General features: G+C 43.0%; 5 protein-coding genes across 6 annotated transcripts in view; 2 read left to right on the forward strand and 3 right to left on the reverse strand.

Moving 5' to 3' along the window:
* Positions 1-9,438: 9,438 nt before the first annotated feature.
* On the forward strand, positions 9,439-33,665 carry clcnk (chloride channel K; the record flags this gene model as incomplete). Its single annotated transcript, XM_080762902.1, has 17 exons — positions 9,439-9,523; positions 9,976-10,107; positions 10,347-10,475; positions 11,439-11,578; positions 13,462-13,536; positions 13,676-13,757; positions 22,039-22,164; positions 22,494-22,578; positions 24,217-24,318; positions 25,110-25,194; positions 27,014-27,172; positions 27,785-27,854; positions 28,320-28,427; positions 28,546-28,762; positions 29,727-29,784; positions 33,236-33,322; positions 33,627-33,665. The coding sequence occupies 17 exons, from the start codon at positions 9,439-9,441 to the stop codon at positions 33,663-33,665; spliced, it is 1,779 nt and encodes a 592-aa protein (XP_080619028.1).
* On the forward strand, positions 29,231-29,617 carry LOC308315362 (peptidyl-prolyl cis-trans isomerase NIMA-interacting 4-like; the record flags this gene model as incomplete). Its single annotated transcript, XM_080763306.1, has 1 exon — positions 29,231-29,617. The coding sequence occupies one exon, from the start codon at positions 29,231-29,233 to the stop codon at positions 29,615-29,617; it is 387 nt and encodes a 128-aa protein (XP_080619432.1).
* A 3,195-nt stretch (positions 33,666-36,860) lies between the features above and the next one.
* On the reverse strand, positions 36,861-45,378 carry fam131c (family with sequence similarity 131 member C; the record flags this gene model as incomplete). The annotated part of the gene is made up of 5 exons (XM_080762903.1): positions 36,861-37,138; positions 38,258-38,347; positions 38,911-39,135; positions 44,188-44,272; positions 45,337-45,378. The coding sequence occupies 5 exons, from the start codon at positions 45,376-45,378 to the stop codon at positions 36,861-36,863; spliced, it is 720 nt and encodes a 239-aa protein (XP_080619029.1).
* An 18,871-nt stretch (positions 45,379-64,249) lies between these two features.
* Positions 64,250-101,704, reverse strand: epha2b (eph receptor A2 b). Its single transcript, XM_080763222.1, has 17 exons — positions 101,526-101,704; positions 100,639-100,721; positions 98,463-99,111; positions 82,315-82,470; positions 81,327-81,695; positions 79,998-80,131; positions 77,456-77,618; positions 76,964-77,063; positions 76,191-76,246; positions 75,957-76,082; positions 75,118-75,303; positions 74,553-74,614; positions 73,579-73,788; positions 71,549-71,698; positions 69,693-69,886; positions 68,695-68,850; positions 64,250-67,025 (listed from the first exon to the last, which is right to left on the reverse strand). The coding sequence occupies exons 1-17, from the start codon at positions 101,599-101,601 to the stop codon at positions 66,917-66,919; spliced, it is 2,979 nt and encodes a 992-aa protein (XP_080619348.1). The 5' UTR covers positions 101,602-101,704; the 3' UTR covers positions 64,250-66,916.
* Positions 101,705-131,921: 30,217 nt separating this feature from the next.
* The window catches only part of spen (spen family transcriptional repressor), a 34,723-nt gene continuing 22,465 nt past the window's right edge, over positions 131,922-144,179 (reverse strand). For both annotated transcript variants that reach the window (XM_080764018.1, XM_080764017.1), the window contains exons 11-15: positions 140,038-144,179; positions 139,110-139,469; positions 138,154-138,351; positions 137,595-137,753; positions 131,922-134,216 (exon numbers count right to left, since the gene is read on the reverse strand). The exon at positions 140,038-144,179 is cut by the window's right edge and continues 3,704 nt beyond it. In XM_080764018.1, the coding sequence (XP_080620144.1) occupies positions 134,085-134,216; positions 137,595-137,753; positions 138,154-138,351; positions 139,110-139,469; positions 140,038-144,179 (4,991 nt within the window). In that variant the 3' untranslated portion in view covers positions 131,922-134,084. The remainder of the gene's footprint in view (positions 134,217-137,594; positions 137,754-138,153; positions 138,352-139,109; positions 139,470-140,037) is intronic.

A 144,179-nucleotide genomic window follows, 5' to 3' on the forward strand; every position in this document is an offset into this window, starting at 1 on the left:
ACACACACACACACACACACACACACACACACACACACACACACACACACACACACACACACACACACACACACACACACACACACACACACACACACACACACACACACACACACACACACACACACACACACACACACACACACACACACACACACACACACACACAGAGAGAGAGATACAAGTTGTAATATGCCTCAAAGTTTGTAATATAAATGTTGGCACAATTTTCACTTCGTATCTCAATTATTTGGTTTGAGATCAAGAGCAACAGTTGACAGTATTATATATAAACAAGCATGACAAAAAAATAGGAAAACATTTCATATAAAATGGTAAAATCAACCCGGCCTTTAATGTCACTCCAACACCAGCATCTGTCCCTCCCTGCGTACTTTTCTTTCATTTGATTTCAGATGATAAGATGAAGTCAAAACAAAGGTGGAAAGAATGCTTTTCAAAACAAAGGCATCACCGGGTAATGATGTCCTCGGGATTTGGTGGCATAGCTTTGAGAGAGGATATATTAGCTATTTATATCTGTATAGGAACCACAGGGCATTATGACCAGTCTCCACTTTTTCCATTTGTGATGCAGTGCTGCAGAGAAACAATACAATCCATTTATGGACTTTGTAAATAAGTGCCCATTAGCGATTACTTATTTCAAAACGCATGTACGTGGAAGGCATGACAAATTTAAGACCCCACCTCCACTGTAGAAGTCAGAACCAATATGTGAATCAATGAATAATTTAACAAATTATCTGTCGTAGACAGTAATGTCTATACGGCAGCAATGTTCCATCACCATAATCGAGGCATTTGAATCCAAGGCGTTTAAAAATGGCAATGAAGTCTTGCTTGCTCGCTCCCTTTGAAACCATGGATGAAAGGGCATACAATTTTTATAATTGACGGCACACAGTGTCACATCCTTCTATCCCCATCAGCCTAAACCCTCCAGCTCCCTGTTGCCGTTCTAAATCGAGCGCTAGCAACTCACCACCTCACGCTGCACGCCCCCGCCCCCACCTCCCAACACACCTTACCACCCCACCCCGTGGGTTAATCAAGAGCCCTGGCTGCTATTCTGGAAGGGGAGGGAGGGAGTGTGTGTGTGTGTGTGTGTGTGTGTGTGTGTGTGTGTGTGTGTGTGTGTGTGTGGTTGTTGGAGGTTGAGCTCAGGCTGAGCTGAGAGGGTGTCAGGGCAGAGAATGTTCCAGTACGACAGCTGAGAGAAAGTTAAAGGAGCGATGGAAAATGTGAGAGTTGGGGGGGTTAATGGAAGATGACGAGATTGTCGACGTAAAGGAAAGCAGTAGATATTCATGCTCTCATACGATGTGTATCTCTACCAGGAAATGTAGCCAGTCCATATACAGTACATCAGTACTGTATATGGCGTAAGAGCCCAATCCAACCGCCAATGACTTCCGTTACACAGTTAAAGAAATAAGGCGCTGATAGGTCCAGCAGTTTGCAGGATTAGCTGAGGATAATCACATAGATACGGTAGAAAACACCACCTTGCCTTTGGCTGGGTGGAGATAACAGATAACAGGCCTGCAGTATTTAAAGTAAACCCCTCTAAAACAGCCAACAAAGCTAAGACAGAGCCATTTTGAAATGGGGTGAAAATGGCTTGCGATCATAAAATGACTGAATGATCAAATGCAGGGTGAAACCAAACTCTCATGTTATATTCTGAAACAGCTATTTTCTGAATAATATCATCCTGGAAGGTGTATTTTGAACTTGTATTATGCAAGGTCTGCAAAACTGTGCTAACAGAACACAACACAACATAACATAACAATAATAAGGTATACTGCATATGTGTACTTGTGTAGGCATGTGTCAGTGTAAAAACAGGTGAACAGAACTTGGTTGGATTTACGTACAGTAGCTATATACTCCATCCCTGAACGTATTGTTCAGGCAGTACAACCTCCCTCATGAGAACCAAAGTTTGTCGTACGACGGTGTAGGCTACTAGGCTTTCAATTAAGTTATACATAGGCCTCTAGTACACTGCAGTCCATTGGTAACCTGCACAGACAGCACCGCTGAGCCTAGACTATAGAGCTTTGAATCGACTGTGGTGCATCAGGCATTGTCCAGTGTCTATATACGAACACAATGAGCAATATGCACACACGCCATTTTGGAAAGAACTTGGGGCCACTTCCCTACTTCCTTCACAGGTGTTACAGATGATGATACTAATGAAGGCTCTGTTCCATTCTGGTCAAACAGAATGTGCATGTTGGCTCACTAGAAAAACTCTGCTACACCAGTGGGTCTCAAAGTGTTCTTGAGTGGATTCCGATTTGCCACTCGATCTGCCATTCACTTTATGCATGCGCATACCCTCTCTATACCTTGCCCGGAAGTAGGAAGATTTATTCTGTGTGCATAGATCCCATTGGCCCATGGTCGAGGGAGGGAAACCGTTCGGGGTGGGTGCTATTTGTACTCTTACGGGGAGTGTTGGGCGGGAGGAGTAGGACGGAGGTGCTACGTCCTCCAGGTGGGGGCTCGATCCTCACTGGAGCCAGGTGTTTACAACAGAAGTGACAACACACAGTAGTGTGTGGGGAGGAATTCATTGGCATAATGACTATTAAAATTGGGGAGAAAAAGGGCAAAAAATAATAATTGGATACTAGTGGTAGAAAAAAATTTCTCCTGCCCAGATTAAAAAAAAATTGTAGCTGTCTTCAGCACTTATGTTGGAAATGGGAGAGGTGTGAGTGCAGTGGGTATAGTGACAGGGGTTCGTAATAAGGTTAGGGAATTTGGGAGCAGATCAGGAATGTAGAAATTCGTAGAACAGCGGTTGAGACGAGAGAAAAACAGACCGGGGGATTTGTGTGTGTGTGTGTGTGTGGGGGGGGGGGGGGGTCTGGGGGACTACTAAAAGTGAATCTGACCAGCTGTCTGTAATCCCTGTGTCTCACCGGTGACATTGAGTCACTTCCGCAAAGGTCACAGATGCCATTTTGTGTTATGTGTATATACGCACACGCACGCAAACGCACACAGAGTCACACACACACCTCCTATTCTTGTGTTGTGTTGGTCTCAGCTGCCATGTATTGCATAATGTTGCCGGGCACAGGCAGAAGTACGTGCCACAGTCCATGGTCTGAGCCTGGGTTCCAACACGTTGACCAGATATCCCAGTTTGTCCAAGATTGTCCCAGTTTCAAGCTGGATGTCCTGATAAAAAACTTGATTGACATGGGCTGTTAGTAGGGCGATCTTCGGGACTCTTCTGGTTGATGTCTATTATTATTAGTATTAGTATTAGTATTAGTAGTAGTAGTAGTAGCGACTCTAGGACACAGTTTACTATGAAAACCTGCCAGTCAGTCCGTCACGCCACGTGACACGCTCCATATATGGCCAATACAGAATTCATTCCATATGTTAATCTGACCTCATCCGACCCTGTACGCTCAAGACACTGACCCCGCTGCCACCCTTAGACCTCCATATGTGGAGCTGACCTGTTATGACATTCCATTATGTTGATCTGACCTCCTCCAACCCTGTACACTCAATACATGCTCCATATATGGCCAGACCTCATCAAACCCTATACACTCAAGAAACTGCCCCCGCTGCCACCCTTAGATCTCCATATTTGGAGCTGACCTGTTCTGACATTCAATATGTTGATCTGACGACGTCATCAAACCAAACTACACTCAAGAAACGCTCCATATATGCAGTACAGAATTCATTCCATATGTTGATCTGACCCCTCACCCAGCAGTCTGCTGCCACCCAGACGGATGAATGCAAAAGGGCGAGCTCGCCTTCAGGACGTCTTACTGGTAGTAGTAGTAGTAGTAGTACTAGTTTTTAATGATTATATAGATATTTATCATGTTCTGTTATACTCAATATTACCTATCCACCATCCGTAGTGATGAAAGGTGCAAGGTGTGCAGTGCACTAAAGTAATTGAAAATGCTATGCCTGTGTGTGTGTGTGTGTGTGTGTGTGTGTGTAAATGTGCATACACGTGTCTGGGGGTTTGGAAATATAAAGGCCAGTCCACACCATTGCAACCAGTCGCAACTCCTTGCAACATGCAACTACTTAAAGGGACACGTCACCCCTTTTGCAACCAATCTTATTTTAATGATGTTTGAGAGACAAGAAACACTTTCCTGGGGTTTTTATGTTGTTGGTAATATTTAGATATTTTAGTATTTGAAAGTGTCCATGATGTCATGGACACTGGGCTCACTTCCGTCCTGGCCTACAGTTCCCATAATGCTTTGGTGCACTGCTCCTCCTTGTGGATAGGGGGAGGGCCGTCTTACTGAGACAACATGTAGTCCATGAAGTAAGTGAGCCTATAGTGTCCATGACATCATGGACACTTGGAAATATTAAAATATAGGTAAAAAGTAAAACACATTACCCACATAAAACCCAAGGAAAGTTTTCCCAAACATCAAAATAAGATCTTGTTGTGTCCCTTTAAGTTGCAACTACTTGCAACAATTATCCCCAATGGCAGTTCTTTTTAAATTGAATTGAAAATGGAGGACCTTTATGTAAACAAGCCCAATAGTGCTTTTCTGGTTTTATCCTCTTAGCAGATTGTACTGTATGTATCAATCAAAGTTGCAAGGATTGCATTGGTGTGGACTGGCCTATAGTTACAGGCAACAGCTCTAAGACCACCTAACTACTTGAACCCTTATATATATCCTTATCTGGAGCTAACATACAGCAGGAATAGCCACTCTACAAACTCACAACATGCACTGTTTGCTTGTAGATCATCTATTTTCAGCGAAGATATTTAGCGAATAGCGAAAACAGCAGGGGGGCCTATCAGAGAGCCCATAAGTGTTTTTTAAGTACTGTAGCTTGTTGGCTCACTGTTACTGACTTATTAACCTGCCACAAATGAGGCATGGCAAATGTATAATTATTAAATTATCATAATGTGCCTTTCTTAAAAGTTGGTGGGAATGATCAGTGAGCTAATAGATTTTTAGCAACGATCTTTTTGTATTAAATTATGAAATAGGATTTTTGTGGTAAAGGTTATTCAGTTGCATACAAATACAAATATAAATCCATCCCTGTGGGTCTGTTTTCACCACATTGTGCTGTATCCATGGAAACTATAAAAGTTGTGAAAACCCAGAGGTGTTTCTTTCTGTGCGTGCACGCGCGTGCGTGTGCGTGTGTGTGCACTCGCATATCAGGCCAATGATTGCCTTCACCTTGGAGAGGTGACCCACAGTGCTTTGGCTGCCACTATTATTTTGTTCTTGGGCAGGCCGCTCTTTCAAATTGTCACTCGAAGGGTCTGAGCACTCCGTGATCTTTTCAACTGAATCAATCTGAGAGCGTCATTGTTATGAGTGACATTCTGGTCATACTCATCTATTGTAGCAGACTTTCAGTAAATTGTCCATTCTATATTTGTTTACCACAATGTCCAGTAGGCTCACCAATCCAATTTTCACCTTTTGAGAAAATTGGCTTTTTGTATAGAAATAAAGCTATAGCTTTCCTGTCATTAGCAGAAAGAGGGTAGTTGAGGCAGTGTTCCTGTCATTAGACGAGAACTGCATTAATGGCACCTGTTCTTGTATAAAGCTATGCTTGGAGATTGTCCTAAATAATCTCACCTTTTCTGAAATGGGACTCTGAACCCTACCACACCCGGTCAAGTCATTTCCCCAAATTCAAGGTACCAAAAGTTAACTCTGAACTTGGTATATGCCTTTAGCTGCTGTGGCCCTAATACATGGGATGACCTGCAAATGACATAACAATTGACCACATTGGTACCCTTGAGTCGTTTTAAAACCTTGGTGAGCATACAGACCCCCACAACATGTAACTGTTTTTAGATCATTTTGAATTTTGTCTTAGCTTTTTATTTTAATTCACATGTATACCTTTTGGTTTTTCTTTTCTTTCTTTCTTTTTTTTTTCTTTCTCTGATTCTGATGTATTGTGATGTTTTTCTATGTGATTGTATTACTCGACGACACTGACAATGAGTTTGACAATGATTACTCAGTGTAATTCGAGAATAAATAAAACTTGAATGAATAAAGCAAACTCACTGATTAATGCTATAGCTGGAATCCGGATAGCCTTACATGAGCTCACAACGCATCACCGCACAAGGCATTCTGTGCGGTCACGTAGATCTGCAATTTTTTTGTGCATGACATGTAGGATATGGAATATACCATATTCACAAGGCGGCCATGTTGGCATTTTGCATTGAAAAAGCAGCGTGGCAACGGGGTGGCATGTCATTAACTTAATGGCAGGATGATTTATCAGTTTGAATTACATTGCGCTCACCCCAGAGTTGTGGGTGACCAATCAGAGCCCACTAGTCAAAGTGAGACTTTTTTGCTGCGACGTTGGAATCGGTTTGTACCCGTAACCCGCTCCTTGGAGATAAATCATCTGCACCGGAAGTTCCAGACTCAGTGATTAGTCTGGCCATGTCAGGCTAGATCTACAAGCTGGGCTATTTTCAATGTTTTAGATATATTTAAAGGAATGGTTTTGGACGTGCAAGGTTTCCACCCGACGGCAACGATATGTCAAATATTACCATTAGATAATAATTACAACATCAAATAAAAGTTCTTGGCAAGCTCTATAGAATGTGATATCTGGAATATAACTGCCTATAGATCCATATGCCCTGATAGGCGAGCAGTATGTAATCATAGATGCAGTGTCAGTGTGTCAAGCTGTGCTTAATTTGACACCGCAGCTATGATTGACTCCTTTAGGCTTGTTCACCATTAGCCTGGGAAGCTTTTTCGCGTTTATGATCCAGTCGGGAGCGGATTATATTTTACGTCATGTTGTAGTCACTGGTTTGTAGTCATCAGGCTGGAACCACAACCGAAATAAGAGTACATGTACCCTAAACAATTCCCTGCAATCATAATTTTACACGGCCTATACCCAGTGACTACAACATGACGTAACGATATCATCCGTTCCAGGAATGCCTAATCGCCACTTTTAAACAATTACACTTGTGTCATCATACATAGGTCATCATACATCAAATTCCGTGCTCAGCCAATCAAATCATCACATCACATTCCGTGCTCATACACACAAACATTAGATGTGAAAACCAGACCCATATACTCTCCACACATAGATGGACATTCACCAATGTTCCTTCAAAGAGTTAAAATAATATGCCCTCCCATAATGTCTATATGCTAATTCCTTCAGAGAGGTCAGTTCTGGCAATAGAAAGCAGCCACATGCACACACACACACACAGCACACAAAAGCAACTTCAAGGTGAGTCCCCATAGTTATTTGATAATGGTAATGGATATAGCACTGCTTTATTTAGAAAGGATGCAGAATTACATAAAAATTAACAGTAGCTATATAAAAAATTACGACTTTCAATCTGGCATCTGTTTTTTTCCGCAGTGTGACACCACCATGCATAAAATAGTGCTAAAGTGGTTGAAGGTGTGATTGTTTTGGGTTAAAATAAGTGTTACTTCGGGTCTCCCCGTCTGCCCAGCTTGTTAACAAAAATTAAGTGAGGGTCGCTAATATATTAAATTCTAACTCATGTTGATTAGGTGATGTAATGGTTATGTAAAACAAACGGTGCCAACACAAACATTAAACGCCATTAACAATAAAGAGACAATATGACGTAAAGAGGCACATTATGACGTAAATTTTCCCTTCATTGTCAATGGCGTTTACAAAACAAACATTGAACTAAAGACAAACATTAAACCTGTATCCCTCAAAAACAAAAAAAGAGCTCTTGAACTGGAGCACTATAAAATTGACACTGATAAATGGGTTCTCTTTCCTGATTGGATGAAATTGGTGTCCCACCTGAACAGGTATTTTCTGTTTACCAAAGAGCATATTAGTTTAGACTAGTCATTGGTTAGACATGGGTTAAGATTAGGTTTAGGTGAGCTGCCCCATGGGAGGTTAGAGTCAGGGTGAGGACAGGCCTGAGGCTGTTACTGAACAAACACTCTATAGTCTATATTGTATACTATATCAATGATTACGCTATCAGAGCATAGAGCTTGAACCTTTTAACATATAAATGCGCCACGTCTCTGTCTGCATGCATGTGTGCATGTGTGCGTCTGTGTAATGCACGTACTCGAGAACCGCTTTACCCACTGACTTCACATTCGAGTCTTCGACACACGCAATCCACACCCCCGCAGGGAGTGCAGTGCCCAGTATAGAGTCGGTCGGACCTAGCCTGGGTAAACCCCTCCCCCCTCGCCAGATGAAATGTTGTCCAGCAGGGGGAGTGGGTTTACCCAGGCTAGGTCGGACCCACAGTTCTCTAGAACCACCACAAAAGGCTCTGGTCAGGCTCTGCCAGTGGGCCTAATGAGGCCAACTCATTTCACCTGGGCCAGGCTCTGCCAGTGGGCCTAATGAGTCCAACTCGATCCTTTCACCTGTGCAATTTGCAGCCTCTGCCTCAGCCAATTCAGGCTCAACCAATCAGGCTCTGCCAGTGGGCCGAATTGATTGCCAAGTACACTTTTCAGTTTGCCCACTTCTCACAGCCACCTGCCAATTGATTACTTAACCACTTTTCACAATCAGTTTGCCCACTTCTCACAGCCACCTGCCAATTGATTACTTAACCACTTTTCACAGTCAGTTTGCAGTCTTCAGACACAGGCACATACACAGATCACTATGTGGGACACCGACTGACAGTTAAAACGGGCTATGACAACGTATATCATTAGGTTCCCAAGTTGCATTGTTCCCAAGTAGGCCGGTGGCCGACTGCGAGTCTGCGATGGGCACGTACAGGTCTAGTCACTTAAAGATGGGGTGCCGTGATTTTTGTTCTTTTTCTGTTTTGCATGTGTCTATAGAGTTAACATTAGCCTACTCTAATAGACCCCCAGGTGTGGTTATAATATTGAAATATGTCTTCCCTGTGTATTTTTGGTTTCTTCCTGAAAGCTGAAAGCCTTTGAGTCAAACGGCCCAATAGAAATAACACCATTTTAGTGACGTCATAACCCCTCCCACATTATCATACAACAACAGCTGTGGGCGAGGCTTAAGTTCAGGTGGGTGGTGCTAAGGTCCAGACCATACTTAATGAACTGGTGGATGTGGCCACATAACATAATTTTACACTTTCTGTAGCCTACACTATTTTGAAATAAATCTTCCTCGTACCTGATGATCATGTTTTAGGGAGGGAAAGAAATCACAGCACTCCATCTTTAGTACCTTTAGTTCAATACTGTTGCACAACACAATTAAGAAAGCTTTTAATAGGCTTCAATGAATAAACATAGTATGTGCCGTGTCTGTGCGTGCGTTCGTGCCTGCACATACGTGATGTTATTAACGTGGTGGTAAACAGTTCAAGGCCAAATGAAGAGCGTCGAGGTGGTTTCTGGACCTGAAAGCAGTGTGAATGTGAACCTCTTGAAGCGGGACAATCTAAGCCAGACAACACGTAATGACCGCCCTCACCTCGTTGATCCATGGAAAGCACAGAAACCATGGCAATGGACCCGCACGCTTGTCAAAGGTACAGATTAGTTACATTCGAGAAAACCTTCGCCATTATTGTGTCTTTTAAATATGTGCACCGGTTCTAACCTTTCATCATGTTATTTTGACCTTCAACAACTAAAGCAAGACATGAAACAACTTGAGCCTTTTACATGACTGAGATGTCAAATCATTTAGATATATAGTCCTCGTCATTGTTATCAGATCTGAACCAAATCTTTAAAACACGAACACAAAACAAAATTCTAGGCGAGAAATAAAATCATTATTCAGATCTATAAAAGCTCATGTGAGCTTGTAGATCTGACATTTTAGCTATGAGTACAAGTGGGCCTTGAGATTGTGACCAATGGTGTGGTAACTAACTAACACTAACAATGTGTGACTGTGTAGGCTGCATGCTGAGGACGAGGAGTGTGTTGGGAATGCTGGGGAAAATAGAATGGTATGGCTTTGCTGCTCTGGGCATTCTGACCGCTTTCCTCAGCTTCCTCATGGACCTGAGTGTAGCCAAACTGCTGAGAGGTATGACTGACACACACACACACACACACACACACACACACACACACACACACACACACACACACACACACACACACACACACACACACACACACACACACACACACACACACACACACACACACACACACACACACACACACACACACACACACACACACACACACATCTAGTCTCTCTCAATCTTTATCCCTCGCTTCCACCCCTCCCTCTCATTCTCATCCCCTCTCCACCTGTAGCTCATCAGTGGCTTTACGTTCAGCTGGATGGTCATTGTCTGCTGCAGTTCCTCTGCTGGACTCTCTACCCGGCAGCGCTGTGCACACTCTCTGCATCTTTCTCTCACAACATCTGTCCATTCTCCACAGGTTCGTATGACTGAGCGTCGTTAAATGAGCCTTTCACTGTAAAAAAAAATCTTTACCTAATCTGCCCTACAGAAGCTATTACAACTGACATGATAACATACTTCTCCTTCTAAAATGAGCTCATGGCATATAGAGAATTAATTCACAAGTTCTCTTATCGTTCAAGAGGCATTTGAAATGAGATATGTGTAGGCAAAAGGGGACAAAAGGTCAAACATACGTGAGTGTGGATATGTCAAATATAAATATATAGAATTTTGGGCTGCACATGACATTTACCAAGCAGCAATAATTGACATTTCAGTGGGCATATCTACTACTATAGCCTATCTCAGAGTTAAATCACTGATTTTACTGTATAATTGTACGTGCAATGTTGATATCTTCAAGTCATCTTTTTCTATTTATAAAGTTCTGAGTTGCACAGTCAAATACTTAGTGTTCATTTATCCATTGGAAACTCTCAGAGTTACCACTCCACCATTTCTTATAATGTCCGACTCCCCACTAATGATTATAAGATATGGCACCATTCCTGTCAATTCACTCTGTCTCAGAGGAGGGCTGTGGACACTAGTACAGAAAGCTGCCTACCAGTGACATCGTGTTTAGAAATTGCATCTTATAATTACCATATAGTAAGGGCCAATTATATGAAGATGAGGCTGAAAATGGCTAAACCCATTTAGACCAGAGCTCGATTCTACAAGTGTCTTCTAAATCATGACAGTTTTCTGAAAAACCTATGTTTCTGTATCAGTGGTACCGCACATGCTCATATAATATAATATTCCAAATTTGCGCTACATTTTCACGATTTAAAAAAATAGCAGATCTACAAGTTGAGTGCCGCGCTACGAGCTTGTTATAACGTATAATGCTTAAAACACCAAAATGGGGTTCTCCTTTAACACTGTATGGATGGCATGAAATTTGAAGCATAATTGTTGGTGTTTCTTCAAGGCTCTGGGGTTCCAGAGGTGAGGACCATGCTGTCTGGTATGGAAATGCCCCACTATCTGTCTCTTACCAACATGTTTGCCAAGTTTCTGGGCCTCATCTGTACACTTGCAGCTGGCAGCACCGTGTTCCTAGGCAAAGTGGTACGCTACCTTTTTTCCAGATTTGTTTTGTTTATTTATTTTATTTGCGTTATATTATATTATTAGCATTATCTTTTATTCCATCCATCCAAAACATTTTTTTTACAGCTGGGCACCGTAGCACCATAATAGATTATACAGTGAATCCACCACAGTTGTGCCTTATAAACCACAAGCCAGAGTCTGCTGGATAAATTCTGTTAATATTATTGTTGATGGAGTGAAATTTGTTCTGTGTAGGGTTTTCATTTGTATAATTGTATATCTTACACAGTCTTTCCATATTGTATCCCACAGTTTTGTGGTAAGGGGGAAATATTTTGCTGTACTTGCAGTACGAGTGAAACAAATGAAATGAGAAATTTGTTGTGGTCAGGCAGAAACCACATATCGCCATCACATTTTTCAATAGCAGATAAAGTAATCTACCATATGGGCACCTTGGGCACATTCCCAAAAAATATATAACGGCATAAAACCACCCCAAAACATTGTAGACCTTAATTGTAGATTGACAATTTTCACTATAAATGTTTTTTTTAAATAATAAAAAAGGATTCCAACCGACAACAACAAATTGATGAATGCAGACGGCAAGTGGGGTCAGGTAAGGAACATAAATTAATTTTCTTTTGGCCAGAGCTTGGAATCTCTCCAAATGGATTCTGCAGAGACAGGTGAAAGAAATCATCAGTGGATTGTCCCATGCCTCCAGCATAAAGTGCCCACTGAAGCAGAAAAATAACTTGCCGGTCGACATGTAACATAATTGTCTAGCCGGCGAGACAGATTGTTCAAACTATTTCAACTAATTTACAGTCTTGACGTCACTGCTACTGCTGCGTCCTCCTCAATTTGTAAATACAAACCCAATAAAATACAAAACAAACATGATCAACTGTATGTGAAATGGAGCTAAATCCTTCACTTCAAAATTATTAGACAATAGGCAAGAAGAGTGCAAAAAGCTAAAATATCACATTGAAGCTTATCAAGAGAGTGGTAATTAAGAGGTAGCCTACTCCAAAACAGTGCTATGATATACAAGGGTCATGGTCACTTCAAGGACTCCTGAAGGTGTGTTGAACACTGAGTGTGTGCACAAGGGAGGTAGGACATTTTACATTGGCTACTTTGATGGTTCATTGATTATGAAATTGCTTCTAAAACAGCATGTATTCCCAATTCTTCCCAACATAAACATGATTTATAGTAACATCACCGGAGTGAGTTTTGTTCATGTTTGACGTCAATAAAATGGCCAATTTTCATGAAAAGCTCATCCTAGCAGTGGAGTACACTCTTCCCAGGTGCTCTGAACAGTTTTACAGTTACCCAGTAGCCTATACCATGTGCCTGCAAGGCGGTCACATCTGTAGAGACAATTCTCGTTGTGACGCATCTCATCCACAGCGGTGGGAAAAACAATTATTGTACAAAGAACAATTTACTAATGTGTGCTGGAAATAGATCTATATCTGTATTAGAGATGTCCCAATACTGTATCGGTATTGGGAAAGTAGTGGTATCGGTCCTTATTTGTCATATCGGTGCATATCGGTATCGGCGAATATGCCAGTCTAACCACCGATCCGACACAGGTGTAAGGGGTTGACACTATGGCAGGTAAATAAAATGTTGGGGCATGTGGAGTTTGCTTTCGAGTTGCCCATACTGCAAGTGCACATATAAGAAGTCTGCTATAAACACAATACGAGATATATAGCTAGATAGCTATAAACACAACACGAGATCACAACACTGGTATCGGTATTCGGTCTCGGTATCGGCTAAGACAGACATTGTGGTATCAGGATTGGAAACGGAACGGAAAAAGTATCTGTATATACATAAATTCTGACATGGTTGTATGTCCATTCCAGGGTCCCTTTGTGCATCTGTCCACCATGGTGGGATCGTACCTGAGCCATCTCTGCACCCTCATTCAAGATAAGGAGGCATGACATCAGAGAATAATAATTAATTTAACCCCATTTCAGCATATAGTGTAAAGCGAATCGTATATGATGTCTGTGATAATTTTACAGCATTCCCTTTATAGTTATAACACTACAGAACTGCATGTCTCCGTTATAGGAGAAAAATAACATTGAGGGACAAATGATGGTTGTTGCAGCTGCTGTTGGTGTAGCAAGCTGCTTTGGAGCTCCTATCAGTGGTGAGTAAAGCCTGATTTGTATACACCGTCGTAGCCCTGAAAACATGACTGCCATGATGATTATCATGACAGTCATGCAGTAACTTTACCCTGTTTTTTGCGATCGCTACATTTACACGAAATCCGTATATATAAACATTCGGATTGCAAATATAAAGTACTCACTTTTTATCCCACGGGTGTTAGTTAGTTGCTGCGCCCGAAATTAGCACTGCTGCATCCCGCGTTGTTTAATAAAAAGCATTTTTATCCGAGCGCCCCGGCTACTTTTTTCAAACGGGGTTCGTTTGGGAAATCCACAGTTGCACACCGGGAGCGCACTCGCCTATTAGTCTGTATTGGCAGGGCGGTCAGCGTACCTATATCGAACACACCGAGTGCCACCCTCCTCCCGACCGATAGGGGCGCGTAGTTGAAAGCCAATGGCAAAATAACAGCTCGGATAAAAATGCTTTTTATTAAACAACGCGGGATGCAGCAGTGCTAATTTCGGGCACAGCAACTAACTAACACCCGTGGGATAAAAAGTGAGTACTTTATATTTGCAATCCGAATGTTTATATATACGGATTTCGTGTAAATGTAGCGATCGCAAAAAACAGGGTAAAGTTACTGCATGACTCTCGTATGAATACGAGAGTCATGTTTTCAGGGCTAACACCGTCGTACACCAGAGTATAAATGAAGCAAGAAAATAACAGTAACAGCCAACATACAGGACGGTTGATTCTAGTCCATCTGTCTGAGTGATAAAGACCCTGACTGGCTTCACAGAGCCCCGACCTTAAGATGCCACTTCACCCCTTTTGCAACCAGATCTTATTTTAATGATCTTTTTTAGGAAAATGTGGTCTCACTTCCTTCCTGGACTACAAGTCACACCTCCACGCAGCCTCCCCCATAGATATATATAAGAAAGGCCAGATGGCTCACTAGATGGCTGCTGGCCATGGAGAGCGACGTCGCTACATGGCGGCCATCTTACTTAGGGGCAGCATAACATTGTGTCTATGGGGCATGCACTTTTTAAATAACCATAACTTGCTCAGTTTTCAACCGATTTTCAAATGGTTTGGTTTGTTATAAACATCAGAGACGTCAGCATACTTATATGCTTTTGACGTTCATATAATAAATAAAACAACATTAAGCAGATAAGCATCCTGAATCATAACGTATCATAACTGAATCATAATGTTTATAATAAACCAACCCGTTTGTAAATCCGTCAAGATTTGAGCAAGTTATTAGTATTTTTGTTTGAGCTGCAATAGAACATACTGTACTGTAGCACCGAGCCAAGATGGCCGCTACGTTGGAGACTCCGCCTTGAGCCATCTAGCCTTTATACAGACCTATATGTCTATGGCCTCCCCCTCTCCAAAGGATGGGGAGTGCACCAAAGCATTATGGTCATTGTAGGAATTCAGCAATCCAGTCAAACCCTAGTCAAACACACAGACTTCATTCTTTTTCTGGCCGTAGGGTGCAAATTTCAAATTGAGCTACTGTTATCTATTATTACATTTCTTAAAGGTCCGCTGACACGCCCCGAAATTAATATGGGTGGTACAGCAGATCACGTGGTCTGACTGAAAACAGTTTGAAACAGTTTGAAACGGGGCTACGGCGCTAGCAACAAGTGGCTATAGGTCAGGCGTTTTTGACGGTACATTTAGCGTCATATTGGCTATAAATGTAATTGAAAAAAAAAAAAAATCGCCAGAAATGCTTAGTTTGAATGCAATTGAGGTTGGCGTGGGGTTTTTTAGGGGAACTGCAGCACAAGCGCAAATTTTGGACTCGAGTCCCATGTTCTCCCGGTCGCCAACACCCCTGTCTGCCCGCTCTGAGACCTCTCAGCCCCGCAGCGCGACAGTCGCGACTACGGACGGTCTGCTGTTGTCTGGCCGCTGTGAGAGCAGCCCCGCAGCGCGACTACTGTTCTTTTCCCCTCTCAGCCGCAGGCTGACATGTACACCCTCGCTCTCACTCTGTAATACCGTAGTTAGTTACCACAACATTGTTCAAGTGAACTATAGTGTGTTTATGTTTGTACCGGTATTCATTGTAATAATAAATATCGCTATGCCGAGGCATAGTCTTGCGGACGAGATCATGAGCCTCTACGGGGGACTGGGCATGTGTGTACACACACACACACACACACACACACACACACACACACGCATACATGTACACACACATGCAATGGCACGGAATCTGCCTCGGGCGTCTTTAGCTCTCTTCCCCGCTGTCATGCACTATAGCCACGGCTAAAAAATTATGCTAGTTACCCTAAAACAAAAAACACGTCAACTCAATGTCATTGTAACAAAGATTTTCGAGTGAAAGAATAATTTTTTGAATGAGACTTTCACCCAGTATTCAAGCTAAATGTGACACCAAAATAGTAGCATAAGTTGCTATGCTACCACGGCCACCAAGCCCGGCGAGCCCGCATAGAAGTCGTTGGGGAAAGCCCCTCGCCACTCTGACGTCAGAATCATGATAGCATTGTTTGATAGCAGTTCTTAGCTCCCGAGGGGCGTGTCAGCGGGCCTTTAAGTTGTTCACGTGGGCAAAGATGTGCGCAAAGGATGTGCGCAAAATATGTGCGGCCCAGCCATTGAAAACCTGTGCGGAAAGATGGCCCACCCCCGGCTCACACGTCAATCAGAGTCACCAGCTCTCAGCCCAACACAGCCATCTTGCTTTTTATTTATATGGGCGAGTGGAAATTTAATGCACATAAATTAATTATAGGTCCAGCAAGCAAATCATGATGGTCTGTTTGTGCTCAATAGGTCACAATAACATTCCGATTTTAGGTGTTGTGTTTTTTATGACATTTTGGCCAGTAGTTCTCACACATCAATAGCTCCCAATCTGCAGCGTTCTCTCCGTCATCGCAGGACAAGACACAAACAAGGAAGGGGACGAATTGGATTTAGCTTATTCCTTCTAAATGTCTGTCTTTAAAATATCAATGACTCAACTAAGCCCTTAGTTACATCAACATTCTTCTTTGCACGAACTTGGTTCCTGGCAAAATCTTACCATTACAACGATCGCATTCGCTATTTTCGCCTGCCAGCCGAGAGCCCAGTACACACGCCTGCACACACACGCACGTCTGCCTTGCGCACACACACACACACACACACACACACACACACACACACACACACACACACACACACACACACACACACACACACACACACACACACACACACACACACACACACACACACACACACACACACAGGAATAGGCATGCAGGCTATCCAGCACCTTATAATTTTCAGTTTCATTAAATAACTGTGTTTCTCCGCGTGCGCACACAACATTATTCAAGTGAAATGCGCAACGCCACACACACACACTCGCCGAATACTTTTGCTACACACACACCACAACATCGCGCGGCTCTGGGCTCTGGCCTCTCTCTCTCTCCCTCCCTCCCACACACACACACACACACACACTCACGCACGCAACCCCTTCGTTTCCCTCCCCAGTGTCAGCTGAAGCTTCATGTGTTTGTGTTGGAGCGCCTCAGTGAAGAGTCAAATGTACGGTCACATGTCATCACAATATTGGTCGGGGGGGTAGGACCATGGGATTTGGGATTTGTTTATAAACATTTTGGTATTTGTTTATAAACATTTGTGATTTGTTTATAAACATTTGTGATTTATTTATAAACATTTTGGGATTTGTTTATAAACATTTGGGATTTGTTTACAAACATTTGGGATTTGTTTATAAACATTTGGGATTTGTAAGTCTCATGGGGGGGTAGGACCACTACCAGTAGACCTGTAGTAAGTCTCATGGTCGGGGGGGTAGGACCAAGGGATTTGGGATTTGTTTATAAACATTTGTGATTTGTTTATAAACATTTGTGATTTGTTTATAAACATTTGTGATTTGTTTATAAACATTTTGGGATTTGTTTATAAACATTTGGGATTTGTTTACAAACATTTGGGATTTGTTTATAAACATTTGGGATTTGTAAGTCTCATGGGGGGGGTAGGACCACTACCAGTTGACCTGTAGTAAGTCTCATGGTCGGGGGGGTAGGACCAAGTCTCATGGGATTTGTTTATAAACATTTTGGTATTTGTTTATAAACATTTGGGATTTGTTTATAAACATTTGGGATTTGTTTATAAACATTTGGGATTTGTTTATAAACATATGTGGCCCCCACCTAGCTTCTTAATTTTGATCTCAAAGTGCACCAGATTGAAGCATTTTCATGGCAAATTTACAATTTTTATCCGGCGTGGCAAAGCAGGAGGGGGGTATAATATGTTGCCTAGGGCCTCAAAAGGCCTAGAACCGGCACTGAATATAGGCTACAGATGTAAATATATTTATGACACAGTAAAATGTCGAAAATTAGTGCTATTTCCCCCCACACACACACACACACGACAGGCAAGGCTGTTGTTTGCATCGTTAGCAGGCAGCAGCTACCTTGGCACTGCTCTCTGTGACTGTAGTTGTTTCACCATGTTTGCGTATTTATGAGAAATAAAAAACACTTTCTGTTATTATAATAATTTAGAACCCATCCGTTACTACATGTGCAGGGCACACTACTGAGTTTAAAAACACAGCTGAAACATGAAGTGGAGTCTGTCAACTCCCGCAATTTCCTTCTTCCCATATTGCGCTGCAACGTAACTAGGAAGGGCGGCGAAATTCTAGTCTACTACAAATACTATTAACATTGAGTGCAGTCTTCCATTGGTGAAATGTCCCTTTAACCCGAAACACCATTGGAATGGCAAATGTGAGCCAGGTCTAATCTGTGCCTGACCTCATTGAAGCTCCTGTGGTTGAATGGAAGCGAATCAGGAGCATTCACTACTACTAGAACATTCTCCACTATTTTGGGATGATTTCTCTCTAGTTGTAACATTGATGCTGCGGTTTGCTTCCAGGTCTGACTGACACTTCATGTGGCCTGACTTGCATTTGGCATTCCAATTCCATTGTTTGAAAGGGGTATAAGGTCAGGTCTCGGCGGGTGCCTGCATGCCTGCCTGGTGGCTCAGCCAGTTAGTAGTGCACAGAGGAGACCATGTGAGGACCCGGGTTTGAATTAGCCCGTCTCACACGTCCCTCCCCTATCTCTCTGCCCTTGGTTTGCCGTCTCTCTATACACTGACCTATAGCATCTGAAATAAAGCATAAAATGGCAGAAATAAAATGTCATGGCCAGGGCTCTGTGCAGGTCGGTCAGGTTCTTTTCCCTATTCATCTAAACAAGCCATATCTGTGTGGGGAATTGGGGATGCGGGGGGAGCACAGGGGATTGTCATTCTGAAACAGCAAGCGCCGTGGCATTCCTCCAAACCGTCGCCTCAAAATTGGAAGCACAGTTGTCTGGAATGTATGTCATTGTAGCTGAAGCATTAAGATTTCCATTCACTGGAACAAACGCCACTAATTAGAATTAGTGATTCTAATTAGTGATTCACTAATTAGAAAGGATGTGAAATGAAAATCATTAAACGCGCAGGGGAAACTGCCAAGTGATTTTAATATAATAATAACTTCGTATTATGATCAGTGCCGATGGTGGTTGATAAGGTAGTATACGGTAGGCTAAGACTAGTGTCTGGTTATTTATTTTTAAATTACCAAACAATATACTATAACTTTGCCGTTTAAATAACAGATATTCTGTACAGAGCTAAAATAAATAAGGTTATTATTAAACTGGTTACTGCAGTAATGGTATATAAAATGGTATACCTGGTAATTAAACTGTTGTGGTTATAGTTCACCTTTATGTAAAACACAAATCTGTCCTCTGTCTACTCTATACTGAGGAGTTAAAAATAGTCTCCATTAGCCAGTCGATCAGATCTACATTAAAAGTATGTATGGGTTACAACTGTGTGGAAACAATTCAGAAATCAAAAAAATAATATTGCAGAATCAATGCAAAGACTTTAGGGTGGTCCTTAATATTGGGATGAAGATATGATTTGTTTTCAAAGCAGTAGGTGTAGGTTTGTCAGCAGCCATCTTGTCACCGACTGTTCTGGCCCATATATACCCTGTACAGCAGTGGTTCCCAAAGTGTATTTGTATACTCTCAGAGTTAAATTAATTTTTTACAATATAAATTGGGGTCCCAGAGATATAAATGCCATTAAATGGGTGGTCCGTAGACTAATGCATGTTAAACTGGGGGTCCTTGAAATGTATTTATTTTCTTATGGGCCCAACCATAATATAGGGTCCCTAGCATATATTTTCAAATGGGGGGTCCACGGGTTCATTAGTGTCAATTTGGGGGTCCTTGACATGACAAAGTTTGGGAACCACTGCTGTACAGTATTGAATTTAGATGAACTCAGACATGTCAGTAGGGAGATCTCTTTTTATTTGGGTAGACATGACAATCTTGGCGGGAACCCCTTATGGTGTTTTAAGCATTATGTTATGCTTTAGCTATTGAAAAATAGCAGATCTACAAGGCAAGCTCATAGCGCGACACTGAGTGCCGCGCTATTTTTGAAAAATCGAGAAAATGTGGCACAAATCTTTGAATATATATTCTTTTAACTCATATCTTTGCTTCTGGGGGGCTCCCTGGAACAACATATTTTTACATATTTTAATTGTTTTGGCAATTGGCAATTGTAAACAACTATAATCTCCACCAGCGGGTGCATGTGTTTGGGTCTGACCGGCATTAGTCTGACCCTACCCAAAATCCAAACCCTAAACATAACCTCACAGGAAGCCACGGGTTAGTTTTAACCTGCCACAGGTTAGTTTTAACCGGCCACACATGTCAGGAGCCACAGGTTTGTTTTAACCTGCCACGGGTTAGTTTTAACCGGCCACGCATGTCGGGAGCCACAGGTTAGTTTGAACCTGCCACAGGTTAGTTTTAACCGGCCATGTCGGGAGTCACAGTGTTGTCGGACTAATTAATGCCTGTCAGACTGTTAGTATGTCTAACCAACGTATGCACCCCTGTGAGAAAGGGCCACTGACAGTCTTTTGTCCGTGCTGGGTACCTTTCCCTTGTTCGATGCGATACAGAAAAGGACTCTTTCACACTTTCGCACTTTCAACACCGAGCGAGAGAATGGCAAAAGCTGGGTGTAGGAAAGCCACGCTGTGATTGACCAGTAGTCGCAGACCCCACAATGCTGGGTTGATGACTGACGCAGAGGTCAAGACAGTGACGTATCACGGCGACAAAGATCAGGCGTGAACGGCACTTCCGCTCTGCATACTTCGCATTTATCACGGTGTATGACTTGGCCACCTGAACTGGCGCACAAAATTGTGCGCTCCATGGGCACAAATTTGTGGGCGTGGAATTCTCCGAAATGTAATAAACAATATACCCAAGTAAGATGACAGGCTGTTATCCCATAGCTGATGACAGAATGTTGCATCTAATATTATAATAATAATAATAAACCTTTATTTATATAGCACCTTTCAAAACGAGGTTACAAAGTGCTTTACAAAGAATAGGAACAAATGCAGTGCACACCATAAACAGCAGTTTACAATAAACCCCCCCTCCACCTCCTCTCTCTCTCTCTCTCATTAGCAGGCAACAGTGCAGCACTATCTCCCTCTCTCTGTTTCTGGCACAACAGCGCCCCTACTGGTACTCTTAGTCATACTGGTGCTCAGTCACATAGGTAGGTTAACATCACATAGGTAGTCAGTAGTGCATAGGTGAAAACGGACATTGCTGTTCCTTGGAGTGGTTGCACCACTCAATAAAGAACAGGCAATGTACAGAAATGCAGTAGGAAAGTAGAACAATAAGCAATGTTTAGAAACGTATTAGGCGTTAAAAGCAGCTTTATAAAAGTGAGTTTTCAGGAGGGATTTGAAGCGGTGGGCGGATTCTGCAAGCCTTATCTCGGGGGGGGGGGGGGGGGGGGGCATTCCAAAGAGTTGGGGCTCTGAGGGCAAAGGCCCGGTCACCTTTTGTTTTCAACTTAGAAGTTGGGATTTCTAAGAGCGCCTTGTCTGAGGACCTTAGTGCGCTGTGAGACATATAGGGCTTGAGTTGGTCAGAAGTGTGGGATGGGGCCAGATCAGAGATGGCCTTAAAAGTTATTAGTAAGATTTTAAACTCAACTCTAAAAGTGATTGGGAGCCAATGCAGGGATGCCAGGATTGGTGAGATGTGGTCGTACTGTAGGCCTATTATTATATTAATATTCTATACACAGTGATCACCCACTCCCTACCTCTTCCTCTCTCCGTGTAGGTGTGTTGTTCAGCGTCGAGGTCATGTGCTCACATTTTGCCTTGAGGGACTACTGCCCGTGTTTCTTCTCGGCGGCCTGCGGCGCATTGACCTTCCGTCTCCTTTCCGTCTGGAGCGGGGAGAGAGGTGAGCGCATTATTATAATACCTGCTCGCAACGTATGCCCCTTATGTCTGCTCACTGATGCGGTCATATAATGCATGACCCGACTCATTGACATGGTTTTTCTAGCTCTCTCAAGTCAAATGGAAATCCAATAAAAACTGTCTTAATTATGTTGTCATGGCGATGGCAATGACACGGGTGATTGGGTTTTGGGAATATCGGCAGGGGCGTTTAAGCTGATAGACTATAAGGAACAATAAGATAAACGCAATAAAGTGGAGGATGATTTGATTTGGAAAAGGCCACGGGAGAGCTCAGTACAGTGACTCTAATTTGTTTTCTGTCCACAGAGACTCTTGAGGCATTGTTCAAAACGGATCTCTCAGATGCCTTACCTTTCTATCCACTAGAGATTCTGCTCTTTGCTTCACTGGGGTAAGATTATTCACAAGGGTACAGTTGAACAATAATATTGTCTGCATTTAAATGCTATACCTTTTGAAAGCTTATCTAAAATACTCAATTATAATTGACTATACATTTTCATAGACAAGAGAAAGGCTGTTACTAGTAAATTCCTGCTTGTACCATGAGCAGAGTTGGGTGTAACGAGTAACGGAAAATATCGTTACTGTAACGACACTACTTTGGTCGGTAGCGAGTAATATAACGACACTACTCCTCCAAAATTGATAATCACACTACAGTTACTGGTCGCTTTAGCGCTGCCGTTACTCGCTACTTGCGTCATGTGGCTGCTTTCAGCAGTGTTGCTTTAGAGAATAATGCACACAACGGAGATGAGTTGAACATGAACACTAATGGTGCGCTGGCAACGCAGTACGCAGTACGGACTAGAACATGTCAAACTGGTGTCAGATCATCAGCAGCACAGCATTTTTCGTTACTGTCGTGGACTCGTAGGGTGGCCAGACGTCCGGTTTTAGACCCACCTTTCCTCCTCCCAACTCAACCTCTGGCCGGACACATCATTGTCCGTTTTTTTGTGATATAGCCTACAGTGCTTGTGTCATAACTGTCATTTAAGTCGTCTCTGTATTAAAATCTCCGTAGCACTTTTCCGCTGCACAGAAAGCTCCCAGTCTCCCCACTGTCACAGAGACAGAGCAGGCGTTGGGGTGTTGCCATGTCCGCTTATTACAAGCGACTTTGGGCTTGTTTTATGATAGCCCAGTCAGGCTTCTTTTGGGCTGTTTTCATAGACATGGCTGCTTGTTTCTCTTCTAAAACCTGGCAACACTGCCAATGGGAGGGTCTGTTTATTTGTTGTAGAACGTGTGCTCTCACAATCACTAGTTAGTTAATGTAGAGATAAATAAACCAAATATGCCGAAATGAATGATTTAATGAGCAATGGAGCAGGGGACTCCACATCATAAAGAAAGGGATCCTAAAGCACTGTGAACATAATTATAGGCTACTGATTTATCTCAGTCTCATTATTTTATTTGAATATATATAGTTGGGAAAGTTAATATTTGCCTAGAACCACGTGGTACAGTGGTTTTCAACCATTTTCATATCAAGGTCCAGTATGTATTCTGCATTTTAGCCATGGACCACCATTTGATGAGATTTGGCCTCACAGACCCCAAACTAAATATTATATTGTTGTGTGGCAGTTCAGTGCAAATTATTTGACAATGCATCTCAGGCGATTTTATGGAGTAACGCAAAAGTAATGTAACGAGTAATGTAACTAGTTACTTTCTCCAGGGAGTAATAAAGTAATGTAAGGCATTACTTTTTTCAAAAGTAATATGTAATATGTAGTGCCTTACTTTTATGAGTAACGGACCCCAACTCTGACCATGAGTCACCCTACGGTCTATAGCCCCCTGCTCCACATGACTGGCCTACTGTTGTAGGCAGTACAAACTCACAACACACCACAATGCATTGTGTTTTTATAGATTTGTTGTACAATGAAGTGCATATAGGGTTTAAGTCTAAGCGGTTACGTAAAATGTCCCCTCTGTTTCTTCTCACAAATCAAACCCTGAATAAGCCTGGGGTCTCAGTCTTGTGGTTGCTTCTGTCTCTCATATAAAGGTTGCTGTGTGGAGCTGTAAGCTGTGTCTATCTCTTCTGTCACCGCTGGATTCTGCACTTTACCAAAACCAAGCCACTCCTGATTAGGATGTTGACGACAGAGTGAGAGATCATTTTCATCCTCCGAGAGGACAATACGAGTGCAGTGATGAATCAATCCTTTGAGGATAATCCATTTATAGCTTGAACAGTTCAGATTGTTTTGCCCCCTTAAACTGGCACAGGGCAGGTTTGATCCCCAGCTAATTTGTTATAGTGATTTAAAAACAAAAATCAAAACAACCACAGCTATTAAGTGCTTTATCAGAGTAGAAATTCTTATTCTGCAGAGATTCTGCTACTTATAAAGCTCATTAAGATAAGATTAGTTTAGATCATGTGAAACTGGAGATCAACATGCGTGTGTGACTGTGTCAGTCAGTGTGATTTCATGCTGATTTTGAACTTCATGAGGCCAGCCTGTGCCATCTGTCATCTGACATGACTCCACATTTTGACAAGGATTCATTCAAACCAATGTAAGCCCTATTGAATGAAATGATTAATGTTAATATTTCAATACATATGTGGAAAACATTATTGGAGATACTCCAAGTTGGCCCACTGGCTGCATGCACAAGAACTATGGTGCTGATCACTTCTGTGAGATTAGCTTCGGAGTCCGGACAACATGCAGCCTTCTACAGAGCCACGCTGTGTAAACACTTTGCCAAGAGATGATGTTGTGATATGGATGAAGTCATTTTGAAAATGAAATGGATTAGTTTGTTATTTCTGATAATTCAGTTAAGGGAGTAAACTATACACTTGAATAACTTGAGTATGAGTGATCATTCTGAAGACATGCCCTGGCAATAACATTGATGCATTTGTGTTTGAATGTGTCTCACCAGGAAAGGTCTGTACTCAGCCATGGTGGCCTTTATCCTCGCATCTGTGACGTTTCCCCACTCTGCTGGTCAATATATGGCTTCTAAGGTGGGGGAGATTATTTGTGTCAATATACAAAACCTGAGTGTTTATACTCTACATGAAATTTGGATAATATAAATATGCAATCAAAGAATTATAAAAATGTTCTATAATCCAGTAAACCAAATCCAAGTAAACAGAAAATCAGGACAGAGAACTGACAGAACTCATCTTTTTATCAGCATGTGTTCCAGTTTGAATAGTGTCTGCTTTGTTTCATCACGACCAATTTCACTTGCTTATCCTGCCACCTACTGTATAGGAGTTCTCCAATTTACCCAAATGGACCCTTATGGGGGCTTTTCTTTTGGTTACATCTGTCTGTATACTCTCACTGAGGGTCCTATCCTGTGCCACACCTTAACCCTTATAACTTCTTTTTTTTTTTACTGCAGAGCAGAGTATCTTCAAGGTTTTTAACTAAACCAAGGTTCTTCCGAAATAAAGGGGCAAAACAAAGGTAGATAATGCTTTCAGAATAATATATACAGACTCACTTGACATAGGTCTACAGACCAAAAAGAAAACAATGCAAACACAGGGCTTAAATAGACAGGGTAACAGGACACAGGTTAACTCAAAATCAAATCAAACACAGGATAGGCTAACAGGCAAACAGAACACAGGTGACTAAAGGCAACAATAATCAGGTTGGTAAGACAGAACAGGAAACACCAAACAAGGGGAGGCAGGAAGACACAGAACAATACTACAAAATAAGATACACAAAGCAAGGCAATAACAGAAAACCCAAACCAAACAGAACACATGACCAATACAGAACATACTTAAAAGACAGAAACATAATTATCTTAACCCTCTTATTGTCAGATTTAATATCATCTTATTGTGCATTGGGCCAGATTTGGCGACTTTTTTCTTTATCCATTTCTTAATTCATCATTTTTATGCAAAAATAAACATCTGCGTTTAAATACAATCCCACCATCTTTTACCGTCATTTTCAAGTAATACCCCACTATTGCCACCAGATGGCGGGAACGCACCATTATGCTGAAAATCTCTGTAGTGTGTAAACTGGTATATCGCTTCCGGTTCAAAAGGACGTAAACAACCAATGAAAGATTGTCCCCTACAAGATAGCCTGACTCTGTCGGATTGCTAGGCTAACAATAGCTTCATCATAAGTTAGTCTTAAATCACCCAAATCAAGCCCAGAAGATCCCAAAATATCAGATTTTTTGCCGCGATTCACATAGACGGCGCGCGTGCACGATAGTGCACGATCGCGCGGATTTCGGCCGGTTTTTAGTAGATTACATACATTTTAAAAAAAAAATTAAATGCGAAAAAATGGAATGGAATTATTGTCTACCACGTCAGTAACGTCACTGGCCTTGGGGGATTCGTTGATTTACCACGCCAATAACGTCACTGGCAATAAACCTTATTAAGATCATGACCAATACAGAAAATACAGAAATATCTTAAGTCCAATGACCTACAGAACATACTGAAACGACAGAAAAGTCCGAAACCTAGTAGGACTAGTAGTATATTGTCATGCCATAAAAGGTAAATAAATGGTCGTGCCAAATATTAGTCCATCAGTGGTTTGGAGCGTCACAGTTCAAATGCAAAGGCAGAGGAGAGGGGCATGACAATATAACTAGCCGATCTACATTGACACGTTGTGAGCTTGTAGATTTGGCTATTTGAACTATTTAAAAAGGTTTTTCAAAATAGTAAAAAAAAGGCAAATAAGTTTAGGGATAATTAAGGGGTATAAATTGGTGGCACAAGATATAGGCCTCTGAGTATTTTACCTTCAAAGAAAATGATGTGTGGTGTTTTCTCCCTGCAGTACACCATGAAGCAGCTCCTCGTCTCCCTGCTAGACAACAGACCCTGGAACTCTCAATCCCACAATGCCACGGTGGAGCTGGATCCAAACCCTGGGGGGGAGTGGCTATCATCAGAGCATCTGCCCCACCTGGCTCTGGGTGTTTTCCTACTTATGAAGGTACGACAAAGGGTTAAAGGCGTAGGGAAATGAAAAAACGTTTGTTTTTGTAAAAAAAAAAAAACGTTTCTATATCAAGCTTTGGTAAATTGATTGGTGACAAATGCTGTTGCAGTGTAGGTAACTGCACAAAAAATATGCAGTAAGGTCTCTATACTGCCTCCCCCTGGCCAGCTGGGGTGCCTGATGGAGGGGAAAGGAGATGGTTGGAATAACGTGTTCCTTCCCTGTGCTGCGTCCAACCGGGGAGACTTCCCCCTGTCAGGTGAAAAGAAGCGGCTTGGACTCCTCATGCATAGAAGGAAGCATGAGGTCAGTCCGTTGCTTTCCCTAGGTTGGCAGAGTGAGTGTAGCGCCGAGGATTACATTAGATAATTGACACAAATAAATGGGTTGCAAATATGGGTTGCAAAAATCGTGGGATACAAATGTAGGCTAAGTAAAAAAGAAGCTCTTGCACTCAGATTGATGTTGACTTGTGCACTCGATCAGTATACTAGCTGTGCAGGTGTGCTGATCGTGTTTGTTTACATTGTGTACGTTCAATGGCTAGAAAGTTAATCACTTTATAATCTGTATAATCACATCTTTGTTTCCATTGTTAACACTGAGTTGTGGATGCTGGTCCTAGCCTGCACCTTGCCACTACCAGCAGGCTACTTCATGCCAGTGTTCATCTATGGTGAGTGAAGCAAGATTAGCTACACTACACATACACTGGTTAGATTTCTGGTAGCCTACCTTTTTGTGTTCTACACTACAACTGTTCTATTTGTACATACTAAAGTTAAATTAACACTGAGGATCTCACTGTGTATATGTCATCTGTTTTTACGTCTGGAAACTCCCAGGCTTCAAGACTTAGCTCAGAACTGCATGAACCCAATGTCCGTGTTCACCTATGTGTTGGTTCACCTATGTATGTGACGTTAATGAGCACCAGTATGATGACTGAGTACCAGTAGGGGCGCTGTTGTGCCAGAAACCGAGAGAGAGAGACAGTGCTGCACTGTTGCCTGCTAATGAGAGAGAGAGAGAGAGAGAGAGAGAGAAGGGGGGGGGGGGAGGGGGGAGTTGCACCACTCAGTTCACACGGGTGTGATTTTTCTTTGCATGCAGCATGAATTCATGCTTGTCTGCTTCTCAGGTGCAGCTATTGGGCGTTTGGCAGGGGATTCACTTGGTTATGTGTCTACCAGAATGTCTTCAGGCCAGGATTGGGTTGCTCTAAATCCTGGGGGCTATGCACTGGCTGGTAGGCCTAGATAAACCTGCTTATTGTAGCTAACATAAATCAATTGACAATGCTAACATTCTGTCTACATATGAACTTGTTTTGAACACAGTATAAAACACGACATGTCTGACTGCAGGTGCGGCTGCGTTTTCGGGGGCAGTCACACACACCCTGTCCCCTGCCCTTTTGGCTCTGGAACTAACGGGGCAGTTCAGCCATGCAGCGCCTGTCCTCCTTGCCACCTTACTGGCCAACGGCCTGGCTCGCTCTGGTCAGCGGCCCTCCTTCTACGATGCACTCTCCATCAGCAAGAAGCTCCCACACCTGCCATCTCTTCTGAAAGCCTGCCCTAGGTGAGAAAACACCTAGTGTTTGGTATTTTAAATTATAATTAATGGCTTATTTTTCTTTTCCTTCTTTGAAGCATCAATAAAAACCAGCAGTGTGCAGACTTCATTAATTCACTCATTCATTCACACTTTCTAAAAGTTTTTTGGGTAAAAATCGATTGAATAGGTAATTACAGACAAAGATTCTGTTGGGGTGAATCATTCACCCCAACCGAATGGCTAAACCTTTTGTAGGTATAGGTAACCTGATCTTGCAAACTGCTGGTACAATCACTACCAATGAATTTCTTGTGCGTAAATGTTTTCCACATTTTGCAAGCTGACAATGTGCCGAAGAAGCTCATCATGCAGGCCATGTCCATATTTAGTTATAATACAGACAGAAAGATCTGACATCATCAATGCAGATATATTTGACTATTTCCAGTGTTGCTGCTTGACTTTCAGAACTCAGTTGTGTACATTATAATAATGGCTCCAAAAGGGAAGTGTGGAAAAAGTGGTAAAGGTGCAGCTGCACCAGGAGGCGGAGATACCGACAAAAAGGAAAAGGCACAAAAAGGAGGCACATCCGTGAAGGTGCGGCATATCCTCTGTGAAAAACACGGCAAGTGCACGGAGGCGCTGGAGAATCTGAAGGCCGGTCGTCGCTTCAGCGAAGTAGCGTCGCAGTTCAGCGAAGACAAAGCCAGACAAGGAGGTGATCTGGGTTGGATGACACGAGGGTCTATGGTGGGACCCTTTCAAGACGTGGCGTTTGCCTTGCCTGTCAGCACCATGGATAAACCCGTGTACACGGACCCCCCCGTCAAGACCAAATTTGGCTACCATATTATAATGGTGGAAGGCAAGAAGTGACACTTAGGAACCTCTACTCTTCACATGTAATGTGGCCAAAGTTTCAGAAGCGACTTTCTTTAGCACACTGATGTAACTAGAAAGTGCCCTTATGGTGTGTGCACTTTAGGTGCGCTATTACCTCGACACCCTGGACAGTGTGCAGGTCTGCTCTCTGCATCCGGGATGTACACTGCCTTGACCTTTAAATAGAGCTAGACATCAAGTCCAGCACTGATAGGAGACTAACAAGGGGAGTCGTTAACTCGCATCCTGCACCTTCTCAACAATTACATGATCAGATGTATTATTATATAAGATGCATAATATTACCACAGTATACATTAAACACAGGACACTGTAACCCTCCCCTATCGTAGGGTAAAGTCGACAGACAGACCGTCTAGGAAGACAGACAGACAGACAGACAGACACACAGACGTTCTTCTTATAGACAGCTGGCCTCCTTCAGAGCCATGCAGAAATGCAGTCACAATAATATTTTGACCACATGAATATTAAATTAAAGGAAAAATAATATCAGCAGCTACTGTAAAGTCTTCTTTCTTGCAGGATTAGAGCTGTGACAGTAGGACATAGTCTGGGACGTAAAGGGATGGTGCTTGAGAAAACAGCTGGGCTGATGGAAGTGCAGCGTGTTCTACATTCAAGCACTGCGACAGAGTTCCCTGTTGTTGAGTCCTTTGGTAGGTAATAACACCTTGAGTCAAAGCATATCCCATTTCTAAACTGTTTGAGTTAGGCTTAAGCTTTCGTTATGTGTTGAGTCCGATGCATACAGAGTGTCAAATGATATTAAGGTACTTTTAACTTTTATTACATTTTTCTATGATGTGCTGTGAGATCAGGTTGTACATTTACAGATCGGTCACAAATTACTCATGTGAAGTGAGGGGGCAGTCTTATCATCATACAATGTATGATGATAAGACTGCCCCCTCACTTCACATGAGTAATTTGTATGACATACATCATCATACTGATGTATTCCGGCCATTCACAATTGGCGTCCTCAGTTTCTGTCCTCACTTTTTTCCTCAATTCTGTTGCTCAGCCAATCAAATCAACGCTATGGGGTACACACAAACACACAAAGCCTGGGCATAGGAGGGGAAAAAACAATAACACTAGAAAAAGTGCTTCTCAGAGGCACAGGTCTCCGCCAGGTCAGGTAGATTATTGTGGTTTCCTGGTGGCGCTATAATAGGCCAATGTCAAAATGTTCACATTATTCACAATCACTTTAATTACTGTTCCTAACACTAGCCAGTTAAGCAGTCTTTGTGACTGAAGCTCCGCCATCGATCTGTGCCCAGAATTCTTATACCATGGAGTCATGGTTGGAGCATGATCAGATGTATCTGTATCAGACAGGACACCTGTTTGCAAGCAAGCAGATACATTAATTATTTCTCCACTCAGTTATTCAGGTTTATCCTTTAATTTGTCAGCAATGTGTACATGCCTGATGGTTTTTCTTTTTTTGTATCCCTTGGTAGAGGGAACCTTACAGTCTACAGAGACATTGACCATAAATGTTAACAGCAAAAATGGGGTCCAATTCTTCAGTGCTACTGCTGAGGTCCTATTACGAGCCATTTTTGACAAAAGTGCCACTTCCCAGAAAGGAAGAAAATGGAAGAGATATCTCACCTGTTCAAAAACTATAACTGTTCACCAATTGCATGGAAAATGGAAAACAATCCCACTGACACCTTTACAAGTTGGCATTTTATCGGTGATCATTTTCAAAAACATTCAAAAATGTTCTTTTATTTCCCCCAAAATAGCAGATCTACAAGCTCACAACACGGTGCATCAGCTATCGACAAAGTACAGTATAAATCAGGCTTAAGCTTTAGGGCACGGTCGCACTTCATTCATACGCATGATTCATTAGCGCCAGCTTCCCCATTCTATGGTGGAGATTTCTGTTGCAGCGTGTTGATGACGTAAAGGTACTTTCAGACCTGGCATCGATTAACGCAGGCGTTGTCGCCTGGATCAATGACAGGTCTGCTCCTGATCTGCTACAGAGGGGTGCGACAACACAAGCGTAAAAAAAAAGCTCAACAGAATCCAGGTGTAGTCAGTCGCGGGCGTGTGCACGAAACGAGCATGCGCACAATAATTTCACAAGACCGCGCCCACGTAAATACGTTTGCGTTGTCGTCCATCAACTTGCGCATACAGAAAGAAAATGCAGGTGTCATTGAAAATGAATTACTAGGGGACCATAAGGACCATAAAGGTCCGAAAAACGCAGCAGTGTGCAGGTACCTTAAGGCTTCCAACGTGTCTGAAGCTTGCAGTTCAACATTGGTGAACTTTGACCAGGAGTCAACCAATAGGAAAGAAGCAGTTCACTTGTAGCTTTCTTTCAGTGAGCCAATGTCATTTTCTTGGCATGTGTTGGCTATTGGCTCCATCACTTTTGAAGCGCATATTTGACCGTACCCATAATGTTTAGAAGCTAATCAGTCCTCCAGCTGATGCGGTTGGCAGCGGTGCAGTTGCCATCGGCATGTAAATATTTGCAACACAGAAGTAGACGCATTATACTACAGTAGAAAGTTGTCACACTGAACTGTGACAGATTTGTTTTTGCCTCTCCTCTCCTTTTTCTCATTCTAGGTTCACAGATTCTACTGGGGTCCATTTACCGCTCAGACCTGCAAACATTTCTGCAGCGCACTAAGGATGAGGTGAAAGCTTTCATTCAGACTCTTAGTTAGCTGATAACTATAATCGACATATTCCCCTTTTGAAAGGCTTAGAATGCAAGCCCAATTAGGGTAGAGCTTCGTCATCAATAATCACTGCTTGCTAACCAAAATGCTGCCAAATGTACAGCATGGAAATGTCTTTGGAGCATAAAGGGAATTTATGTAATATAGCATGAGAGCCCAGCCATCATGTGAAACAAACTTCTATCTTGATTCTCACAATTCCTTCAGGTTTTGAAGGGTTGGTGTTTATCAAAAAATAAGAAAATTATATGTATCATAAGTAGAGCATCACATCTTCACTGTCGGGTAGAAAAACCTAGCTTTTCAGTATTTAATGTTTTTCATAAATTAATGCCCTATTTTATGCGCAGTTGTTGTATGACAGTATCGTGCAAAAGTAGTGAAAATAGCCAATCTACAAGTTGACAACAGAACACTAAGTTTGTAAATCAGCTATTTTCGCTACTTTACATTGTTTCATGGATATTTTTGCCTACACTGATGCACCAGCTGAATGGATGCCAGCTGAATTGGTCAAGTCTGTCGGTGGGTTTTACACATATTTAACTAATGAAAAGAGCTTGAGACAAAATTATAGCTACATGATATTTGGACAAGGCTTCCACCTGACAGTGGCAATCTGAAATACAGGGGACAATCATCATCACATCAGTCTAATCAGCTGCTTGTATCATTCTTCAGGTTGCAGAGAAACAACTGGCAGATATTTGTACTATCTATCCAACCTCTGTGCAGTTGTCAACTCACAGCACCATACAGGAGGTGAAGAGACGTTGCAAATCATTACCATTCAATGCTCTACACGTCCCTACATTTGAAATGACTTTTTCCCCCAAAAACTTTGTTTAATCTCTGTTGCACCATGCAGGCCCACGGCATCCTGAGCATGCTTGGTTCTCAGACATTGTTCGTGACAGAGGGAGGAAGGCTAGCTGGGCTTATCACTTGGCCCGAGGTAATGAATATTCTAACAGTGAGAAGGAAAGGAGAAGAAGAAAAAAGATTAATACAAAAATAACATTCTTGTCTTAATGGAAATTTGATTCATGCCTGTGAGACATATGGCACAGTCACGCTATACACACCTGCATGTGGGCGTATTTGGCTACTGTATGCACTCAAGTCAACAACACATTATGTTGGACTGGTGCTGGTAAAAATAAGCGTTCATAGATTCAAAGCTGTCATCTCGCCTTCCCTTCCTTCCTGTCTTCCCCGCTCCTTCCATCCCACCCTGCCCTGCTGTCTCTGTCTTCCAGATGAAGAGAATATTAGAAGACATAGCCAAAGACATCTGAGCTGTGGTGGGGGGAGGGGGATTTCCCTCTCATTAGAGTAAAGTCTCTAGGCTCTAATAAGGAGATCTCCTCTCCCCCCATCATAATTTGTTCCAGAACAACACTGTCATTATCCAGAGGCCAAATGAGCATCTATCCGAGCTTGTCTATGTGTGTTGTTGGAATGAGGGGATATGCAACATGATCTGCTTTTCTGACTGGGAGTTTGTCTCCTAGCACAGGACAGCAGTATTGGAAGTCGTTAGTGTGTGTCGGTGCTTTAGAGTTAGATGAAAAAAGAAAGAAAATAAATCTCAGTAGGTATGTTGAAACATCAGTCAATGGAAATGGGGTAAACACAGCTGCAGTTAATTAAATTACAATGAATGCATTAGGCATGCCAAAGAGCAAGCACTGACAATAGTCAATAGTATTGTCAATGCTTGCCTCTGGCTAAATCAAACATATGCACTATTAATTTGATTAGCTGCACTGTGTGTTTACCCTGTTCTAATGCCTGTAAAATATAGTCCATTACTGTCTGTTTCAATACTGCCAGTTATTTAAGCCCTCCAGTTCCTTTTAACAATTGCCATTTTGATGGGTTAACACAGCTAAATGTAACAGACTGTGTTTTAAGTGTAGGTGTGCCATAGCACTAGCAGCGTGGACAACTCCTGAACACTTAACTTCATGTACACAGAACCATTCGCACTTATTACCTTCAGCTATTTGAGGGTCAGAAGTATCACTTGTTTTTTGATTGATTGAAATATTAATTAACAGTTTGCAGAAATACAGTACATTTCAAGCACAACTCAATACAAAGACTGTTAACTGTGAGTGGACGACCCAATAAAGCATTACACATGTTTACAATTTTGTTTTAAAATGCAAACTTTGTTCATGGGTGGTATGGCCGACTTGGTGCTGTAGCTTAGGGGATATTTCTTATGTTATTTTAAAAGGCTTAAAAACACATCTCGCAGGAAAAGAGACAATGAGAGAGCTTTACAACAAAAAGCCAACTATTAGGGGACTAACTATTAGGGCAATGGATTTTTCCATACTGTACAGTACATGTTTTCCCTTTTTTTTCTTTAACTATAACCTTTTTTTTCATAGTGTGTATTTGTATGTCTTTAAATGTTCTGATGAATTGAAAATGGGGGAGCCTGATGTAAACAAGTCTTAGTGCTTTTTCTGGTTTCATCCTCAATCAATCGATCTCTTCTCATTGGTAATATAGACACTAGACAAGGGGTTCAGGTGTACGAGGAAGAGTTTAGACAGGAATGGTGGGTAGCATGGGTAGCCTATGTATGGGATATCAGTCCATTTATATCCCACAGTATGGATCTCTTAAAAAAAAGTAATGACTTTTTTGGGGGTAAATGCTTTAGACAACTAGAAGCCAAACAATAACAAGATTTCTAGCTCATCAGGTTTCAGTGTAAGTCTGTCATTTGACATTATCCACAGTCACGCTACATTTGTGGCCCCACTATTGTTGAGTGGAACAGCAGACATTGTTGTCGGTCTAATTAAAATCCAAATCAGCAGATTGCTCTGCCCAAGGGTTCAGTCATTTTAAAGAATATGATCATATTAGCCTGCTCTTTGTTTGCTCTTCATCTTATCGGCTTCAATTGAACACTATTCTGAGTGGCAGCGATAACAATAGGGGGATGGCAGACAGATACAGCCCCAGGAGGCTCGCATTGTGTAAACTTCTATTAAAAGAACGCCTGGAGCGATAAGGTTAAACATCCCCCCTCTATTATCGCTTGCTCTCTCAAGCTGGCGTACTGATACACACATTCACATGCTCCAATGAACGCCTGCATACTGAAGCCTGAGTTGTACTTATTGTGCAGCGGTGTCGTACATAGCCAATCTACTGCTCGCAAAACATGGCAGCGCAATGCGCTGTGAGCTTGTAGATTGGCTGTAGTCCTGGTGCGCAACACCGGCCTGCAACTAAGTCTAGGTCTACATCATGCTTAACATAGACCGACGTGCCATACGCCCTCATATCATCACGTCTCGATTACTGCAATTCCATGGCCTTCCAAAGAAAATTACATCCCGTCTACAACTAATACAAAACTCTGCCGCTCGACTACTGACAAATACAAAGAAACGGGACCATATCACACCAATACTAGCAGATCTGCACTGGTTGCCAGTGAGCACCAGATGTGATTTTAAGATTCTTTTAATCACGTTCAAAGCCCTAAATGGGCTGACACCTATTTACATCCGTGAGATGCTATCCCTCCCCAAATCCGTGCGCACCCTCAGATCCTCGGATAAGGCCCTCCTGGCTGTCCCTCGTACAAACCTAGTTACCCGGGGCTTTTTCCGCTCGGGCACCCAGACTGTGGAACGCACTGCCAGTGCACATTAGGTTAGCCCCATCCGTCCCCCTATTTAAGTCTCGTCTGAAAACCCACCTTTATACAGAGTGTTAGCCAATTGTACATACATGCTTGCTATTGTTTTGTGTGCCGTTATAATTTTGTTACTGTGTGTCTCTTGTTGTTTTTAATCTTGTTCTGTGCAGCACTTTGGAACTATGTTTTGCGCTATACAAATAAAGTTCATATAATATCATATCATACTGTACATTAGGCCAAACAAATGCTTGCATATGCGAGAATTCGTTTGGCCTAATGTTGTTTTGTTGTTCCTTCTCTACTCCCTTGCACTACCTCCTCTTTCCCCTGCATTTCACCCCTGCTCTATGCTCTTTCCTCGCTCTCAGGGAGACATGTGAATAATAGCTAATCACGGTTGGGAGCCAGACAGATAATTGGGCGTATGCTCCCCCAATAACCCCCCCTCCTCCCTCGCTTACTCCCTCTAGTCTCAGACAAAGGCTCTAAAATGAGATACATTTTCAATTTTCTGTGTAATTACATCTTCTCTGTTCAGACATGTTTTTGGCGAGGCGTTGGCATTGTGGTTTCAACCACGCCTCTCAATGATTGCGACTGAAAATGCTTCAGCTGCGGGTAATGGCAAATTGTCAGTCTATCAGTTTTTGTGTCTGGTCTGTCTTTCCAGAGAAGCCATTTTGACAATTGATGCTCCTCCTTGAGATGATTGACCTCCCCCACGTGTTTCTTTAGATTGACAAGACTTGAAGAAGTCCTCACCTTGAGTCTCCCTTCAAAGGTTACTTTGAAGATTGCCAAAAGCTCTTTCTAGACCCTAGTTATAAAATACATCGTCTTCAGACAGCGAGCTGCTGTCTACGTGTCGCACAGCAGGTTCTGCCGTCATTACAGTACTTTCACCATCAACTGGATGATGTCCCTCTTGCTGAGAGGTAGACGACACAGGATGAATGGAGGCAGCCTGTTGATGAGGAGCCAGGCAGTCTGTCCTGTCACTACCGTCGGCCTGGCCGTGGATGCTGTAGAGATGTTGAGGCACGCCAACGCTTCCACCATCCAGCAGGAAGTGAGATAGGAACTGGCTTTCGGCCGCTATAAGGAGAGGAATGTTTAAGTAACAGCACAGAGTCAAGAGACAATGGGCTGTATTTTGCGTGTCTTAAGTACCAGGTCTTATTCCCTAACTTGAGTAAACGAAAAACCTGGAGGCGTGATCAATGCTCTTTGGCCACTCATAATAGCCAAATGGCATTGCTCACGCCTCCAGGTCTTTAGTTTACTCAAGTTAGGGAATAAGACCAGGTACTTAAGACACGCAAAATACAGCCCAATTACTTCAAAACATTAAAATGCTAACTTGTAACTATCATGAATGGAAACAAGCCTTTGTTTTTGTTTTCTCATCCATTTTTTAACGCAATGTACTGTACATACAGTACATTACAAATGTAAATATTCAATCAATCAAATCAATCAATCAGTCGGTCAACAAGTAAATAGGGTTTAATAATAATTATAATAGTACATGCAATTTATATAGCGCTTTTCTAAATACTCAAAGTCGCTTTTTCAAAACACAAAACAAAATAAAGTGATTAAGGATTGGTTGGTTGACATTTTATGGTTGGTTGAAAGTGTCATGAACTGGGAGTCTGTCCAGGCCTTACAGAAACCACTTCCCTCATGGTTTTGAGATTAGTCATCATCAATTGGTAGCAATTACCGGTACAGCTTATTACTGTAATTACAGTAATCAACAAATATTGAAGTCTACCCTTTATACTGTATACTGTGTAATAAAAAAGGAATTTATATTATATATGTTTTTGAGAGGTGTTGTAACCCCAACCATGTAAACATTTTTATTTAATATTCTGTCCTCAGAGATATACAGTAGTCTCACGTTACCAACGGAAGAGCTATAATGAGTAAAATATAAAGCGGAAGTGGAGCCTCTTCCCCACTTCCGTTTCGTCTTTACAGTCGTGCAAATGTATCCTAATATAAATAGTAAACATCTAAGCATATATAGCTTGTTGCTTAGCAGAAAAGAAAATACAAAAAGAAAATATTGTAAAATATATTTCCGTGAACGGAAATAGCAGCTTCCATGCTATAGTCCCAGTCTTCCAGACTCTACGTAGCATTCAGAGATTGTGGAATAGTTGTCTGGCTACACGAGACTATCAGAGATATGGATAGATAATGTACCTTGCAGGCTGGTGGACGGCTGTTCTTGGCTGTCACTCATCAACCACACATTCATGGCCGCCTCAGCCAAGGCAAACTGTTCAGCAACGCCTGAGAAAAACCAAAGGCACAATACAAGGACTTTATGTGACTGTGTCTCGGATGTCAACAACCTGTTGTTTTGTTATGTCCGCGGCGCCCTCCGAGATAAAGGGAAATCAAATAAGGCACATGGGGGTTTGCGTCACCACCTGCTATTTAAGAACTATTGATTTTTCTTAGACATTGTTTCTCCGTAAATGTAAACCATTCTGAAAAACAGGCAATGGCCACCGGGTATAACTTTTTACCCCAGCAATTCCCAATTAATGTGGACCGTGACTCGAGGATCGTAAATGGGCCGGATGGGCCCCAAAATAATTGGCAAATCATCAAGACTACTTATGTATGCACAAAAACAATCATGGTATATATTTATTTTCCCTTTGTCATACCACCAATAATAGGAACCACGTTAATTCCATTAATCCAAGCTGTAACACAACCGAAAGAGGCCTACCCATGGTCAGATGGGTGGGCCCAAAATGTTCATGTCGGCCGTGGTTGGAAGCTGCTGTTTTAGACAGTCAGCCAAACGGCTCTCAATTAACGCTTACCGGTATTATACACCTCACCTGCGGCAAACCGGGCTTCCTTGATCTCGTCTGACATCTGTGAGTAGAGTTGTTCGTCCTCGTGCAGCTCTACACCCATTGCCCCCCCTGCAGATTTACTCCATCCGCCACTCCATGTCCCCTCACCGCCTCCTCCCCAGCCCTTCCATTCAATGAGGTGGGCCACTCGCCCCTGGGCCATGGCTGTAGGCTTGGTGATGTGTTCCTTTACTGTGGCCACCAGACCTAATGATGGGGAGGGAGGGGGGGACAACAACAGACAAGCAGAGATATATTGTATAGATAGATGCAAAAGTGAGGAGTGAAAACAAATTGGACCAAAGAGAATGGGCCCAAACCAGTGACCCTTTGTCATTTCAACAACCCCCATATGATCCTATTCTTATCTCTGAGACCGCAATATACACTGTCACACTATATACACTATATACTAATGGTGTTCATTTAATTTATGGTGTTAATTTAATGTTTTATGTTTTTTGAATTGAACTCCTCTGAGAGTATACAATCATACCAATCATTTGAAACAAATGGGTCTGAATGCTCTTGAGTTTTGTTTTTGTTGAAAATGATGTTGAAAATAATAATAATAATGTATTCACAATTCTTTCAAGACTAAACCAATGCAATGGAAATACGTCTGTGACATTATTGTGTTTTTGTCCTTGATGTTCATTCTTTTTGAAAAGCATGTCGTATGTGTTTTCTTTTACACCTAACGTAAAATAAGTCAAATGAAGCTACTGCATTTACTATATGAATATAGTAAATGCACCGTTACTTGGACTGATCGGTGTGAAACTTTGTACCTGGAGATCAGAGAAGAAACTCCACCCATCCAAAGTTGTCAAATTGGCCTCATGCTGGCACTACAGTATAACAGCCCGCTTCATGTTTTGACTTATTATAACTGTTGAAGCGTACGTAGGTCACACATCAAAATATGTTTTTCCTCCTTGGATCATGACACAAGTTCCCATTTGTGCCAAATACATTTCCCATCATTTAGCGCTTTCTTCATCTCCTACAACTTATGTGCAAAAGTAAAACACACAAATTGGAAGTCTATACACATTATCTCTGAAGTCACGTCATGCACATTTTTTGTAGTTACTGTATGTGCCCATGTACCTGCATGCTGCAGAGCCATTCCATTATGTTATGCTTTATCGAAAGCTATTTCCACTGGCCCAGAGTCTGATGGCAATAAAAACTCTAATGTAATTTCATCTCATCTATCACAATGATAGCTTTGTAGTATCAGAAGACAAAATTCTATAAAATACATAATGAATAGATCAGGAATGAAGCTCAGCTGTATTGCATTAGCCACTAGACCACGTACTGAACCTCTTGAACCACATAAAAGTTCGAAATCATTTCGGAAATAGACGGTCCACAAGCTATCGGCTTGATTAGAAATTATTCAATTCTTTTAAAGAAAGACAAAACTGTAAAAGGGTGAAAAGCTTGAAGGGTGAAGGGAAACATTATTTCAAAAAGTAAGTGAACATACACTATCAGTAGAATGTAAGGAAAACAATCAAAGAGAGAGTAGAGGCTACATTTCAAAAATAGATGGGAAAAGCCGAAGGATACATTGAAGGTAAAACTCAGACTCAGTGGCATATCTACAATAAGGCGAGGCCAGGCTGTCCAAATCCATTTCTGCCTGGCCAAAATCCATACACTGAGAAAAAAGAGAGGACAAACACCAGACCTGAGAACTATTAGTGGACAGCAGACTGGCCATTGCGCGTAGAGCACGACCCTAAATCACCCATTGGAATGCAAATACATAAAATTGCCTAGGCTAGAAGGTCAACAGACAGTGGGGTGGACGTCACAAACGTAACATGTAGACCTGCGAGGCGCACCGTTGCTACGATCCGCACCAACACACACTGGTCAGGGATCTGCCCTCAGAATAGCCACACCAGGGACCACAATCACCACATGTGGCCCCATGGGTGCCACAGGTGCAACATTGCTCTGCCCCCTCTGTTTTCCTATTGGTTGGGCTTTGCTGCATGCCGAACATTGCGAAATTCGCTTGAGCCAACTCATCACTGTTCGAGTTGCATCCCGACAGGCACAGAATAGTAAATCGTATTTTGGGTTGAACGTTTGCCCCAACTGCAATTCAAAGTGGCTACTGGCCAATAACAGCACGCCCTTGCACAACCAGTATAGGTTTTGGAATGACGTGGGAAAACAGTGATTCACCATATTCACATGGCGACCATCTTGCCATTAAGTTAATGAAATGCCACCCCGTTGCCGCACCCTGCTTTTTCAATGCAAAATGCCAAAATGGCCGCTGTGTGAATATGGTCTTTAACTACAGTTCCCAGTATGCAAAATGTTTCCAAATTCGTAGTTGGTCTTATACAGGACGGGCTGTAATTGCTGAAGCCCTGCCCCCTCAACTTTCCTATTGGCTGAGGTGTAAACTGTCATGAATCCAGTTCCTATCATGCAGCAGGCCAAAAACCTTTTTCAAATTCAGTTAGTTTTACGTGGTGTCCAGACGAGGACCTATTTTGCGTTACCCGGGCAAGTATTTAGCCGATCTGCCCTTTCTGCCAGACGGAGACAGCGTTTTTGGGGACTTAACCGGCTAATTTTGAAACCACCTCCCAGAGTGGGACTTTGTCGTCTCCGTGTGTACAGCGAAAGCCGCCGATTTGCTGAAACGGTGACGCAATAGTCCCCTCGTCCCCTCCAAACTAACCTCACGTCACCAGACTTTCCACCTCCAGACAGTGTCAGCTAATTATTTTATATTTAATTTTGCACATAATGTCTATAAATCTCTTATCCGAAAATAGCCGATCTGCAGCCGCGCATGAGCTTGTAGATGAGCTATTTCTGGAGACCAGATATAAATTATGGTGATTACCAATCTGGAAAGCCAAGAAAAAAATGGATGATCTACATTATTGTTAGCCTAATGGTGTAGTGTAGAATAGATTAGTATATAGGCTATAAAGATAGGCAGCATGCACCACAATGTTTAGCGCTGTGCAAGCAGCAGGTGGAATCAATCTATTAACGAGCAATTATCTGACATTCAGCGGTGTGCGAATATATTCAATCTCCAAAGTCAAACTCATAAATTCACAATGCATCATGCCGCCCCTCGTTGTGAGCTTTAAGATCAGCAAACTATGAATCTCATGCTTAGGTATACATTACTTTGTAGCCTACTTCTGGCAGAAGAGGGTAGTTGAGAATATAGGCCTATATAAAATCATAAAAATAGTTGATTATGCCCAGTAGCCTATACTGAATGATTATGCCACAATGCCACATAATTATGCATTTTACATGCCGTGCATAATATAGCCTACACTACAGGCAGCTTTCTCGTGTGTTCGGAGCGCCCCGCTGCTCTCTTGTGGACTACATGCATAATTAACATAACCGCAATGTGGACGATCGAAACTTTAATACCGTTTACAAACTTGCACGGCTAACAGCCCGAGCCGTTTGTTTTTAGAGCGGGTTTGCTTGTTAGTTTTATCTGCTCTTTTTAATCCTGCACCTGACAGATAAGTCAGGTGCAGGATTGAAAGGGGCCAGAGTAAGTATTGTGTAATAAAACCTCAATAAAAGGTAGCATTTAAAAAAAATATATTCAGTTACAGATTAGGGCTTATAAATAACAAAAACTAAGGGCAGTAGTATTAGTTAGTTTTGTAAACACACAATAGGCCTACAGTTTCAGTTAGTTATCGTTTTTATTTTCCTTTTCTATGTTTTTATTTAGTTCAGTTAACAATAATGTTTCTATTCATTTATTTTAGTTTTAGTTTTTTTGTTAGTTTTAATTAGGCTAACTATAATAATCTTGTCTCTGAGGTTAATCCACTAACCCTAACCCGGAAGTGGATCTGTTCACTTCTGGTTTCACCATGCAGGAAGTGGTCGTAGAACCCTACCTCATAGAGTAATAATAGGATAGAGACTGAACCGGAGTGATAGCCCCGCCCTCCCGCTATTCATGTCAGTGGAAGTTGCTCAGTGGCATTTTGAAGCACCCGGAAGAACCGTCTACTTCCGCATTTGACCACAACATGTTGGTGGTCAAATGCGTAAGTGCAAACGAGCACTCAATGTTAAAGCCCAGCTGCACAGGGTTTCCCGGTCATGCATCCACGGGTCTGCCTGCAGTTCACGCTCTAACCGCTAGGGCCGAGTGCTTCAGCGCTGGAGAGCCTCCCTGGGGGCTTGCCCTACCTCCCTCCCAAACACAAGGTCGCACAGGTATGACAGTAGACCTGGGTGCTGCAAGAGCAGCAGAGCAGTGTTACAGTGCGTTTTAACAGCAGGAGAACAATGGCAAGCGATCATGAATAGACACATTTTCCAGAAGTGCATTATTTGTCTATGGGACCCGTCTATGGGTCTATGGGACCCGGCGACTACTGGCGATAGCAGGCGATAGGCGGAGGAACGTCGCCCGTCGGTGATAGCGGGCGATTAGGCGATAGCCAATGAAATTAATGATCGCTTGCCATTGTTCTCCCGCTGTTAAAACGCACTGTTATAGCAGTGTTTAAAGGTCTACTGCAATGACATTTTATTTTCAAGGTTCTGAAACGGAAGCCTGTTGCATGTTTCAGAACCAATCAAAAGGTCGACCCCATCCCTTCAGATATACAAAGGAGAGAAAGACTGCCAGCTAAGCATGTTTGCTACAACGTGGCTTATTTCTATACGGTAACCTATAATGTTTTCAGATACATATTATTTTAGTGTGCTGATTCAGTTTAAAAGGATGAATTCACCGTCTGGATGTCATCTTGAATGAGATTTAAAAACTGATAGTTCTGTAATCAAAATCAGCTGTGTTTGAACAACGTGCAGCTATTAGAAACACACAGGTGAACGACATCAAAATTAATCGTGCTGCGTGATGACATAGACTCTATGTCATCAACACTTCAAATGGCCATACTTGCATTGCTCTTATCAGTGCAACATAGAACTATAGGTTTGAAGGCCGCGCAGGCACCTGTGTGTGTGTGTGTGTGTGTGTGTGTGTGTGTGTGTGTGTGTGTGTGTGTGTGTGTGTGTGTGTGAGTGAGTGAGAGAGTGAGAGAGTGTGTGAGAGTGATAAGGCACAAGCTTTGGGAAGATTGCATTACTAACCTCCCATGGACAGAGCGTTGCTCTTCCCCAACCTCTTACATGTGATTAATAATAAATACCGAGCATCGTTTGCGTGCGTGCGTGTGTACAGCAGTGGTGGTGGGGAGGGGGAAGTCTTACCTATCAGAGAGGAAGTGGCCAGCTCCCCGATGTCATACACACTAGTCTTATCGGACACGTTGCCATTGGATCGAGTCCCGCTGTCCTGCAATACATAACGTATAGGTGTTAGAGGAAGATATATTTCCCATATCAAGTGTAGGCGTACGGCATACAAACCTGCAAACATTAGCAATCAACACACAGGGATAGCCACTAACAGATATTATAGACACAGGTGAAGTTGTGAACACATGGTGAATTAACACAGGATTGGCTAGGGGGGTACCAGTTCAGGACACAGGTGAACAGCATTGCTAAATCACATGTGGTCTAGTACAGTAGTTCTCAACCTGTGGGTCAGGACCCCCAGGGGGGTCCCCACATATTTAGATTATTTAATAATCTGTTTATAATCTAAACACTGTGACATGTTTATAATTATCAAATAAGTGTTTAGAACCTAAACGCTTGGGTTTAGTGTGAAACAGGAAAAAAAACGAAAAAGACGATTATAAAAACATTTCATCTCTGAACTATAACTATAACTAAAATACAAGACAACAGGGATACATACATAACATGACAGATCATAGGGAGGGATATGGGATCAGATTATATAGACTCTAGACAAGTTAGACAACCACGTGATAATTATAAATAATAAACACATGTGAACCGTAAATTCACAGTAGGCCTACGGTAAATTATGATGTGTTAATTTAAGTGTTAATGTATCCACTCCCTTATTTTTCTGAATCACATGTCTAGCTGTGAGACTCAAAGTTACATTTATATAATATTCAGGACTTTATGGTGCAACAACATTGTTCTAAAGATCTCCTGAAGCATTCACTCTGAAATGAACACACACACAAGGGGGGGGTGGGGCAACATTTCACACCCAAACCACTCACGGCATTCATACGCATGCAGCCAGGCACAGCAGATTAATTGTATTTCATACGAGCGTGTCTTTCTTCTCACAAGGAAACCTGGAAGCCTTTTTCGAGGAGGAAGTGTCAGTATAATAATGATGACAAATTGGTATGCGGTTATGAATCCAAATTGTCGAATCCAGCGCCTCTTTTATTCCAAGCCCGCAGAATGGCTGGGCAACGTTGAAGCCGCGCCGTCCCTACTGGTCAAAAGTTGTACACAGATACTGACCTTGCCTGTGGATGGCTCCCCCTCCGCAGCCAACACTGTCATGGGGAGGTGGAGATCTGCACGCACGCACACACACACACACACACACACACACACACACACACACACACACACACACACACACACACACACACACACACACACAGGTTTTAGATTCCTCTGGTGTCTGTGTTGCATTTCAGGATGGGAAAAGGACACATTTAAGTTAATACTCTGCTTGCAGCCTGAGGTCTACTGATAAGAAGACATCACACCTTATCATTTGGAGATATCTTTGGTGTGTGTGTGTGTGTGTGTGTGTGTGTGTGTGTGTGTGTGTGTGTGTGTGTGTAAGGCCCTGTGAAGCTAAAACATGGCTGTCTTTAAATACCAGGGTTAAAAGGTATAATTCATAATTGATGAGAGAGAGAGAGAGAGAGAAAGAGAGAGAGAGAGAGAGAGAGAGAGAGAGAGGGAGCACTCCCTGGTCCACTGCATGGTCACATTCAGCATTAGGAGAACGAACGATGTCCCTACACTGTCAAAAACTCAGAGCGTACATTCCCTGATAACATTAACACTACGGATTTTATTTTTTAATTAAAGAGGATGAGCTTTGCATGACTGACACACTGGGGTATCCCCAGGGAAGTGTGTGTGTGTGTGTGTGTGTGTGTGTGTGTGTGTGTGTGTGTGTGTGTGTGTGTGTGTGTGTGTGTGCGTGTGCGAGCGTGTGTGTGTGTGTGTGTGTGTGTGTGTGTGTGTGTGTGTGTGTGTGTGTCAAGACAATTAGCAGTCTCCATGGCAACATGTTACACAAGGTAACAGAAGATCCTCTTCCCTGGACTAGTCATGATCATTGCGCGCATACACACACACACACACACACACACACACACACACACACACACACACACACACACTGATGTCCAATGTCCACCTGTGTCAGGTTTCATCAGCCTCAATTAACCCACTTCCCAACACTGTAAAAAGGAGGGTCCCGTAAGGGTCCGTTTGGTTCCATTTTTACTTGGCATGCTAGTTCTTAATATATATATATATATATATATATATTTAGACGTACTGTATGTACAGTGTGTTTATACATTTTCTCACTTGACAAAGCTATTCATTCAAATATATTCTTATAATCTTCCCCCCCTTCACACACAAATGGCAGTACATAATGAAATAAAAAGCTTTAAAGGAATAACACTTCTCAGTAGTATATGATGGCATGCAAGTACGAGGGGGCCAAGCAGGTCAGAGTTTCACACCAAAAATAGCATTATCTGTGCCATTTTCAGTGCGAGACCAAGTACACATAAAGTAGGCTTTAATATCAATTGCATTTTAGTCCTGTCGCTGTGCGTTACCAATTGTTTCTGTCCGTCTGTCTCGAATGAGTTACGGAGAAGGACCCAAAAACACCACTACTACTTAGTTTAGACTAGTCACTCATTGGTTAGACATGGGTTAAGGTTAGGTTTAGGTGTGCTGCCCCGTGGGAGGTTAGGGTTAGGGTGAGGGTTTGAGATAGGTTGTAGTTGTACGACTAATGACTGGTCTAACCAAGTGACTAGTCTAAACTAAGTACTGTCTAAAAAGGTACTGCACCCCGCAGAGCAGAATATCTTCAAGGTGTTTATTTAACTGAACCAAGGTTCCTCCAAAATGGGCAAAGCAAAGGTCGATAAGGCTTTCAGACATATAGGTCTACTGAGCAAAAAGAAAAAAATCCAATTCCAAACACGGCTTAAATAGACAGAGGTAAGAGGACACAGGTGAACTCAAAATACAATCAAACACACATAGGCTAATAGGCAAACAGAACACAGGTGACTAAAGGCAACAATAATCAGGTTGGTAAGACAGAACAGGAAACACCAACAAGAGGAGGCAGGAAGGCACAGAACAATACTACAAAATAAGGTACACAAAAGCAGGGAAAAAACAGAAAACCAAACAGAACAGATACACAAGACAAATACAGAACATACAAATGAATGACAGAAACATATCTCAATACAGAACATACAGAAATATCTTAATAAGTTGACCTATACAGAACACACTTCGACACAGTGAAAAGAGAGAAAAGTCAAAACCCTAATAAGCACTGTTGTAAATGGTCATACCAGCATAGGCTATATGGTCACGCTATACATGGTTGTGTCAAATATTAGTCCATCAGTGGATTGGAGCTGTAGTCAGTAGACTCAGTGTTCAAATTCAAAATGTGCCCAAATTAGGGACATTGGTAAGTGATTACTGACTGTACATGTGCACACACAAGCATTGGTTCTCAAGGTGGGGCCCAGGGACCCCCAGGGGTCCTTGAGGGAGTTCCAGGGGGTGCCCAGCTAAATAGATAGTTAGGAACCAAAACTGGGTCTGTAACTCAGAGAGTGTACTGTTAAATTAATCAGTGATTTTACAATATAAATTGGGGTCCGAGGTCTAATGCATGTCACCCTGAGGGTCCTTGAAATTAAAATCAGCAGCCAAATAAATCAATTTGGGGGTCCTTGAAATGAAAATGTTTGGAAACTGCGCACTGCCCTGCAGGCTCCCTGTTGGATGATGTTAATTTGTGACTCCTGTCATCTGCTCCCTTGTAATCTGCCTCCCAGAGCTGTCCTTAACACCATGAGCTATGTAAATACATAATGAAGGTTTTCTGCCTGATATGCGCACGCACGCACACAATCACAGCCCTAATAGTCTCCTTCATCTGAGCGGAAGCTTCCTTGTTACATAACTAATATAAATTACATTAAATCCTCACATAAAATGTGATACGATCAGATGAAATAGGAAAAAGAACGTTTTCATTTCTTTGTCCATCCGTATTGTATCACAGACAGCGCACATCAGTATACATTTCTCATCATCTGTTTATGATGAATAAGATCTAGAATTTGGATTTTGTTATCATTATTAGGATAATTTGAATTCTAGTATCAGTGTATCCACTTCTCCAACAGCTTCAGAACGATAACAGAAGAGAGAAAATGACAACTGACTGCCATGGGGACTAGATGATTTGCGACACCTCGAACAGATCAAGCCAACACTGAATTCTACCATACTGTTTCAAACACTATACAAAAGTGGTGACACTCGCCAGGGGAATTGTGTTGTGATCTCCTAAATCCCCTGCTATCCTCCATTGATCCCAAAGATCCTGTGTTTATTTATCTGTGGATCACTTCCGAGGACCACTCGGGACCATTTAGCACCCACACAAAGGTCTCGTTGAGATTTGGTCTCTTCCATCACAGCATGGAAACTTAACATTTCTCTGTCCCTTTCCCAGGTGACTTGGTAGGAATCTCTGTTAGAGATATTGCAGACCTACATATGGCGAAGTACAAACCAGGCTTTATTCTCTAACGGCAGAAAAGGCATATTCCTCAATGCCACTGACCTCATAACATTATAAGAAAATACAAATATAAAATATAAAAATAATAAGAATGACCTTTCAGTGTATGTAAAAGAGGCTATTTTCTTACACACAATCCCTCTGCAAAGATTGGCGAGTGCACAACTTTGTTTTGGTTACTTTTTTTGCAATGCAGCTCACTGGCCCAGGCTATTAGTATAGGCTACTCCTGTCAACACGGACAGACAGATGGACAGACAGACGGACAGATGACACAGACAGAGATGGTCAGACGGGACAGAGGAACGGACACGGATGGACAGATAGACGGATGGACGGATGGAAGGACGGACGGATGGAGGCACTGACCTTGGTGACCTTTGCAGAGACAGGCACCCATGGTGTCAAGGACATCCCCGGGAGGTTATCTGTTCACCATGGTGACAAGGCATGGAGAAGGAGGAGGATGGGGGAACGGTGCAGGGGGGGCCGGAGAGAAAGAAAGAAAGATAAGAAAATAAGAAAGAAATTGACCCCGGATATCGGTGCGGAGCGGTCAGCGGAGGAGGAACAGGTGAGGAGCCGGGGAGAGAGAAAGTAGGAGACAACGTTGGGGAAGCTTTCTTCCCAAGCCCGATGCTTCGCCTGAGTTTATAGAAGGAGAGGTGAGAGGAGCAGAGTGAGGGGAAGGCGGCGAGGTGAGAGGAGAGGAGCAGAGTGAGGGGAAGGCGGCGAGGTGAGAGGAGAGGAGCAGAGTGAGGGGAAGGTGGCGAGTGAGAGAGAGAAAGAGAGAGGGAGAGAGAGAGACAGACAAGAATGGAAAAATGGGGAAAGCATGAATATCTGTTTGCTGATGTGACGGTGTCCCCTCCCACTCTATTATCTCGCTCTTTGTCTGTCTGTCTGTCTGTATGTCTCACTCTCTCTATGTCTCACTCTCTCTATGTGTTTCCCTGGATGGGCGAGCATGGACACTACAGAGCATTCATTGGCGCAGTCACAGGAAAAGGTCATGGTGATATTTTGCATACAATATACCTGTGTGTTTTCTGACTGAGTTGACTGAGTTATGCACTCCTATAGAAACAGCGCTGCTGGAAAAGATTGTGAAACTCTCTCACTCTCAACCATGTCTGGAAACAAAGTGTCAATCTTGGCACACATGCGCTCATGCATTGCATGCACACATGCACCAACTAACTCACTTTCTCACCTTTCTGCCAGCACCCCCCATGTGCACTCTCTCTCTCTCTCTCTCTCTCACACACACACACACACACACACACACACACACACACACACACACACACACACACACACACACACACACACACACACACACACACACACACACACACACACACACACACACACACACACACACACACACACACACACACACACACACACACTAATAACATGAGATAAGTGCCAATATGTGTGTTTGTTTGTGGCCCCAGCAAAGCATGATTCCCTCATGAGAACAATGTGGGGCTCCGCTGACATCATCCCTGGCGTTGGAGCCCTTATCTCCGTCACCGGGAAAATCCTGTTACCATGGCGACCATGTCGCTCCACGCTTTCACGCATTCCTACAGGGTTGGACAGGGGGATTGGGAACGTGTGACGTGACATTATTAATCTGATGGCGAGGAGATGATAAAGTTAGCCTTATCTGTGAAAACTTAACCTTGACATTCAGAAACATGAAAGTCCACCCTCCACCATCACAGAGATCCATGCTGATGTCCTCTAAAATATGACTAGTGACAATAGAGGTGGTCTCACTTGCAGGGCTGGTGGTGGTGCTGAAGCAAGGGTGCTCTAAAAATAACAGAGGAAGGGGTTTAGGCTGGGTGGTTAGGAGCAGTCTGACCTCTGCTGGCACTATGGGAAATGTGCAAGCAGTTCAGTTGCTGTCACTAAACATTGACAATTATGGAATCTTGAATAAGGATTAGAATTTATTGGCTGAAGTGAACTCACTTCATACACAAGAGAAGCCATTTGTTCACCCTTATTTGTGGACACTCTGAATTCAATATGATGTTGAAATGAACACCATTTTTCATGCTGTCATTTGGGTCTTAAGAAGCTTATAGATAGAGAATAGAGGTTAATGGGGCGCTGGCCTAATGGTCCAGACGCATATGCCACATAGGCTCTGGCCGCGTGTTCGCATCCCATTCATGACGACCTTTGCTGCATGTCTGTCTTCACTGTAACTATCAATAAAGGCACAAAAGCCAAAAAACTAATCTTGAAAAAAAAGAGAATAATATAGGTAAAAATTTTATCTTTGAGGGGCCAAACCTGAAGGGCCTATGGTGCTCTCAATTATTGCAGTTCTGGCTTAACCGTGCAGTCTTTTACAAAACTCTGCAATATGGTAGAGGACTATGCCAAATGGTGAAGACATGAAGCCCACAACCATTGGCCAAAGGGTGGCGCTATAGCACTAATTGAAAATCCAAACTTTGAGCAGGCATAGCTCATGAACCGTTTGACCGACAGCAATAAACCTCAATAAACATTTTGCTATACTATTTAGCCTTAATTACTCTTTGATACAAACACTGTCATACATTACAACATGAAAATACAAATGCTATCTTATTTCCATCTACTTCCTGTCTGTATTTACACCCTATTCTCCATGTGCATCAATCACACTCATTACTCACACCAACACCTTCCTTGCTCACACGTGGAACTAGAATCGTTCGGCCGGTTGAGTTTCTAGTAACTACAATCAACACATGACTGGCTGAGACTGAACTGCATGGACACAGGTGAACACAAGTTAGCAATCAGGACAGGTGAGACAAGACAGGTAGCAACAATTAGAGCAGACACGAAACACTAGGAACATAACTACACAATAAAGGTACACAGTACACATAGTTCATGACATTGATCCTTAGATCTCCCACAATTCTATGAAAAACTGTTAAAATTGATCTCCTCCTGGGATTTATTGATCAAACTGCACAAAACTTATACACATTAACTTTGGACCAATATCTAAAAACCCAGTTGAAGAGAAGTTTTTTAAAGATGGAGTGCCGTGATTTTTTTCCACCCTAAAACATCAGGTCTTATTGTTATATAAGGAGTGTACATAAAAACGAATCCAGGGTGTCTAATGAAGTACTGTCACCTCATAGACTCAATCTTTAAGTGAATAATGCATACATGCAGTCACATGTTTATGAAACTTTATAGAGGGTCATGAAAAATAATAAGAAAAAAATAGGAAAAAGTAGGAAAAAAAGAAAAATAAGAAAAAAAATCGGAAAGAAAGAAAAATAGAAAAGAAATAGGAAAAAAGAGCAATCAAAGAACGACTGACATAGAAACATAGCTTTTTCAGAAAACTGTCAGGATGTAGAAGACATTTTTATAACCTGATCTCAGGTCAGAATGGGTTAATCAGACCAGTGTGTGTCAGTGTGTGTGTGTGTGTGTGTGTGTGTGTGTGTGTGTGTGTGTGTGTGTGTGTGTGTGTGTGTGTGTGTGTGTGTGTGTGTGTGTGTGTGTGTGCGTGTGCGTGTGTGCGTGTGTGTGTGTGTGTGTGTGTGTGTGTGAAACCTCGTATGTCCAAAACTGTTGCTTTTTAGGATTCACATTCTAGAGCAGCAGAAGTAGCAGATGCAGATCTATGTGCTCTGTTTAGAGCTTGTAGATCTGTTTATAGCTTGTAGATCTGCTCTATGACGTTGTAGAATGATGAAGTAGAAAGTTAATTTTTGGCTGATCACACCATAGCGGAGGGCAAATCAAAGATTTGCGTCGCATTTTCACGATTTTCCAAAAAATAGCAGACTTATACAAGCTCATATAGCGCGCCACTTGAGCTTGTAGATCTGCTAAAACAAAACGAAAAAGATCTGGGTTTTGGGGTTCCCGCTCTTGTAGAACAAATCTCAAATCGAACAAATCTCAAATCGAACAAAATCTCAAACCGAACAAATCTCAAATCGAACAAATCTCAAATCGAACAAACGAATCGAACAAATCTCAAATCGAACAAATCTCAAATCGAACATCGAACGTCGAACGTAGGGAAAAAAAACTGTAAAAAAATAGGAAAAATAATAAGAAAAAAAATAGGAAAAAAATAAGAAAAAAAACAAGAACTAGTGTAAATAGTACAAAAATAAGAAGACATAAGTTATCGGCACAAAAACATTACAGTGACGAGTAGACCATGCATGTGTATTGTTGATCATGAATAGTCTGACAGAGGCTGCTCTGTCACATTATATATTTTATATTTCTTATGAAAGGAATCTCAGGTTATGTCTTCACTAAAACATATTTAAAGTGATATATAGCTGAGCATTTGGGCCCCTGGACCTGTTGGCCTTTATAAGGCCGTTCTGTAATCCACCCCAGCCTGCATACTGCATAGCCTCATTCAGTGCCTTTCTCCTGCAATACTGTCCCCAGAGGAGTGTGTAGCCTCCTCCTCAGCAATTCACATCCTCTCTACAATCCCACAACCTGTCTCCACCTCACGTTTGTCATGGCGAGCGGAAGACAATAGAAATTCTCTAAAATCAGTGTTCATTTCTACATATTCAGTTATTTTGACTTGAACATTGTACAATGTTTACATTTTTCATCACAGGGGGAAGACACAAACATTTTGAACCGAATCAAACATATGATTTGATTAGTTGCGAGTGTGGTTTTTGCACAGCAATTGGAATAGGCCTTCAAAAAGAAAATCCAAAAGTTCCCAATATATACATCATACATCATCGTTCCTGATTATGGAGCCGCAAACATTAGCAAAAAATATTTGTTGTAGTCCTTGGAGTCGCGGAATGGGAGCTGGGTGCTCATCAAACTTGGAACATTTAAGATGCGCTGGCATTTGTCTTGTGTGTGGCCACAGGGGGCAGAATGCGTTTCATTTCAAAGTTCTTTGAGTCATGAAGGAAAACAGCTGCAATCACTTTTTCATGGGACCATATGGGACTGCACAGCAGTCAACCACATTCTAGGTGGGCTTTCTTTTCACTTTCAGTCGCACAAATCTCTACAGTGAAATCTACAGTGTTATTATTTGAAATCACATTGACTCTGCCATCCATATTGTCATAGGTGAAGATATTTCATGACTTTAAAAATAATTAAAAACAATTCAAAAACTCATGTTTAAAAAAAAATGGCAGATCTACAAACTGCAAGAGGCAACACATTGTGGTGTTGTGGATCAGATATTGTCAAATTGCAAAAGTGTAAAGCTTTAATGGTTGCGTGAAAGAGCTAACACGTTTTAAAAAGTATCAAGTCTTTATGTGAGGGCCAATACTCTCCTTTTTCATCTTGCCTAATTTTTGGTCAAGTATGATCCGCCTTTTTATACCAAGAATACATAAACCAAGAAATAAATCAGCGTGCTTGGCTCAGGGGAATTGAGCTCCATTTGGCATAATGTGCACATGCTAATGTTCACAAGTCTGTTTCCGCCTTGGACGTATTTAATATTTTTTCTCTGTTTATATAGGCTCTGCATGGAGTCACTACATGTTCTTCATTGCCGTGGAACATGCAATCCAAAGGCCACCTGGGAAAACCTGTGAATATCTCCATCTGTTCTTTGTGAGCAGTAAACTCTGTTCTCCTTAAATAATTCACAAACATACAGGCCAAGTGCAACACCATGAATGCTGGGAAATACTTCGGCGAAACAACGGAGGACAGTCTGTCGTCCAATATGGCTAACCATGCACGACTTTCCAGGGAAGTGTGAGCGAGTTTTTGTGGCTTCGCTCGACATTTGGATGGCTATACTAGGGTCTCGTTCCCATTTGTCTCTATAACTAATAACCATGTATTATTGCCTGATGGCGCCAGGACTCACACTGGGCCCAGCACAAATCATAATATTATTAACTCAAGAATAGCATGACAGAAAGAAACCGCTGTCTGCCGAGTCACACTTCTCCCTCTCCTGCCACCTCTAATGTATTTTTCACATTTCTTCATTATATCCTTCAGTAGCGCCTCTGGGCTGTGAGCCTGTGACTAGTGGTGCACATTTGGGTCGACACAAACCAAAATGGACACAGTCACAGTGTCCTCCGAGAAAAGCATTTGCGAATGGATGAAGATTTTGGTGGGTAATGGCTATGGTTACTTAGCCTGAAGCGAACTTGGCAAGGCCCTTCCAAAGCACCACTGACAGGAAACTGCATTAATCCAGAACTGGGCTGAAGTAATTCTCCCACCCCTCTCACTATTTTCTCTCTCTCTCTCTCTCTCTCTCTCTCTCTCTCTCTCTCTCTCTCTCTCTCTCTCTCTCCTCTTTTCTGTGTTTCTTAAAACACTGCCAGAGTTTTGGCGGACCACCTCAGCTGTCGGCCCCCGTCCTGCTGCTGAAGAACAGGACTGAAGACGCCCCGGGGCCCGACTTACCCTCCTCTCCATGCGCTGCCTAATTGGTTTAATGACTGTAATTATCTGCTGGGGTACATGTTGTGCAGGGGACGATTAATGGCCTCCAAAACATATGCAGACAGGCGGAAATTAAAGGGGGAGGTGGTCGTGGGGACCAGAGAGATGAAGAATGGTTCTGAGGAAAAGAAAAGATGAGCGGAGACGTGTCATGCTGAGTGAGATTTAGGGGCCAATAGAAATAGAATAATCACACACGGGTCCTGTAGTGTTTTTCTGTATGTTTGTTTTCTATTAAAAAGCTTTGTTAAAGTCCTGGGGCTTCTGCACAGGGAATCCAGAGGTGCCTGATCTTTACAAGATTCAAACTGAATCTGGGCGCCACATTATGTCCATAAAGGCCAGATCCATGCCACCCAGGTTGCACACAGTCAAAGGCTAAAAGCTTTTGCAGAACAAAAAAAACCCTCAATAGGAATTAGGCTGTGTACAAACCTACAAAAAAAAAAGATAATTAAAATGTATTTGGTAAAATAGCTATGTAAACTTGGAGACTGGATTTTTACTTCCACAAGTCCAGACTTCTGGGGCTTCGACTTCTAAATTTCAGACGGGGACAAATTTAAGCTCTTTAAGTATACTTTGTCTCTTCAATGCACAAGAGAAATGTAAACCCCTCTGTGTGGCGCCGTCCACAAACCCTTCTTGAACACTTAAGCAGAAAGCAAAGAGCTTCTGGAGCCGACAGTACAGAGTTTTACTCAAGTTCTTTTTTTTTTGTGGAGGATTTGTTAGGATTTGTTTGTGCTCGGTGACATCAGCAATGTCATTAGAAGGAGTATGGAGTGAATTAGGCCGACGTTTCAAAATATACAAAGAGTCTGCAGGACGGCAAGGCTTATGTCAACAGCAGCTTGTGTTTCTGCCCTGCTCCCTCGTGTCGCCCTTTTCTGACTTCAAACAGACCCATAGTATCAGCCAGCACGTTTTAGGAAATGTCAAATTCTGGCAGTGATTGGGAGGCCAATTTGTTCCAAACATTATCTCATTGTTTATTCATCATTGCCACTTTCAACATGGTGTCCCTATTTTTTTGAATAGTGAAAATAAAAGATTTACAAGCTCACAATGCATCCCATCACTATTCATTGTACGACAAAGTATATCAGGGCACAAGTGGTTATTACTGAAGACACTATTGTGTATAATGTACAACTAGCCATTGAGAACCTGAAACTTTTCTTTAGTCATGAACTGCAGGGAGCTCGTATTAATCTTCAATACTTCATGCGAGTACAACAAAATGTATTCTGTTCAGAGACAGAAATATATGATTACAAAAGTCTGCATACACTAAATGGATATGTAATGGAATGAAAATGCTGAGAGAGTCACTTAGTCATCTTAGCATAATTTGGCTTGATGAGAATCTTGTCAGCAAGCTGTGACAAGAACCATGATTAGTAGGAAAAGGACTGTACACTTTTCTGATGTACGGGACACGTATATTAGGATAGACGTATATATTCTGAGAAGGCCCACGGGCACGTACGGCCTGAGGTTTTAAACTTTTGGGACAGAGTCTGTCAGTGTGTGATTCTTCTTGGAAGGCAATGGTAAATCTTATAATTTATAGAAATGCTGCTCCTTCCACTCTTCCATTGCTAAAACGTTTGTCCTCAGTTTTATTACTAGTGACAGCTATCTAATTAGGCTACTAACCACTGTATCCTTTCTGATAAGGTCTAATCTGGCAGAGAGGTACAGTATCAGTCTCGGTTTCATATCGCAACGATGCAGGATTGGAACTTTGGACCCCAACATGTTAAACTGACTGTCTGAATTGAATATATTTTAGTACCCTGACTTATTGGTATGATCCTCGACACACTTAAATTGCAATCCTCCGCTGCCTCAATAGTTTTCAAAAGGGGGAGGTGGTCTTGGGGACCAGAGAGATGAAGAATAGTTCTGCGGGAAAAAAAAGATGAGCGGAGACGTGTCATGCTGAGTGAGATTTAGGGGCCAATAGAAATAGAATAATCACACACGGGTCCTGTAGTGTTTGTTTCTATTAAAAAGCTTTGTTAAAGTCCTGGGGCTTTTGCACAGGGCATCCAGAGCTAACAGTACAGTTTCCATATTTGGCAGGTACAGTAGGCCTATAGGTTAGAAATGTTTGTTTCCAAATTTGGTATTGTAAATATTCAAAAACATTGCACTAGAAAACTAGAAAACGTACAAGCCAGGTAGGTTAGTGGGCCAGTAATGTTCGGAATTCAATCTTTATAGAGATGAGTGGAATCATTTCAGGCATTTTGTTCAAAGCGAACCACTCCTAAGGCAGCGGTGGCCGAACGGTTTGTGGATCGGTCTTGATATCGGAAGGTCGCTAGTTCGTATCTCCGGACTGGCACGTTAAAATTACCACCACTGAAGTGCCCTTGGACAAGGCATTGAACCCCTACCATGAAATGTTCTATGAGCAGGGCCTGGCTGTAAACAAGTTATTGGGCTTAGTCCAGTTACCCTGGGTAAACATAGTAGGCTACCTTTCCTTTCTTTCCTGCAAACTTTAGATGCCAATCAGGATCCATCTTGATCACGTGTACTGACGGACGGACAGACAGAGTGCAAGACGTAATCTCTGCCACACTTTCGGCCTGGTGGTGAAAACAAATGAGACTCCATTGCATTTATACATAACTTACTGGCTCAGAAGGTAGAGCAGTCATCTGATCATCAGCAGTTCCCCAAGCCTTTTAACTATAGGGTTTGTGCCACTTATGTGGCTTGAACCTAAACCACAAGTTCGCACTTAAGCCACAATTTGTTCTTTCAAGGCTTCTGTCAATGTATTGGCAAATTATATTCTTGGGACATTAAGAGCACAAAGAGTAGGCCTACCAATTTTCCAAACCATAGTTTGTTAGGGACCAAGTTGAAGGAGAGACACAGGGAAACTTGTTGGTTTAAGTTAAAAAGGTTTTTTTTCTTTTTTCAAATAATAGTTTTAATAAATAACAGAAATGTGGGCCCTAAACAAAGATGAGATCAACTTAACTATAACTAAACAACACTGAACTGAACAACACAACTTATTTAACCAGAAGGACAGAATGAGGGGAACATATATAGGGACAGCTAGGTCAAACCATAATTGTAAACAAAAGGAGGGTAAAGACACAGGCTGCAACATAAACACACTAGAAATAACCCCTGCCATCCCCCACGGTGCAGAGAGACTGTAGTGCAGTCCAATTGTCCCCATCAGCTGCCGATATGGAACTGCTGCTTCCCCTTGCTCTGGCCAGCCAATCATCATTCTCCCACACTCAGTAAGTGAGCCAACTCAAATGCAAATAAATAACACAGCTAGAGAAAACAACAAACTGTAATTTAAATTGGTCTTGTGTGTAGTGTGTTTGCATGTTGTATGTAGAATATAGAAAGAATGCATATAAACTAAATAGATAAACCAAAAAGAAAAGTCACCATACAGTATGCTGTCTCAATGTGTGGCTGCTGATGGGTGTAAATAATGAGTGTCTTATATTTTAACATCTTTCGTCTACACATTTTTCGTCTACAAGTTGAATTCATTCAAAATAAGTATAAAACTTGTAGTATAGGCGTGCGCTAGGGTCACCAAGTATCCCACTGTAGCCTACTGCACAGCATTTATATCCCTTGTTGTCCCACGTATTGAGATGTCCCATATTTTGATTGGCTCTAAAGTTCTCAAAAGTCAAAGCACTGCAGGACAGATGTCTTTGTAAAACTCTGGCGTTTATCCAGTGGCTGTGAAGAAGGCAGGGACTGCTGTCATCACAGGACTGTGTTTGATGTCAATCAAACTGCACACATGTGGTCAAGTGTTAACCTGTCACTGTCTTCGCTGCCTACGCAATGTCCAACTCTGGGAGAATCGGAGTAACCGCGATGTCAAAGGTTCTGCAGATTTAGGTGGAATATGATGGAAAACCCACTCCGGGATTGGAGAACATTTGCCGTCTCCCCATGCAATTTAATCTATGCACAAAATAGTAAAACCAGTGCACTTGCTGTGTCAGTTATATTTGTCTTGACTCCTGAGACCTAAAATGGCACGTTTCTCATCCTACCTTCTTGATAACCAACTTTCAATACAGCAAAGCATCGATATTAAAATGGACATTGACTTACTCATTCTTGAGTATTTACTTCAGTATATTTTATCCACAACTGGATCTAATTGTGGTCTCTGCAATTATGTTTTAGATCAGGAAATGTATTTTTATTTATTTTGCATTTTTTATTCTGCGAAAATTTTAAAATTGAGGGTCTGTGAAGAAAGGTTGGAACAGAATAATCTGCAAAAACCCTGGAGTGTTATTGAGAGAAAGAGCAGTGGAGAGCGGCAGGAAGACCAATATAGACAGAAATTGGAGGATGTGTTTTCTGGTCAGGAACCCATCGCTAAAATTAGCATGGATGTAAATTCCTCAGCGTTGCCGGTTTTCAAATCCGCACATGAAACTCAGTGCAATATAGCCTACAGGGAACAAAAAGAAGAAGTAAAGAAAAAAGAAAAAGGAAAATAAACAGCAGTGGAAGGGAGAGGTCATATATGACCAGTACCGTTTTCCAATGCTTCCTTTCCCCCACTTGTTTCAAATGGACATTTACTATAGGAACAGAGACATCTAAGGAGCCACAAGAAGAGGGACAAGCTATGAAAGCGAAAGCCACGGATCCCACGTGCAAGAATCCTCATGGGTAGAGGCTTTAACTGGCTCAGGACGCACAGCCTTCAACACAATCACCACACATGCTATTGTGGCCTGCAGTGAAGCCCTGGGATGGCTTGGCTCCCATCTCAAATTCTCTTTCATTGCCTTTTTCTCTGCCTCTCCCTCTCCCCTACATCTCCCCTCCCATTATGCTATTTAGCCGGACTTATAGTTCATATGGCGGTGTCACGCGCAGAACATAGCAGATCTACAAGCTCAGAATTTTCAATTTGTGATGCGTTGAGAGTTTGTAGATCTGCTGTTCTTGGCACGCGACACCATCATACGACCGAGCATAAATCAGGCCTTTCCCCTCTGCATGCATCCCTCTCATTTACTGTACACTCCCCCAATGAAAGACATAAACAAGCTTCCACATATCCATCCACTCCGCACCAAGGGCAATAAAATGGAAAACAACAGTCGACGACAGTGATATAGTACATTTCAGCTGATTCACACACACATTCAGACATGAATTCGTGTGAATACAAATTTGGACACACATTCTGCAAATAAACAGTGCAGTGCGGTGGACCCATGTTCTCGTTGTTTGCCCTCGTGAGCGGAAGAGAAAAAGCGTAACCGAGTCTACCACACCCACAAGGAGATATACTGGATGAATGGAAGAAGGGCTGGAGGCAATGGCGGAAGATCTTGGTTTACAGTCCCCAAACAAAGCGAGGACTATTTGTAGTCATGACATTTGCTTGAACAAGGCCATGTCATGTGAACACATGACCTTAAGGCGTTAAGTACCTAAGTAGCAAATCTCAAATTCTCATAGTATAGTCTACCAGGTAGACTCTACCTGTTGTAATTCCTTGGTAGCCTACAGTAGTATTACTTTGTTGACCTGCAGATTACTTCAGTGTCTAAATATTGACATTCCTAGCTGGTGTGTGTCGCTCTTATCTGTGGAATGCATTAAAGGATTTGTTACAGGCATCAATCAAGTAAAGCTGATAACTTTTTTATAATAGAAGGAAGGCGCCAGGGTCACTTGCCTGCCCATGCAAGGTCAAGTAGAAGAGATTAGGCAAAGGGCTTGGTCAAGGTAAACCTAGGTACATGCATGCTGGATTTCATTGCTTCCCGACTGTATTTACTGTATTTGTAAGCGTGCATAAGAAATAAACAATAATTTACAATAAAAATGTTTTTGATTAATAATAGATCACTCTTTTGGGCATGTTATGCAGGCCATATAGGAAGAAAATCTAAATGGTTTAAATTAGCCATTCTGCAAGCTCAAATGTGAGCTTGCAGATCTTGACAACACTGTTGTCTGAAGAAACGCTTAAAGGACCACTTCACCACTTTTCAACCTATCTTCATATAATAGGTCCTCACTAATAATCATGAAAAAATGGCGCAATTTGTTTCTACTCGGTCTGTGTCTCATAGGAGGGCTGTGGGGGCAGTTCAGAAACCGTCTTCCAGTGACATAATCGATGGGGAATACAAGCTAATAGAAACTGCAGGCTTTCTAGTCCTGAAAAGTTGCAATGCGAAAATGGAAGCCATCGTTCTCACGATAATGAAAATCTAAACATTTTTGCAAAAAAATCTTGTTTAAAAAATAATCTGCCTAATGATGATGACACTGGAAGACGGTTTCTGAACTGCCCACAGCCCTCCTATGAGACACAGACTGAGCAGTCTGCCATTTTTTCATGATTACTAGTGAGGACCTGTTATATGAAGATAGGTTGAAAAGTGGTGAAGTGGTCCTTTAAGTGATTAATTGATATACGTTGACCTAATATATATATTTTTTAATTATATAAAAACCAATGTGCTTTTCAATTATTCGATGAATATAAAAAACTAGAATTATTATTGCTAAGAATATCATTGATAGTTGCAACCCTAGAATAATGACACTGCAGTCTAAAGAGGGTCATAAATGCGAGCGTCGCTTCCAAATAGATGAAAGAATCAGAGGGCAAACGCAACACATAAACATTTCACTTAATGTGAAATGCAACATTTAACATCGACCTCACCCACCTCCTCCTCACTACAGGAGTTCATGGGAGAGGAACTGGTGTTAAATGTGAATGTCTGTTTAATATACATCTGGGAGGAATTTGATTGGGGAATATATATTCTCGTGTCCAGTGTTGGGCATCGTTACTTTCTAAAGTAACGTCGTTAGGTTACTGGATTACTGCCCATAAAAATAATCCCTTACCGTTACAGATTACCTTCTGAGAAAAGTAACAAGTTCGATTATTTTCCGTTATTTTCCGTTACCAGACAATTAAAACCCATTTTTTTATGCTTGCGCAAGTTGGTTACATTGTATTAGCCCTACTGCCTACCGTCAATGCGCCGCATTATCACGGCCCGGTTAAAAACGAGAATGATACACACCATGAACTGACCATAGACAATATCCCCTTTACAGCTCTCTTTATTAACGAATATAAGTCGCCACAATCGCCAGCCTATACCTACACGTAGGACTGGACAGAAAGAGCTATAGTGCAGAGAGTACAGACAATACCAGACTAGGCTGTTGCGCTGCGCTCTGATGCCCTCTCCACGCCGCGCACCGTGGCCCATGAACAACAATAACAACTCCACGTGGACCCACGTATGAATTAGATAGTTTATAAGAAATGGCACGGCGGCCATCCTTGCAGGCAGTGACAGTAACATAATGAGAATCCTGTAGGCTGTGTAACCTGTTCATTTTGGGGGGCATCATCAACAACAGCCTGTTGATGATGAATGATGTATGAAACTTAACAATTAATGTACTAGTACTCACCTAATGACGCCGCCACGGAGGATATACCATGTTTAACGTAATTCCAAAGTGTTTAGCCTACATTGTTTAAGTCATAGACGCATGCGGTTTTTATGAACTTTGGCTAAAAGCATGTTGTTTTTATTATTCCACCACCCGGCAGTGCCGGCCCTTCTAGTCGACTGTCATGGTAGCTGGCTAGCCTACAACCGAAATAACTTCCTCTTCCTCTTCAAAATAAAATCTACTTGTAACAATACTTTTATTTCTTAAGTGAACTACAGGATGTAGTAGACGCAGGATGTATAGTGCAGTGGTTCCCAAAGTGGGGTCCGGGGACCCCCAGGGGTACCTGAGGGAGTTCCAGGGGGGACCCATCTATTTTGTTCATGTTCATAAAGTGCTAAAGTGTTAAAAGCAGTGGTTCCCAAACTTTTTCATGTCAAGGACCCCCAAATTGACACTACTTAGCCCGTGGACCCCCATTTGAAAATATATGCCAGGGACCCCCATAAGAGAAGACGTACACATTTAGACGTCTACATTTAGACGTCTACATTTAGACGTCTACATTTATTTGTTATCCGTGTTGCGAGGATGAGGGGGTACCTGGAAAAATATCTACCCCAAAAGGGGTACCTGGTCCAAAAAAGTTTGGGAACCCCTGGTATAGTGGCCTTGGAAGGATAAATCACACAGAAGGCAGGAGAAATAAACTCCGCAGACATTCGGGGCTTTATTATTTTTAAATCTTGCCAACAGAATGAACAGGGACACATTATAGTAACGGGATTACTTTGTTGGAAATGTAACTAAGGAACTAACTACTAAATTGCAAAACTAACAAGTTACTTTATTCCGTTACCAATAAAAGTAGTCCCTTACATAACGCCGTTATTAATAGCGCCGTTACACCCAACACTGCTCATGTCAAATGCTGTCAATAGTTGTTGACAGAGTCTGTGTGCGCATGCGTGTGAGTGCCTGAGTGAGTGAGTGCATGTGTGCGTGCGTGTACTCGTATTAATATACTTGTGAGGGCCAAATGTCCCAGCATGTTTGTTTTCTTTCTTCGGTTTACAATTAGGAAACGATTCATGTTCTTGTTAGATTTAGGCATTTGGAGGTTAGGCTTCAGGGGTTGGAGTTTAGTTATGCCCAAATTTACAAGTAGTTGTGTGTAGGTGTCATCATGACCGAGAAGCTCGCAACGTGTCACAGCACGACACGCATTTTGGCTTTAGTTATAGGGTTAAATAATGGAGGAAAGAATTGCTTTCATAATATTGCCATCCTAAAATGTTCCTCACAAATATAGTATGGCCTAACCGTGTGGCCTAATGCAAACGTGTGTGTGTGGGTGCGTGCGTGTGCGCATACAAGCATGCACATGCCCAGCTACTAAACTGCTAACTCAAGGCTTCACTGCAGGTATAACCAAGCTCCTCTCCAGTTTGTTTGTTTGGGAAAATACTAGGAATAAATAAAAGGAAATCCAGGTTGAGTCTAAACATCCCGTCGTATGTCTTTAAAAAGGCCACTTCCAGCCAAAATAACAACACATTCCTCTGTCCTGGTGTGTCAATCATAAACCAAGCCAGACAGAAGTAACATTTCAGGTTTTTATTGCTCCACTACTGTGATCAAACATTCTGTGGGAAATCTTAATTGTTGGACAAAAGGGTAATGTTGGAGGATTTCTAGTTTATTGATAACTGAGAGAACAACCTTCAATCATAAATTCCCAGCTCAGTGTGTATCTTGACGAATAAATAAAAGTAAAAAATAAATAGACTATTAAATACAGTATAAAACAATAGGGTCAAAGGATAGGAATTGGCTTTTTTGACGAAGGAACAGGCAAACATTTTCAGAAGAAAGACAGCAAACAGTAGGCTTTTGACATGATTGGGATGAATTAAGCATAGTGATGGGAGGGTTCACAAAAAAATAAGTTTGGTATTGTGGTAAATACTAAAAAGTCAAATCATACAAAAGGTATAAACAGCAATTTCAGCCAATAACCCAGAGTAATAACAACACACACACACACACAAAAAATCCCTTTTCCAGAGTTGGGTCTAACTACTCAATAAAAATAAATCACTGATATGAACAAAAGCAAATTACAGCACAAATTCAAGTAAAGGAAGGTATACAACAGTAACGAAAAATATTCCGTTGCTGTCAGGCAGAAACTTTGTATCTCCATTTTTATTTATTATTATTTTTTGGTAAATTAATGCCCTAATTTGCCATACTAGTGTCACACACAAAAGTAGCAAAAATATACAGTATCTAGAAGCTGGATCGCCTGATAGTTTGATAACCTAACCTAAACTCTGAGCTTATAGATCTGCTATATTTGCCATTTTCGAAATGAGTGAAAATAAAAGTGGTTCAGTGTGTTTGTGGGTTTTATAAATATTGAACCCATGAGAAGAGCTTGTGACTAATAACTAGTAACACAGTAACTGTTTTGGACATACAAGGTTTCCAACTGACAGTGACGATTTGCAGTCATCAATTAAGAGCACTGGAGGAATCTATATGTTTACTGTAAAACTGCCCACTATACCAAAGACCTGTTTGGATAAAACAGTGGCATCGGCAGTGCTACTGTAATCCAACTCTGAAAGTGTACAAATGGACCCCGTAAGGGTGATTTAACTTAGTGCCTCCTGATTTTACAGTGCAGAGACAGGAACTCCCCACTGCCACCCCTGAAATGGTTGCTTAAAAAGTAATGGATGACATTTTTAAAAGTAATGCATTAAAGAAAGCAGAGGTTCACACCAATCTTAAATGTGAAAGCAGATAGTTTCATCCCACAACAATAGTATGGGTATATAGACCAATTTAAAATATATAATATATTTAATCTGTGTTCTGCTAGTAAGGGGTGGGGGGTGGGGGAATTAAACATTGAAATCGCAAACCATACTAAAATATAAATGGGTATGAAATCATTATAACCATAATAGTTTCATCATGAATGTCATGATGCCCTTTTAGTCCAAATACACTCTCACACTTCATTAATGACTGATGTCGCAACTGGCCTGTACATGTGTTCAAAATGGAACACGTTTTTTTCTTAAAATGCCACCTCATTCATCTTAACGTCTGCTTCCTCCTTATGGAAAAAGATCAAAGTCACCCATTGTGCTCTCCATCTGACACGACTCCAGACCAAATTACTCTTGGTCCAAGTGCTACATTATAAGTGGCGTTCTTGATCCCAATGCTTTGGGAAATAACCCAAATTAAAAAAAAAAAAAAAGTGTGTGCAGAAACTGTACGTGAAGAGTACCTCATATACTGCTAGTTCATTCTTATTTTCTCCATATAACATCATTATATGACAATAGCATTAGCTTAATATCCGGACACAGCTAGTAGTAGCCAACAAGGTTATCACACCTCTATGATGTCTGCCTTTAACCACTTTTTTGATATTATTTCAAAAATAGCAATTTTTCAAGCTCACAATCCATCGCATATAAAGCTTGTAGATCTGCCGTTTTAAAACAAACTTTGAAATGTTCCACAAACATCTCCCCCCCCCCCCCCCCACGTCTATTATGACATGCCCCCACATTGGGACACCAAGGAGTCAAAGTGGTTCACTTCAGGCCAGCTCAAGCTCATCTCAGTCCACTCCGGTCAAAGTGCCATTCAAAAGGAGATGACATCACAACATCAGCACCAGCCTCAGTCCTAGGCGAGGCGACGGCCCAGTCGGCCCACCCTCTCCTGTACAATCTGACTTACTGTGCTTTCCTTATCATTTCTTGCATGGAATCTGGCAAAGGACCAAAGCTCAAGCCACTTTAATGTCTGGCTCCATTCTTGTTTTTCCATGAAGTAGGAATGCAAAAGGAAAGAAAAAATAATAAAAAATAGATGCATGAGCATTAATTGTATCTGTACATTAGGCATGAATAATAAAAATATATATAAAAAATATACACTGTCTACTACTTGATACATCTATTGCTGTATATTTAAATTGCGCCATTCCAATTTGAATAAGATGAAAAACAAAACAAAAAACAACTGTAACAAAACTCGCAGGAACAAAAAAATGTACAGTAAGTCAGTCTGTTTGGGCAGGCCCCCTGGGGTTGGAGAGTTTTGTTTGCTTGAGTCAATCCATTGCCGTCCCTGCAGCTCGACTCCAGCTCATCTTAAGAGTTCAACATTCAGTCTTTTTAGGGGGCTGCCCACTTCAGTGCCCCGATTCGAATTCCCTTTGTTTTTGTTTCGGGATCGTCACACTGCGAACACACTGAGCGTGCTGGTCTGGTCTTTCAAGCCCAAGATACTGTAGGCGATTCTTTTCAAATGGCCGGGCAGCCTCACACCAATGTTCTTGATATCCCTGTGAAAGAGAGATGAGACTTGTGTAAGAGGAGCCACTGATGGGTTCATACTTTGGCCTCGTTCCAGCACATTTTCTTTCCAAGCACATCCTTCCTTCCTCTCTCTCATTCCTTGAAGTGATCACCAACTGAACCATTGTGACGAATTACCGGCATAATACATAACCTCCATTCATGTGTGACTCCATCATTGAGTCACTTGGCTTAGTTTGGAGTGTATTCAAGTTAGTAATCTCCCAGGGTTTCTCTTTACCATCAAAGGGGGTGGTAATGGTGGTTTCACCTATGTGATGCAAACCTTTAAAATGCCTTCAACGTGCCATAGTCAGCCCATAGTCAAAGCCTTAATTACAGCCATAATTACTTAACAAGGATTCTCCCTGTCTGCCCTGAATCACTTGTCTGGTGAACAGAAGGGTGGGTCGTAAATAGCTGCTGGTTTTCTGAGAGTGCAACCATATGAGATGGAAACGGCTGTGAAATCTCGCCACAGAATATGACAAACACTTCAAAGTGGGATTGCTTTAAGAGTATGCCTATATCGCCTATGTTTTTATTTATTTTTATGGCTATGAATAATCACTTGGACCTTGTTACTGTCCAAAAACAACTTCATATTATGTGCTTCACTAACCAATTCCTCCCCAAATTTCCGACCATGTAAGTAAATGACCCCCTTGGTGCTCCCACAGATCCGAGGAGATCTAATCGGCATGATAATTGTTTCAAACTGCGCAGCGGTGATAAGCTGGGCAGAATGCTGACCAATTCGGCTACACCTCTTCAGTTTTTCCTAAGTGGAAAGAAAAAGGGGAAAGGACAGACTTTGGGGCTTAAAGTCTCGTTCGTCTATTTCGGTTGCTTGATCTCCTCCGGTTCCTCTCGCTCCACAGGCTATTCTCTCCACTCCCTTTAATGTCGGAGCAGCCACAAAGGCCATTGCCCCAAACAGGCAAAACTAGTGGTTTATGGCAATAGCAAAAGTGCTGCCCAGGGCTGCTAGTGTGTGGGTGAAGGGAAGGGAGGGATGAGAGAAAGAATGGAGAAAGGGAGGAGGAAGAATAGGGAATGGAGAGACCACAAGCCGCCACCGCCACGCTACCACAAATGAGGCCGCTCTCTCTCTTTCCCTCCCATTATTTTTTCCGTCTCATCCGTCTCTCAAGTTGTAGCTGAGGCCGAAGTTTATATTGTGCGTAAACTATTCAGCTGGCTGTTAAAGAGTGACATTTTGGAAAAACAAAAACAATACGTAGGCTAGACGCAGGTTTCAGAGAAGTCACAACGTTCTCATGCAAGACACAACGGCAGTTTGGCCACGGTAGACCATTTTTTTCCCCATCTCTGCCAATAAGATAGCGAGCAAGTAAACCGTCTAATTACGTAACGTCAATACTTAACCTTTTTTGAACTGTTTATATGCTTCACCGTGAATATTTATATTTGTATGTACTGTACTTTTTATTTTAATTGCATTTTTTATTAATGGTACGAGATAACAGGGTTGTGGCTCCTTCGGAGCGGTAACTTGGGGGGGTGGGAGGGCTAAACATACTATTTTTGTTATTATTTTCTATTTCACCCTTATGTGATTTGAACATATTAATAAAGACATTTAAAAAAAATACTTATGTAACATTGCACAACACTGAATGTGAGGCCACTCACTCGTTCTTCATCTGCAGCACTTGGTCCATGGTGACGACCCCGGCGCAGGTGAAGTTCTCGCTGTACTGGTTCATTTTGATGGACTCCAGCCACTCCGAGACCGACCTGAAGGGGGAGCCGTCCGAACCGCTGGTGCTGGGCAAACGGATGGATACGCTGGCGGAAAAGCAAGCAGATCGAGAGAGCGATAATCATCAACAGGCTTTCCCACAACAAAGCCGGCAAAGAGAGAGAGCAGGGCTGTAATTAATGTGCAGGAAACCCCAGTGATAAAAACCAGTTGGTTCAGTCAGGGTGAGAGAGAGCGCCGATTAAGATATGAACACAGCACGGCAACCTTTGTCCTCCACCCGCTTCTCACAATGCACATTAACGCCTATATACACGTTCGCACACAAAAGACAAATATTGTGCGTGCGTTCACACAACATTTAGACAACACTAAATACCACTATAATTCTTCACCAGAAACCCAAGCAGAGCCACAGACAAGGGCGGCAGATTTTTCTCATTAGCTGTGTAGGCCCGCACTCGACTTTACATCGTACGCTCGAGCCTGTCAGACGTGTCCTTCTTGGGGTGTAATTAGCCCATTGAGACCTGAGGACCAGATTCTAGAAAATGTCTTCTAAATTCTGACAGTTTTCTGAAAAACCTATGTTTCTATGATCAGTGGTGCTCAAACTGTTTCATGTCAAGGACCCCCAGAATGATATGTATTTGGCCGTGGACCCCCATCTGAAAATATATTGTTTCAGAGGGAACCCACACAGAAGATTTGAGTTAAAACGTTTGCTGTGAAAGATTATATAAAAATTTGCACCACATTTTCATGGGTTTAAAAATAAATAGCAGATCTACAAGCTCGTAGCGCGGCACTCGGTGCCATTCTACGAGGTTATAGATCTGCTATTTTTCAACAGCTAGTTTAAAATAATGATTAATAAAGTTAAGGCGACAAGGTTTAAACAGACTAAACACTGTAACAAAACTCTTACCGGGGGTCAAAGTCTGCGATGGCCTTCAGGGAGTCGGGGCTGCGCAGCAGCTTGTCCAGCAGGCTAACGATGTCGGGGAAGCGCGGCCTCTTGGAGCGGTCCTGGAGCCAGCACTGCAGCATCAGCTGGTAGACGGCCGAGGGACAGTCCATGGGCGCCGGCAGCCGGAACGCCTCGTTGATGGCCTTCATCACCTGCAATCACAGCAGGAGACACAAGGGAGACTTAGTGCTGCTAATGCTTAGTGGTGGAAAGTAACTAAGCTACAAATTTTGAGGTATGTGTACTTTACTTGAGTATTTCCAATTGCCAGTGCTTTTACTTCTACTCCACTACGGTACATCTCAGAAGCAAATATTGTACTTTTACTCCACTACATTTATTTGAAAACTTTAGTTACTAGTTACTTTTAAGTTTTAACCATATTATCGATCTACAAGCTCACAATGCGTCGCAATCACTATTTTCAAAGATTTATTATACATTTGAAAACTTGTACTTTTGGTACATTTTGAAGCCAATACCAGTACCTTTACTCAAATAAATGTTGAATTCCGGACATTTACTATTACTACGTATTGTAATGTATACTTTTACTTAAGTAATAACTTTGAGTACTTTTTCCACCACTGCTAATGCCTCGGTTTGCTCAATATTAATGTTAGCATTCTGTTTTAAAAGTACAAAATGGCTTTCAACAGGAGGTTTATTTCTATAATTATTTTTATCCCACGATTTTGAAACCCTTTTTTTTTTTTGACAGAAAATCAAAACAGGAGTTTTGATTTCCAGAATAGCAGTGTTGGAATCAGATTTTCTTGGCCGAGTACTGTCACACATATACAGTACAAGAGCTTCAACTTGGTAGGTTGCTCTCTTGGTTGACCCAACTATCACAAAATCAGAAATAATAAATCTGATACAGTACAATATTTATAAAGAATAAGAAATCTGATTATAGTGAGTCATATTTACATAAGGGCCTGTCTGAGCACCCCGGTGGGCAGGCATGGAGGATTATTTACACAATAAAGGCAGAACGTGAGAACAGATTGGAACTGACTGTAGCAGTGAATATTGTGAGTGTATTAAGATGTACTGCATACGATGTTACACTGAATATTATATTGAATTCCCACAATGTACAATAGCAGGATATTAAACTTGTAAATTCAAACATTAGCGGAAGTCACAAAAGGTTTATTGCAGCTGGTTTCTTTAACACATTGGCTTTTCCCTTTTGGGAAAAGCCATCTGCCTCCGTCTCAGCCTGTCCTCTGCCTCCTCTTCTCTCACACCAACTAACTTCATGTCCTCTTTCACTGCATCCATAAATCTCCTCTTTGGTCTTCCTCTTCTAGGCCTCCTGCCTGGCAGTTCCAAGTTCCAACCTCCACATCCTTCTACCGATATACTCACTATCGCTCCTCGATCTGTACGTGTCCAAACCATCTCGGTCTGGCCTCTCTGGCTTTATCCCTCTGATGTACTCGTTCCTGATCCTATCCATCCTTGTTACTCCCAGAGAGAACCTCAACATTTGAGTCTCTGCTACCTGTCTTTTCCTCAGTCAGTGTGACTGTCTCTAGTCTAAACCATACAACATAGCTGGTCTCACCACCGTCTTGTACATCTTCCCTTTCATTCTTGCTGTTACATTCCTATCACGCATCACACCTGACACTTTTCTCCACCCATTCCAACTTGCTTGCACTCGTTTCTTCGCCTCTTTTCCACACTCTCCATTGCTCTGAAATGTTGACCCAGTAAGTACTTAAAAGTCCTCCGCCTTCTTTTCACGTCTGCTCTAACATTAGTGTATGATAGCAAAGTGACCGTTGGCGCTGAAGCTTTACCTCATGGTTACTCATGTCCCAGTAAGGCCTCTCCCCGAAGGCCATGACCTCCCACATGACGATGCCAAAGCTCCACACGTCGCTGGCCGAGGTGAACTTCCTGTATGCAATGGCCTCCGGAGCTGTCCAGCGGATAGGGATCTTACCACCCTGTTGAAAAGTATATGGATGAACCTTTATGAGTATACAGACGAGCTCCGTGTGGTTATTATTCACTCTCACATTTCAACCTGAGACCGGATTCTACAAATGTCTTCTAAATGCTGACAGTTTTCTGAAAAACTCTGTTTCTATAATCAGTGGTGCCTCAAACGTTTTCATGTCAAGGACCCCCAGAATGATATGTATTTGGCCGCAAACTCCCATCTCAAAATAGTTTGTTCCAGGGACCTCCCAGAAGCAAAGATTTGAGTTAAAAACGTTCGCTCTACCCACCAACGAAAGAACATTGGATGGACAGGAATTGGATGTCATGGAAAAACTGGTAAAAAGTGGTAAAAGTGGGATCTCTTCATCCAGCCTATGTATGAAGAATTCAATGAATGTATCCTGTAATATGAAAAATGCAGCCTTTTTTCTTTTCTTTTTTTTGTCTCTTGATTTGTTTTGTCTTGTTTATTTTTATAGTGTTTTTTTCCTTTTTGTTGTCACCGTCTTTTTTTCTCAATAAAAATTAAGTGAAAAAAAGTTTGCTCTGAAAGAATATATATTCAAAGATGTGCACACATATTCATGATTTTTCAAAAATAGCAGATCTACAAGCTCATAGCCTGTACATCTGCGATTTTTCAATGGCTAAAGTATAAAATAATGGTTAACTTGGTTAATGGATAAAGTGTCTACTCTACCACAAAAGAACAATCCCTGTTTACTTGCTCTTCCCATGTCAGATCCTCAGTGTTGACCTCAATCTGAAAGGGAAGTTCCATTTAATATGGGACTACTTTTATTTGATTGTTGCATTAACAATTTGTAATACATTACAGATGATATAATCACTATTGTCAACAGAATGTGGAGGGGTGTTGTCCATTTAGCTTAGTTTTTTGAGTGCTAGTTGTGTTTTGTTTTTGTTTGTTTTTTCATGTCAGTTAATTTTCTTGTGTCTTGTGTATTTTGTATTATTTATTGAAAATCGTTAAAAAACTTGTTGACTTAAATCTGAGTAAATCTGAGTGTACTAATGCGACCATATGGATGCTTCTGGGTCTGGGTCCATTTGGTTAAACTTTAACACTCTCAGACACAAGAGTGTTACATTTCTTCTACCACTCTCAGGCAAGAGTGTTACATTTCTACTACTCAAGAGGCAAAGATGCAGTCCCCACTTGGCCTTGAGCTTTATAAATTAAACCAAATGGACCCTTACGCGTCCATTTGGTTTCATTTTACACTCTCAAGAGTTAAGTGATTGTTAAACATCGGCATTACTTCATTTACAAGAAGTCTACACAATTGGAGAATGTAGAAGAATTGGTATTTTGATCAACGTTTGTTTGTTATCTCTCCTATGGTACCAACAGCATGGAAATGTGGACATATTCTTTAGTTTGGGGTCTGCATTAAGGCTAAATGTAATCAAATGGTGGTCCGTGGCTCAAATGCAGAATAAATAATGGGCCTTGATATGAAAAGCGTTGAAAGCCACTGGCATAGACAAACATACGTTACGTAGATTCAGCATGCTAGCAGACAAAACTAGCAAACTATTAACACACTCTTGGCCCGGGCCGGCCTAGCGGTCCAGGCACATAGGCTAGGCGCAGGTTCGAATCCCGATCCCGACGACCTTTGCAGTCTTCCCCCCATCTCTCTCCCCATTTCCTGCCAACTTACTATCAATCTATCAATAAAGGCAAAAAACTCAAAAAATATCATAAATAAGAAAATATCACACTTGCTCAGCCATTCAAATCATCGCTACTGGGTACACAGTACACACAAAGCTGGGCACAGGAGGGGCTAGCGCACTCCTCAAAAACAAGAAAAGAATATCCTCTGCCATGACAGGTTTGACCTCCTCAACTCACGCTAGTGGTGTACGTCCCCTCAGGGTCGTCCTCTAGCACGCGGGACAGGCCGAAGTCTGACACCTTGCACTCGCAGTTGCAGTTGACCAGGATGTTGCGGGCAGCCAGGTCGCGGTGAACGTAGCTCATGTCGGAGAGGTACTTCATGCCCGCGGCGATGCCGCGCATCATGCCCACCAGCTGGAAGGAGGAGATCTCGCCATCGTGGTCCTGATTGGGACGAGAAGACCACAACAACAGATGTTTTGATCATTTCAGAGCTAAAATTAATTATTTGCGTACGGCCGTTGCACAATGTTCCGGGAAACACATGGCTACAGGCTGCTGGGAAGTGGAATTAGTTATAAGCGTAGGCTGAAATATGGAACACTGGAATGAAAGATGAATTGACAGTGGTGGAAAAAGTACTTGCATGTTTTACTTAAAAGTAAAAGTATACTAAAAGTAAATAACTAAAAGTAGAACTACTCCGCTGCAAGTCTAAGTCCGGAATACAAAATGTACTGGAGTGAAAGTACAAAAGTATTGACATCAAAATGTAGTTAAGTACCAACAGTAAAAGTACTCATTTTGCAGAATGGCCCATTTCAAAATTTCAAATGTTTATATTTTTGAAATATTTTGCGCTCGCATTGTGACAGTACAATATTTGCCTCTGAAATGTAGTGGAGCAGAAGTATTGGAAATTGTAAAGTACAAATACATCAAAACTGTACTTAAGTACAGTACCTAAGTAGATTTACTTAGTTACTTTCCACCACTGTGACTTGACAATACTATTTTATACTGTCGTATAACTGTGTTTCATAGAGTTTTTTGGGGAAAATGTTCACCTATAATGACAAATATGACATGCCCAAAACAAGGACAGCAGGCGGATTAAAGTTGTTAAATATGTAGATATTGTATATGTCAGAGAGGTACAGTTTGCAGTCAATGTGAAATATCATAATTTTCATGACAACAAATCTTACCCTGAGGTACTTATCCAGTGCTCCATTCTCCATGTATTCTGTCACGATCATGGCGTGTTTGACTGAAAGCACAAAAAAAGAGAGGTTTACCCACTGCTCAAACTGGCACCTTGTACATTTATACAACTGCAACAAGAGACGATAATAGCTAGGAAGGAAGGTACACTGCAAGATCCTGAGTGTCAGTTTTATTATGAGAGGGTAAAATAAATGCTGACGAGAAAAGAAAAAAAAAAAAGATTCACTCCCAGCGTTAATTTCACACTCATGATTTATATGGGTGGGTGGAGGGTCCTTACACATGGATTAAAGCAAAATGTAATCTCACGACTGAAACAGTGACTGAAATCACAGACAGAGGCCGTAACGTTTGCTTTTATATGAAACATCCGAGACTATAGGGTTTTATGGAACGATGCTTCTGCACATAATGCTTAGTTTGAACACTTGAAATGCTCTAATGTTAAAATAAGCAAAAGTAGCCCTTAAATAAAAGAAATGCTGGCATCTCTAGGATCCAAAATGACTGAAATCGGTCGCGGGGACTGAGAACTTGAATCCTTACATTTGGTGACAACGCCCTCCAGGCGGATGATGTTCTGGTGGGAGAACTGTCCCATGATGGAGGCCTCGCTGAGGAAGTCCTGCCTCTGCTTCTCGGAGTAGCCCGGTTTCAGCGTCTTGATGGCCACGGCCGCTTCCTTCCTGCTCGGCGCCTTCAGAATTCCACGGTACACCTCGCCGAACTCCCCTGCGGGGCACGACATAAAAAAATTAAAATCAAGAAAATAAAATACAGCATTTTCTTTAATAGGTCTCCTCCGGTTTCCTGGCTCGGTTGTAACAGAGAGAAAGTAAACAGGGAAGTCTCATCGGCTGTTTTGCCTCAGGCGCTCTCATGTAGGTGTGTGTGCTGGCTGGGGTGTTGATAGCCAGCGTTGCATGATTGCTGGAGGGCCTGTGGTGTGGGGGCATGGGAATCAGCTGTCACGTGGGGGATGGGGGGCAATGGGGTGTTGGTTCAAAGGGTAAAGGTGGTCGCTTCAATAAACTTTCTAATTTAACGAGAAGCCAGGTGCTCTGGCATTCCCACGGAACTTCTGCAACAATTTCTCTCATTTGCCAATGAAGCACATTGATTTGACTGTTTTGCGCGTCTGCCAAAACATGTGGACATTGCAGCCAAAAAAGGGGTTGCCACACGGAAATATGTTCAAACATGTCGAATGAGAACTCAGCCGCAAAGATGTTAATCTCGCTCAAGTAACCACTGTCAGTCAAACTGCTAAGCTGTATGAAGAAAAAGACGCAATATAAACAGTGACTTTAGGGATTGGAAAAATCTTTCAACATCTTGGAGTTAAGCCCCAAAGCACACATTGTTTCAACAGTGTTCTCACTCACCAGCTCCAATGACTTTCTGTTTGGTTATGTGGCTGGGATGGATCTCACTGGCAAACTTAAGGACAGCAATGTTGGGGTCCTCATAAGTGTGTGGATCCACGTAGGTCTTCAGAGGCTTCAATTGTTCTGGGAGACACAAGTATAAACAGATTTTAGTGAAAGAAGGTGAATATAACCTGGACAAATAGAAAAGAAAAACAAGATTATAAGAGGGAGTGATTTTCTTCTGTCTACCTGAGCTGGAAAAGTAGGTGTCCTCTGGTCCTTGTCTGGTGTGGGAGTTTCTTCTCCTAAACAAAAACATAATCTGAAAATTATTATCTAATTTCAGCAGATTCTGTCCCAACATCCTTGCGTCATTTGTCTTGATTCAATCCTAATTGCAGATAGCAGCCATTGTCGTGATTTGTCAAGGAGCTTTGAGACTTTGTACTATCAAAGAAACCAGACATCAGTGCGCTGCTGCCCCCATTCAGATTCAGACGCGGTGCTTTGATAAAAAGCTGTCGTCAGACTCTGTTTGCCAAACCGATTTAAAGACAGACAGACAGACAGGCAGGCAGCAAGGCAGACAGACAGCTACACACTGCTACAGTATAGGTCAGGGTCACCTTTACAAAGTGGCTACGGTCTGGTACAGAAAGAGCCGAGCGCCTCTTATCACCAACAATGTGCCACTCTGGGCCCATTTCCTTTCAAAGGCCCCCAACACTCCCTCCAATATGCCCATTGAGCAATGACAAGACCCATTCAACACCAATTCTTCCCCAGCAAGTGCTGGGACACAGATCCAGATAAAGAGAGAGCGAGAGAATTGGCCAAAGGAAGAGAGAAAAGAGAGGTGAAGAGAGAGTGAATGCATGGGGGGCCATTTGGAGGCCCCACAAAGGAAGAAGGGAAGAATGGGAAAGGAAGCTGCTTGAAGGAGCGAAGTGTTCAAACTGTTTAAGACAGAGAGAGAAGCAGTGAGTGTGTGGGGGGGGGGGGGGGGGGGGAGCGCCGCTCACCGCTTGCGTATGAGCAGGACCACGACCACGATAAACAGCATCGCCCCTCCGCCAACCGCTGCCCCGAAGATGACCGCTGTGTTGCTCTGGGCCAGAGGCACTGGAACACATGGAGGGATTTCGTCGTTATAAACATTTACGTACAAAAAAAAACACTGTGAAGAACATGGTCCCTTGGCGACAGGGTCAAAGCTGTTTAAACTCCTCATCTCTCCAATACCCATATTGTTTCCAACCAGACGAAGAAATCACAGATTTGAGGCATTAACCTGTTTGCTTTTCTGACACCAGAAATGTTTCTGGAAGATGCTTCTAAACTTGTATTCTATTACTAGCCGATCTACAAGCTTACAACACGTCGCGCTGCGACATGTTGTGAGCTTGTAGATCTGCTATTTTTGGTGCGCAGCATGCTTTCACAGAAGGCTTTATATGGAATCTGAAAGACTGAAACCAGCCGTGGTGACTGAGAGCTTTAAACCATGACCATACCTTCTGGTAGTGTCTCGAACTCGTCCTCCATGCTGGAGCCGCTGGGCAGCGCTTGGACCCTGAACAGGTACGCCGTGCCCGGGGCCAGCTCACTGATCTGCACCGAGCTCTTCTCCAGGATCAGCACCGTGTACATGGACGTGCTCACGTCCAGGTTGTCGTCCTGTGGAACGGACAATGAGAAACAGAGCTTCGTAAAGATGAAGAGGACCATTATAATATGTTAAATGTCCCTTTTCCTGTGCTGTTAGTTATCACTTGACGTATATGATGGTCCATACCCGAGTCTAGTCCAGTGGTTTTCAATTATTTTATCCAGCATTTGTGCCACGGACCACCATTTGATGAGATTTAGCCTCTCAGACTTTTTGTTATCGTTGGATAAGATTTTGCACACAATTCCATGCCGTATTGATATGGTACCATTAGAAGAGATAACATAACGTTGATCAAAATAACAACTCTACTACATTATTAAGTGGTGCAACCACTTCTACATCCAGCAATGTCCGTGTACCTGTTTGTTTGTTTGTTTGTGATGTAGGTCTATGAGCACGAGTGGTGTGCGCATGCGTGCGCGTGCACCACTGGTGTGCGCACGCACCCGCACCCGTGTGTGTAGTGCCGTGCATGTGCGCGTGCACCACTGGTGTGCGCACGCACCCGCACCCGTGTGTGGATGTTGTTGCTACATAAATAGCGTCAATGCTAGCGAGCTAAAAAACATCCTTGCTCTAGAAAGCACCAATGTTTCCATCTAGACCACCGGATTATCAGCAAAAACCACCGAAAATCGCACTAATAGACCAAACCATGGAGAGCTCCGTAGATTAGGAGTTCAGCTTTTAGTCTGCCTGTATAATAGGGGGTGGACGGCAGCGCGCATGCGCGATCCATAATAAAGCTAATCTAACGGAGCAGAGAGAGAGAGAGAGAGAGAGAGAGAGAGAGGGGGGAGTTGCACCACTTGGTTCACACAGGTGTGATTTTTTTTTAGCAATAATTGAACTCTTCAGAGCGTAAAATGAAACCAAACGGACCCTCCATTTGGTTTCATTTGAGAGTTAAAGATCTATAAGGGTCCATTTGGTTACCAACTCTCCATCATTTAGCTGGGGACCACCTGGAACCCCCTCAAGGACCACTGGTTGAAAACCTCTGCTATAGTCACATGATGTCAAGCTCTGATAAGTTCCGTATATCCCTTTCACGGGTACGGCATGGTATGGAGCTACGTGTCCTTTGTGTGTATATATTCTGTATTTTCACTGACTTAAACCCTATGCTTTGTTGACTGGAGTTCCCCATGAGTCTTACACCTAGGGCCCCTCCTGGTTATGCTCTGTGTTATGCCCGTTGTGAGCGTGGAAATCTTCTGTTCTTGCCTATGTTTGCCCCCAAGAATAGGGACGCTAGGGATCAAGTGATTAAACAGGATGTCGTTTACTGTATATAATAATATGCTGTCACAAAGTTTATTGTGTTTGCTTATGTGCCGAGTATATTATTATTAAATTGTTTGCACTGTGGTGTAATCTTTGACACGACAGATCTATCTGTGATAAATGTATTCATCAATTTGCCCTTTGTAAACGTTTAGTTCATTATGGTCTCCTGTGGCTTCGTACACATACATCTCAAATTTCACTACATGCTCCGTTGTTTTCTCATGCATCAAGTTTTTACAGGAAATCCCGTAGGATTTTGTGATAAGTTAAACATTACAAGCTTGGGTTTAAACGGTAAGTAAAAGCATATAAACCATATGCTATGCATGTCTTGTAAAACATCGCTAGGAAAATAGCCACAATCATGCAACTCATCTGAAAGGACTTGGCCCCCTCCATACGAGACTTTTCCGAACAGTTTTTATCTGGGTGTGCTTGCTTATGCACTTTAATGAAAAACTTCAAATTGTTTAACACTTTCAACCTGGCGGCCCTGTTTTGGGCAAGTAATTTAAAAAACGTTTCACATCATTAGATATTATTTAAAGAAAAAACAAGCTCATGCTCACAACGTGTCACATCGCGACAACTTGTGAGCTTGTAGATCTGCTCTTTGCCAGGTGCTTGAAAAGCAACTAGACCACATATGCTACTTCTCTACTAGCGACCGTAATCTAGTAAGAGAGTGGCAACACGCATTGATCTCGCCGCAAAGCGGGTGCCTATGGGCTATAGTTCCAAACATTGGAACTATCCCATTGAGATAGAATGAGCACTTCCGCATTCCATTGTTACAATTGGAGTCAACGCTAGTGTCGCCACTCTCCTACTAGATTACTCTGGTAAAGACGACCTTAGTAGACACTTTTTCATGATTGGCTGCCTCTAAGCCAATGGGAGACTTAGTCACATAGTCTGAACGTCTGCTGTTGTGTAAGGGGTTTGTATGAGAACGCAAGTGAGAGCGCTAATGTTATGAGCTAACATGAGAGCTTGCTGCACCTGGCAGTTATAAGATATAAGATATAATTTTATTTCAAGTTACTATTGTTGATGTCAGTGAACAGGAGAGCATCAGGAGTGTGGTACGGTACCTTCTTGCGGTAGGTGAGTTCGTAGCGCGTGGGCCGGGGCTGCTGGGTCCGTGGACGGGGGGACACGGCCCAGGACAGGGACAAGCTAGTGGGGGTCCGCTCGTCTAGACGCATGGATGTCACCTTGGTGGGTTCTGGGGGAGGGAAGGGGATCGAGCCAATGATGTGAGTCCATTCTTAAGCATACTTAATAAAATAATTATAACTCCAACTGAGAAGTAAAGCTGTAACTTTCAGTTTCAAACTCTGAAATCGACCAAGTCCATCTAGTTCCCATACCGACTTTGAATATCTCATTTGACGGTTCCTTCCTGTTATTTGACTTGTTCTGTGTTCATTTCTTCACTATTCTCTCTTTCCCATGTATAACATTTCCTGTATCTGACATTACAGTACAGATATTTTGCATAACTGTAAACATGTTTTTCCCCACCCTCTAAGATATGTCGCATTTAAAACTTGAGAGAATATCTGATTCCATTACAAGTGATAGAAATTAATTTTGTAGTTGACATTTAAACTGATATAAAATAATTGTATAAGTAATATTGCTAAATGTCCAATATCAAATCATTATGTGGCACTGCTGGCCTGGAGTCAAGGCACCCTGGGGTGCCGCAGCAGCAGCACCCACTTTGAGAAGCCCTGTGGAACATTGTGTAAGCAATGCACAGTTGCAGCTAATAAACATTATAATGGGTGTGTTAGATTAAGGCGTGCCACTGCCAATGTGCAAGCTTTTTTAAACGTCTATAGAAAAATGAATGGGAAATTCTCTTCCGCTCGTCGTTCTGAAAGGGGGCGAGACACTCTATTCATTGTTTTGTGAGTTGCTCACATCACAGTGTACTATAAGGTCTGCCTGCCATGTTTGTAGTTCCTACGCTTCTGTAGTTTTTAACCTACAGGAAAAACACACCACAAAATCACCCTAGGCCAGTGGTTTTCAACCTTTTTCATATCAAGGGCCATTATTTATTCTGTATTTGAGCCACGGACCACCATTTGATCAGATTTAGCCTCTCTAACCCTAACCCAAAACTGAAGAATATTTTGTTATCGTTGGAAAAGATTTTGCCCACAATTCCATGCTGTATTGATATTGGTACCATAGCAGAGATAACAGGCGACAACGATCAAATATTGTACATTCTCTAATGTAGGCTTCTTGTAAATGAAGTCATGCAGATGTTTAACAATAATGTAACCCTTGAGAGCGTATGAAATGTAACCAACAATTTGGTTTCATTGTATACGCTCTCAAGAGTTAAAGATCTAATCACATAATAACAATCACAGGGCGCGTGATGATGCCACCTCCTCGCTCACCTGTGTGCTGCAGTGTGGCCGTCAGGGCGCTGGTGGACGGCGGCCTGCCCACGCGCGCCGGCGTCTCCTGGCCGGCGAGGTGCGACACGCCGCTCTGCGCCTCCACGGTGAACGTGTAGTTGAGGTGGGCGTCCAGCTCGCTCACCCAGACCTTGGTGTCCGTCAGGCCCGTGCTGGCCGGCTCGTAACGGACCTTGTCGCCGCACGGCAGACCGCACTCCGACGCAGAGGAGCCCTCGCACCGGCGGCACTCCACGCCGTAGGTGACGTCGCTGCGGCCGCCCGTGTCCTCGGGCGGGCTCCAGGAGAGCAGGAGCTTGCCGGAAGAGGCGGTGGCGGCCGTCAGGTCCCGCGGGGCGGAGGGAGGGCCTGTTGTGGAATGGAGCACATGGGAGGGGAGGGGAGGGGAGGGGAGGGAGGTTTTACTCCTGATTTGTACTTGCATGCTGGACTTTTGAAGCCCAGCATGCCTATTCTGGGCAGTGTTCATTTTTTCAGAAGATTTACATTTAGTCTTTTGATAACACAGCATTAAAGCCCTAACCACACCAAAGGGTCGAGACGGTTTTAACGTTGTCTCTGCGGTGTGAGATGTGGTGTTGCACGTTGACCCACGTGGACCCACGTGATTCAACGCATAGAATTCAATGGCCCAAACCACACCAAAGGGTCGAGACGGTTTTAGCCTTAACTCCTTGCAACCGTTTGGAGTTGCATGGTGACCCTTTGGTGTGGTTAGGGCTTTAGTCTTAGTCCTATTTAGTCTTCTACTACAAATCTAAATCTTAGTCTTTTAGTCTTAATGCAATGTTAATTCAGTGAGAAATGATTTAGTCTTTGTCTTTTGAAATACAATTTACATTTTTAGAATCTGATCTCAGGTCAGAATGGGTTCATGTATAAGTAGTACAAGTCAGGCTTCAATGGGGGGGGAAAGGTCACAGGCGAAAGGCAGGGTCTGTTTCTCAGTCAAACCAGGTTCCCTCACCTGAGCAGAGTCCGGTGGGCGGGTCGTCAGAGGCGCGATAGAAGCCGTCGGCGCAGGGGCAGAGCAGCCCCCCGGAGACCAGCTGCCGACTGTTGGCAGGACACGACACACACTTCTCGCCGGACGCCGACGCCTTGAAGAAGCCAGGCTGGCATTCTGTAACAAACACACGAGAGAGAACAATGGGAATTTATAATGAGGCACACGATTCGTTGTTCTTCTTCTCACACAGCTCTTCAAGCGCGTTTGTGTAAATGTGAACTTTTCACCTCGCCTGCGAGCAAGCATAGTCACCTATACCATTTTGGGTCAGGGTGAAAGGTCAGAGCTGAGACACGGGAGGGAAACAGAGGCAGGACTCTGCAGTGTTGACTCTAGTGATTAATACAGTGAACAAATTGACCCTGTACAGGTCACTGAGTTAAACTGACACACACACACACACACACATGTCATTATTGTGCATCGATCTAAGGATCTGTTCAGTGTTCAGTCTAGTTTTGAAACCATCCCCCACTCTGTGTCTCTCTGTGTCTCTCTCCCTCTCTCTCTCTCTCTCTCTCTCTCTCCCCCTCTCAACAAACACAACAAGTCATTCCACATTCCAGGACAGTAAGTCAGTCATCAATTGCTGGGACACAAAAGAAAACTTTTGCTCAAGAAATGAGCAAAAGGAGAAATGAGCGAGCTTGCCCACGGTCCCTGTGCCCACCCTGTTTTGGTACTCTGTTACAAGTATAAGACCGGAATTCAAAATGTACTTGAGTAAAAAAAAAATATTGGTATAAAAATGTACCTACATACCAAAAGTAGAAAGTATGCTCATTATGCAGAATGTCCCATTTCAAGTTTTCAAATGCATAAAGATCTTTTGAAAATAGCCGATCTACAAGCTCACAATGCATCACATTGTGAGCTTGTAGATCGCCGAAATGTAGGCTATATAGGGGCTGATGTGGTTAATGTATGTGTTGCAATAATATTGCAATACCGGTATTTATATCTGAAATGTAGTGGAGTAGAGGTACAATATTTATATCTGAAATGTAGTGGAGTAGAGGTACAATATTTATATCTGAAATGTAGTGGAGTAGAGGTACAATATTTATATATGAAATGTAGTGGAGTAGAGGTAATTGGAAATTGGAAAGACTCAAGTAAAGTACAAAACACCTCAAAATTGTACTTAAGTGCAGTACTTAAGTAAATGCCCTTAGTTACTTTACACCACTGTCTTTTTTAATATATGTTCTGCCTTACAGACCCCCGTGTGGGGCTGCTGAAACCATATCGCTTAGATAAGATGACAACTAATTTCACACGTCCAGCTCCGAATAAAAGGGAGGCAGGTACGGAATCCAGCTGTGCGTGGCGGTGTCGAAATATGAACTTAATGCGCTGTGAAATCTCTCGGCAAGCGTGCCAAAAGGAGAGAGAAAATGAGAAGACTGACCTCCCTTTAACTGTTACAGTCATGTCCACACACACACACACACACACACACACACACACACACAGACAGACACACGCACACACACACACAGCTATCCCATTTCACACGTACAGTACACATACACACACATACACAAGCATGTACAGACTACATAGCCACGTGTGCACAAAATACACCCACATGTATGCAAAGCGCAATGCACTTGATCTCTCACTCACTCACACATACACTACACACGCTGACACACACACACACACACACACATACCTGTGGGCGGATCAAATTGACATCAGAAGATGGATTATGTGATCTCCCTGTCACCTGTTCTCTCATACCTCAATTTCCGAACACACACACACACACACATGCACACACACACACACACACACACACACACACACACACACACACACACACACACACACACACACACACACACACACACACACCCTTTTCTATGAATACTTCCGGTGATTAACATGAACACATGCATGTGCAGAAGCACACTTGGCTTTACTTTCCATTCCATCCAAGTCCATTTGAATGATGTTGACTATTCAAATTACAGTACTAGTTTGAAAGAACAAAGAATACAAGGTTGCAACAAGAGTGTATTTGTGCATGCGTGCGTGCGTGTGTATGCGTGTGTGAGAGAGGGATGATGAGGCATACATATATTTACATAACCAGTGTCCGGTTGTAGAGATACTGAAAACCAAGTGGAAAGAAATGGCAGCAGCCTTGACACCGGACCGGTTCTAAAAGTAGGGTCTGGTATCCCCCGAAGGTCCTTTCAGGGGGTTACTGTCTGAGACCTAAGTTTAATCTTGGGGGTATTTTTGACGTTCTACGTAGAGTTGTTAAATTATATTACATTTATATTTCAAGTACAATTTAAACCACATCTGTTTTTATATCCGCGACCGTCCATACAGAATTGTTTGAAATGGGGTGCTGCAGGTGACAACCGCTGAGCTTTAGAGACAGAAACAGAAAGCATTCAAAGGGGAAAGAACGAGAGGTGTGACAGATGGCGAGTTTGAAGTTTAACCGCGGTGACCTGAGTGAAGAGGTGAAACGTGTCAAGTAAGTGACAGACAGGCAGGCAGTTTCACCGTTGGCATCCAAAGAGTTAAGGCGAGTTACAAGACGAAACCCAAGGACGGCGGCGAGATCATATTCTCAGGGCATGTATTCCATTGATCTGCACCCGGCTTTCATTGTGGTCGGGGTTTTGAGCGAGGTTCACATAGAAGCCACAAGTGACGACACTGCGGAGAGCCAACCGTCTCTCCCCGGCCAGCATATCCAGGGGATTTACTCAATTGACTCCAAAAGTTTCACTTCAACCATCTCCGCATCTCAGTGGAGCCGACTGTTGTTAAGGGATAGGTGAGGATTAGCTGAAGTTGATGACAGCGTACCAGAGCAAAGCGTGACCTTTTGTCCGACGGCCTCACATGTTGGCTCATTCGTCCTTTCAAGACGACCTCTCCTCCTCGCCTCATCGGCAGCTGTTTGACCAATAGCTGCCACAGCTACTCGTTAACAGACTTTACGCAGAGGATGGCTGAGGCAGAAAATGGAGGGATGGAGAGACAGAAGGTCAAAGAAAGAAAGAGACAGGAACACGGAGAGAGAGAGAGGGTTACTCAGTCCTGCTAAGGGACTTGAGGAAAACAGTGGAGATAGAGGGAGGGAGAGAGAGAGAGAGAGAGAGGCGGAATTGTGCCATTGAGTAGGGGTAACAGCTGCCGCCCTGAACCCTGATTCACATCCCCAACTCCCCTACCTCTCCTCCTCATCGTAATCCCCGAATTCCTCTGTCCCCTCCCTTCCCTCGCAAAAAAAGACGAAGAAAAAAAAGACTCCCAGCTAACCCATTAACATGGCTATTCACTGCCGCCCGGCAGCAGACAAGGAGAATGCGGTACCATTCAACTGCCAAAGCAAGGAAGAAAGGAGGAGGAAAAAAGAAATGCATGCACACACACACTTGTTACGAATGGGTATAGCCTCGATGCCACATGGCACACTGAATAAGGGAAGTCTAGCCTCAGGCTGTGCGTGTGTGCGTGTGTCGTGCATGTGTGCGTGTGTGTGTGTTACAGGGCCGGTAACACGGTAGGCTGCAACGCGCCGTGGTCACGGGCACGGCTGTGGGGACGATGGCTTTCTTACACCGTGAGCCGTCTCTCTATAATCAAGAGTGCATTCCAGGGTGGACACCACCCAACAGGAGGCTGCTGGACCCCAGAGTGTATACCGTCTCTGTCTCAGCCCATTTCACTTTCCAAAAACAGGAGGGGGATGAGTTATGCGTTTTCCTTGCCCATAATGAGTCAGACTGACTGACAGCAAATTAAACTTAATCAAGCATTGGCTGTGGGTATAGTACTGGGTACTGAGGGGATTCCTCGACAATGCCAGGGCAGAGTAAATTTCCGGTAAAAAAAAAGGAATGTTCCTGGTTCCACAGAATCGGTGTGTGCGCGCGTGTGTGTGTGTGTGTGTGTGTGTGTTGGGGGCTTTGTCTCTGGATTGTTGCTGGACACAACAGGAAGCAGGAAGTGTGAGGCTGACGCGGCGCTTCCTTCCTACAGCAGCCAATCAAAGCATTGCGAGGTACAGGAGAGAGTGATCGAGAGACACAAGATATTGTGGGACCCCCCCCCCCCCCCTCCCCCTACCAATAACAGAAAGTGGGGTCCTCAGGGTTCCTTGAGGGAGTTCCGAATAATAGACTAAGGTCTGTATAACTCTGAGAGTGTACGAACGGAACCAATGGATTCATATGTACACTATCAGAGTTAATATGTACACTATCAGAGTTATGGGGGATCTGGAAATGAGAACCACTGTACAAAAAAAAAAAAGCTGCTCTGAAACGTCTGGTGGGGGGGGGGGGGGGGGGGGGGATTGTTGAGGAGAACCTTATCCGTATCTCATAAACAAACGTCTCTCAACGTCTCATGCGTCAAACTTTAAAAAGGAAAAGATCCCTTTTCTGTTCACTCTCCCCAGAGATCGAGGCACTGTTTGTCATTTGAGAGCACCCCCCCCCCCCCCCACCATGTGCCCTGAGAGGCTGGACGTTTCGTTTGTTTATTGTGAGCGAACGCAGGGGACCTGACTACATTCTGGGAGCCCCCCGAGAGAGGCTTTGCAGTGAGTGGGGCCCCCCGGTTTGTCAGCGGCCCAGTTTAAGATGGATGAGATGTGAGACATTGATGAATGCCTGGTCGGACGGATGGATGAATGGCTAATATGGTGGCTGGCTCCACAAGAGAAATCTGCGACCAGGGCTCCACAACTAAGTGGTGGTTTGGGAGTACATAGTAAAGGCCATGACGCGAGATGGGTTGGGGTGGGGGGAGGGGGGGGGGGGGACACAGAAATCACAGTCAACTCAGGCTCTTGGCTTTTAAGAGCCAAAAGGTCACGTCTGCTTCAGGGCAAGTTGTGAGTTAAACTGTCCACGGCTTACAGGGGAGTCGATGGCCAACTAAAACAAACAGACGCAAGCAGCAAGGGAGCGAAGGAGAGGAGGTGGTGGGGGGGGGGGCGGAGAGGAGAGAGCGAACGCAGCCAGGCTAGGCCAGGCCAGGCCAGGCCGGTGGCATGTTTCACGGGGGTGGAGGTTAAATTCAGAAGTACGGTCGCCCCGGTGGAAAAATAAAACCCCAAGTAAAATAAATAAATACGCAAAGGAAAAGGAGAAAATGCCATCCGTCTTGATCTTGTATTCGAGGACAACTCCCCAGAAGAGCCTCTCTCCTCTATAATGTGAAAGGAGTTGTTTCGATGTCAAGAGCGATTTCTAAATACACATCATGCGTAATGAATGGGGTCTAATGCCCGAGTTATACTTAGTTATGTGCGCCAGTGTCCCGCACTGAAAATAGCAGATCTCCAAACTCACAGCAGAGTGCCGCATTCACACTTTGAAGATAATGCTAATTTCGGCAAGTAAAAGCTGCTATTTTCAGGTACTTACATACACACGCATAATGAATGGGTCTAACCTGTCACCAACCCAAATCCCCCTATTTTCATTCCTGAGCAAGGTTGCCAAGTCCGCTTATTTCCCGCAACTTTTGGCTTGTGTTTGACTGTTTTTCCAGAGTTGCAGTGTTTTTTTCCCCCAAGTCGCGGGTTGTGGTTTTTTGGGCTTGTTTAAAATATTCAGTGGCTTGTTTTGAAAATCGAACATGATGTATATACTATAAATACCCATTGCATTGGTTTGGGGGAGCGTGAATCACCTTAAGTGACAGAATCGGTCTGTTGTCTCTACTTATTGAGCCTGGCTCAAGTATGTGTGTAAAGTATAATAAAGGACCAAAACATTCATTATTATAGCCATACATAGTATTTATAATGATAAATGCATCACATTTTTCATTATAGGATCATATTATTGGCCTTGTTTTGGATTGTTTTGGCTTCGAGGGGACATTTGACTTTTACTTCTCAAGAGTTGGCTTGCCTTTGGGTTGTTTTTGGAGGTGGGTTGGCTCATTTCTCTCACGAGAGTCGGCAACGCTGTTCCAGAGCCGAGGTCCGAGCGCAATACGTCATGTCACTTTTGTTTGTATGCCGGATGACAACGTGTCATTAGCATGGGAGGTAGCGGTTGACGGGAGGAGGGGGGGTGGGGTTGGTGTGGAACAATGAAGGTCTCTCATGATGGCGGGGGTTAGGTTTACCATGTAACGCGAGCCCAGAGGGGTCATCGGCCGAGGTATGGGAGGGGAGGGGACGACGGTCGAGGTAGTTAAAAGGTGTAAAGGGCCGACGGAGGGAGGAGGAGGGCACATTAGTCAAAAGGATTAGCTGACCGATGGAGCAGCTGTGTAAGGGCATTACATCTGTTTCACAATTGCACCCGGCGCTTTCATCTCGTGTTGTTAACAAACACAATAAAATGCACCACCTAATCCCCTTTTCTCTCTCACACCTCTCTCTCTGTCTCCTCACCTAAACCGTGCGGCTCACCGTGCTCGGCGGCTCGCACACGGTGAAGAGACAAAGGAGTGAGTGTGTGGGTATTTTGTGTTGTTGTTTCTCCCCCCCCCCCCCCCCCCCCCCTCCCACATTTTTTGACAATTTCCACCTATGACCATGCCCCAGAATAGCGCCGCGCGGCCACATTGGAAAGCGGTTAATAAATTGCCTGACATGAAACAGGGCGTCTGGAGCGCGTTCCAATAAGACTCCTCTGTGGTGCACTTTGACCCCAGTCATGGTTACCAAGCCACATCTGGCTTTGGTCTGAACTGGCATGGTGCTGGCAGGTCCAGTCCAGACAGCCAGGTGACACAGAAAAGACAACAAACCCCAGTTCCTATACCACTTGGATTCTGATGACTTCTGGTCTGCTTCCTGGTTTACCTAACGATGTAAAGACATTTGGTTGTACAAATACCAAATATCTCGAGCAGGGCAGTGTTGTTTTTGGCAGCAAGTTTAGTTTTAGTCATAGTCTCTTGAATAGTTTTCATTTAGTTTTAGTCACATTTCAGTCACCTGGCTGGAATGTTTTAGTGTTAGTCTAGTTTTAGTAAAATGTGTTGGCTGATTGTACACTTGCTGACAATAGCCGATCTACAAGCTCACAACGCATCGCAGCACGACGCGTTGTGAGCTTGTAGATAAGCTATTTTCAGAATGCAACCAAGTGTAAAATGACTTATACTGGATCTCTTGTCCACTAGTCCCTTCCTAACATTTTAGTCTAGTTTTTATTTCTTCACGAAATTGTCGATATATTTAGTCTTAGTTTTAGTTACCATAGCTTAGTTTTAATTTAGTTTCTATTTAGTTTTCGTCTGTTAAAAAAGGTATAGTCGACAAACACTTTTCGTCATAGTATTAGTCACTGGAGCAGGGCAAAAAGAAAAAAAACTAAAATCAAAGCAGTTGAATGAATGAGGCTGCCGAGCGGCCGGCCGCGGGCCCACAATGAAAACCCCTGAGCCGACGGGTCGGGGGGAGTCACTGTGGGGATTAGGTGACCTCCGGTTTCCTGTTGCTGGTGGCCGAGCTCGCGGGACGGCGGTGGTGACTGACTGACGTGGGGAAGGAAAGTGCTGACCTCACACACTCCGGCAGCACAATACAATACAATACTCTCCACATCGTGGTGGTGGTGGACACGATAGACCGCCTACCCCCCGTCCCCATCCCACCGTCCCCTGTCCCCCACTCTCCCGTTGGCTTCCAGGCCCAGGAATGTCACAGAGGGGAAATATCCCCCCCTTCCCAACACACGCACACACGGTGCAGACACACGCATGCACACACACACAGGCGCACACACGCACAAAGCAGTGTTCAGAATTGATTCACAAAAGTGAGCAGTGAGCAGGAAATTATAGCGCCGCTGGTAATTCACATATTCAATGTGACAAACATGATTCTGTGCGTAACTTTGTGGCAGAGCGAACCCAAACATCACCCAATCCTGTGTGTTCATGGAAAAATAATAATGGCCACCATTATGACAAGGCCAGGCATGCATGCACATGACTTACAACGTGAACCACAAAATCAATATCATGATTATTTCCAACATCTGCCAAGATTATGATTATGTAACGATAATTATTTTGAACAGAATACAAGCAGAATAATATGATGGGCTATTTTCGCAATTTCTGTACGCCACCATTGTACAATGAAGTATAATACAATACATGGTTAAGTGGTTAATCAGACTAAACGATTAATCGAGTCGATTATGAAAAGTCAATTCTCAATGTGGTGTCGATTCGTTGATAGGCTACAAAACAAAATAGATATTTTAGAAACACATTTTAAACTTCAGGTGTATATTGTGCTTCATGGTACAACGTCGACGTGTTGTAGATTAGCAGTTTTTTTTGCAAAAACATTTCTGCTGAATGTGCGCCTATGACGACATGCCCAGAAAGAGGGACACTAGGATTCATGTGGTTCAACTCAACAGTCTCTACTCTTCTAGGTAATGAATGCAACGGGCATCTTAATGTTACCGCGCCGGCTAACAAAGACATCAAAGGGACATTTCAACCCATCTTTTGTTGCCGCATGACCGCCAACATCTTTGTCATCACTTTCCACTGCAGGGCTCGAAATTAACTTTTTTACTTGGTAGCACTGGTGCTCCCAAATTCAGAATGAAGGAGCACCAGAAAAAAATTAGGAGCACCCACCAAAATTTTACGAGCACCAATATGTAATCGATTTTTTACATTCATTATTATTACACTTGTAGCCTACAGCAGTGGTTCCCAACATTTTTCATGTCAAGCACCCTCAAATTGACACTCATTAGCCCACGGACCCCCATTTGAAAATATATGCCAGGGACCCCCATATGAGAAGATTTTTACGGCTCTAGCAGTGATTTTCAGTTATTTACATTTCAAGGACCCCCAGTTTGACCTGAATTAGGCTACCGTTCCCCATTTCTATCTCTGGGACCCATAAAATCAAAGTTAATTTAACTGAGTGTACAAATGTACAGTGAAATTGGTTTACCCATAGTATGTAGTACACTCTCAGAGTTTCAGACCCATAAGGGTCCATTTGGTTCCTAACTATCATTTAACCGAGGACCCCTAGGGATCCCCGGACCCCACTTTGGGAACCACTGGCCTACAAGCCAGTTGGTATGAGATGCTATTTTTGTGGCAATAAACCAGTTGAAAATATAATTAAATTCTAAATACTGTCTCTGCTATAATTTCTGAATTTGTAAATGGCTACAAAACCCTTTGTTTTATGTAGGCCTGCTTTTTGATTGAAGTAAAAAAAAATATATATATATATATATATATATATATATAGGCCTACTGTATATATTTATGAGAAGTTATTTTCATAACGTCATCATAAATGTGTGTGTGTTCCATTCAATTGAGCCCTTTTGTTGTCTCTCACAGCTGAGGACCTCAGGTCCAGCTGATGTTGATCACCCAATCAGTCCACGGACTGACGGGAGTTTAGAGGAAGTAGAAGAAGCCAAGGAGATATTTCTTTAAACAATCATAACTCTGGACAGGAATGGACTAGGAACTTACTTTTTTTTGACATGCTCAGATCTTTATGCTCTACAAGTTTAAATCATCTCGCGGGAGGGAACCGGCCCGCGACACTTTCGGTCGCGATCGTTTTGGTCGCACTACAGTAATTATATGCAGTAGCACTGGTGCGCCCAGTTATATTTTGAGATCGCACAGATTAAAATTCAGGCGCATTTGCGACCAAAATGGTCGCTATTTCGAGCCCTGCACTGCAACCCAACCAATAAGAACAAAACAGGAATCTTAATAATACGGGGGGGGGAGAAAAGAAAACAGAGTATCCAAGAGACACGTATCTGATATCAAACGTTTAACGTGGCGTGCCTGATATACAGTACATTCAAAGAGAAATCACGTGTCAGTCGTCACGGTGAGCAAGCGTTATTAAACCGCAACATCTACCTTCTGATCCACATTAAAGAAAGCCGAAGTACATTTCCTTGTCATCTTCTTTGTGATTTTAGGGTAATCAGTCGGCCTCTGCTCGCTGCAAACGTGGCCCGGCAAGACACTGCATGACTGCTTGAAAGCATCTTCAGAGTCGCCCCCCACCACCCATTATCTAACCAACTCCCTGATGTTGAGCCTGAGAGGCCGACATTAACTTGGCATGAGATCTGAGAGTCCCGCTAATTCAAAGTAATCACGGTGTCTTTCCCCCCAAAAACCCTCCCGTTCCGCCTAAGAGCAGGAGAGGGAAAAGACAGGCTTACAGTATATACCGCACACATGTGCATTTAAATGAGGGACAACACTGCAAGTTCTAGGCAAATTTTTGAAAATAGCTGATGAGCTTGTATAGAGTGGCTATTTTCGCTACACTATACTGCCATACGACGGAATGAAATGAGGGTCTCTACACTCTCAAAGACAATGCTGTGGAGTAACCTTCCTTCTTTTTTTCCCTGACCGACTGCTGGGAACGAAGGCCGAGGGGAATTCGACGGAGCATAAAATTTGGACACAGGGAAGGAGACGGTTTCATTATGTGTGAGAGGAGCCCTGAATGAGGCTCTTTTCTTTTCTGCACTTTAAGTCAACTGTGTCAAATCCGTGAGATCTGTAAGTGGGATCCTACGTTCACGTCTCTGTATATTCCTCATCGTGGGGGAATCCCACAAGACTGTGGCCTTAAAAGAGGTTCTGGATGATCAACAAGCTGGCTCCAGGGACAGATATATCTGGTTAAAGCCAAAGCACCATTAAACAGTACTTGTCCATTTGTTTCCTCACTTCCTCACGCTATACAGTCCACAAGGAATCTTCTCTTTCTAGCACGTACACACACAGTACGAAATCTTAACATAAAACACAGCTCCCACAAGACACATTCAGAACAGCAACAAAAAGGGAGGGGAGAAATAAGGCAGATAATGTTTACATTTTATCTACACTACACTATGTTTATGTGTCTTGGCCAATATGTGAGCATGAACGGTCATTTTCGTCTGTGCCTCCCTTGCTAAAAACTGTGATTCAAAGATTGGGGGGTATAGTTCAAGTTCAGCCTCTATTTATCTTTTGGAGTCAGTCGTGGAGCAAGTAGGCATATTTATTTACTGGTGGACAGCAGAACAGTACAAAATCGAAATAACCCCATCAGGGCCGTGTGAAACGGGCTGTTTAAACTTGATCGGTGTCACCTTCGAGACCCGGGCGGGAGCCAGTAATAATAATACTAGCTCCATTATCCATCAAGTATCAACAAAGCGCAAGAGAAATATGTTTGTCAGTTTGTTACACACAACGAGAGCTTGTGCAATAGCGGAGGCCCGTTCGTTAAAACCACATCGGGAGACAATGGGAACGTGGAATCGGACTGAAAATAATCAAACGTGGAAAAAGGAGAACTCAGAAGGACAGAGGAGACACCGAGGGAAGATTTGAGAGAAAAGTGGAGCCGGAACACTGGGACTGCACGAAGGCAAAAATGCACGCAGAACCAGTAGTTATACTTTACTTAAAAAGCACGCACACACCCAAGTCAATTACTACCCATACGAGTCACTCACCACAGTGCACAGTCACACAACTACAACTTAGTCACCAACTGTTTATGTTACATCAGCTTGGAAATGATAGAGACACACAAATAAATACACAGAGAAAGAGAGAGAGAGAGAGAGAGAGAGAGAGAGAGACAGAAACAAAGTGAGAGGCAGAAACAGAGAGATAGACAGACAGAAGAGGAGAGAGACAGACAGAAAGAGGGACAGAGACAGACAGAAACAGAGAGAGAGACGCAAACAGATGGATACTAGAATTAGAAACAAACAAGAATTAGAGGGAGAAAGAAACAGGAAGATGCATGGAGCCAGACAGAAACAGAGTTAAAAACTGTCCCCAGTTCGAGTAACTCCAACGGAACTCATTTGAAAGTTCCACCAAGACGCTACTTCCCAACACACACACACACACACACACACATGCATGCACACGCACACACACACACACACACACACACACACAAAACCACTCTTGGCAAGTCCACACATTTTGCTTCTGGCCTCCATTTGTAAACAAGGCCATTTGGAAACCATGAAGTGGGCTTAAGCCATATTTGCCAAGCTGTGGGATCATAAAGCTCATAAAGCTCACTGCCTGCTCTATGGTGGCTGCCGAGGTGTGTGCCCAGACACACGTACAGCACCGTAGAGTACAGTACACAACACATATGGAGAAGCCATTCATTGTGAGGTAACATTTACGGTATGCCGTCCCATTGTGCCACTGTGGATTATGAGTAAGGATGGGTGTGACAGGCTTCTGGGGAGGACGGTGTCACAGCAAGTCCCAACTGGAAGCAGCAAGTGCTGGTGCTGTGACTAAACAGACTAAACACATCTGCAAAAAGTATGTTTTTTTTGTTGTGGTTGTGGAAGGAACAGAGTGGTACCATCAGGTTGTGTTTGTTTAGCTGATGCGAAAATTTCACTGGATTTTCCCAGGATCTGGTAGACACAGTAATAGTCATGATCACAGATCATATTCCTTGGGTAATATGACAGATTTAAAGTAAGTACAACATGCGATCTGTGTTATTTTGTTTGCGTGTAATAGGTACAGAGATAAATAATAAAGTGACTATGCTACTGAACACCTCGAGCCCCTCCCAAAAAGTAAAGGAAATATATATTTTCTCCCCTTCATAATCCTGAAGTCAATTTAAAGAATTACACTAGCCAATCCAATCTGCATAGTAGAATATCTCTGCTGTCGGAAAGAAACCACCCTAACGTCAAAATGTTCATTTTTTTATCTTTCAGGAAAGGAAGAAAACATTATATATACCAACTTTAATGCCTCATTAAAGTTGGAGTTAGGTGGTTTCTCCCCGGAATAAACGAATTATGTTACAACACAATACAATACAAGAAGCGCATCTACAGTATACGTACGTATAGTGTTTGGTGGTGGAATCTCTACTCTTCCAGTCAAGTTCGACACCTACTGTAGTAGCACGTAGCACTGCCTCAAGCTCATGAGTGCAATATGTCACCATGTCAAATAGGGGGCCGCCTCTTGGATAAGTGGTAGAGAATGTGTTGGTCTACTCTCCACTCGTGTGGAGAAATATGGGTTCCAATCACAGGTGGGACATAAAGGTCACGGATTGCTGCCTTTAAACAGGTTTCAAAATGGCCCTGCCTGCTCCAACGTGACAAACACGCAAATGGCCAAAAATAAAGAAAAAAGTTCAACTTGAGAAAGATGAATGCTGAAACTGCTTTTTCCGCTGCGTTTAACCAGACAGCGACGATAACGATGAGAGTGAACGAACGTGCCTGAGTGGGCTTTTCCACTCAGAACCATTAGGGGCCAATGGGGCCGTGCGTTCCGTCTCTGCCTGCCTCACATTGTAAACCCGTGATCTATCTCTGTCTTCATCTCTGTATCACTGGGTTCACTTCACTCTGCTGCGACCTCCCCGTCCACTCCATGTAGGTGAGGGAGGTGGGTTTCTTCCCCCCTCCCCCTCTATCCCCCTGAAAGGCCCTGACCCGGGGCTGCTCTCCTCCTGGGAATTCCACAGGTCTGGAGTAATCCGGGGAGGTTCCTCACTCTGCAAAACCGACAGGAATGTACCAACCGACGGGGAAAGGGCTGGTGGACGTGGTGGAAAAGGTACTCAAATGTTTGTCTGTTACAAGTAAAAGTCCGGAATTCAAAATGTTCATTTACTTAAGTAAATGTACTTTCCACCACTGCCAACCAAAGGGGTGGTGTGTGTGTGTGTGTGTGTGTGTCTGGGGGGGGGGTGGGCACTGGGGGCGTAGTGTTGGTACAAGGGTCTGGAGGATGAGCATGAGGCCAGCAGTGCCTACAGCCTGACAGCGGCTGAACAGAACAGAGGACGTCATTGTTCTCCTGCCGCTGCATTCCATTCCTCACCTCTTTCTCTGTTTTAATCACACCCCTCACTCAAGCACAAACAGTTTGCTGGGCCACGCGCGGCGTAGGTATTTCCCTGGGTCATTCATTCCTTGCGCCTCCTCTCTCTCTCTCTCTCTCACCCTTTAATCATCTTACCTGGGCACTCTCACCCTTTAGCTGAAACGGTGCAAATGACAGATGAGCTCATCACGCATAATAAAAGTTCCATTCCATTTCTGAAAAGTTCACAAATTCCATTTGTACAATCTCTGCATTACATTAACTCTAGATTCCACCGTGTGGCTGTCTGTTAACGACGAGAGAGAAACAGGCAATCTATTATGAAGAGGTTGCAAAGTGGGATTTGCAACTACAGTGCGTGTGTGTATGTATGTGTGTGTGCGCGCGCGCGTGTGTTTGTGACTGTGTATGTGTGTGTGTGTGTGTGACTGCGGGTGCATGCATGTATTATCGTGAGGATTATTGCTAGCATTCGTGTGTGACAGTCTGCAATGTGTGGTGTGGTGTGTGTGTGTGTGTGTGTGTGTGTGTGTGTGTGTGTGTGTGTGTGTGCGCACGTGTGTGTCTTCAGGCAAGCGAGAAGCTCAAGGCACTCTGTCATGGAGCAGCAGAGTCTCGACAGGCCCTGGCATGTAGTGAGCTCACCTACAAATGCACTGGAGTCACACCATACACCCAAATACTAAAGCACCGCCTCTCTCTACCAAAAGAGGACTCAATAAGTCAGCATCTAATGTGAGGGGGGAACGTGTAGCGAACATGCCCGGTCACAAGAGGGGGGCCACCAGGTTCTCTGATGCGTGCGGTGAACAAAGTCGCCCTGGCCTCGGAGGCCTCTTCCGGGGGCCTCCTCCTCCTCTCGTTCTCATCCTTGCCTTGAAGATGCTAATCCATCACAGTCGAGGAGGAGGCCTTGGCCCGGTCTTTGATCAATCACGTCAATTCTGACAGGCCCTTTCCGACGACAATAAAGAGCCCCGTCTGGCCCGGGACATAAAACGGGTTGTGTCGCAACTACAAAGTCAAGTGCTTGAATTATGGCAGCAGATCATATCTGAGCTGAAGATAAGACAAAGGACGATAATGAATAAATGATTGATCGGAAATCTACCTGGTGCAACAGACTAAGGTACTTAGTAGTCACAGTGAAGGTACATTCACTGTTCATAAACCGAGGCGTCAGTCTGCAAAAAAACAAAAAAATTATGTATTTACTTTTTTAACCACATGAACACCCCTTTTCTGGGCATGTCATAAATTAGGCAAACATTCAGTGTTAATAGCCAAACATTCGGTGAAAATAGCAGATCTACAAGCTAGATCTACGCATCTCACAATGTGACACGTCGTCAGCGGGATCCGATGGTAATTCCGACGGAGCATTAGTCCGACATGCGGGAACAACTGTCGGACTAGCGCTCCCGTGCTTGTGGTTATGGTTAGGTTAGGGTTTGATATAGGTTGTCGGTCTAATGACTGTCGGACCAATAATAGTGTCGAAACTAAAGCCTGTACCCGTCGTCAGCTTGTAGATCGGCTATTTTCAGCGAAGATATTTGGTGTCGAGGGGAAAAAGGAGGGGGCCAAGAATAGAGCTGGGAGCCCAGTCAATGAAGTATATGGTCTAAGTAGTTCATGATATATTTCACGGGAGAGTGTAGAGAGACAGGAAACTATGGGCATAGAGAGGAGACATGACACGTGCAAGACAAGAGGGCAGTCAGATTCAAACTCATGTCCTAATCCTCACGGCTGAGAGGAGCACTAACTGGTTCATCCACCAGGCACCCTTCTTGTTTACCGGTAGTTTATTTATTTATTGTCTTAGTTAAAATTATTTAAATCCACCAACACGTGCATTTTGTCACTCATAGCTGCAGCCATGAAGCACGTTCCCAGATTCGATAGCAGGCGGTTTCAAGGTCAGGGCCGATGTTGTGACATGCACAAGAGAGCATTCCTTCCATGACTGAGGAGCTGCATTAGCCAAAGGGAGAATTCCAGCACACAATGATGATACATAACGCCCATGATAAATACCAAACGCTTCCCACAATAATGGGATCATGTGCATTTTCGTTCAACCTGTGGTTATTATACAAAATGTAAACAGTGACTACGGTAAAAAATGCTGCTTTAAAATGATAAACACCTTATGGAAACTACATCCAGGCTTCCGACAGAAAACCAAAATGGCCGAGGACAGATAGTCGGCAAGAGAACGACCTTACCTTTGCAGGTGTCCTCGGATGCTTCGTAGCCGGCTTTGCATTGGCACTGCCCGACGGGCACCACCCACTCGCCGTCCACGGTGCAGTAGATGCGTGGCAGCTCCTCGCTGACAGCGTTATCGATGCACACCCCGTTCACCTCCCTGAGCGCTTGGTTCTCGCCCCCTGCCACCGTCTCCGGGAAAGCGGCGAGGCTCTTCACTGTGGCGGGGCAGATTTTGTAGTACACCCTGACAGAGAGCAGAGCCATGCAGGCGCCGATGTCCTGGAAGCCCAGGTAGAAGCCTTTCCTTGACAGGTTCTCCACCACGCGAGTCTCCGTGTTGATGTGCAACTCGCTCTTGCTGGTGATCTCGTCGGGCGCGATGGTGGCGACCTTCCTGAACTGGCCCTTGCGAAAGGTTGTCCCGACGTCAGCGTCCGACTCGGAGGCGAAGAGGTTGAAGGTTTCCTTGCAGGTGAGCGAGGCGCCGTCGAATGAATTGCAGTCACGTACGATGAACTGGAGCTCCACGAAGACGCGGGAGGCCGTCGGGCGCCGCTGTATGAAGGTGGTGCGGAGCCAGTTGTCCTGCTCACGTTCCCCGACATTGCAGACAGAGTATGAGTAGAACTGGGAGCCATTCATGGTCTTCTGGACCACCTCCCACTGAAAACAGAACATTCAAGAGGAAAAGGTTAGAGAAACACACCACACACTGATCCTTGGGGAACCCCTAAGTGTAATGGGCTGAACGGGACTAAAACATTGTGTTTGGGGCAACTCCACATATATATTATTACTAAGCATCCATCTTGGCGTGTTTTTCTCAAGAAAGCTTTTTTGTAACATCATTTCTGAGCTTCCATTGATTAATAAGGTATATTCGTGACAATAAACATTGAAGAGATGCAGAGTTAATAATTATTTGTTCTTTCGTTTCACATGCCATCAGCATTGCTGGCATCTTGTTCGAACAATGTTGCTGTACATAAACTAAATGCTGCCACAGACATTTTTGAAACAAAATTCTACCAGCCAGCATGCTTTCACGTAACATTGGTTGCAGAAAAGCACTTGGCCCCCACAGGGGCAGAGCCTGTGGTTTGCTCTCTGCATGTTGCCACTATGCTATTAATTAAAGGAATGTGCTTTGTTGGCTGAGTGTGTGGCACTGCATATAAACTTGATGTGTAACAGGAGAACCAACGCCTCTATAAAACTGCTACTGAACTTTTTTTTTAATAAGGGGTATTTAAAATGAGCAAATATGAGCTAAAATGATAATCATCATAAAGAGTCATAAAGGGTTATAACATGGCTAACTGTGTAATAAAACTAGTATTCTCACCAATGATGATTCAGACTAAAACTATCGTGCACAAAAGATGAAGCTTACATCAAATTATGCAGCAGTGAAGGTGAGTCACATTATCTTCAAGAAAGTCAGAGGAGTCGAGTGTGTCAAAATTGCAAGCATGCCCAAGCATGCCTTTTAATTCAGCAGCATGCTACAATGAGCCAATACACATAAAACAAATTTGCGTGAGACTGAATGACCATTTAGCCTACTATGGAACCATGAATTTTAACCAAGTGTGCATACATACTTTCACAAAATGACCATAGCAATTGGATGTAATGATGCAGCTCTAAAGATAGACATTTTTCCCCTGGTAAGGAAAAGATAGGTTGGACTGATTGGCTGTATCTACAACCCCTCCCCCCTAAGAGGCACCACATGCTGCAAACTTTAAAAGTTAATTGCACTCTAACATACAATTCTGGAGCTGAAGCCTTGCAACCACAAGAAGCCACAAGTATTCTCTGTATACAGCGAGCAGCCATTATGTGTCTATTCCTTGGTGCAGCCCAAACATATGCTCTGCAGTCAACTCAACCCCCCTGATCAATTATTCTCCGACCCCTTCCCACATTCATGCTGAACCAACCAGTCATTAGCCCTTCAGTACCAAACTTCCAAAGATACCTGACAATGATGAGGGGAGGATGAACAGCTAACCACACAACAGTCACATGGGCACATATTTTGAGACACGAATGCAGTGGAGTGGAACAGTATAAGTTATGATCATGCTTTTTGTGATGTCTGTGATGCATGCAAGTATTTCCAGGCAAATTCCCCAAAGGATAAATTTGGCTCCTGCCTGGTTGGGTACATAATACATTACTTACCCCTTGCTTCTCTCCCTGTTCGAGGGGGGGCCATGTTAACCAGCCCAGTTCACTCCCTGCTGCCTTCATATCCAACAACACCTCTGCACAGATAAAAGAACATATTCTATCAATGACAAATAATGAACGTCCGTGCGTAAAGAAAAATGTGCTAGCCCGGCATAACCTTTAATATGATAGACAGTTACATGTTTTAACTATAGCTAATATTTGATAAAGTAGGCTACAATGCATCGCACTTTTTCTGGAAGGAAACTGAATAGGAGAAACCTTTCTTTCTTTGTAATCAAGAAACCAGCACCCGTAGCAAATTGTATCAAATAGAATATAAAAAAACGTATAGGCTTAACTATAAAAGTGAAGTGAAAATGGTTATCCACGAGGTAGAGGAAGGACGGCAGTGCCCGACTGGCGGGTAGACAAATAAATATAAAAGTGCCTACTACTAGTACTACCTCTACAACAACATTCCCTGACTTCTCCAAAGTTCCTCGTGTTTTTCAACCAGACGAACTCGAGTGTGCTGTGCCATGTGTCTAAAAGTTACTGGTGCCTGTCATTTCACTGACACCTTATGATATTGTAGGCTAATAATGTAAAACATCAAATCAGCAATACAACATCGACAATAATGGCATATGGGCTCTGTGATCGGGTAGGGACACATTATTTGGCAAACAATCTAACGTAGTTAGAAATGATCATACAAACAAACAATACAAATGAAATAGTTAGATATCAAATTCCAGGTAGGCAGCTACTTCCTCTATAGTTATCCTTCCTCACATGGCACGCGTGATAGGAGAGCAACACACACAGAGCAACTTATGCCTGGGAGAGAAAAAAGTTAGCAAACTTTGAAGGAACTTTAAGTGAAGACCACTCACCTTCTGTAGATTGCAACGTAATAAATATACCGTTAATAAATACATATGAAAATAATAATCGTCCACAGAAATCCATTTTGTCCAACTTTTCTTCTTGTTCTGCCCCTTGCCTTCCTTTCCTGTGCGGGCTCAGTGCTGGGACCGTGAGGCTGGCCCTGCTGCATGGGTCGCTCTACTGAACTGAAGTGGTGGTGAGAGTCGAGTGAGTGAGTGCGTCTGAATCGGAAGCCTCATTCACAAATGATGGGGGACGTCACGGACTCCGCCCGGTGGAATGTGTGTGTGTGCGTGTGTGCGTGTGTGTGTGTGTGTGTGTGTGTGTGTGTGTGTGTGTGTGTGTGTGTGTGTGTGTGTGTGTGGAACGCGGATTGACTTGAGGCCATGCATGCATATGTGCATGCATGGCATGCAGGCCGGGCCGAGCCGCCAGGGTGGGGGGGTGTGGCACATATAATCTGGTTACAGATTAACTTTAATTGAAATACTCCATCGCGCAGGGGTGTCGAATAGATCGACGGATTCGATGCTTGCTTTCACAGCCAAACAGATCTTGCTCACAAGCCTCACTTCATCACGGCGACACGTCGCGACTATACTGGACTACCGCAAATTAGGCCCAGGTTCAGGGATCATCGCCATTATGCTTGCTTGTGGTGGACATTGTTTTGTCAAAAATGTTTTTTGTCACGAGTGGACAATAATATTACCATAAACACAAAGAGTTAGCCTAGCCCTAAGCCCTGAATGACCATAACAGGTCTGTAACACTGACAATTACGGGTCTATTTGGTTCCATTTGGCATTTGTGCACTCTCAGAGACTAAATAAAAGATTAATAAAAGTGTAAATAAAATACACTATTCGGAGGAAAACCATGGAGACTTGACATTCAGTAAAATTGGGGTTTTATGATCAAAATGAGAACATAATGTTGTGTAGAGAAATCACACCCGTGTGAAGTGAGGGGCGCTCTTATAATCTATAAGTCTATTGCTTCACTGTTAATGGGAATTTGTGTAGAACTGAAATAGCCAATTTGCTTACATATAGCCTATGAGATATGACGTAAATTCTCCATTCATTGTCAATAGCATTTAATGTTTGTGTTAGAACAAAAATCTACACTAACTGAATATAGTTACTTTGGTGATTTTACAACGCGGCGCATTGTGAGCTTGAGCTTGTAGATCTGCTATTTTCAATAGATTTTGTACACATGTTGTACTTGTGAAATGGCACATATTGCACAATGAGTACTTTTACTTTTAGTACTTTAAGTACATTTTGATGCCGATACTTTTGTACTTTTACTCAAGTACATGTTCAAGTCCGTACTTTTACTTGTAACGAAGTAGTTCTAAATTGCAGTATTGGTACTTTTATACTTAAGTAAAACAATTCAGTACTTTTTCCACCACTATCAAATGTAGGGGGTTAAATGGTCAAACTGATTTTGATGCTATAGCTATTAACTCATTTAGCTGGAGACCCCCTGGAACCCCCTCACAGACCCCTGGGCTCTGTGGGTCCCTCCCAGCAGACCCCATGAGGACCACAGATATAGCCTACCCTATACCTATAATTTTTTATAGGCCTGGCCAGCCATGGACTATAGACTTGCGTGCAAGGAGATATTGATTTGGAATTGTTTGCGTGTTGAATGTGGCTGAGGAGGGGGAACGGGGGCAGGAACCCCCCTGAAATTATGCCCCTTTGTTGTAAGAGTCCCCAACATACAGAGTTACAATCAACATGACAGGCAGAGAGAAATGTATTCATATAAGCATAATAGCGGCTCTGAATAGCAGAATTAAAAAAAAAGTACAGCTGGCCTACTAAATATCCTGTCAGAAATAGAAAGCATTCCAAATATGTTGTGCCCCGCCAAGCCATTAGATAAAAAGCGGTCAAATTATCAGTAAAGAGGGGGGGGGGGGTTAATCTAGTCTTTATTCTCAGGGGGCATTAGGGAGTGTGAGAGAGAGGGAGAGAGGGTAGCTAATGCTTCAGTTAGAACGAATATGGGGAATTGCGAAAAGTCCCTTACCTAGCAACTAGTGCTCAATGGAATTCTGGTGTCAAGCTTTATCTGACTTACTCTCATTGTTTGCTGCCCACTGTAAGTCTGTAACTATGGCAAAACCTTGAGCAATGCCTGTGAGAACGATAAAGGGAGCTTTATTTTATGTCTTGCTCTATAAATAAATCCCCCCCATCCTTTGTAAATGGCTGAATGCTGCAGCCAGAGGGTTGTACGGTACCTGATCCATTACTATAAGATTTCTTTTTTCTCAGTAAGTGTTTACCTTTGAGCGCCGTGCCTTGTCGCCACAATAGGTGATTACAATACAGTGTGTCATTGATTTGGTATGGGCCTCTCCAACACACACAAATACGCACGCACACACGCACTCAGGCTCACACACCTGTGATGCCGACACCGCGGGAAAAATGGGATTGTCCTGTTCCTGTCAGATGCCTCGTCCCAACCCCATCCACCCACTGCCCTGCCCTGCCCTCCCTCCCTCCTTCAATCTCTCAATCCCCCCCCCCCCCCCTCCCTTCTCATAGCCTTGAGGCTTTAGTTTCACAAAGCCCCTCACACCAGGGAAAATGCCTTGGGTCTCAGCAGGCTTTTGAACCCCTAAATCCCCCCAGCCGTGCTCTCACTTCACGCGCAAGACCGTGCACCCTCTTCTTGCGCCTCTGGCTTTCCCCAGGTCTGAGGAACCGCGGGGACACCCATTTACGGACCCAATGTTTGACGAGACAGGAAAATACTGAAAAGAGTGAGAAAGAGGGCAGAGGGAGGGAGAACAAGGAGAGAAGGAAAGGCCGAGAACAAGAGAAACAAAGGATAAAAGAAAGAAAGGAGGCGTTTCAAGACAATAATAGAGGGAGACAGAAAGAGACGTCACCCAACGGTATAGCTCATCTTGGTTGCAACTCCTCAAATTTAAAGCTGCAGTCCGGAACTTATTCAAATGAATACGATTTTATTTTAACCAATGGTATAGAGCATATTATTACAATTTAACTAGTACATCTGAAATAGTAGGGGTGGTCTCTCTATTCTTCCATTGATTTTTATTTGGTGTCAGGTAAATCACGAACCTATATATATTGACTTGTAGTTGTATAGCCCTGCTTGCCAGCTCAGAAACCCATCAAATCTTCCTTGGACAATTGGAAATTCCTTCTTGGATGAGCGGTTGATGTTAGGTCTCCCGTGCGGGGAGACCTGAATTTGAATCCCAGCTAGGATATAATACCTAAAGATTGCAACTTTAATATGGGACTTTTTTTGTGTGAGTCTAAAATAAGGCATGCCTGCGGGGTCATCGTATGTGTATTATCTGAGCTGGAAAGTCTTGTTGAATATGCATTGTTCTTTGTAATGCAGCACTAAAAGCTAATGCAGGATGTAAACCGAGACCTGGGTGGATGGGGGGGGGGCTGTGTGTTTAGGAGGGGGGTGGGGGCCTGGTTGGGAGGGCTGCCAAGCACAGGTGTAAAGGCAACTCCAGCAGCGGTGGAGAGAGGCAAACAGCAGGCCCATTGTTTCAAATTCGACCCCATGTGCATGCATGAATGCACGCGAACACACATGCACTTGTGTGTGCACAGACATGCCCACGCACGCCTATAATGCGCACGCACACACTCACATGCCTCGCACATGTACACAGAGAGACTGACACGCACATGTACATGCAAACTCGACAAGGCCCTCGCTCTTTCACTCACTGGAGAGTACATATGGGACTCTGGGAGTCAGACACATGCGCGAGCGTGTGTGTGCGCATGCACATAGCGACAAGTGTGGCCTGGGCCATGTGTGAGAACAGGATATAGGGCTCATCTGTTAGTCTGATTACCCATAAAGCCTGGTGCTTCCATCCCCTTCAAATTATCCCAAACACCTGATCCTGTTGATCTACACACAGCAATGTGTTTCTGGATGAATGGGGGAAGTTCTTCCATGTGCCTTGACAGATTTACTGCTATCTGCAAGCCATGTCTTACAGGCACACGCGGTTATTGTCAGGTAAATAGCGAATCACCTGCCAGGTAGAAAAGAATAATGTACCCGTAGGAGCGTTTGAGGCCAAATGTACTTTGACAGGAAAAAGGATATATGTACTGTATATGGTACATTGTTTACATAGCCTTCACACCAAACATGGCACTCTCGTCAGTCAACATGTAAACTGTGCACTAAGCATGTGTGCAGAAGGCGGCTGAATTTGGATAAATCAACGTACAATGGAGACATGTGTAAGTTGTATATGATATGTGCATATGCGCTTGTGTGCAGCAATAAGCAAAAGCTGGTGGTGGTCATGGGGCCCTGGTGCCCCCCCCCCCCGTGTGTGTGTGTGTGTGTGTGTGTGTGCGTGCGTGCGTGCGTGCGTGCGTGCGTGCGTGCGTGCGTGCGTGCGTAGGTGGGGGGCCAGTGAGCTAGGAGGCAACTGTGATGTAGGCCTATGTGTTGAGCTGTAATGTAAACCATCCATGTGTGGTTGGTTTGGATTTGGCTGTGCGGTCATTTGTGTTTCAAGCGACTTGAGTGGCCAATACTGAGAGGAAATGTTCAGTGGCAGCTGATGCTTAAAGTAATTGCAGAAGTTGTTAAGATTCATGGCGGGATTCTTTTCACTGTCAAATCTTTCTTTGCATTGCAGCCTATGTCCTTTTTCAGTTATTTCCTCATCACCATACAGTATATATATACTATAAAATGATAGCTACCTCAGCTACTACGGCCTCCGTCTTTTTAGTTTTCTTTACAATTCAAAGGAACAAAACTAAGAGTGTAAAGATTCCACTAGCAGCCCCTAGTGACTGTACTTATTCCTGACATCCAAAAAGACCAAAGTGGCTTGAACCAACTGACATTGCCGTCCTTATTTGGGGCCACACACTCTCACTAGGGCTAAAATTATAAAATAACTAAATACAAGTAAAGTATATGATTATCATTAGTGCCCCCCTCTCATCCTCTATTAAAATTGGCTAATGAGAGGGCGGGTGGGCGTACCACGGCCATGACGCTATGACTCAGACATAACCATGAACGACACATCCAATATGCCCATATATAGACATACTTATACATGCATGGAGATCGGTTGTCCAGATCCGACAGCTATGCCCATACTGGTCATGTGTATATTCGCGACCGACCAACTTCAAACTCAGAGCACATATTGGCGCGGACTCGAGGGAGTGTGGTGCCCGCCACAGAGTCGTTCGGATATACAGTTGTCCAGAACCGCCGATCAGACCGATATATGCAGTGGTGGGAAAAGTACTTTAAAAGTATTTTATTACTTAAGTAAAAGTATCTCTACTGCAATGTAGCACTACTCCGTTACCAGTATAAGGCCCGACTCACACCTTTTGATCTAGCATACAACATTGATGCATGCTAGATGTAAGCAAGATGTAAGTGTCATGGCCGCTATGATACAAAAGAATGGGGAAGAGAATAATTATTTCTTCATGTGAAATGTCAAAAATATTTCTATCATCTGCAACAACTGTGCAGCGATTGTGAATAAAAGGGAAATTGGAAACACAAGCCACAAATAATTTCACAATTCTTCAGCAGCTAGGAAAATTAAAGAAGGAACTGAAATCTGCCCCATATTAAGTACAATTACCGTGCATGAAACTTGACCATGTGATGCCATTAGCATTAAGTTGGTATTTGACTTATCAGACTGTATGCAAACTTAGAAAAGACATTTGCTGACAAATCACAAATCATTTCTCTTTTCCAGCCAACAGTGAATTGAAACTTCAACCATGTGTCTTTTAAAAAATGAAACGTAATCAAGTGAGTCCCATATACGATTGACTTATTTTATGTTTCCTTTAGACGAAGGCCGATGCACACCTTTCTAAGGTCGGCGACAGGACAAAAAGTGCAATTGTTTGGAAGGAGATCCATGATAATTTAAAAAAGTTTAGGTCATTAGACCTTCATCAGGACCTAACGACCAAAACGTCAACGTAATAAAGAGTAACTTTATTTTAAGTCCCAGACAGTATGATTTTATTATCCGAGACAGTATGATTTTATTATCCGAGATCCCTAAATGTTTGCATCACTATAATTAGGTAATAAGACGTAGAAGTAGGTTGGTTTTCAATGTCTGGTGGTGATAGATCTCACCATCCTTGGAAAATGTCTAAGAAGACTGTGTGTGTGTGTGTGTGTGTGTGTGTGTGTGTGTGTGTGTGTGTGTGTGCGTGCGATGACGACACAATGTCAATTAATGTAATTTCTTTTAGTTTCTTTAGTTTCTTTAGTTTCTTTTAGTTTAGTTTATTCGTTATTGATATGCACAAAGGAACACCCCAAGTGTCTTCTGGATAATTCTTTTTTTTAATAAAAACTTCTACACTTCATATCGAAAGATCTCGATCTGATTCAAGAAATCCACCTCACCTTGGATGAGAATCATGACACAAGCTCACAATAACTTCTGGAAACCACCTCCTCTGCCCTTCCTCTCATAGCCAATAAAGGGCATCGGGCCTTGCAAATCGACTACCCATCCCTGGCAGGGGGAAGAGAAATGCAGAGCGGAGTGGATCCACCTCGCTATTCATTCTGCTCGTTATCACAACATTATCTCAACATTCCAATGCCCTGAGCTGGAACGTGCTCACATTCACAGACGACGCCTTCGTGTTTTTTCTTTTAATATCGGAGACATGGGTCAAGCTAGAAGAAAGAGGGGGGTGCTGAGCGCAGATGTTCCGTTTGCTCACCCAAGTAGAATGGCCTAGTCCTCGAGGCTCTCTCCTGCTTCCATGTATCAAGTGACCCACCAGCTTAAATGCCTTTGTGGACGTTTAGGGAAGCACGGCGGAGAGAGTGAGAGAGTGGAGAGCACTCTGAATGAGTGAGATGGATTCCTGGCGGGGGCCGCAGTGAAGGGCCCCGAGGCTCAGCGTTATAGTGAGAACGTCCATTGAGCCACCTGTTGATTCAGTTCCAAATGACCCTACCGGGGCCAAGTCATATCGGATGGGATGGAGAGTGGGAGGAAAACAGAGATGTATGTGAGGGTGTAGGGCGCCGTGTGTGTGTGCGTGTGCGTGCGTGCATGCGTGTACACATGTCTATTCTTCGGTGTAACTCGCTGACACTGTGTATGTATGAACAAAATTTGAAGTTTTACTCGAAAGTTGTTTCTTCCTTACGGCAACATTTCATCTTGCTATTGTAAAGCACTTTGTAACCCTCTTTCGAAAAAGCATTTTGTATAATATTGTATTGTATTATTATTATCTTTATTAGATATCAGCACTGTAAATTATTTTGATCAACCTATACATATTGACTATGTATGGCATGCTATAGATTAACTACACATTCATATATGCCCACATCATTGATAGGTTGTACATGATACGTCTACTAGATTAGTCTATTAATAGTTCATAAATGATGCTAACCTGGGTCGGAGTCTGACATTTTGTACATGGTACATTTTGTACATGTAGCCTAGGTAGTGATTGTGCTTCAGTAAAATAATGCTCCTCAGCCTCTGTGGAGTTCTCCTTGCAGCAAGGCCTCCAATAGTCCTGTTAAACAGTGATGTCACCACCGATAGCACCTGTCCTGAGGGGTGTTGGGAGTCTGCTGCCCCCTTCAAGCCCCCGTAGCGGTTTGTGGTTTGCTGAGGCAGGCACGTCAGGCATGTCTAACCCCCCCCCCCCCCCCCCCCCAAACACCATTTGTTCCTACGCCTCCTAGTACTGCAGAACAGTCACACCAAAGAAAGTGTTGGGACAGCTGAGGTGCGTGGGTGCTCGTATGTCTGTGTTTGCATGTCTGCAGCACACTCACCGTCAGCCAGGCGGACGGATCTTGATGAAAAAATGTCTGTGTGATGTTTTGGCATGATTCATAATCGTTGCTGTCAGGCAGAAACCTCGTATCTCCATATTTCATGATTAGTTATTTTTCTAAAATGAATGCTCCATTTATATAAATTGTCACGCAAAAGTTTTTTAACGTTTTTAAATTGATCATTGTGAGCTTGTAGATGAGCTGTTTTTAGAGTAAACCAAAAAAATGCGTTTTCTTTGACCATTTGTGCCATGACATGCCATGCCCAAAATAAGGACACAAGGTTGACAGAAAGGGTGCTGTAAGTTATATTTGTGGTTAAATCAACGAAAGGTTTATTGTTAAAGGAAAGACTTCACCACTTTTCAACCTATATAATTGGTCCTCACTAATGGCTCATGGTTAAATACCACAATCTTTTCCTACTCAGTCCGTGTCTCATAGGAGGGCTGTGGGCAGTTCAGAAACCCGTCTTCCAGTGACATCATCAATGGGGAATCCAAGCAAATAGAAACTGCAGGCTTTCTATTTCTGACAAGTTGCAATGCGATAATGGAAGCCACAATAATAAAATAAATATGTATATTTTTCTTTCTTTTCAACATCTTTTTATTACATTTTAAACAAAAGCCCAGGGGCAGCCATAAATGTTGTTAAGTCACACATACAGTATATTACGGGAAACATTCACAGGAGAATCAAATAAGACACAGAAGAAATATAACAATAAAATAAAATAAAACTGAATCCCCGGTCTATCCTATCCCACCCTCCCCCCACCCACAGTCCCCAGGACAGTTGGGAAGCAATCTGAAAATTTAAAGAAAAACAAATCAATAATAAAAGGGAAAATAAATCATGAAAAAAATAATCATAGCAGATAAAATACAGATTTTGTATTTGGTTGTGGTTTGGTGTCATGGTCTATATGGGCACACCACACTGTACAGTTTGTGTGTTGTGGTAGAATGCCATAAACGGGCCCCAGGTCTTATAAAAGACTTCGTCAGAGCCGGCGATTGAAAACCTTAACAACTCCAGGACATCATATCACGAAGCCACTGACGGAGCACGGGCGGGGCAGAATCCTTCCATTTGAACAGAACGGCACGCCTAGCGAGCAATAAGGCAAAATCAACCATGCGGCACTCATGCCGAGTGTTGGATAAAGAATGTTGGATAAAGTATTAAAAGAATGTTCGATAAAGTATTAAACACATTCCCCCAAAATGGTTGTAATTTTGGACATCCAATACCGATGAATCAACACTGGAAGATGGGATTCTGAACTGCCCACAGCCCTCCTATGAGACACAGACCAAGTAGAAAATAATTGTGGTATTTAAGATTAGTGAGGACAAATTATATGAAGATAGGTTTAAAAGTGGAAAGTGCATGGTCCTTTAAAAAGGTCTACTGTATATTCTGATAGTATATTGCATCTTTGTTCAGTACACAGAGGCCTCTCCGACTGTCCAACTCAACAGTAAACTGAGAATAAATCTTCGGGTGGGCCACCAATTTTGCTGAATAAGGAGAGAGAACAGATTAGCTTCAGTTTCACTGTGTTCCAATTCCAATTTTGTCTGCTAATTTCGTTTGTTGCATTACTTTTAAATTCCACTTATAATTCCACTTAAAATTCTGCTTATCCTGCATCCTGTATCCTGAGTTCTCTTTCCTGATTGGATAAAATTGGTATCCTGACCTGAAACTGTATTGTCTGTAATGTATGAATGAACTGGAGAGGGGAGACCCCTGTTACTGAGCAAACACGTTATTGCTATTGGAATATAGAGCTACAGTATGTAACACTTATTTTAAAATATCTATACATTTCATCCCCTTCATGTCTGTGGATTTTATAAATGTTTAACAAATGAAAGGTGTAGAGCTAGAGCCTAAATAATAACTATAGTATCTATAGGTACATTTGTCTATTTCCTGAAATGTAACAGTTTAGTTATTACAAGTTGATTCACTCCTAAAAGATTGGTCGGCGGGGGGGGGGGGGGGGGAGAGAAAAGACATTCTTAAGCGATAGCATGTTTAATGTTGTAGAGAAGTTCAGCTATAAGCCCATAATCATGTATCCTCCCTCCACATAACCCCAGGTATAATGAGAAGGGATTTATTGCTCAAAGGGGAGTTCTGGCTGTAAATCAGCCCTATGTTCTGTGGTATGTGTGTGTGTGGGGGCAGAATAGCAACTCACCATGGTGTGATGGCATTGCTTCCTAGTTTACAGAAGAATGCAGGTGGAGCCATGGAACTGTTGTCTCCCTGCCAGAAGAAGAGGAAAACCTCGCCCCAGTCTTTAACCCTTTGCCATCTCGAGCTCTCCTAAAAAAATTGACTTTTCCAGAAGGTAAAGCCCGACCAAAACACGCACGCACGCACACACACACACACACACACACACACACACACACACACACACACACACACACACACACACACACACACACACACACACACACACACACACACACACACACACACACACACACACACACACACACACACACACACACACACACACACACACACACACACACACACACACACACACACACACACACACACACACTTTCTTCACTCTCTCAGAGTTAGTGTACACTGGTGCCATTCCAATGTTTAGAATGGCACCACCGCTGTTTAGACAACCAACCTGCAGCTGTGACACCCATAGGAGCAAGTGTGGGAATGCATGCATGCATGCATGCATGCAGTGTGTGTGTGTGTGTGTGTGTGTGTGTGTGTGTGTGTGTGTGTGTGTGTGTGTGTGTGTGTGTGGTCATAGGCATGTTCCTTCGTGAGTACAATAAAGATACAAACAGACAATCTATCACACGCGTGAGCCATGCACATGCACCCGCGTATATGTCACTGTGCACACTTTTAGTGCCTACAAGCACAAGTGTATCCATTAAGCAGATGTCTTACTTGCCATATTAGAGAGTCACAGGTCATCGGCATAGAGATCATTGCTGCGGAGCTGGTGTGGTTGAACAAAGCAACACGTATGACAGCTGCTCAAATCAGTGCTGCTCTGTCAGGCCTCCTTCAGCAAAGAGCCTGTCCTTGCTTGTTTGATTTCTTTCAACACTCAGACATGCAGAACACCATAGAAACAAAACCTGTCTTTCTCCGCTCTCGTTCCACTTGGACAAGGCAGGTTGATTGGGCTTGATTATGCTCACGGGTGTGTGTGTGTGTGTGTGTGTGTGTGTGTGTGTGTGTGTGTGTGTGTGTGTGTGTGTGTGTGTGTGTGTGTGTGTGTGTATGGGATGATGGGAATGAGAGAGAGAGAGAAAGAGAGAGAGGGGGGGGAGGAAGCGAGAGAGAGAGAGAGAGAGAGAGAGAGACCAGAAGAAATGGAAAGAGAGAAAATATGATTTATGACTGAACTATGATTTATATGTTTGCGTGTAACTATTTTAAGGCTTAATTTACAATTGTATACCTACGTGACTCATTCACTGCAAATGGCCGATCAACTTAAACGTTATTGTCATGTTTTCAGGTGTAAAAGTGTCAGTGAAAGTACTTGTGTTTTTATTCCTTTTTTGCAAGTTAGTTCAGTCAAAAGTCAAAAGTCAGTCAAAAGTCCAGAAACAGCAAACACAAATACAACGATCAAATACCAGATGGGTACAAAAAATAAGATGACACAAAAATACACAAAACACAAAAAAAATACATATCTGATATGGCAAATAATGTTAGTCAAAGTACCGCCACCAGCAATCGTGGCTTCGGAAGGAAGGTGCATTCCAGCCCCGTCCACTCCAATCCCCATTAGGGGGACAGAGCACGGGTCTGATCACTGCTTCCCTCCCATTCCCCTTAAGGAAATGTAAAGTCTTCAACATATGAGATAAACTCAGCACAGGCTCTGTCAAATTTCTCCTGTGAATCGTGGACATTATATCTAATTCTCTCCAGCTTTAACATATACAGGACTTCTTGAATCCACTGGGCCGCAGAGGTAGGTTTTTTTAGTATGAGCCCTCGGGCCAGCAGTGAGGCGAAAGCAATAGCTCTCCTTAGTTGGCCCGAAAGGCCTACGGTACCTGGGGGTGATTACCCCCAGGATAGCAGTATAAGGATTAGGGCTTAGTGCCATATCTCCCATTGATGAGAAGCATTCAAAAACTCCGGACCAGAAGTCTGTCAGTAGTCTACAGGACCAGAACATGTGGCCAAGAGATGCAGGAGAATGTGACATCTTGGGCAGTTGGAGGCTTGGAGCTAACCGACGGGGGAGTAGTGCAGTCTATGAAATATTTTAAATTGTATCAAATTCTGTCGCACACAAAAGTTAATTGGAGAAATACTTGAGCTCCAAATTTCCTCTGGAATTTCCACCCCAAGATCTAATTCCCATGCTAATCTACTATTATTGTTCCAGTGAAAGTACTTAATTAGCTCTGAATGTTTTGCGGTTTAAAGAAAAGTAAATGTAAAGAATAGAAAGACAGAATAGAAACAAAGTCACACAACAAAACTGAACAATGCCAAATGTACAATGTACAAAGCGAGAAACATTCGCTGCAGCTTATAGGCCTGTACCACAACAGACCATTGTGAGAGACATTAGCAGCAGATATCAAACATAATATAAGTGTATAACATAAGTGACAGAGCCAGTGCAGCAGCAGTGGTGGTGGTGTGTAATCATAGTCATGTAAAGTTATTATATTACCTGTGTGACGGACGTTGTGTGTCTACAACAGTGGTAATCTCAACCAGTGGTTCCAGCTGGTCCCCAGCCAAATGATGAGTTGGTAGCCAAATGGACCCTTATAGATCTTTAACTCTTGATAGTGTGAAATGAAAACAAATGGACCCTTACGGGTACATTTGATTTAATTTCACACTCTCAAGAGTTAAATTATTGTTAAACATCTGCATAACTTAAGTTACACAATCAGAGAATGTGGCGGAATTGTTGTTTTGATCGTTGCCTTTCATCTCCTCTATGGTACCAATACAGCATGGATATGTGGATTATATTCTTTAGTTTTGGGTCTGAGTTAGCTAAATGTCATCAAATGGTGACAATTGTGGCTCAAATGCAGAATAAATAATGGGCCTTGATATGAAAAGGGTTGAAAACCACTGGTCTACATTAAGACTGTCTCAGGGCTCAGGGTCCACCGCGCCTCAGGCCAGGTTCATGCTGGTCCACTGCATCTCAGTCAGGAGCAGGACTTATAAGGTGAACAGAAAGCGGGCACTGGCGCAATCTCATTTATTGACAGGGTGCAGGCAAAAGAAAACAAAAAAAACATTATGTTTCGATGTTGCTACATCTTTCTGCAAGGCTCAGGGCTTATTCAACAGCCAAATGGTTGACAGACAGGTGGAAACTGCTCCATACTCTGGTGGAATGGCTTTTGTGATACAAGCCGTAGGGCAGGCATTGCTTGCCTGGCCCCAGCCATGCTGGGGTATACAGACTGTGGCTGCAGGGTGGTGAGTGTCCTTGATGATCTCCACCTTGGCACATTATAGTTTAATGCTTTTGATTGGCATTTTTCAGTTAGTTTTCATCCATACACCAATATTTACGATGCATTGAAAGCGGAAACGCCTCTTTCTTACGGTTTCAGCTTGCATTTCATCATGAGGTCAATATTACACATTTTTTTAAACCAGAAAGTAAAGGTTGTACTTTTCCCATCCACAGATTTTATTCCAATGACATCACTCCTCAGCCTCAACTTCCTCGACTTCTTTCAGAGACACAGAGAAGACTGATCAGATTACATTAGTCCTACAACATTGTATGGAGGTATTATAATGTTGGAAATCCTGATAGTGTCCCTTTAAGACCACACATGTTGCTTCTGAGGGGGACCTGTGCAGTTTTGTGCAAGAATAAGCATCAGATGAAGCAAGCGGTGCTAAATCTTTATAGCCATTTGGGACATTGTGTTTTGGATCAAGTAGCCTATGCTAACTCTTCGACAAAGGCATAAATCTGAGCTCTACTGTATGTGAAACGAGACTTTGTTAATTGCCTAAATCCCTGGTCGAACCACAGTTCAGCCATCAATCATAACATGGCTGAGGTTTGAGGGGAGCAGTTTGTGATATTCCTGTAAACAGAATCTAAGCTTGTGTACACACTGTATGCTCAGCAATGTAAGCCAGCTGAACAATAACCTTTTCAACACACACACACTCGCACCGGCGTGCGTGCGTGCGTGCACACACGCACGCACGCACGCACACACACACACACACACACACACACACACACACACACACACACACACACACACACACACACACACACACACACACACACACACACACACACACACACACACACACACACACACACACACACACACACACACACACACACACACACACACACTTTATGTTGAACAATGGAGAAGAACACTAGTACCCATTGGGACATAAGATTCCCCTCGTTAAAAATACCTTCCTTTGTCTTTTTCCTATTCCTCAAGTCCACTTTCTTTCTTTGCGACGTGACACTCACCCTGAGAAAATTCCAACGCTGCTTGGTTTTCTCTTTGAGCATAAGCTGAGTGGAACATCCTGTCATGCCCACAGTTGGGCATCGACAGTCAGCACAGGCTGATTGGCGTAATAGCCCTTTTGACTCATCCACTTAAACGCTATAAATCCATTTCCCTACAGTATGTAAGTCACACACACCCTCTGTTCAAATAGACATCAACCCCAAGTGACCTCCGTTTGGATTTGTCACCCAGTGTGCCCAATTAGAGCAGAGAAATCCCATTCTCTGTCACACACTCTTCATTCATTCATTCATTCATGCTTGCTGACAGATAGGATTTCTAAGCAGAGAGTGGTTGAAAAGCCAGAATAGAAGAAGGATTTAAAAACCGCAGGCCTATCGTTTTATTTCCCTGAAAAGGAGAACCACCGCAAATCAACTTCACATCATCCCCCCCTGAGCCAGGTTCTGACCTGAGACCACCCGCTCTGGTGAAGGAGAGACACCAGAGCTAAAACAAATATATACTGTATATGAAAAATATATAATAAATAAATAGAGTATGTCTCAACCTCCAGGTATATTATGAATGAAAATAGGGCGTAGGCTATCATCGCTCAACTTTTGAGGTTTTACATCTGTGTTGGATAAAAAAATATTGAACCAATGAAATTTTATTAGAAAGCGCTTCAGACAAAACCACTTAACTCCATTGGAACTGTCTGCTAAAGCAGCTAACTCCACCACCTCTCATGCAAAATAGCGCATGTTTGTAAGATATGTCGCTTAAAGACATTTGTCTCAAGTCTGATCATAACTTCTGAGTGCATCAGTGATATGACGGCACAGAAACCACGTGTTTACGTAATGGAAAGCAAATCTTTCAATTGAACCTCCTCCTAACAGAGGTCTGATGCGAAGGGAAATCATAACTCTATGAGGGAAATTCGTGCAAATATATTTTATACAGGCGCACCATACTTTTAGGGGCAGAGATATAATTCGTTGCTGCAGAAACCATATGCATAACCACTTCAATCTGGAGTTCCTATTTTGGATAGGTTATCTAGATGCAAAATCTGTCAAAAATACCAGAAAATAGCAGATCGGTTACTTTTGCATGACACTGTCACATAATATGTATGTATATGAAATGGGGCATTCATTTATGGAAAAAATAAATAAATGATGGAGATACAAGGTTTCAAGGACAGCAATATCCTTCTATAAATGTGTAAAATCTTTGTGTCCCTTTTCATCGAACTGATCGACTTCAAATTTAGAAAATGCATTATAGATGTCAGGGTGCGTTCAGAGGACCCAAAAGCAGTACGACCAAAAGGCAGGATTCACAGTTCAGGATGTTTATTAAACTATAACTTAAACTTCCCATAAATGGGGCAGGCAAAATAAGGACACAGTATACACTATGACATGAAGTGACGATCTGACAAGGAACTGAACAAACTGGGGTATATCAATAGACAAAGACTAACTAGACACAGGTGAACTCAAAATACAATCAATCACAGGATAGGCTAACAGAACTAAGAGGACACAGGTGAAAACACTGACACATCACAAGGTAGGTGAGACAAGGTAGGGAACAGTAACTAGGCAGACAGGAAACACTATACTACCATAATACTACCATACTATAAAATAAGATACATCAAAGCAACAGAGTAACAGAAAACCAAACAGAACAGGAAGACAAGGCAAAATACTGAACATACAGAGAATAACAGATTAGTAAACAAGTACAAAGACAAGAATAGTAACAACAACTTCCTTTCTTGACTTAAGCAAATACAGAACATAAATCAACCACATAACCATTAAGGTCAAGCCAAAAATTAGTCCAGTGGTTTGGACCTAAGTCAATGCTCAAATTCAAAGGCAGAGGAGCGAGGCGTGACAATAGATGTTCAGAGATACAGATAGCGGTGGCCAGTATCACATCAGTTGGATGGTCAGTTGTTCAGAACCGGCTGATAAGCATAATGGCAATCCGTTTTTTCCAGAACCGCAGATCTGAGCATACTGAAGGCATGAGAGAATTCCACGCCCACAATGCAAATAAGCACAATGCAAATCTTATCTCAGTTTTGTAGGCAGTTCTGGTGGCCAAGTCATATAGGCCATAATGTATGCCGTTCAAGGCTGTGCTTTGTGTCCGTGATACGTCACGTTGAAAAATAAACATGTCATCCTGGCCATTTCACTCATATGGATATGAAGAATCAACTGAGAGAAAACGCTAATGTTACTGCTGCTGAATTAGTTACATTTTCGCTAGAAACAGACGGTATCAAATACCGTCAGGACTTTGGCGCTCTATGTGGGTGTGCGACTACCATGGCCAATTCCAGTGGGGCTATCAAGCAGCAGTCTCTCGATCAGTGTTGAAAGTGTGAAAGAGCCCTTTTCTGACTGTAACACCAAACAAGGGAAAGGTACCCAGCATGGACTAAACACGGGCAGTGGACAAAGACACATCGCTGTCTGCCTTCGTTCTAGTATATATGGGCATAAAATGGACAAGGAGAACACACTGCATAAAAGCGACAGAACAGATATTGCATAACAAGATGGGGCATGCATTTCCAACTTGCATCAATCCAAAATTGCGTCATTCCCGAGTAGTCCGGTGCCCAACAGGTCTAGTTATATAGACCTCCCGCCCTTTATTTGTGCTGATGTTGGCCATGCCGTGTCCATATATAGGCATATGATTTGCCTCGGGCATACAGCCGACGTAACTGCTCTGCCTGGTATTCCTAAACGTAACCTCAGTAAACCATGCCTAAACAGTTAAACCTAAACATATTCCTAACCTGTCCTTATAACCTCTGCAAAACGGTGCCAAAACCTAACCCTATTCCTAAACGTAACCCCAGTAAAACTATGCCTAACCCTAAACTTATTCCTAACCTTATTCTCAGTAACACAAATACAATAATTCAAGAACTGCCTCACCGAACAGTCGGCGTGAGTTTCGGCGGAAAACAATTAGGCCGAGCGTGCTTTAAGGCGAGCATTCCGGTTACCCCGATTTGCACTGATGTTGGGAATGTCCAGTCCATATATCTATACCCAGACAACATCATAAGCCTGCCATAGATAGCATGACTTTGATAGTAGCTACGGCAAGTCAGATTCATTTACATTTGCAAGATTACATATGTAGCTTCTGAAAAAGCTTTTACAATGCCAAATGAGTCAAGACACAAATGTTGGAAGAGATAGTGCGAAACGTCATGTAAGATTGTTCTTCATAATAAGATATCAGTTTGCATGCCGGGAGATGAGGAAATTATGTCATAGGAAGGTACCACATTGGTTTATGGTGATTGAGTCACCTGGGTGAGGCCTCTCCCTGTCCCCACACCTAACGTGTACTATGACCTCAGTCACTTGATCTATTGTATCTATTGCTGTTGTAAAAGTAGAGCAACCACATCATGCCATTATATTCTGTGCATCGCACGACACTGACCTTTGTCATGTGGCCTGGAGAAGTGCTCTCGCTTTTCGTGGATGCATATTGCATGTCACCCTATGCGTCATATCATGTGCATTGTTGTTTGAGGTGTGACGTTCTTTTTGTTTTGTTTTTGCAAACATACAGGAAGGATTGCCTGGCAAGGCAAAACCTGAAGCGTGTGGAGTTTTTTTGGAAAAATGTATTGAAAATGTACAACAAATCTCGTCATGAGAAATTGGACTGAGCTAGCTAGTGATTTTTATGTAAAAAAAAAATCAACTAGTCAACTTAGTAGGCTACCAACAAGGTCGACTAGTGGATTTACTAGTCAACTAGTTGAATAGTCGACTATAGTTGCTTAAGCCATAATGTGAACCACAGGGAGAGTGCCAAGCAAGCACGCCTTGTATGAATAGGAAATGCACTTTACTTGATAAACTATGTACAGTAAGTATTCATCTATTCATACTTGTATTATCCCTCTACTTTAACACGTTCTTATCTGTGTTGTTTTATGTGCCTCGGTACTATAGTGGGTGTTCAAACATTTTTGGTTTGAAATTTTTACAACCAGGATCCAGGCTATGTTTTCTTTTTTACTCCCCAACATTCCAGTGATATTTTCCTGCCCATTTGCTAACTGTAATGTTAGCACAGCAAACAAATGGCATGCATTACCCTATCGAACTTCACATGCAAACAAAGTCAGCTGTCCGTGTGAGTGGTTCTTTCATTAAGAAATGCTGCACTTGTTTCCTTATTCCCACCTTTGTTCCTCAATGACTCATAGAGCACTGAGTTCACATTAAGCAAGTCATTTTATACCTTTAGAGCGGGGCGAACCGCTCCAACGTGTGGCCAGTGGCGTAAACTCTACATTTACTTAAGTACTGTACTTAAAGGAGCATTCAGTGATTTGGGTGATTTGGAATAGCCAAAAATGACCCCAGGGTTTAACTGGGGACAAGGAGGAACTCCTTATATGGTCAGCACACTGTATAGTAGGGAGGATTATCACAACAAAACGAAGTGATATTTGAATGAAATCACTGAAGTATTTCCAATTTCCAGTAGCCTACTTTTACTTCTACTCCACTACATCTCAGAGGCAAATACTGTAGCCTACTTTGACTCGATTACATTTATTTGAAAACTTTAGTTACAGTTACTTTGTAGATTTTGATTATTATTACAAAACATACATTAACCACTTAAAGGTATATTCAGTGATTTCACTTCCACACAATCCAATCCAACTTTATTCATAAAGCACATTTAAAAACAACAGAGGTGACCAAAGTGCTTACTTCAAATATCACTTATTTTTTTGTTTTGTTGTGATAATCCTCCCTACAATTCCTCCCTGTCCCCAGTTAACCCCTGGGGGTCAAAAAACCTAGGTTCCGTTTTTGGCTAGGTGGCCCAGACTTCATCCAATCAGGATAGAGAGGGGCCTTCCACCAATCATGATCGAGTGGGGGCGGGCCTATGTGTGCGTGCTGTTAGCCTGTCGTGTGTACCCCCACTGTAGTGCATGCATGTGCACATCTTGTTACCGGGGCGGACCGGGGGTTTTTCCAAATCATCCAAATCACTGAATGCTCCTTTAAGCCCTACATTTCGGTCATTTGAAAATTGCCAATCTACAAGCTCACAATGTGTCGCATCGCTTACAATGCATCGCATTTGAATACTTGAAATGAGACATTCTGCATAATGACTACTTTTACTTTTCCGCAGCATTCCTTTTTGGGTTTATGATCCGGTCGGGAGTGGATGATATCGCTACGCCATGTTGTAGTCATTGTTTTGTAGTCATCAGGCAGGAACCATGAATCTGGAACCTTTTCCCTCATACCGATATTTCTTAATAAAAGCCACAGACTACGAAAGCTTTGATACATTGAGGTTGGACAACACACTATATTTGGGCGTAGCTGCATTGGGGACAATTTATTGCGACCACAGGTCACATTTACTATGAAAACCTGCATTTCCGTGTGTCACGTCACACCTCCATATATGGTCACGCCTCGTGACATCACACCTTGTGTGGCCATCTCCATATATGAAGATCACGACACTGACCTCATCTAACCCCGGATAACCATACATAGAGAAGACGGGATCACCTATAGATCTGCATATATGGAGCCGGCCAGCAACTCTACATCTGACCTCAAACCCTTATATCTCCATATATGGAGCTGACCTGATCTGACATTCCACATGTTGATCCCCCCGTCCTTTCTGTTCTGACATTCCATATGTTTATCTGACCTCATCAAATCCTGTACACTCAAGAAACGCTCCATATATGGCCAGTACAGAATTAATTCCATATGTTGATCTGACCCCCCATGCCAAAGCGCTCGCCCAGCAGCCACCACCCAGGCGGATGCATGCACGTAACCTTGGTCGCTTCTCGCCATCAGGGCGCCTTACTGGGATGGTTATGGCAGAGTCCGAGTGACGTCAGAGGTCCGCCCACCAGCCCTCCCATAATCTAACTTTAATATAGCATTTGTGAACATTTTGTGGGGATTATCACCTATTATGACATGCCTAAAATAAGGAAGAAGAACAGGAGACTGGGCAAAGAATACAGTCTGCGTTAGTGGGAAAATAAAAGTAAGGGGAAGAGAAAGATGGTATATTGATGGATAAAACAGAAAAACTATTCAGGAATGTAAAGCTTAGGCTCATCTTGTGATGCAGGAATTCGCAAAGAAAGTAAAGTCATCCACGAAACGTGCTGAACTTGATTTACTGTCCCCAAAACATAACAGCTGCAATTAACGCTAAAATGCAGCCTAGAGGAACTAGTCATTGTCCACAGCGGATGGATTGGGTGACATGACTGGCTGTGGTGTGAGCTATGCTCACGCTATCACAGTGTAGCAAATACTGTTTACTGACCCCTCAGCACACATGGAAACACTATGCACATGCACGTGCACACACACACACACACACACACACACACACACACACACACACACACACACACACACACACACACACACACACACACTCACACACACACACACACACTACACATTTTGACTCACAAATAATTATGACCTAACCGATACATCGGTCAGGCCCCAAAAATAAGTGAAACCGTAATTAAGGGTTATAGAGGTTAATTTGGAGAAAACATGACAATTCGTATCACCAAGTGCTTGATTGGCGTCGCCCCAGTAGCAGTTGTTCAGCCAGCGGAAGATATCAGAAGAACCCTCAAAGCCCAGGCCTGACTGGAAGGTCCCCATGACAGGCATGATGGCCTCGTCAAGGCCCAGCCAGTTCACGAGGCCCTCCAGTTACATAATATTCCCGAAAAAACTCTCTGGATAAACCACAGCAAAACACCACACCATCACCACCACCAACGACAATAACAACAACAAAGCATTATATCTTGTAGATATGTGATTTTTGGCAACGACACCATCATATACTATGGATTTACAAGTTACGTCTGAGAAGACATCATCATGTAGAGCACATACATGTACGGCTTCAGTCTCACAGCTGAAAAGGAGAGAGAGGTCAGCGATGCATCTGTTTCCTTCCATCTATCACATGGAAGATGATTGCCCCATCTCCCCCCCCCCCAGGGCATCACTATACTGTACTGGCCCCATGCATGAGGTCTGTTTCTAAGAAAGTTGAAGAAGCGAGCAAAGCTGTTAAACTTATCTCCCCATGCAGGCTGGAAGGTCCGTCCGTCCGTCTGTCCGTCTGTCTGTCTGTCCATAACTAATCTCACAAACCACTGGACAAATCAGCGATGAGCTTTGCATCATATCTGCCTGTAAACAATGCAGAACCAAAAGTGATTTCACTTAAACCCTAATGTCACTGTTTGTTGCAGAAAGCTGTTTTGTCCTCCCTTTCCAAAATAGGTATTATGAATAAATTCCACTCTTCCTGCACTATATGTTCAGAATTTCATTAGGAGTATATAGTATTGCATATCAAGGGCTCTATTTTCGTCCATGCTAAACCCTTTCTTTTTCTATTTATTTTTTTTACATTTTTGAATAGTTAAAATAGCCAATCTACAAGCTCACAACGTGTCGATGTACAGTAGATCGGCTAGTTGAACTATTCAAAAATGTTTTTCAAAATAGTAAAAAAGGCAAAGAAGTTTAAGGATAAGGGGTTTAGCATGGACGAAAAGCCCCAAAGTCTCTGTTCCACATTTGCATGTGCACAACACAGACAGTAGCCTAATCCCATTAGTGTTCCCAGAAAGTATACATTCCTGAAGGTACTTACTGGGTCCCCAAACCTTTGTGACTTCTGTGTCATACTTTCTTCAACAAACATGATGCTCCATCAGAATGTCCAGTCCTAAATAGTAACTAGGCTCGTAACTGCCTCTACGTTAAAGCAAGGCAATAACAGTGTGCTTTACTGTAAGTAGTAGGCCTGGAAAGCTTCAATTGATGTATCTGTCATTACATAGAGAGGGAGTCATTTTCAGGGTTTAGGTCCATTTCGTGCAAAGGGCTAACCTGACGCTGCCAGATGGGGGCGGTATTGGGCATGTTCCCCAACACAGCTTCCATCTGGGATTTCTCAGGGAGTTCAGCTAACACCAATCCGTTCCGTACCGAACCAATCAGCGTGAGCTAAGGGCGGGATATGTGCGAAACCGGACGTGAAGCTATATAGACACGTCAATATGAGTGTTTGCACGCCCACACAGTGATAGACAGACGGTCCCATCCAATCATCTACCAAGTATCTTGAAAAAAAGGAACAGCCCCGTCATCGAATTTGCTTCCGCGATCCCAGATCCCAATAAGCTGTGAAACAAATTTGTGTAGCAAGCTTCTTGGATCTGGCAGCGTCAGGTTAGCAAAGGGCAGCTTTGTCTGTGGATCTGACAGTTCTCCCAGGGACATATGTTTGTCAGCATAGATCTTTAAAATAACCAGGAGTGAATACATACAGTATAATATCTACAGTGTGCAAGTACAGAGATCTTAACATGGAGTGATGTGAGTGGCGTAGTGACCTCATGGTGGGCCCCGGTGCGAGAATATTTTGTAGGCCCCCCACCACCGCCATAAACAAGTGTGCGTGCGCGCCCATGCACACACACACACACACACACACACACACACACACACACACACACACACACACACACACAATAGGTATAGACTAACATTACAGGTGAGGTGACCGGCACACAATTAAATTATTCAATTAAATTCAAAGGGGCTTTATTGGCATGAGAACATATGGTACAGCATTGAGTAAACTCGTCCACTCACAGTTAACAGTCTTTGTATTGAGTTTGTGCTTGAAATGTACTGTAATTCTGCAAACAAAAATATTTCAATCAATCATTTAAACCAGCCTTTCAGCACCACATGCAGACAGCACCAGCTGCCAAGCTCAGTGTCCATATAATCATCAATAAACAACCTGCCCTGACTTGGGCTCAAAAACAAAACTACCACAGCCTGGTGTCTCCAAACTATCAAACATTCAAATATAGCATTATACACTAACAAAGCTTGTACAAAGATGATATATTCCACTTCCACAGAATGTCCATAAGCATAACCATCAAGAAAAAAACAGCTCATTATATGCCTTACAAAACCACAGCATTAATGAATGGAATGGATGTGGCTGTTACCAGAGTACTCCCTCATTAGAAGGTCACCTTACGGGCCTTGTACTCAGCAAAGTCAGCAAAGCCCTCGCTCTGCAGTTTTCAATAGAAAGCGTAGCCAGTTCACTGAGTCTCTTGTCCCATGCTGCTCCTTAAATAAGTCTTTATCAACTTGAGCTTGGAGAATGAGCGCTCTGCACTCGCTACAGTGACAGGTATGGTGAGATATAGCCCCGCAAGCAGAACCCGAATGTAGTAAAGTTTCTGATACTTTGTTTACTTTACCCATTGGGTCCTGCTTCACGCTGGGCTGTCGCCAGTTACGCACAAACAAATACAATGTAAACACGCCATGAGACGGACTTCTGCGCGCTTTTACCATGTTTATTCATGTATTGATTTACGAATGTGCGAACTATAAGTACCTTACATACCATACCGACACATCTCCTGTGTCGCGGAAGCCGTTAAGTATTTTTAATCCATGATTGATTAAAAATGTCGCTTCTTCCTACCTTGTTTATTGACACCTCATTGTACCGCCTATCTGGCTAGCTAGTGGTGCTACAGCTATGACGGAGCAGATCAGAGGCAGGGACATAGCCCGCAAAGCCAACCGCACATCGGGAGGCGGTACAATAAACGGTAAATAAACAAGAAGAAATCAAAGCGACATTTTTAATCAAACATGGATTAAAAATACTTAACGGCTTCCGCGACACAGGAGATTTTATCAGAGGTATGTAAGGTACTTATAGTTCGCACATTCGTAAACGAACACAATAAAAAGCGCGGTGATAGCGCGCCGATCGAAGATAGGTTGAGATTTTTATATCCGCGTTCCAACAATCGCATTGGAAAATCTTAGCATGACCAGGGACCCTACCCTAAAGCTTAAAGTCCAAATTTCATAAAAGCTTTATGTAGGGTTCCGAGAGGGGCTAGGTGAGATATAACATTAACGCAGTGCAAACATCAGTAAATTATGCTGCCACTATATGTGTCCCTGTAAGGGCTAACTGGCGCATGACAGCACAGTCCTTTGCAATTTGAAACTCTAGATTTATTATAATGATATAAAGTGACTTGCCATAAACCATCCATTGACTCCCCATTCCTCCAATTTGCATCTGCTTGTATTAAACGACATTAAACTCACCAACATTGCAGCTGTAGGGAAAGCTTGAATATCCACTTTCAAACTGCAAAGCTTTTGTTTCATAAAAGTCCACCGAATCTTTTTCCCACTCAGCTCTGCACTTAGTTTTTCTTTTTTTAGTTCTATCTCACTACTAGAACTTTCTGACTCTGAGGTAGATAAGATTGTTGGCACTTGGCTGTCAACAGCATCCATTTGTTTTTTCAATGTTGTGGACCTGGAGCGTGGTGAAATAGTTGCTAAGATACGATACTGCATAGTGATTGGCTCTGCTGCATGCCTATGAAGAGTACTGACCAATGAGCTGTGCCTAGCGCCTTGCTAGACACCAGGTTCCATGTCTTCCTCCTGTTCCCATAGCTCAGCTAGCTGCCCCTTCTGCTTGTGTGTGTATGTGTGTGTGTGTGTGTGTGTGTGTGTGTGTGTGTGTGTGTGTGTGTGTGTGTGTGTGTAAAAAAGATGGACAAAGCGTTCCGCGGGTCTAACATGAACATAAAATGAAGCCTGTCAGTCCTTGCAATGGAAGTCGCCATCTTTCTAGATCCGTTTGGGCCCAGCTGGCCCATTGGCTGGCCCAGACAACGAGGCGGGACATCCCCCCTTCTTCTTTGTTGGTTTTTATTTTGACTCGAGTGGGTAGGGGATCCCGTTCATAGACTATAACGGTAGCCACGCCCCTCAGAACATGCGCGACTTTATGGTCATTTTTAGTATTCATGACCATGTTTATTAAGGTAATACAGTCTAGGTGAAGTTGGGCCCAAATACATGGACTTCTATGGGGCTATGGGTTTTTTTGAGCCCAATGACAGCGCCACAACAGGCCATTATATGAACTTTCATTTCCTTAGTGGCTTCACAAAATATCTGTCTGACTGCCCCCCTGGTGTGTATTCACTAAACAGCGGCCTGTCAGCTGTTTCTTTTCTTTTTTTCCCTTCCCCTCGTGGGCCCCTAGGGGGCGCTGGGCCCCAGTGCACCGCACTGGCTGCACTGCCTATTGCTACGCCGCTTGTGAGATATTGTCTTGGCTCCAGTTAAAACCCTGACAGCAGCATTCTGTACATTGTAATTGTTTTATGGTCTTTTTGCGAAGACCTGGCTGGGAGCTATAAGCATTACAGCAGCCCAGCCTGCTTGTAACAAATACACAAGTTGGAGAAAGAAAAGGTCTGAACTTTGTAATACCGGTATTCTTCATACTGTATATTATTTGTTGTTATCCTCCTTATGTTGTTTGTTCAGAGTCAATGATCCAAATGTTTTGCTTGAAGTGTAGTCTAATTTGTCGTAACAATGTTTTTCAGTTTTTCTCTGTCCACCTGGAACAGAATATCATTATCTATTCTCAAGGGAATTAAGATTTAATGTTGGTAGGGACCAAAAAGAAAAGCTGTGTTGTGCTTCCAGATGATGGCCCCTAGTGGTAGAATATACGCATATACTGAATAGATGCAGAATTAATTCTGTATCTCTTCAATTCCTATCAATAAGAATGTTGTGGTCGAAACCCACACTTAGGTCTACTCTAAATGTAGCCTATGAGTAATACATTTTTTTTTTTTTTTTTTATATATTGCAGTTGATTCTGATTATAATTTGCACAACTCTTACCGAATAGTTTCAGTGCTGCGTAACCACATTGTTTTTGTGGAGAAACAACAGATTGGAAGTCAGTGGTGAAGATTAGCAATGCCTCGAGCAACAGATAGAAGGGGAAACACTCTCCAAAGAATAGTTAACAACACAGCAAATCAGCAGACAGACACTCCTATACCCCACACCTTTAAGAAAAGAAACCCTGAGAAGCAATAGAACCTCTGACCCAGTCCCTTTTATTCAATGGTGATGGGCTATTAACCCCTATACTTAGTTGACCTGAGTAGTACCCCAGGGCTCTATACTAAGGGCCCTCCTGTTTTTTTGCTCTGCAATAAATATCTTTGCAGAAAATTGCAAATCTACAACTTGTAGATTTGCAATTTTATGCAAAGATACAAGTCACAATGCATTGAGTTGCGACATGTTGTGTCCTATTTTCCTGCATCCTGCTCGATGCATGATTTCCCATGAAATCTGCACATCTACAGTAGGCTGAATCTGATGATTTCTGTGGGGAGAGGGCTGCATGATCAAGCCCCAAATTATGTCCTGCAGTTGATCCTGCAGGTTGATAAACAGTTTAAGATACAGTATGTTTCACCATCACACTTTCAGAGCTGTGGTGAAGTGATCAAAGTAACACATGTTTTACAATTGCCATTGTCAAAGTATCATCTCTAGTGTGTGGATCCTGTGCTGTCATATATAGTATGTCCAAGGAAGAAATAGTTCAACATTAGCATGGAATGCAGGAATATCAATGCCAAAGGGACCAAAACACGAAGACTAGCACTTATCAATGTCCCAAAAACCAACCTTGGAATTTTCTACATTCTTTACATTGCTAAATCTGTGTTTTTGAATGTCAACTTGGTGGCAAGGAATCCAAGGGAGAGCTGAGCAGGAATATGGACATGGTCTGAATAGCACAAGGACATAAGTCCTCAGCTTTGCTTCAGTGCTCAGAGGCAGAGCCTGTAATCTTAGAAGCCAAGGCAGTCTAGAATAGGAGGAGGAACCAACTTGAGTTTCTCCTCGAGTTGCACTCGTCTTCCCTTTCACTGCTGTGTCCCGCCATGATCTGCTTCTTCTCACGCTGCGACTACAGTGTCAATTAACATTCCTAGTCTTGGCCTGTCAAGGCACTATAAATCGCTTATGCTTCACCTCCTCAGTGTGGTCACACTCCCTCTTTTCTGCTGTAATAATAAGAGAGAGGAGTAAAGCATGTGAGGATTTAGGCATAGGCTTTATCCTCCTTTAGATATCCAGTGGCACACTTATATTGCAGCCCCACTCAGTGTCATGTTTCATGTAAGTAGACTTAAGACGAAAACATTTTCATCAGACTTGTGGGACCACAGCTGGCAATACAACAGTGCATTAGCCCCTCAAGGATGAGGCTGGCATTTTGTTTTAATATCGGCATCATCTTCTAATGAACTTGAGTGGTATAAAAAAACAAATATGCAATGCTACTAGAGTCTCCTCTGACTCTGAGGCTGCAGTGTATGCCATCATTCAAGCACATTCAGTTCACTCTAAAGAGCACTTCCATAATGAGAGAGCCTGCAGCCTCGACCACCAAACATTCCCAAATGGAATTCCAATTGCCACTAACTCCCCAAAGGCATCCTTCTGAGGAATCCATAGGCCAGTGTGCTCTTGAATTTGACGAGAGCAGCCGGAAACCCGAACGTTCAGACCAGAGTCTTAAAATTCCCCAAGATTTGGAACAGTTTACCTCAGGGTTCACAGTGAAACAGCAACTTTGTCTGTTTTTGGCTCTCATTCCCATTTTAGAAGTTGCTGTGGTTGATATGTTGTTTTCTCAAATGGACTAAGGAACACATGATGCATTTTTATGAATACATATTTTATCACTGCCAAAGTAGGCTGCTATCATTTTACAGTATTCATGTATGCTATTTGGCACAGAATGCTATAGCTGAGCAGGACCCTAAATGCCAATTGTTGATGTTATTAACTTTTAAACAGTGCCTGTGTGCTTGTAGAGCTGTTATTTTCAGCGAGTGACACCATTATATAATGTAGTGTATAGGCCTATATATAGCCTAGGCCTAATTAAGTCAAAGGTGATGTAAGCAGTGGTGTTTTTTTTTTAACTTGTAGAAATATTCTGTTACACGGACAATTAAGTCCTGTATTACGTTTTACTTGAGTAAAAGTACAAAAGTATTGGCATCAAAATATGCTTATAGTACCAAAGTAAAAGCACTATTATTTTATCTACAAGCTCACAACACGTAGCATCATGGCTAACCCTGTCGCATTGTAAACTTGTATATGAGCTATTTTTTTATACCTGAAGTATAAAACAGAGCTTATCTAAATCTGTACAATAACAACATTATTTTGTCAAATTAATTGTACAATATTTGGCTCGATCAAAGTACCTCAAAATTGTACTGAAGTACAGTAGCCTACTTCAGTACAATTATTGGAATCCTGAACGGAAAATTAGTACTAAAGGTCTAGAGAGTCAAGAGAGACAATCGATCAAACTCTATAATATAGTATGATTGAGTGTTTGTTCAATAATGTGGGTCTCCCTGTCTCTCCAGCTCTTTAGGAATCTTCAGATCATGATACTGATTTCATCCAACCAAGAGACAACTCATACAGGATAAAGGATAAAGTGAAATTGGAAGCTGGAGAGAGCCTGGCCCCTTAGAACAAACACTTTAACTGCAATGATTACTATCAGAATATAGAGCTTTAACTTTCATTTGAACAAAACCTTCTTGTTTTAACCCAAACATGCACAGACCCTTATTACAAGGTCCCCATATCTGCTATGTTGAGGTACCACAGTGGTAGGTAGACCAGAGTTCAAAGGTATAGTCCTGTGCTTGGTTGGGAAACATACTGTAGTGTAGGCTACTATAGTAAAAAAAACTAAAACGAAACTAAAACAAACAAACCTACTTAGGCGTTTAAAAGGTCTCAAACAGGACTTGTCTGCTACGCGAAACATTGTTCCTGAACATGAGGTGTTTCAGGGGGCAAATAAAAGTTTGTAAAAGTGTGTTGCCTTGTTGGACATGGGTGTATGCTGACACCTATTGACACCGTGAGACAACTGCAGCAGTTAGAACGGCATGTGAACAATTCCCGGTGGAGAAAAAGAACAAAATTGATTGTAAATGGTGGACAATTTGGACAAAGTAGGCGACTCAGCCCCACTTGTGAGTTGTGAGTGTCAAAGTATCCTATAGATATTCCTTAGTTCCATAGTAGGGCAAAAGTCAAAAGTAGTCTAGGCTACATTTTCTTTGCATTGCTGTATTGACTATATTGACATATTTTCCCCACCAATGGATGGAAACATCCCTTAGGGCTTTTTGTGTTAGCCTATCCTTTTAGCATCATTGTATAATTGTACCTCTGTACTATTTGCAAACTGTTAATGAAGTATTCAATCAATCAATCAATCAATCAAAAAAAAAAAAAAAACAACAACACTGACTTGGTGGGTTCGAACTGTGCTCTCTGTGATACTTCATCAACCCCCCCCCCCCCCCTTATTTCTGGTAACATTGTTTGTATAATATACAGAATATTATAGCATGTGGAATAGTCCCAATATTATTGGAAACAAGATGTCTCAGGAGCCTACTAAAGGTGGCTGAATGGTTCGTACCATTTCAAGCAGTGACCAGCTGCACAAAATTAAATAATCATATTATTACTTCTTGAGTATTTCCAATTTCCAATACTTTTACTTCTACTCCATACATCTCGGATCCAGATATTGTATTTTTACTCCACTACATTTATTGGAAGACTTTAATTACTATAGTACTTTTTTGATTATTATTACAAAACATATAGGCCTACATTAACCACTTCAGCCCTATATACATTTTGGCCATTTGAAAATAGCAGATCTACAAGTTCACAATGGTGAGCTTGTACGCAAGTATTTTTACCACCACTGCAGATAGGCATTATGAGCTGAATAGGGGTAATGAGCCATTCAAAATATGATTAATATCCCATCTCAAATATATATTGTATGATATATTTCCAAAACATAAATGTCAGTGTATCATTCTCTTTTATGTTTCTATAGAGGCAAGCGACACAACCACAAAGAAAGAGTTATGGACCATTTAATGATCTGTAGAAGTATGTTAAACAACCATTTATTTTACAGTTTAAAATGTCCTCATGGAGGAACAGCAAAGTACACTCAAAATGAAGATTGATCAAAAGACAAAGTTTTAAGATTAATCATTTTTCTTTTCCTTTAAGTTTTTTTTTTTTTTTTTTTTTTTTTTCTTCTCATTTGTTTATCAAAAATTATAAGTGCCTTCAACATAACCATGAGAGTATTCAGCCTGCAGTCATAAAAATATTTACACCACAAAACTGACATGGTTTTACTTTCAGCATCGGTTTTTTTGCGCACCTAGCTCCTGTCTCTTTCAGACTGCTTTGTTTTGTCACACAAAACATAAATGAGGACCCTGAAGAGAGACAAAAACAAAACAAAACAAAAACAAAAACATTCACAAGAGCACAGATTTAGGACATGATTATTTACAGCTTGGCTCAAGGAGACACTAGCTCAGGGGAGAGATAGGAAACAATTAACATCCATTGACAGCATGATTTACAGTTCAAGTCACATTCGTTGCCTTATGATTTTTTTGTTTTTTAAATATATATATATATTTACTTCACCCTTCAAAATAAAGCATGCTCAACTGCTGTGAGACCATTTGCCTCTAAACTAACCTCAGGGTACAGTTGTGTTAGTATCTGGGAGGAGTATTTCTCAGACCCGACAGCAGGGGGCAGTGGAGGACAAACATCTGGGAGGACAATGCTATGATAAAACGGCAGGGGGCAGTGAAGGACAAACATCTCATAACATACAGACTAATGTAGACCAGTAGCTTCTAATATAACTGCTTTCATCATAGACATGAATGAGGATAGAATTTCTGAATAGAATAGTGTACTGCGGTAACAGAGCCGAGTTGGTGACCAATACAAAAGAAAGAAAGACCAAACAAAAAGAAAAAAAGGAAAGCAGTTCTGCCATCTGATTGGCAATACAAAGTCAAGTATGAAAATAGGTTCTTGATTTTCTTTTTTTCCCACCTCATTCTTCTAGTTAATGATTATGTTTGTTTTAGCGTTTCAAAAAGACATTTTGGCACAGAATCAATTAAGAAACAAATGTGTGTGAACATTGGGCTTTATAGGGAACCCTTGCTCCATTCCTCTCCTCCCCCTGCCCCAAATCCCCACCCCACCCTAAAAAAAAAAAACAAACAAGAACAACAACAACCAAATAAACAGACAAAATTACAAAAAAACACGAGAGAATGAAAGAAAACACCGACATTGGATGATCTGTCTTGTAAAATAATCCACTTGGTCTCCATACATTTCTTCAGTCTTTAAATATTCATATTTACAGTTTCACAATTGTCCACGTTTACCCTTAGGCTTAAAGAAGAGTCAAAGTAATATAAACAAATGATATATTCTTTATATAGTCCCCTGTTGAGGCATTGAGTGTAAACTGTACAACTCTTGAACATCCCCTCATGAGTTCCTCGGGGAAGGAACACTTGAGGAACAGAGTTGACTCTGGAAATGAAGTAGAAGAACGTTGGCTGTTGGCGAAGGAGCAAAGCGGTGTGATGATTCATCAGGCTGACATGATTCTCAATCATTGTTCCTGGCAAAGATTTTTATTTTATCTTGCGCAAACATGGCTGGTCAACTGGTCTGGAGTATTAACATCATAACATGAATCATTTAATACTCAAAAATCTGTACAAAGTTCACAATTGATTTTTTTTCTTCTCTTAACGTAGTGCAATGACTGATCAGATCGGTTCTCAATAAAAGAAAGTAAAATAAATCACAATCATTATTTTCGAGGAAAGCAACAAAAAAAATCCCTTCAGAGGTTTTTTGATCAGGTGCTTCGTCCCCTTTTGAAAGTTTTGAAATTCAGGATGCTGATCTGCGACACCTCTGATGATGCACAAAATGAAATGAGCAACCAAAAATCTCCACGGTCCACCCTTCCATGTGCTCTCAGTAAAAGGCACAGCGTTCAGGAATTAGTGGATGGATGACATAAGGACTCGGTGACGTGAAGAAGTAAAAGTGAGTGCATGTTTAAATCAATAAGAAAAGGTCAAACCCATTAAAAAGAAAAAAGGAAAAAAATGAGGCATTTCCAGCTTTTCAAAACTGGATGAATCCAAAAAGGCTGGTGTTGGCTTGGTTCTGGAAAAATGGAGGTAATTTACACAGAGGCGATGACAATCATGAGGTGGGGCGAAATGCTGGAGATGCTGTTGAGGAGATCCGGGGCCAGGCGGGACAGATGGTTCTCCGAGAACTCGCACGGTGGAAAGATCTGCACCACGTAGGCTGGCTGTGGATTGAAAGATGAGAACACATTAAATGAAATAGCTTCTTCAGTCAGTGTGGCAATATTTATACATTTAACCCTAGAACACTAAACATCCTTTTTGTCACACCATCGCTAAACACGGGTATATTTTACACAATGTAAAATATTCCATAAATATTTCTCATAAAAATATATTGAAGTACAGCAATACATGGCAACTTGAGGTACTCTTCTTTAATATTTCATCATGGCTTTTCACAAAATAAGTGAAAAATAGATATCATGGGGGCAAAATTGGTGAAAAATATGGGTATTATTTTAAAGATATTCCTGAAAAAAGTATAATGGAGCTGGGAAATTTGGTCTCCTTTGGTCCACTGATGCAAGCTCGCAATGCATTTCCAATGGGAGTCACATGGTTTGACATAACATTTATTGTATGAGGGGGGGGGGGGGGGGCAGTCGAAACACAGCCGAAAGCCGTACAACAAAAATGTTGTCAAACCATGTGACTTCCATTGGAAATGCATTGGGAGCTTGCATCAGTAAACAAGTCTCATACATCTAGCATGCATCAATGTTGTATGCTAGATCGAAAGGTGTGAGTGAAGCCTTAGAAAAAACCAGGGGTGTGGGCTCTGGGCAGGGAAACAAACCTATGATGTCACTGAGCATCATGAAGGTACTGAAACACTCACCCACCTCAAACATTATGAAAATTACAACAATATAATTGTCCGGGTGAAAATCACCCATGTTTAGTGTTCTAGGGCTAAAAAGACAACGGCATACTGTATCAACCCAGGTAATATTCAAAAATCACAGCCAGTGAGTAAGTAAGTAAGCGATGCATAGGCTACTCTGTTTGACGAGTGTGTGCTGGTATTCAGGTTCATTCATTCATTGTCAAGTTTTATTTATTCTCGAAATAAATAGTAATTGAACTCATTTTCAGTGTCGTCGAGTAATACTGAAAGAGTGTCTCTCGGAAAAAGTTCATGTTAGTGACTGACAGAGGTGAGCAGGCAAGGTCATCGGCCAGGCTGACCATAGGGAATGAAAGGAGGCAGAGGATTCTCTTTGGCCATGTTGTGGCAATTTACTTGGCAATCATGGTGTGTGTGGTACACACGATGTGTGTGATTTGTTCTTGGACGCACACAGTTTGAGCCTGAGGTTTGAAGAAAGGTGGTAGTTCTGGAGGTTGAGACAAGAGGAAGAGGCCGCACGGTGTGGTGATCAGAGCATGCATCAGGGAATGAGTGCACCTAGTTCTACTTATATAGCCTCCCACACCTGTGTGTGGCCAATGAACAAGCTGCCACTCACTCAGGCTTGATTGGGTGTCAGTGACTCTCCATGAGCCTTTTGACAAATACAATATCATATATTTAAAAAAAGAACCATCACAATCAGAAGATCAGGAGAAGGAAAACGAAAGGTATACATGTTAATTACATAGGTTACAAATAGAGGATAAGACAAATTTCAAAATGATCTAAAAACAGTTACATATTGTGGGGATCTGTATGCTCACTCCAATGTGTTCAATTTTAATATAGTTTGCAGGTCATTCCATGTATTAGGGCCACAGAAGATAAAAGCAGATCTACCAGTTCAGAGTTAACCTTTGGTACCTTGAATTTGGTGAAATGACTTGATCTGGTGTGGTAGGGTTCAGAGTCCCATTTCAGAAATTATGAGATGTATTTAGGACAATCTCCAAGCATGGCTTTATACAAGAACAGGTGACAATGCAGTTGTCGTCTCTCTGTCAAGGAGGACTCGCTATGTGTGGGCTCTGGTATTCAGGCGGTACGACTCTATTTGATGAGTGTGCGTGTCCTCAGCTCATGTGTTGCACTGTCTCCTGTTTGTGTTTAATTAGAGTAATTGGTATTGCAATCAGCTGCAGCTGTTTATGCCGTGCTCATAAATAAATACACATGTACTGTATACATACGGATAGACAAACACACATTTGGAGAAGGCGTATGACCGGGTCCCCCGGGCGGTCCTGTGGGAGGTGCTGCGGGAGTATGGGGTGAGATGGACTTTGTTGAGGGCCATCCAATCTATGTACACCCAAAGTGAGAGCTGTGTCCGTGTGCTCGGGAGTAAGTCGGATTCGTTTCCGGTGGGTGTTGGCCTTCGCCAGGGTTGCGCATTGTCACCTATCCAGGATCTCGAGGCGAAGTCGTGGCGGAGAGGGTATTCGGCTCGGTGACCTAAGGGTTGCATCACTGCTTTTTGCAGATGATGTGGTCCTGATGGCACCATCAGTCCAAGACCTTCAGCTTTCACTGGACCGGTTCGCAGCCGAGTGTGCGGCGGCTGGGATGAGGATCAGCGTCTCCAAATCTGAGGCCATGGTTCTCAGCAGGAAACCGGTGGATTGTGCAGTCCGGGTAGGGAATGAGGCATTACCCCAGGTGAAGGAGTTCAAGTATCTCGGGGTCTTGTTTACGAGTGAGGGGAGGACGGAGAAGGAGATCAGCCAGAGAATCGGAGAGAAAAAGAGAGTTGAGCCAGAAGGCAAAGCTCTCCGTCTACCGAGCAATCTTCGTTCCTACTCTCACCTATGGTCATGAAGTGTGGGTCATGACCGAAAGAATAAGGTTGCGAATACAAGCGGCCGAAATGAGTTTTCTTCGACGGGTGGCTGGCATCTCCCTTAGAGATAGGGTGAGAAGTTCAGTCACACGAGAGAGACTCGGAGTAGAACCGCTGCTCCTTCGCCTGGAAAGGAGCCAGCTGAGGTGGTTCGGGCATCTGTTTAGGATGCCTCTCGGGCGCCTCCCTAGGGAGGTCCTCGACGCACGTCCCACTGGGAGGAGACCCCGGGGCAGACCAAGGCACAGTTGGAGGAAATCGAATCACTGGCCTTGGAATGTCTCGGAATCCCCCAGGAGGAAGTCACTAATGATTCTCTGGAGAGGGAAGTCTGGAGCACTCTGGTGGAGCTGTTGCCCCCGCGACCCGACTACGGATAAGCGGTTGAAGATGGATGGATGGATGGACACGGTCAAATGCAGAGCAGTTGGCACCACTGAAAACAATAAAGGAAGTATTGCAAGGCAATCCATACATATTTGGATACAGTCCCAACATACACCAGCAGTGATTGTGGTTGGGTTTAGGGACCTACTCACGACACACTGTGTTCTCTAAGTGTAACCATATAGCAAATTGTATTGTCATCGGCCTTATGGCCTCTAGGGCATTGTTTCCCAAAGACTGGGTCGCGACCCACCGGTGGGTCTAGGCCTAGGGGATCTACTTACTCTGGCCAAGATCTATGATGTAAGGACAGAGAGTCCCTCTCGTCCCCACGCTTCATCATCCTAGGCATTACGGTAGACGGACAAACTTATGGGAACAAATACAAAGTTAGCATACCTGGTTGGAGCCAGGATTGGGGACGTTAATGATACCAGCTGCCTGCTTAGCCTGCAGGTAGGTAATAAAGCCTGTATTGAGGGCTTGTGTCTGACCGAGTACATCCTCCTGGTCTCGACCACAGGGCAGGGCCAGTAGCAAGCAGTAGTCATTCTCCACCTGTCATGGATGACAACCACAATTAAGTCTTAAAGTGTTAGTTCAGATTTTTGGACTTAAAGCTGTAGGAAAAACTTGCCATTAATATAGTGGTTGCAAAGGTATCAATTGATTGCCTGAGTCCCGTGGTGAGAGTTCTGGTCTATATGGTAGAAATAGGTCAACAATACAAATGACGCTAGGTTTTTTTAATGAGTGGCCCCACACCAACTGACCGGAACTTCATATTCACCAAAACCAGACCAGAATTCCCACCATTGGACTCAATTAATGCCTTTTCAACCACTACATTAATGAAAAACACGTATATTAAGTCAAATATGGAAATGCATTATTTGATAAGTAAACACCGTAGCCAGTATCACTTTTTCCAAGTAACTTTATAACCCAAAACACTTACAGTCATTCTGCGGGCCACACTTTCCAGCTGGGAGGCCTCTAATCTCATTCTCTGGGCAATGCGAAGAAGCAGAGGACCTCCGTCAGGGGGTGGCAGGGAGCGCTGTGCCAATATGGTGTTGCCAGAAACAAAGTGCAGCTGGACAGCAGCCTGGTCATTCTTTAGTGCTAATAGACCTTGCCATACAATTGGGTATTTCTGTAAAAAGAAATCACAAGAAGGAAGTTACATTTTGTTCCTTGTAGCCTTGCACAGACACGTCATGAGTGCCCTAAGTCGGGTTGGCATTTCTGTGTGGAGTTTGCATAAAATGGTAAATGGTAAATTTATATAGCGCCTTTAACCAAGGCGCTTTACATAGATTGTGCATTACATTCACCCATTCACACACACATTCATACACTGATGGCAGTGGAAACCATGCAAGGCTCCAACCAGCACATCAGGAGCAATTAGGGGTTCAGTGTCTTGCTCAAGGACACTTCGACACTAACTCTGGGGAAGCCCACAGGGATCGAACTGGCAACCTTGCGGTTACCATCAGTTACCCCTGATCCACCGCCGGCGCCACCCCCATGCATGTTCTCCAAGTGTCCCCTACAAAAACATGCAGTAATCCTGGTCTCTAAACTGCCTCCTCCTGGCCAGCCCGGGCACCTGATGGAGGGGAAAGGAACTCGTTGGAATAATGTGTTCCTTCCACGTGCTACGTCCAACCAGAGAAACTCCCCCCTGTCAGGTGAAAAGAAGCGGCTTGGACGCTCATGGATTGAAGGAAACATGAGGTGAGTCCATTGCTCTCCCCAGGTTGGCAGAGGGAGTGTAGAGCCCAGGATTACACTAGACAATTGACACTGGGTGAAAAAAATGGGTTACAAAATCGTGTGATAAATAAATATATATAATTAAAAAAGGGAAGGTTCATTCAAATGCTGTTCTTCGCTGAGGCTCCATACCGTCATAAGCTGCACCATGTCGATGGAACGGTGTCCAGAATGCTCCAGCTTGGAATCAGGTCTCATCTGCGATGACGTTGAAGTTAGTGCTGCTGCTGCTGAAGGAGTTTGCAGGAAGGTTGGTGGGCCCTTCTGGACAGATATCTCTGGCTTATGGGAAAAAGCCATGGGAGATGTCATAGGAGATTGGTAGGATGGTGAGACTGCCTCCCTCTGAAATCGGGACAGGTGTGAAAGTTCCATGGAGGTAGAATGGCGAAGGTGGGGACTCTCTGACTTGGAGTCTCCTCCCCCGAGTGATCTGGCTGAGAGTGACTGAGATAATTTGCCTCTGTGAGCCAGCTCAGCATCTGTTTGGACCTGATTGATACAAATATACAAACTTAATATTAATACCAATATGTGATGCACATGACAACTTTTAAAGATGAAGTGCCGTGATTGTTGTACTTTTTCTGTTTTGTCTATGGAGTTAACATTGCTCTAATAATAGACACCCCTTCGGGTGTTGTTAGAGAATATTGAAATATGTCTTCCCTGTGTATTTTTGGTTTCTTCCTGAAAGCTGAAAGCCTTTGAGTCAAAAGGCCCAATCGAAATGACAGTGATATAGTAACATCACAGTATCATCCTCTCCCCTAACCCCCCCCCCCCCCCCCCCCCCTTATCATACAACAACAGCTGTGGGTGTGGCTTCAGTTCAGTTAGACCACCACCCACCAGGCGACCACATAGAAACATTTTAACACTTTCTGTACACTTTTTTGAAAAATAAAAAAAGTAATCTTTCTCCTAGTATAATCATAGTACCTGATGATCATGTTTTAGGGGTGGGGGGGGGGGAACAATCACAGCATTCCATCTTTATGAATTACACAAAAACAAAAACATGGATCCAAAATGCTAATGTGAAGTTTATAATACTAACCTGTGATGGTGTGATGCCACGCTGAGCCAGATTTAATCCCATTGGAGTATGTCCTGAAAACTGAGAAGGGAAACCCTGCATGTCCCGGAAAACCGGGAAGGAGACAGCGTTTCCTGGGTGCATCAGCTGCACCCCTTGAGGCGACACCATGACAGAGCCAGCCGGATGGACTCCCATGATCCTACTTTCGGGATGGGGTGGGTGTGACATCTTCCCCTCCAATGCTTTAGGCATCTCTTTCCCCGTTGGTCCTATACTCTTGCCCACTAAGGGATTCTTGGATGGCACAGCGATGTTGCTGGAGGCGGTTGTTCCAGCCTCTGGAGTGCGAGACTGACGTACGTCTGTGGCCCCCTGCTCTCCCAGCTGATGCTGGTGCATGAGGATGCGCTGGTGCATGTCCCTATACTGGTCCAAGCGCAAACCTGTGTGGAGCCCCCGGTGGTCGCTCTGCATGATCATTACGTCTGGCTGGAGTGGAGGTGCCGCAGGCCGGCTCAGTGCTTGGTGAAAGTGCCTCGTGTCCTCTTCAGCTCTGCCGCTTCCACCACTTGATGTCACTGACTGGGGCCCTGGGTGGGACTGCAGCACCATATCTCTTATTATATTAGGCTGAGGCGTGTTTCCTCGATGCAGAGGCCCGGGGCGAGGAGACGGCAGAGAATCGGATCGCCTTCCGTAGTTAATTGTCGACATCGATGGGCTGTTCATCCTGACCTCGTGAGCCATTGACTGAGTGGCATTATGAGGTTGCATTATGACTGACGACTGCTCCGGGTGTGGGTGATGCATGTTAGAATGGTACTGAGGCATGCCAGGACCCAGAACAACAGAAGTGCCAATGGGAGAACTGCTTGGGGGGCCAGCTTTGGCAAAAGGTGAAGGGGAGTGAACGGTTCTTCGTGGTGACTGCGGTTCTTGCTTTAGGTGTGGAGCTGACCGTTCAGTGGGGATGCCGGGACTGGGGCTCATGCAGGCTCCAGCCAGTGAGGGGTGATGTGGACTCATGACTGGACTTAGATTAGACTGTTGAACTGGCTTAACTATGTCCATCTTTCTTGATACAGGTTCAACTCCATGTCCTCTTTTTCCATGCTGCTGCTGTATCACAGCTTGGTTGTACATCAAGACTTGAGAGCTGTTGACTGGCTGTTGGAAGAGCTTAACTACCCCACCCTGGGATCCTGTGTGATACACAACTTCATTTTTATCAGACACAGGACTCTCATGTTTAATACTAGAAATAACAGGTTGGGAGTTGTAGGACTGGCCACTGTGGCCAGTCAAGAGTACACCTGTGTGCCCATAAGCTGTGGGTGTTGGAGGTCCTTTTGGGGTTGGCGGTTGGGATGATGGAGTGATTGGCTCTTGCTTAATCTGAGATTTGGACACAGACTGCTGAAACTCTATGTCGCCAGCACTTGCTTGGGGAATCTGACTAATTTTGGCTCTCATCCTCTGTGGTCCTTCAGTTTTCTGACCTGAGTAACTGAGAACTACAACACCCTCTGATGTATTGACCCTTAGGCCAGGGCCTGAACCTGCGTTGTAAGGAGTGTTCTCAACAACGGATCGTCCTCTGGTTGCATCTTCCACTGTGTCCATACCATGGTATCGGCTATTCTCATTAGCACTTGACCGAAATTTCTGTTTGGGGTGTGATAGGCTAGTGTTTCGGTTGCTTAGGGAAATTCGGGGTGTTTCCTCCGTGTCATAGGGCAATGGAATTCGACTGATAACTGAGGTGGTAGGAGACGAAATTACTGAATGCTGCAACTTCTCCCCACAGTTTTGTTGGGACTCGGTCAGTGGAGATGGTTTATGGTGTGTGAACTGGGGTGGCAAAGGTGGTCTTTCCTCAACGTGCCCGTGCCTTGAACTCACTGCATCCGAGGGATTTTCATTTTCTGACATCCGAGCAGGGTCTGACAGCACGGATGTTACCATGGTGGTGGGGATGGCATTGCTGTTTGATGCAGTCACATATTTAGGTTCCATTAGTATTTTTCTTAAGGTGCTAGAGCTAGGATCAATGTCTGAAGCCTTGGTGTCAGGAGGCATTGTTGGATTCCCTGCAGGGGCTGCAAGTGCAGTTACTACTGGTGCAGAGGATGTTACTGCTGTAATTTGAGAAGGAGCAACATAGATGCGACTTTCCTCGGATCTTGGAACCCAGTCCGGGGAGACTAGAATTTTGCCAGGCCTCTGTAGAGGTACATTGAATTGGGATATAGGTGGTGTGCGTGCAGGAGGGGAGGAGAGTATGGGGGCAGATGCCTCTGTTGCTTTGAGACATCTTTTACAATTAGAATTACTACTTGCGCCTGTGTGAAAGGCAGATTCTTGGGGTACAGGCTGCTCCACTACAGGTTGCTCTGCCTCTTTGGGGGTTTCTACAGTCATTGCACTTGTAATGTCGCGCTTGCAAGTTGCAGCAGAAGTGACTACAGAAGCCGCTGCTGTTGAGGTAACTGTAACAGCAGCTGCCTTTGAATTTACAGTCTCTAGATCTTCTGGGATAGACTCTGGTAGCTTGACTGGAGAGGGCACCGGCTCTGGAACCTCTTCAGTCTCCCTTTTTTTGATCGGTGTACCTTTACGAGTCCTTGGCTTTTTTGGAGTCTTGGCTCGGGCCTTTCCTGCTTTCTTAGGTGTTTCAGGTAAAATTGAGTCTCTAGGTACCGTGACAGGCTGTTCAGCCGTCTTAGCATCTGTCCCAAGCCGTTTTGGACATGGTGTCAATACTCCCACATCTGCATCTGCAGCAAGAATATTGTTGATGGCCAAGTGAGTTTCAGGCTCCATAATCTCATTAGAGGAGGATGATGATGATATCAGGGGATCAGGGGTAGGAATACTATCCGTGTAAGTAGGAGGAGCAGTGAACCCATCTGCATCTCCAGATATATCTTCAGCAGTAATTGAATCAATGGCAGCTGCCAGTTCAGTTTCACTTGCAGGGTTAGCTGGCTTTTCCTCCTCAACCTCAACCTCTGGCTCCACTACCACAGGAGGAAGTATGGCAGGTGGCTCTGCAGATGGCTCCTTATAAGGTCGAGGTGGTTGCTCTACAGTAAGTTTAGCAATATTTTCAACCGCTTGCTCCAGCTCCATCTGCCTTGCCAAAAGAGCAGCAGCTGGATCAGCAGGGGTTTCAGGTTCTGATAGATCTTCTTCCTTTTCTTGTGGACTAAGCTCATCTGCTTCTTTTTGAATATCTGTGCCCTTTTTCTCCTCATTCTCCTGTTCTTCTGGGTTGGATTTTGTCAAAGATAATTCAGTTTCAACCTCATCTGAAGGAAGTAAACCTTTAACATCATCAACACTCACACGGATTTCCAGATTTCTTAGGCTGTGTGATTTATCTTCAGAACACGACTTGGTATTTCTTTTCAACCGTGGTGCTTTTATTTTACTGATCTTTTCAGGTTGCTGTCTTTTCTCTGAATGAGAAGGTTCCATCTTCTCCATGTCCTCTTCAGCAGAGCTCTTTCCACCTTGATCTTTTAGCTCCTTTGCCTTTACGTGTACCGGTGAGCTCATGTTTCCGTCCTTTTCTGAAATATTCTCATCTAATTCTTCAACTTGAGATTTAGTGTCCGACTCATCAATGCTTTCAATATCATTAGCTGTCTCTGTGGGTGATACAGCTCTCCCAGAGTGTTTATTTGCTTTTTTGTTAGCCAAGGTACCAGCAGATGCAGAGAGCTGAGATTGTTGTACTTTCTGAATACGGGGTGAACGCCAACCCTCGGGGCCTGTGATTAAGGGCTCTTTGGTGTCCAAGACTTCTTCTGTAATTTTCTGTTGATCTCCTTTTATTGGTGACTGATCCTCTACCCGCTTTCCTCCCTTTTTAGGTGGACGACCTCGCCCACGAACAGATGGATTCTGAGTTTCTTGCTGTGTTTGTTCTTTATCAGCACCACGTTTGCGCATGGAACGGGGTGATTCAACGGCCTCTTTCCCAGCTTGCTCTCCATCATGTAGTGTTGCGTAAACTGATCTGACATTTCTACGTGTCCGTGTCCTCCCGTGTATCAAGCTTGACTCAATGTTTTGTTCTGAATCTGAAGCATGACTTGGTGACTTGGCCGTGTTTTTAGGTTCAGTTGATACTTTTGATATCTCTCCTCTAGGAG

This window comes from Protomyctophum bolini, assembly GCF_963924005.1.
Source record: "Protomyctophum bolini genome assembly, chromosome: 5".
In the NCBI taxonomy this organism is placed as follows: Eukaryota; Metazoa; Chordata; class Actinopteri; order Myctophiformes; family Myctophidae; genus Protomyctophum; species Protomyctophum bolini.

Excerpts from the sequence above, each read along its gene's own strand:
- epha2b (XM_080763222.1), bottom strand. The coding sequence starts at position 101,601 with ATGGATTTCTGTGGACGATTATTATTTTCATATGTATTTATTAACGGT. Across the intron at positions 99,112-100,638 it reads AACAGGGAGAGAAGCAAGGG|TGGGAGGTGGTCCAGAAGAC; the intron begins GTAAGTAATGTA and ends TTCTGTTTTCAG. Across the intron at positions 77,064-77,455 it reads GTTCGAGACACTACCAGAAG|TGCCTCTGGCCCAGAGCAAC; the intron begins GTATGGTCATGG and ends CATGTGTTCCAG.